Raw genomic sequence first — 144,179 nt, forward strand, 5'->3', positions numbered from 1 at the left:
TTTTGTTTTTGATTAACATTTTATTTAAAAAATATATGATTTTAGTAAACAAAGAAAAAGGCACGCAACAACAGGACAAACTTAGGTACATGGTAAGAGTTTAAGAATTTACATTTTTGAAGTATCGACTGCATAGTGAGTCAAAGGTACATGTATTTCAAATAGTCTGCGCTCAACTCTATGGAGGCCACCCATGAAGACACGATATTATTGGAATGGGTGGGTTTGTTTTGTTTAGGCTTGGATGTATCTGGAAATGAAACTACGGCTCCATTAAATTCCTAGCCCTGAGTATCAGCTTTATAGCTACGTTGACAATTAAAGGCCATGTTCCCGCGGTCGCGGAGACAACATGCACGGTAAACACGGACCTCCTGCGATACAGAATGAATCCACTCCCTAGTCATGGGTCCTACGTGAACTCGTGCAAATAGGAAGATGGATGAGGTCATATGACGTCAAGGTACACCCTGCAACGCCGTCATCGGATGACAAAATAAATAGCACTATATCTGATCATGCCTGTGGTCTTAAATTATTCACATATATTCACTGCTGCGCACCAACGTGCAGATACATCTTTCTAGAAATTGCGCTATGATTTGGACGATACTTTTGCTTGTCCAGGGCATGCTTCTCTTATTCGTACTTGTTTCGAAACGCTCCAGGTGAGTACCCTTTTCTAAAATGAATGTTCTATTAGGCTAATGTCTATGGTTGCACTGCATACATTGAATAGGTTTCTTCCTAGGTTCTGGCCTTTCTAGGGAGTTTTTCCTAGCCACCGTGCTTCTACACCTGCATTGCTTGCTGTTTGGGGGTTTTAGGTTGGGTTTCTGTACAGCACTTTGAGATATCAGCTGATGTACGAAGAGCTATATAAATACATTTGATTTGATTTGATGCGTTCTGTATTATATTGTGGGCATTTCGAACTCGTTTTCACCTGTGCACATATTTGTTTAGCCCACTACTATTTATCTAATAGGTGTATTGCCTACCTAGCATAAACTAACCCAGCATAAAGTTGTATTTACCATAAACCTAAAGTCGTCCAGATACATCTTAATAATATCACAGTTGTATTGAGCAGTAGATGAGTTACATGAGTTGTTGCCTGTCAATCCTTTTTGAGAGGGAAAATTGAAATAATCCCGAGATTAACCAAAATTCAAGTGCTATTAAGGACTATTTTCACTGGCCAGTCTTAAATGTCAACTTTTGTGTCTCAAAGATCATAAAGTCACATCTGTTTTCATCCTTGCTTATTGCTATATCACTGGATAAATTGATGGGCTCATTCTACTATAAATGTTATTGGGAGAGTTCTGGCTTTATAATTTATTGGCTAAACTGTATCTACTTTACTCACAGCTGTGTCACACAATGTACTGATAAGAGCCAGGCATGTGAATATTGAATAGTTAATTGATTTCGACTACAGTTGCTATATCAACAGACAACGTCTGTGTAATCAGTAACTTTGGTATGAACAAATATATATGTTTGAATATTAGCTGTTCAAAATGACATGGGTTTTCTTTCTATACAGGTCAGAGAAAGAGCCACCTTTAGACAAAGGAGTTATTCCATGGTTAGGCCACGCCCTTGAGTTTGGAAGAGATGCTGCCAAGTTTCTAAACCGTATGAAGGTGAAGCATGGCGATATCTTCACGGTAAGAGTGGTGATATGAAACACTTTCCTCAACATCATCAACCTAATATCTATACCTGAACCTGATCATCTGTTCTTGCCTAAATCCCTGAATACATATATAGTAGATGTAAATTCCTCACCATTCATGATGCGTGTGTTGGTGTGTTCCACTTTTTGATTTTGTGTGTGTGTGTGTAGGTGCGTGTGGCTGGGCGCTATGTGACAGTGCTACTGGACCCCAGCTCTTATGATGCTGTGATAGAGGACTCTGTGTCCCTAGACTTCACACGCTACGCACAGGTTCTCATGGACAGAATATTCAGCCTGCAGCTCCCCCATCACAACCCTGCTGTAGAGAAGGCTCTAACAAAACAGTACGTCCCTATCCTTATCACACACTCCTTTCTGTGTGGTCAGCCCAAAAACAGCTGTACATGCCCATTGATACAGTCAGAGAATAAGAAATTAAAGTTTTGACATATAAACGATTAAGGACAGCATTGTCCAGCCAATAACTGGATCCTTACACAGGTATAATATGCTACTGTGGGATGTTGCTTCCTGGCTCCACCATAGTCTAACTCAAACGTTTCACTCCCTGAGACAGAGAGGTGCCTGGGATCAGGGATTACCACATCAACCATCACAGATATCACTACCATCACCATGGCCTGATTAGCCTCATGTTATGGTTTATAAATGCATACTGTGTCCGAGTGCGGAGCAAATGCACTCACCTCCCACCATTCTGTTGATTGGCACTGTTGTGGAACTATCTCAGTCTCTCACAGTCATATTGTCTTGCAGAATATCTAGGCCGTTGTGTAGGTTACAGTGCTATAGTCCTTTTCTTCTGGCTTTATAGAGCATAGATGTCAAGCTCTCTGTAATGGATGTTGAATCTACAGAGCAGCATTTTGTACCCTGCCACATGGGTGTACTGCACAGACATATCCTCCAGCCCAAAGTTTATAGTTCAGACTGATCAGTTACAGTATTTCCACAGGCAACACCTATGTTTTTTGGTGTTATTCCATAGAGGCGTGATACTACACCTGTCTTCACAGTGCCATTACTTAAGTAAATAAGCATTGTCCGAGCCAAAGCAACCCATAGTAAACCCCGGAACAGAATGCTAGTCTTTTACACAATTAGGTAAAAGTGAATTACAGGTTTGGCCTTGGTGACATCATATATGACAAACATTCCTTTCTCTTGACCTTAAACCTTTGTACCCTCAGGCACTTTGAGGGTGGGAGCCTATCCTGCCTGAGCAGCACCATGCACTGCCACCTTCAGTCCCTGCTGCTGCAAGCCCAGAGGCCCTGTCACAACCAGACCGACTGGAACACGGACGGGCTCTTCAGCTTCTGTTACAGTCTTCTCTTCAGGTATGAACGGAAGAGTTCCTATACCTCCTTCCCTTCTTCACTCACTCATTCACCCACGCGTCCCCAAGGGCCTACGTCAAATGCCTGGGATAAACAGTTTACTTACCAGCCCGTTCCACAAGCCACTTGTTTGTAAATTCACCAGTAAGAATGTTTAGTGACACATAAGAGGCATCTAATGAAAAGAAAGAGCAGTGCTCTCATGAAATTCCTCTTTCAGGCTGCCCTTCCTGTAGAACTCCCCCGGCTACACACTTTAAAAGGGTTTTTATTTATAGTGTTGCCAGAGATGTTTGAGATGGTCACTTAAACATTCAGCATCCTAATGGGGACCAGAGGACTTAGTCATTACTTCTGTTAACATTAGGCAACATCATTACTTAATAGGTCAGACACCGTGAAGCAGGGGTTCTCAAAGTGGGGTCTGCGGCCGTACTGCATGGGGTCCACAGGCAGATCTCAAAATATAACATGAATTAAGTTGTATTTTTTATTAATATTACTAACAACAACAGATGAATATATCCCTTGGCCAAAATAATTGTAATCTACAAGTTATACATTTTTCAACTGGATACTTCTTTTATTTCCCCAAAATGTTTTTTTTTAACATAAATGCACTGTAATGTAAGCTTTAAAAAAAATGGCATTATGGGTATAATTGCAGAATATTACCTTGAAAACGGCTTCATTTTCTCTCCAATGCCAAGAGGCGTGCCTTTATAATGTTCCTTCCCAGGGACTGAGACTTGGTAGAAGTCCTTGTATGCTATTATTATGTCACTCGAGCTGTGTTCTAATTATGTCTGGTCCCTGATGAATTTACTATCACAAAGGGGTCCCTGGCCCCAAAACATTTGAAAAACCCTGCTGTGAAGTAATCTAGGATGAGGAAGATTTATACTAAATAAGACGTTTATACTAGTAATACCCCACACTGTGAACAGTTTAGGTGGGTGGGCAGTGGCAGGTGTGACACAGGAAGTGTTCCTGTTGACCTTCAGTGGGAGGACGCCACTGTGGGCAAGGTATTCCTCCATCGATCGGAAACGGTTCCTAACAATCACTTAAAACTGAAATGCTTAATGGTGAAACTGCCATTAAATACAAGGAACAAAGAAGTTAGTGCAAACAACAAAAACAGTTTTTCCCCTCGGACATAATTGCATGGGAGATAGAAGAGCACACTATTATGTACTGCAATTATTTCTACCATGCTACACGACATCTCCTCAGCTGGGCAACAGAAACAATAACAACGGTGGTGGCAGAGCCATGGTGCTGTTTCCGCCTACTGCGGATTCCATCTTTAAGGCAACATCTTCAATATATTTAATGATCACTCAATGACATGTTTTCCTAAGCTTAACCGCTACTAGCAACCAAATGTTTTTTTCAACATGCCACTCTACAACCACACTCACCAGCCCACTCTCTCTTTCAGGGCAGGGTACCTCACACTTTTTGGAGGGGAGCAGAACAACAACAGAACAGACCCCACTGACGTCTATGAGGAGTACCGGAAGTTTGACAACCTCCTGACCAAAATGGCCAGGACCACACTGAAACCAGGTGACTACATGAAACATGGTCTCTGAAAGAAACATTGTGAGCCACAAGGTTTTACATTTGTGGAAAGGTACAGTGGCAGCTTCGTGTGGGAGTTGATCAAAAGAAGTGGTGTGTCCGATCTTAGGGCTTAATTCAGTTTGGATGTGGTATTATAGTTTGATTGTTTTACCCTTATGTAAACTCAGCAAAAAAAGAAACGCCCCTTTTTCAGGGCCGTCTTTCAAAGATATTTCGTAAAAATCCAAATAACTTCACAGATCTTCACTGTAAAGGGTTTAAACACTGTTTCCCATGCTTGTTCAATGAACCATAAACAATGAATGAACATGCACCTGTGGAAAGGTCGTTAAGACACTAACAGCTTACAGACGGTAGGCAATTAAGGTCACGGTTATGAAAACTTAGGACACTAAAGAGGCCTTTCTACTGACTCTGAAAAACACCAAAAGAAAGATGCCCGGGGTCCCTGCTCATCTGTGTGAACGTGCCTTAGTCATGCTGCAAGGAGGCATGAGGACTGCAGATGTGGCCAGGGAAATAAATGTGGCCAGCGCTACAGGGAGACCGGATGGGCAGCTGATCATCCTCACAGTGGCAGACCACGTGTAACAACACCTGCACAGGATTGGTACATCCGAACATCACACCTGCGGGACAGGTACAGGATGGCAACAACAACAACTGTTACACCAGGAACGCACAATCCCTCCATTAGTGCTCAGACTGTCCGCAATAGGCTGAGAGAGGCTGGACTAAGGGCTTGTTGGCCTGTCGTAAGGGAGATCCTCACCAGACATCACCGGCAACAACGTCGCCTATGAGCACTAACCCACCGTCGCTGGACCAGATAGGACTGGCAAAAAGTGCTCTTCACTGACGAGTCACGGTTTCGTCTCACCAGGTGATGGTCGGATTTGCGTTTATTGTCAAAGGAATGAGCGTTACACCGAGGCCTGTACTCTGGAGCGGGATCGATTTTGGAGGTGGAGGGTCACAGTATCATCGGATTGAGCTTGTTGTCATTGTAGACAATCTCAACACTGTGTGTTACAGGGAAGACATCCTCCTCCCTCATGTGGTACCCTTCCTGCAGGCTCATCCTGACATGACCCTCCAGAATGACAATGCCACCAGCCCTACTGCTCGTTCTGTGCGTGATTTTCTGCAAGACAGGAATGTCAGTGTTCTGCCATGGCCAGCGAAGAGCCCGGATCTCAATCCCATTGAGCACGTCTGGGACCTGTTGGATTGGAGGGTGAGAGCTAAGGCCATTCCCCCCAGAAATATCCGGGAACTTGCAGGTGCCTTGGTGGAAGAGTGGGGTAACATCTCACAGCAATAACTGGCAAATCTGGTGCAGTCCATGAGGAGGAGATGCACTGCAGTACATAATGCAGCTGGTGGCCACACCAGATACTGACTGTTACTTTTGATTTTGACCCCCCCTTTGTTCAGGGACACATTTGTACCTTTCTGTTAGTCACATGTCAGTGGAACTTGTTCAGTTTATGTCTCAGTTGTTGAATCTTGTTATGTTCATACAAAGATTTACACATGTTAAGTTTTCTGAAAATAAACGCAGTTGACAGTGAGAGGACGTTTCGTTTTTTGCTGAGTTTATTATAAAGACTGAATAGAGGAATAATTCAATCTGTATTATCCCTGATCACTTTATGACTCCGATTTTTATATATATCATTGATTCGGCTGTGATTTGTCATATTTGTCATTGTATGGACTCACTGTGGGGTGGCAGGGTAGCCTAGTGGTTAGAGTGTTGGACTAGTAACCGGAAGGTTGCAAGGTCAAACCCCTGAGCTGACAAGGTACAGATCTGTCTTTCTGTCCCTGAACAGGCAGTTAACCCACTGTTCCTAGGCTGTCATTGAAAATAAGAATTTGTTCTTAACTGACTTGCCTAGTTAAATATAGGTAAAATAAAAAATAGTTTGTAAATAAGTAGTATGTTTCTTGCTTGCCATAGTGCGGTCACTGCAGTGAATGACTTTATCTAAGCGGGTCATATGTTTGAATCTAATTTCCGACTCCAATTGTCTTAATTACTCATGGTCCCTATGTCATTTCTTCTCAGTCATACACCTGCTTCATCTACAGGCTCTATCTGATGTCACCTGACACACCTGTCTGTCCTCTCACTATCACCTGTCCTTTTCACCTCCTTATATCTGATCTTACTGTTCTCTAACTATACATATTATATTTGTTTGTTCCTCCCAGCTTACTCCCACATATCTCCTGTTTCTGTCCCACCCGTGTCACTGATGTCACCTCTTTCTATTCAAATGGCATATTTGTTCATCTGTCTTATCTTGCATGTCACACCTATTACTCACTCTTCATGTTTCCCATGTTCATGTTACACACCTCTCCCACCCGTCTCTGTTTTCAGGATTATGTCACCTGTATCTCTCTATCGACACTTGACTCACTAATCAAATTATCTCAGTCTGATCTCATCTGTTTTACCCATGTGTGTCTGTGTTTACTCTTGACTCACCTGCCTGTGTGTTCCTGTCTGTGTGTGTGTGTCAGAGGAGAAGCGGACCGCCCAGAGTGTGAGGGGGCGTCTGTGGGAGTTGTTGGCCCCGGCGGGGCTAGGAGAGGGCTCCGGGTCCAGCCCCTGGCTGAGAGACTACAGGCACCTTCTGCAGGAAGAGGGAGCTGACGAGGAAACTCAGAGGAGAGCCCTGCTGCTGCAGCTTTGGGCCACACAGGTGAGTCATAGGCACTCCCCCATCTCACCTCACCTCCCTAAGAGGAGTAGTGGCCTGTCATTGTCACAAAGCAAGGGCTGCCCAGCTATTTAAAGCTGTTCTGAATAGGTCTTGTGAACGATTGGTGAAAACGATCCCTGTTGTTCCATTGCACCCATAGAAAAATTCCTTTCTATTCAATAGCTTTTTGGAGGTGGGCCAACAATGATACCTGGTAATACAGCAGCATGCCCTCCTGGCTAGCAGCCATCTTAAACATGAACATTTTCCAATACAAAGACACTCGCATGCCAATGTCAGATGCTAGACTCGACTGGTTAAAGATGTTACCCTTTGTGAAATTCAGCTACCCACATGGTGTGCCTCTCAAATTCTGTTTATACTGTACCTGTTTGTCAACCACACCTTACGCTTTGTCCAACCACTGTAGAATACTTTTGTGGTTAGTGATTATTTTTGAAAGACTATAAATAAATACTAGCACATTCAGTTCTTTAAGATGAATACTAATGCTGTATTCTCAACCACTGGAGTGTATGGAAAAACCCTAGAACTGTTAGACCTTATTTTAGTGTTATCTTGGAGGGGACAGACATCCTGTCCCTATGTTAGACTACTGCAAGTCCCAGTGGGCTCCAACTAAACATGGCCTCAGTGGGATGTTCTCAAGCTCTCTTTGCTGCTAGAATGGTTGTTACAGAGCTACTGTTGTCTGCTCCTCCTGCTCAAACAAGGACTTCCCTAATAAAAGATGGTAATGTAATACGCATCTTTACCACAAGAGTGCACTAGTAGCCTGTTTATGTCCTTTAGATAAAAGGGTCTGACTCCAGCTAAACAGATACTTTTTGGAGGAATCCCAAGATGGCAAAAGTACACACTATGATACCAAGAACATTCTGAGTACACTCTGAGTACTCAGCTCCTGCTTAGCATGGTTGGGGTTAATTCCATTTAAATTCCAGTCAGTTCAAAAGGTACACTGTAATTCCAATTGTCTTCAATGCTTTTCAATGAAGAACATTCTGAATTGGAATTTGGTTTACTTTCTGAATTTACTGGAATTCAAATGGAATTACCCCAACCCTGCTGCTTAGACGTATTACGTCACTCATTGAGCACTGATAACCGCATCTACAATGTCACACAGCCACATGATCTACCATCATCATGCCACTCTTGATTGTAATTTTTCAGTTCCCCTAAGATTGTAGTGAAGAACATAAGGTGTTACCACAACAAATAATCTGTGTATTATATTGTATGTAATTCCTGGATAGTGTATAGTGCAGCATATTACATGGCTAGTGCTGAGAGATTAACCAAAATGTATTTTTCTAAATATTTATTTGACAACTAATTGACCGACGTCTGTTCAATTATTTGAATTCCATCTCCTTCATTTTTTTCTGTGAGCTCGATGTACAGTTTCTGTAGGGATAAATCAGATCAAGCTTGGACTGTGCGATGGAGTTGTAGTGGTAAAAAACTACAATGACCATAATCCATTACGCACCTGCTTAAACTTGTCCGGTCTGTGCAGAGCAAGACACAGAGACTGAGAACGTACTATCTAGAGGGATAGAAAGCGGAGTGCTAAGTGATTGATTGTTGGCATTCAGCAGTCCTAAAAGTATATCTTATTTCCTTTTGAAGAATTACTAAAATAGTGATTTTGTCAGACCGCGTTGGCAGCCGCTCTCTATGAGAGGATGACATGGAATCAAATAATCAAATAAAACAAATATTTTGTTAAAGTAATGTGAATAAATTATAGTTAATTAGTGATAAGCAATAATGTGCAGTCACCACCACCATGGGACTTTTATTCATTATTTAATTCTGTGTTACAGCTTTCAACCCACATAATGCATAGTGCATGTAATGTCCCAAAAAAATATATTTTTTAAAACTTTTTTTTTTTTTTTTCACGATCGAACCAAAACCGACCCGACCTCAAAAAGCACTAATCGCTCAGCACTATACATGGCAAACATTGTTTAGTCTGGAGTCGATGTAAATTCAGTGGTCTTTCCACTCATGTACAAACACAGACAGATGGCCAGGACAGCCCAGTGTGCCCGAACACTCCATATTGAGTCTCTTTGATGTCTAATGGCTTGTCTTTTATAGTAACCATTACAGCACCTACTCTCTGACAGTAGCCATAACACGGTGCTCTATCATAGACACAGGAAAGGAACCAGTCAAATTCATTAGGCCTTGTGATTTAACTATATGAACAAGTGATGCTTTCCCCTATGAGAGAAAATAGTAAGAGCTGGCATGTGGTGTGTAATGTTCTCTTCTCCGGTTACATAATTGCTACCTGCACAGTCTCACTGTGAGAACCATCTGAAAGGGAACTCGCTGTGTCATTGCCTTCATGTCAACCTTCATTTGTTGCCAGGGTAACGTTGGACCTGCTGCATTCTGGCTGTTAGGTTTCCTGTTGACAAACCCTGAGGCCATGAGGGCGGTGAGAAGAGAGTTCAGCAGCATCTCCGAGCAGGACTCTGCAAAGTGTCCCCTACTGGACAGGCTGCAGCACACACCTGTGTTTGGTGAGGGTTTTTTGTTTACTGGGTATATGCACAAAGACTAGCAGCTTCATCCCTATGGGCAAATGTACCTTAATGAACAGAGTAGAGAGAAAAGAGGGGGGGGGCAGTTGAAGACACACACATATATACACACACACTGTTCCCAGGTGAGTGGCCACACATACAGTAGTCTTTGCCTGAGACCCTAATGAGCTCAATGACTAAAGGACCAGGGCAGATCCACCTGCTCAGGCCCTGAAAGTTGCTCTCAATGATCTAATGGCTCCCATGTCACCATCAACAAGTGCTCTAACCTCTGGTGTAAACAATGAGCACATAGGGAAAGTGCCACCTACCTGAAGATAGAAACCTGCTTTTAGCCCTAAACATGTATTGAGCCTTTATTTAACTAGGCAAGTCTATTCATAACTATTCTTAAGGGACTCCTCAGATGAGAATGACCTTAGCGAATCTATTACGAGGACATAACATCTGTATGCTTAATGAGTCTGTGTATATTAGTGTTCATCGTCTTCTTTTCTTTGTCTACTCTATCCCAGACAGTGCCTTAGAGGAGACTCTGAGGCTCAGTGCTGCCCCGTTCATCACCAGAGAGGTAGTGCAGGAAAAGACCCTGCAAATGGCCAATGGGCAGGAGTACCAGCTCAGGAGGGGGGACAGAGTGTGTCTGTTCCCCTTCATTAGCCCTCAGATGGATCCTGAGATCCACCAGGAACCACAGGTATGGATGTTAGTTGCCTCTCACACATGAACAAATAATAGCTCCCTAATAATGGACAATAAAGTTTAGTTTCAAATCCATCTGCGCATGTTCTGTCTATCCAACAACCCTAGTTGTATTAATTGTGTAACACAGGTTAAAGATAAGGTACAGTAATAAGTATTGACGTTTGTTTACGTCAGGAGGAAGCACACCTACACAGTTTCTAAAGTGCCCCTGGATTACCCAAGATACAGAGAGAGGGGTTAAACCTAGGACATTGTAAGGCACTTGAACACAAATAGAAATAGGAGTGGGAAGGGAGTTAGCTTGTTACACAGCTGAATCATTGCTTTGTCCTTCACCCTACAGTACCAGCCAGTTAGTGGAATACACATGGAAATTGAAGTAAATGATTGGGTAGTAACAGGCTATTATTGCCATCTGATATGATATGGTTGTGTGCAGCAGGAAGCGTGGGGGAACAGTCATGTGTGATCATCATTTGTCAGTATGACCTGGGTTCACTGCTTTACCTCTCTGCGTTTCCTGTCATAGAGGTTCAAGTATGAGCGCTTCCTCAACAAGGACGGATCTGTGAAGAAGGACTTCTTTAAAGGAGGGAGACGGCTCAAGTACTACACCATGCCATGGGGCGCAGGCACCAATGGCTGTGTGGGCAAACGCTTTGCCATCAACTCCATCAGACAGTGAGTATCTCTGAGTGTTCCTTATGGGTCTTAGGGGGAGGGCAGAGGAGGTCAGAGGGAGTCAGAGGTCCCCACTTCACCAGAATCAAGGACAGACTTAATTCTGGGATTGATTAGCTCACCTCACAGCAAATGCCATTATAGGAAGAGGGAAGGCTTAGCAGCTGACTTTTACTGCACAGGCTTCTTCAGGTGTCTATGCAAGATTCGGTTACAGTGACATGAATTTCACTGCTATGCAAATAGAACATGCCAAAATAAAATACAAATGGATTCTACAAAAACTAGTGTGTGCAATGGTCAATGTTACAGTTTAGGCACATTTATAATGTATTAAAGCCAACAACTCACCTGTTGTGTCTTTATCTGTGTGTTCAGGTTTGTGTATCTGGTCCTGTCTCATCTGGAACTGGAGCGGTGTGACTCAGAGGCTCAGATGCCAGAGGTGAACTCCAGTCGCTATGGGTTTGGAATGTTGCAGCCTGAAGGAGACCTGGCCATCAGATATAAACCTAGACATTCACATTGAAGACATACGACGTTGAGATCTCTCAAACCAGACGTGAAGTCTGGTTTGTGAAGTTTAGGCTCATTTTTAAAAATGTATGACAATATGTCCATATAATGTATTGTATCTATTTTTGTATCAGCACAAATGTACAGTGTAATGTGTTATTTATCTTTAATTATAATGTATATATTTCACTTTAAAATTGTCACTTCATAACAATAAAATAGTTTTTTGTTCTAGACTATTTTGTTTGTAAAATAAGTTGTATCAATGATTAGCCTGGCTCCATAAAACCAGCTTCAAGTGTTTAAAGTGCATTATGTATAAACTATTGCACCACCTTAATTAGAAATATTTGTAAAAACATTTTCACAACAAAACACCAACTTGGAGCTTATCCCAGTGATGAAAGTGTCCTAAATCCCCTCCAGTCCCATGATGGTTTCCATTGCATCAGGGGAACTAACTCACTGTTCCCCGGGCACCGAAGATGTGGATGTCGATTAAGGCAGCCCCTGCACCTCTCTGATTCAGATGCAGAAGACACATTTCAGTTCAAGGCATTCAGTTGTACAACTGACTACGTAGCCCCCTTTCTCTTTATGTATTTGGTGGAGTAATTGGGCAGCTGGCGCACTTTAAACAGATCAAACCACACATTTGTCACACTAACCATGTTTCCATAGGCAGAGAGTAAAATCATACATATTAAAACCATTCTAATAATCGGTAAAACATTTGAAAATGCAGACGGATAATTTGTTCGTTCGACATGGTGGGATCTTTTTGTGTCAATGCGATAAATGACAGTGGTAACGCCTTTATGCTTCAAATATTGATAGAACTATCATATCGAAGTACATTTGGAGTCGCAAGATGATAGGGTGTGTCGTCCTCCCACTACGACTCGGGAAACCATACAGTGTATTAGGCTACGGATTGAATAACTTGAACTTCACAGGGTGATGGTAGTGCATGGTGATATTGATGCTCCTTTTCAATACATATCTAGGGTTTTATTCTAGTGACATGATAATAGATGCTTGACTGCCATTTGACAAATACAAATATTCTTGCTCTTAGACTATCCATAATCATCTCATGTAGACTAGCCTACCTGCACTGTATCTGCAAACTGTTGGCTAGAGCGCACGTGCCAAGACCATATTAGGCACACATTTACTATTTAGCAACAGTTTTTGTGACCGAACGATCCGTAAAGGTGAAATTGCGATGGAAACGCATTTAACTTTAGGTTTTTATTCGGTACATGAAAACTTAAGTGAATAAGTACATTTTGTGTGCTCTACATCACCACGCAGGGATTTTTATCCACAAGTCCATTTGGTGGAGATACAACACTGGAAGGGGAAATGTGCATAACACAGTTTTTTTAATATTCCCATGAAAAAAAATTATAACCTCGCTCTTTTGTTCATTAGGGAGTGAACGTTATTTATAATAAGGGTTACATGGAGAAAATCAGACCTCTGAAATGAAAATGGCTGGTCACCCCTTCAGCATAATACACAGTGTTCAAACATTAAGAACACCTCCTACTGTAATATTGAGTTGCAACGAAACTGTCCGTGTTTGCAAATAATTTCATCTAAGATGTCATTGGGAATCTAAGCATGGTACTTTCAAAAGCAAGGCCTACCTTTCCACCCCAGGCAGAGTAGGCCTACCGACGCAGAATGTAAGCTTTAATTAACTTGTTATGGCTGGGGGCAGTATTGAGTAGCTTGGATGAATAAGGTGCCCAGAGTAAACTGTCTGCTACTCAGGCCCAGCTGCTAATATATGCATATTATTAGTAGATTTCGATAGAAAACACTCTGAAGTTTCTAAAACGGTTTGAATGATGTCTGTGAGTATAACAGGGCAGGAAAAAACCTGAGAAAAAATCTAACCAGGAAGTGGGAAATCTGAGGTTTGTTGTTTTTCAACTCTATCCCTATCGAATGCACAGTGTCTATGGGGTCAAATTGCACTTCCTAAGGCTTCCACTAGATGTCAATAGAATTTAGAACCTTGTTTGATGCTTCAGCTGTGAAGTGGGGGCGAATGAGAGGGGAATAAGTCAGAGGTCTGCCAGAGAGCCACACACGTTCACGTGATAGTTAGCTTGAGTTCCATTGCATTTCTGAAGACAAAGGAATTCTCAGGTTGGAACCGTATTGAAGATTTATGTTAAAAACATCCTAAAGATTGATTCTATACTTCGTCTGACATGTTTCTACGGACTGTAACAGAACTTTTTGACTTTTCGTCTGCTCCTAGTGATCGCGTGTCATGAATTTGGATTACTGGGCTAAACGTGCGAACAAAAAGGAAGTATTTGAGAATAAATGACGGACATTATCGAACAAAACAAACATTTATTGTGGAACTGGGATTCCTGGGAGTGCAAACTGATGAAGATCATCAAAGGTAAGTGAATATTTATAATGCTATTTCTGACTTCTGTTGACTACACAACATGGCGGATATCTGTTTGGGTTGTTTTGGTCTCTGAGCGCCGTACTCAGATTATTGCATGGTGTGCTTTTTCGGTAAAGCTTTTTTTAAATTTGACACAGCGGTTGCATTAAGGAGAAGTGTATCTATAATTCCATGCATAATAGTTGTCTTTTATCAATGTTTATTATGAGTATTTCTGTAAATTAATGTTGCTCTCTGCAAAATCACCGGATGTTTTGGAACTACTGAACGTAATGCGCCAATGTATACTGAGATTTCTTTATATAAATATGAACTTTATCGAACAAAACATACATGTATTGTGTAACATGAAGTCCTATGAGTGTCATCTGATGAAGATCATCAAAGGTTAGTGATTCATTTATCTCTATTTCTGCTTTTTGTGACTCCTCTCTTTGGCTGGAAAAATGGCTGTGTTTTTCTGTGACTTGGCTCTGACCTAACATAATCGTTTGTGGTGCTTTCGTCATAAAGCCTTTTTGAAATCGGACACTGTGGTGCAATTCACAAGAAGTGGATCTTTAAAATGGTGTGAAATACTTGTATGTTTGAGGAATTTTAATTATGAGATTTCTGTTGTTTCGAATTTGGCGCCCTGCACTTTCACTGGCTGTTGTCATATCGATCCCGTTAGCGGGATCTCAGCCCAAAGAGGTTTTAACTGCTGGTTACATGGCTTAACCAAACGAGAGGTCACACGTGTTTCCCTAAAACCTGTCTGGGTTTAACGTCTTCTATTGTACAGAAAGTGAATATCTTAATTAATAGATAGTGACAGAGTTAGATTACTTCCCAAGCAAAGTCCATTTTTTGTCTAGCCTCTGATATCCCCATATCGGAGTCACGTCTTTCCCGGGTATTTTACAGTTTGTTTCTAGCATAAAGCATCTCGGACCAAAGCGCTTTATGTAATTGCATCCGTTTTATCTTATTCAAAATCATAAACTAACAAGCCTGTGCTTTTTGCCATTTTCTTTAATTATAGGTAGGCCTACAGCGTACCCTCTCATACCCCCTCAATTCGAGTCTTGGTTTTAACTTAAAAGCCCTTCACTAACACGGAGGTAGGTGTCAGGTGGGTTAGTTTTGTATTTATTTAGAAAAATCTATGGATAGAGCAGCCTCTAATTTTGTTTTTCAATAATTTGCCTGTTATTTATTAAATAGGAAGAAAGGTTCTCAATCAGAGGCCCTCTGTCATTAGTAAAGTCTAATTAAAATGAAGACGATTAAATGAATTATGCGCACTCGAATTTTCCTACTTTCAGCACCATGAGCTGTCCATTCCTGGTTCATTGTGCCGCAACTGCTGCTTCAAGTTTCAGCACCACAATATACATTACTCGAATCTGGCTTATTGTGAAGTCAATAACTCTGATAAATACATAATGGCCAAGAAACATTGTTTATAATCAAATAAATTATAGTCGTAGGAAGCTATCAAAGTTGACCTCTGGTCTTCCTCATCTCCACACTCTCCTTCTAAAACTGAACATAACATAGGCTATAGGCTGGTCTGTGCGCAAGTTAGCACATTTTTAGGACTAAGCCTAATAAACAAAACATTTTCTGAAAAAGCCTTTGACTCTCCTGAACTGCCACCGTAGCCCTACACAGCACAGCCATTGGTTAGGCAGGACACACTTTTATTTTTTTACCATCAGCAAGAGCAGAGCTGGTCGGGTCACAGGGTTGGAATATCCATTGCTGTGTGTAATGTAGCCTGGTTATATGTACACTATCCCAGTAGTTATCTTAGAAATACAACTTGCTCTGTACTATAGGCTATGGATCATTTGATTGAGACCACACTAAATGAAGAGACTTGCTTGGGCCAAGATGAAGAGACTTGCTTGGGCCAAGAAACAAAAGCAATGGACATTAGACCAGTTGAAATCTGTCCTTTGGTCTGATGAGTCCAAATGTGAGATTTTTGGTTCCAACCGCCGTGTCTTTGTGAGACGCAGAGTAGGTGAACGGATGATCTCTGCATGTGTGGTTCCCACCGTGAAGCATGGAGGAAGAGGTGTGATGGTGTCGGCATGCTTTGCTGGTGATTTATTTTGAATTTAAGGCACACTTAACCAGCATGGCTACCACAGCATTCTGCAGCAATACGCCATCCCATCTGATTTGCGCTTAGAGGGACTTTCATTTGTTTTTCAACAGGACAATGACCCAAAACACACCTCAGGCTGTGTAAGGGCTATTTGACCAAGAAGGAGAGTGATGGAATGCTGCATCAGATGACTTGGCCTCCACAATCACTCGACATCAACCCAATCAGTTTGCAAACAATGTAAAAAAAATAATACATTGTTGAGTTAATAAAGCTGCATAGAAACATGGTCTCTTTTTTGCTTTCTTGAGTAAGGAAGCTCCAAAATGCAGGTGTTTGAACCTAGCTCAGTGTTTTCTGTGGTAGTGGGGAAGCAAGCGGAATATATGGAGTGTAGGGGTTGGTAATGTTCTCTAGTTGTGCTGTGATTGGCTCAGTGTTCTGTCACTCTTGGGGACACAACGCCACCGCAAAATCTACAGGGAGAGCTCGGAAATTCAAGCCCCTTGGGTGCTGCCATAGAGCTACATTAGAAGTGCCCATCCCGGCCTCCCGAGTGGCGCATCGGTCTAAGGCACTGCATCACAGTGCTTGAGGCGTCACTACAGACCCAGGTCCCATCCCAAGCTGTGTCACAATTGGCCAGAGGTCCCATAGGTTGGCACATAATTGGCCCAGCATCATCTGGGTTAGGGGAGGGTTTGGTCAGGGGGTCTTTACTTGGCTTATTGCACTCTAGCGACTCCTTGTGGTGGGCCAGGCGCCTGCAGGCTGACCTCGGTCGTCAGTTGAACGGTGTTTCCTCTGATACATTGGTGCAGCTGGCTTCCAGGTTAAGCGGGCGGGTGTTAAGAAGCGCAGTTTGGCGGGTCATGTTTTGGAGGACGCATGACTCGACCTTTGCCTCTCCCGAGCCCGTTGTGGAGTTGCAGCGATGAAACAAGATCGAGATTGGGGAGAAAAATAAAGATGTGCCCATCCAAGAAGGCTCAAGGTCATTGGCCACACATAAAATGATCAAATCACGTTATATCTACCGTAGCTTTGATTGGACTAATCATGTCAACATCATACTTTCAAAATCTTAGCTAGCAAGCCAGCAGTCATCATCATGAATCAAGTCGACAATCTACTGGTAAATCCTTTTCGATCCTTGTCATATGAAGATAAATGATAGATTAAACATATTGGTGATGATTGGCCATTGGACATAAACATTACACAACAAGTCGGAATTTGCAAATTCCAAAATGAGTGGCTTGGAAGGAATCAGTGGCTAACTGCAAGCATTGCAAGGCAATGCAAACCAATGCTATTCAGTGGAGTGGGTGTGTGGTCCAAGTCTGGTTTTAAGGGTCTTTTTTCCAAGCTTAATACCCTCTTGAAGCTAGGGGGCACTATTTTTATTTTTGGAAAAATAACGTTCCCAAAGTAAACGACCTATTTCTCAGGACCAGATGCTAGAACATGCATATAATTGACAGCTTAGGATAGAAAACACTCTAAAGTTTCCAAAACTGTAAAAATATTGTCTGGGAGTATAACAGAACTGATATTGCAGGCGAAAGCCTAGGAAAATTCAATCAGGAATTGACTCATATTTTGAAACCGTTGTGTTCCTATGCATTCCTATTGGCCATTGAAAGGGATATCAACCCTACAGATTGGATTTCAACCCTAAAGATTCCTTTTTCTACATATTTCCTAACGTGTCTACAGCCTTTAGATGTAGTTTCACGCCTTTATGTTGAAGAATGAGTGTAAAGGACCACATTGCGTAAGTGGCCAGCTGAGGGCTCTCAGAGTGATTCTTGCGTAAAAGACAGAGATAGCCATTTTTCCTCTCGGTCCTACTGAAAAGCCAATTGTCCCGGTTGATATATTATCGAATAGATATTTGAAAAACACCTTGAGGATTGATTATAGAAAACGTTTGCCATGTTTCTGTCGATATTATGGATATAATTTGGATTTTTTTTGGCGTTGTCGTGACCGCTATTTCCGGTGGATTTCTCAACATAACGTGACAAACAAACGGAGGTCCAAAAGGAACATTTGCTGTCTAACTGGGAGTCTCGTCAGTGAAAACATCCAAAGATCATCAAAGGTAAACGATTAATTTGATTGCTTTTCTGATTTTCATGACCAAGCTTCCTGCTGCTAGCTGGACATAATGCTATGCTAGACTATTGATAAACTTACACTGTCTGTGATTTACCAAATTGAGTCGGACCGCAGAGTGAAGGTAAAGCAGCCTACAAGTACTCAGAATATGTGGGAACTCCTTCAAGACTGTTGGAAAAGCATTCCTGATGAAGCTGGTTGAGAGATTGCCAAGCAAAGCTGTCATCAAGGCAAAGGGTGGCTATTTGAAAAATCTCACTTTTTTAAAAGGATAAATATTCAACATTGGCCATGCTGTCAATCCAGCATGACTTCTGCCACGTTCAAAACAACTGGAAACTCAGAGCTGGGAAATCTCAGACTGAAGTGAGTTCCAACTGGGAAAATAAGTTTTGAACGGTCATCCAACTCAAAATACCAAGTTGGGAACTCAGGCCGCTTTCTAGAGCTCCGACCTGAAGATTACTGATGTCATGATTCAACCTTGTTTTTTTCCAGAGTTCCCAGTTGTCTTGAAAGCACCATAAATCCAGAGAATGCCAGACTTTGGTGACAAAATGTGCCCACCACATCACATCAAGGTGAGTCCAAAAATGTATTGTATGCTGCTGCATAAATTATGTAATATGCCAGGGAGATATGTGTACTGTAGCTAAGAAAGTAATACTATGTGTATGTTGTGTAGTAAGTTGTTAGTAGCCCATGCGCCTCACCCTCATAATTTAGCCTGCCGTTCTGACTTAGTGGTGCACATGTAGCCTATAGCCCTGTTTTAGAGAAATGTCTTCATCAAATATTGAGCTTTCATCATCTGCTTATATGCCCCCTTTATTTATCATATGGTTCTGTTTTGGTGTACAGGGAGAATACTGTAAGAAGTGCCCATGTTCTGAATTCTATCCTGTACATTTCAAAAGTGCTAAACAAAATAGTTATATTGACTAGTCTCTCCTAGCTCGCTCATTAATTTCTTAATCAAAATTAAGGATTGCCTCTTATTCACTTGTCTTCCCCTTATGCCATAGTTTGTACATCTCAATTGTCAGTTGAAACCACATTTGTTTAAGCAAGTCAGCCATATCAGCTGTTTTTTTAAAGGCAGTAAATGAGGCTGAACTAACTGTTTCACTGCCAGACAAAGCTCTGCTGATAGCTAGGTCTAGCAGTGGTAAGGTGTTGCGACAGCTTTATGTAAGCTCTAACAGTTTGTGTGCCACCTTAATAGTGAAATTAATGTTGTGTTGTGTAGTGTCTTTGCTGGCATGCAACTAAAACAAATGTTTTATGTTTGCCCCACCAATATTCACATGCTAAAATCGCCACTGATATAGCCTAATTAAACAACTAATTCTAAAACATTAAGAAATATTGAAATTTCACCAATTACAAATTATATGACCCTCCCCTGGACTATATTTTAAAAATACTAAACCCTCCCCTTGACTGAAATTGAAAAAGCATGACCCTCCCCCATTTTCTTCCATGTGACCGTTCTGTAAATTTCGATCCGTCTCGAATAATCTCATCATGTAGGTTATATCCGCAATGTATCTGCAAGCTGTGGGCTAGAGCACACTTGCCAATACCAGAGTGGGCACATAAATGCAACCTTTTTTTGTGGCAAAACCATCTGTAGAGTTGAAAATACGATCGAAACCGATTTAACTTGTATTTTTTATTCGGTACATGGGAATGTAACCACAAAAAAAGCCTTTTATCCGGAACAAGTCAATTTGAAGGAAACACACCTATGGTGAAAAAATGCGTATATTGTTTTTATGCGCATTTTAGAATATTAGCATGAAAATCGTTTGCCAATTGGATGGAAACTTACAAACACCTGTCCTCTATTGCGCACAATAGTGCTGAACCCAATGATTGCTGCTTGATTTGTAGTTTTTATGGTTTTGTGTCATTGTGTATATGTTGGCCATTGATCATGCCCACTGCAGGGGAGACCAAAACAACTGTGCCCTGCCAAGACTGTAAATATCGTTTAAAAAAAATATATACTCCAATGCACACTGTTGTTCCATGTCGCAAAGAGTGGGGCACAAAGAGAGAGCAACTGCGTAATTTCTCATCACCCTATAGCCCTAGCTGCGCTTTACAATAAATCATTGCAGCTGAAGCCTGAAGGTTACCTATTTATGTAGTAAATCTATTACCTCATGATTGTTTTGTGTTTACTGGCTTTTGGAAGACTCTGGGTTGTAGAGGATGTGCAAGCGCAGCCCCTTTGATACCGAATGGGTTTAAGCAGCATCCCCCCGGCAGTGCAGCTTCTGGTTGGAGGAGCGCAGCCTCGGCAAAATCAGCCCCTGCAGAACCCCGCTGGAGCGTAGCCCGTCGCGCACGGTACAGGCACACAACTCAGCAACCAGGTAGAGAGGAATCGGTGCATTCACATCGTCACATCGTACTTGTTGATCCGTTCCGTAAGGGGATGGCAGGACACTGGTTCGACCTGAGATTTTACAGCACGTGTAACCCCATTTTAACCATGTCTGTTGCGGAGGTGATGTCTCTAAAAACAGCCTCCAATAGGCAGGCGGTGAGCGGAGCAACAATTCAGCACAATGTTTTTTTAAGATGTTGAAATGTTTCTTCTTACACTCTCAGGCTAAAAGTAACATATGTAAGTATCATGACTATTTTCGTCTTAATCTGTTGCACTTTGACTACCATAATGTTGTAGCTATCCATCTATTATCGATTGGAGGAATTCAAAATGTGATTGGAAATTGTGAAATTTCTTTCGCTTTTGTGAAACATTTTACTTTTTAGAATTACATGCACTTTTAGGAACACTATTTGACTGATCCAAATGTTTTAGCCAAAGCCTAACGAGCAATGCTTAGAATTATCTTCATTAAAACTCACAAACCACTGGTTAATTATCACACTAATGTCGAGTTTTCCCTAAATTATTGTAGGTTAAGTAAGCCACATGGAAGTTGCTTGTTGCGCTAAATACATTTCAAAACTTTGGTGTGATTTAAATGGTGTGAAATTTACAAAATATACATCATGTCAAATTTGTTTATGATAACCTTCGTTATTTGCTCAAAGTAAATAGAAAACTTGGTCAAGATAATAATTTGTATTGTTTGCAGAGTAGGCCTAATTTAGTTTTCGCTGAGTCTGAACTCCCCTGCTTATCTGTGTTAGTAGGGCTAATACTGTATCTCTTTAGTGAGATGAGTTCAAGAACACCTTCAAATGTAAGGTCGCAGCTTCCTCGCTCTCGTGAAACCCCGCTCTTTTAAGTGGTGCTGAAGTTAAATGATTTCAGCGCCGAAGTTTGTGGACAGCGCACAGCGGGGAAATTTGATGGTTTTCTGTATTAACAGTTTTAGGTGTTTTCAGCACTAGACAGCGCTCGCGAGTGGAGCAGATTTAACCATTGGCTTCCCTCACTCTGCTCACTCATCAGCGAGGAAAGCGGCTGTGCATCTTAAAGCTGATTAAATAGTCTGTTTGGTTCTCTAATGAATGGATAAACCACCTGACATTGTGTGAGAAACGTTCTCTATCAGGTCTGTAGGTTATCATATTCGATGGTCATTTGATATAGCACTGATGTTCCTATTTTCCTCTTTTCGCAGCCACAGTAATGGGGGAGAACATACCCTAATGTAGGATCGTGTCTTCTGGACCTGTCTGACCCTATAGTTTTGGACATTATTAAATTTCAAGTGGCCGAACGTCTTGAATGAGAATGAATAAAGGGGGCCCTCGGTCGACCACATCGCTTCCACCGGAGCCGGTGGAAATCATCCGTAGCAAGTCGCACTCCCGTCGGGTGACACTCAATGTTGGTGGTCTTCTCCACGAAGTTCTGTGGAGAACGCTGGACAGGTTGCCCCGAACAAGGCTGGGCAAGCTACGAGACTGTAACACCCACGAGTCTCTCATGGAGATATGCGATGACTACAGTTTGGATGATAATGAGTATTTTTTCGACAGACACCCTGGGGCTTTCACGTCCATTCTGAATTTCTCCCGCACGGGAAAGTTGCACATGATGGAGGAGATGTGTGCTCTGTCGTTCAGTCAGGAGCTGGACTACTGGGGTATAGATGAGATCTACCTGGAGTCCTGCTGTCAGGCCAGGTACCACCAGAAGAAGGAACAGATGAACGAGGAGCTCAAACGAGAGGCTGAGTCGATGAAGACCAGGGAAGGCGAGGATTTTGATACTACATGTTGTTTTGAGAAACAAAATAAACTTTGGGATCTCCTGGAGAAGCCTAGTTCATCGTTAGCTGCTAAGGTAAGCACTAAGACAGGTAGGCTATCGCTTCAAGTTTATCTGAACGTTTTCCTGCATGGGCTTATAGCCCTGCCATGCATTGCGTGTCATCTCACTTTAAGTGGATCAGCAATGAATAAGCAAATGTAACCTAGGTCCTCCTAGGTAACATTATTGGTGGCGTACTGCCAGTCTACACAATTCAATTTAGTCATTTGTATTACATTCAACAAATAATAAAAAGGTGCCACATTTTGTTGACAAATTATTTACTTATTACATTGTTAATGTTTCAACAATGACACGGCCTGTCCTTGAGGGTGAGAGTTGTTCTGAAGAGGAAAGTCATAACTAACAAATATTGACTTTTATTTATTTATTTATTTAATCAACATAAGCCTTCAAGCAATACGAACAGTGTTGCATTGAATACTTTAAGTTTCTAGACTTGTAAGTGCTACAGTAGGACTCATACTATGAGTGTGTTTGTGAGGTAGCAGGTCATTGCAGGTTGACTTCATGAGGTTGACATAAAGCCTTTTGTGGCCTCTGATGCATGGGTGGCTCCCATCACCTCGGAGCCACCTCTCAATACCAATTGAACAGAGCATTAGGTCCATCATGACAGACTGATCTGATGTTATGCATATAGCTGATGTTGCCCTCATATTTAAAACTTAGAATACTGATTTTTGTCTGGAGACAAGTGGGCAGTAGCCAACTGGGAAGTGGGAAGCACAGGTACAAGGAACAATTGGTGATTAGTGTGTGATTGAATGCATTTAGTTCTAATGATCTTTTCTAATGATCTGAAACTCTTGTCAGTTTCAGACTCCAATGGTCTCTTTGATTTCAAACCCAGTGTGATTCTTATAAAGGTCTCTTGAACTGAAGAGGCAAGCTGTTTCAGAATGTTAGTTCATATTTTTATTGGCAAATTGAAAGAGGAAGGAGAGAGAAATATTTCTTACTAGAGATATGCATCTCAGGGGACAGGAAAAAAATCGATGCATGATTCAAAACCAATACATAAATGTAACTCTTCAACTGATTATCGTCAGTTTAATCGAGTATACAAACTTATTCTTGTTTTTGGATGTCATAATGAATGTAATGTATGTAGTTGGGAAATTATTCCTGGTGAAATGATCCATAATGACATTTATCGGCTCATAGCTCATGCTGCAGCCGTAAAGCAAAGCAACACATTCACTGGGCTGGACCAATGGACAGAGTCGTGTTATGATAACTACTGTTTTATTATATCAATATTCAGTTTACATTAATAATAATAATACAATAACATGTTCTGAACACAACAACTGTAAATAGATTGAGTAATAATTTGGAAAGTGGGAATCAATATTGTACAGGTATCATTATATAGCTGGCGTGGCAAATGTGAGTGTTGCTTTGTTTTTCTATACCTTTTTCCACTTACTTGTAACCAATGCAGCATTAACTTTTTATGAAGACGTTGTAGAGTTTATGGATCATTCCCTTCCTGAGTTGTACTGGCAATGAACTTCACCTGCTCTGCCTACTGTGTATTAGATGTTATTTTAGTTTCTGAGAAGACCCTCCCAAGGGACTTATACACACATACAATGGGGCTGAAAAAAGAAGCTAAGGGCCATGTCCTCTGTCAGGTATTTGCCCAACCTGGTCTCATAGACTAGACATAACATGGTAAATGTACATCTGGAAAGTAGGGTGGTTGGTGGGGTTGATGGGTAAGCGTATAACGCAAATGTCCAGCAACCCAAAGGTTGTGTGTTTGAATCTCATCACAGACAACTTCAGCATTTTAGCTTCTCAGCAACTTTGTAACTACTTACTACTGTTTATCTACTTTGCAACTACTTAGCATGTTTCCCTAACCTCAACACTTTAATCTTACTCTTAACCCTAACCTTAACTAACACCTAGCCTAGCTAATGTTAGCCACCTAGCTAACATTAGCCACAGCAAATTGGAATTCGTAACGTATCAGTCGTTTTGCATATTGTACCAATTGCAATTTGTAACATACACTACATGACAGACCATTATTACTCCACCACCAAACTTTACAGTTGGCACTATGCATTGGGGCAGGTAGCATTCTCCTGGCATCCGCCAAATCCAGATTTGTCTGTCGGACTGCCAGATGGTGAAGCGTGATTCATCACTCCAGAGTCCAATGGTGGCGAGCTTTACACCACTCCAGTCGATGCTTGGCATTGCGCATGGTGATCTTAGGCTTGTGTGCGACTGCTCGGCCATGGAAACCCATTTCATGAAGCTCCCGATGAACAGTTCTTGTGCTGACGTTACTTCCAGAGCCAGTTTGGACCCCTGCCCTAGCAGATCTATTCAACTTGTCTTTACCGACTTGTGAAATACTTTTTGTTTGTAAATGTGCCTGAGTGAACCCTCTTCATAAAACTGAAAACTCCTTAGACTCAAATAACTATAGTCCTATATCAGTAATATGTTGAATTGCAATAATCTTTGAGAAATTCATTAATTCCCAAATGTGTCAGCACCTAGATAGATTTAATTTAATTTCACCCTTTCAATCTGGATTTAGACCCAAACATTATACCACTACAGCATTAGTGAAACTTACTAATGATATACATTCTTCATCTGACCAAGGCAAACTAACTGGTACCATCTTTATTGATTTATCAAAAGGATCATTCTATCTTACTAGCAAAACTTCAAAACATTGGTTTCACTAACATATCACTAAACTGGTTCCATGCATATCTTAGCAATAGAAAACAATGTTTCCATAGAAGGACACAAATCACATCTTCTTGGACTCAGTAAAGAAGTACCTCAAGGTTCAGTATTGGCCCCCCTTCTTTTCTCTATAATCAGAAATCAATTGCCTCTAATTTGTCAGAATACACCTAATGCCTTATATGCTGATGATAGTGCTCTATATATCAAGTTCAAATATTTGTAGATACAAGCAACTCTCCATGGTGATTGTAACACTTTGCAAAAATGGTTTCTAGCAAATCATTTTGTTTTAAAATCAAACAAAGTCCTATATCATGCAGTAGCGATGCATGGGTAAAATCACTGGGGAAGCCAAGCCAGCGGGAAAAAAGCCATATGACAACTAATGTGTTGTGATAATTGTGTTGTTTGCTCTATAACCTCTTAGTTCACATGCCTTAACACAGTGATACATAGGCCTAAGGCCGAGACAATAAGAAGACACAGTGGCAGAATACCACACCTTTGTTTCATCACAAAACCGTAGAGCAACATATGTCTGGTGTCAGAGTCCACAAAGCATATTGCATGTAAAAAACATTTACCTTACTTACACCAGGGTCAATCAAATTAATATTACCGACATTTTCGGACTACTAAGCAACTATTGATTTAGAACACCGGAGAGTTATCGCAAGTCACAAAGAAAACAGGAGCTGTCTCCACTATTCCAGCACCATTTCAACATCAACATTTCAACATCATCTAATCACCTATGCAACGTCTAATACAGTAACAACTAAAAGATACCAAAAGCAATTTAGTCCAATCAAAGTAAGCTAAATATAAATTTGAATCAAATTTGATTTGTCACGTGCCGAATACAACCGTGAAATGCTTACTTATGAGCCCTTAACCAACAATGCAGAGCTTTAAAAAAGTAAGTTTTAAAAAAGTACTAAATAAACTAAAGGAAAAATAGCAACACAATAACATAACAGTAACAAGGATATATACAAGGGGTACTGGTACTGAGTCAATGTGCAGGGGTAGGGGTTAGTAGTCAGAGTGTAATTTTGTCTTTAAAATTTAACCCCTTTATTATGGCAAGCCTAAATACATTCAGGAGCAAAAATGTGCTTAACAAGTCACATAACAAGTTGCATGGACTCAGTCTGTGTGCAGTACTAGTGTTTAACCATTTTTGAATGATTTCTGAATGACTACCTCATCTCTGTACCCCACAAATACAATTATATGTAAAGTGCCACAATTGAGCAGTGAATTTCAAACACAGATTCAACCACAAAGACCAGGGAGGTTTTCCAATAACTCACAAAGAATGTCACCTATTGGTAGTTTTTGCCCAGCCAGTACTGACTCTGTAGGACTAATTACATAACAGCCTCCTCTCCCTTCAGTTGCAGACAGCCTGCCTCACGTCACATTCATTTAGCAGATGCTCATATCCAGAGTGTCTAGGGTTAAGGGCCTTGCTCAAGGGCACAACAACACGTTTTTCACCTGGTCGGTTCATGGATTTGAACCAGCAACATTTTGGTTACTGGCCCAAAGCTCTTAACCACTAGGTTGCCTGCTGCCCACAGGAAGACCTTGCTGGTGCTGCACTAAAGCATGTCTCAGCATGTTTCTGCCTTATAGACCGCAGTTCACGCTCTAGTGCATAAGAACCGTGGCTATGCAATAAGACAGGCTTACGGTGTATCAGATGGTTGTAGCCTGTACATCTTACCTTACATTAGAACCCCTGACCTGCTCACATCTGATCATAAACCTCACTTTGAGACAATATTGCTTCATGGTGAGCAGCCAACTAGTGAGTGAGGAGTTAACTGAGCATCCGTCTGGGCTGAGGTTGACAGCTCTATGTGCCCTGTCAGGGTGAAGCCATCAACAGTGTTCTACAGCTCCCGCCAGGTCCCATATATTTTCATCCAGTATGGGCTGACAAACTAATTGTTTTAAGCCGAAGAAGGAAATCAATGACAATTGCATTAAGATAAAAGGTAAGTCGGGTTGGGTGAGGACAGTACACACCCTGGACAGACAGGGAGGGGAGAGAGAGGCTGAGAGGCAGAGTAGCGTGTGTGGACCACTGGACCGCTGGCCGAGGAGATTTCTTTCTCCGCAGGAGGGAGTGTGGCTTCACATGCTAACTTCCAGGCCAACCTGTCTCTCTCTCACACTGAGCCCAGCATGACTTGAGGATGGATGGTCACACTAGAAGAGCAGTACAGTAGCATGGTGGGGTTTATGTTATTTAAGTGATTGTCGCAGTAGCTTTATGACTACTAGGACCTAAGTTTAGACTAGGGATGGATGGTTTTGAATGTGTGTGTGTGTTTGCTGTGTGCTGAGAGGATGTGTGAGAGACTGTCCTATGAAGTGTGTTGAAGGGGATGTTTTTGAGAGGTCGATGGTGTCTGGTAATCTTGCTGTGCTTTCTGAATGCCTATAAATCCATGGCACACAACCTTTCTGTTGCCTGGCTGATTCAATCACCATATATCTCTTACCAGCCTGACGCAGGGGGGCGCTTGGCACACTGACAGACAGACAGAGATCACTGAGGGCCATGCTATATTCCCCAAGCTCTCTCTATCTCACCTCGTCTCTCCATCTCACCCCTTTCTCCTCTTCACTCTCCATCACTCGTTTCTTTCTTCTCTCTTAAACGCTTACTATTGTCTCTCTTGCCGTCCCTGTTTCTCATTCTCTCTTCATTGCTCTGGTTATTCAGATCAGAATAAGTTCATCAACATTTCAGCATTCTTTAGCAGAGATAACGATATAACATATCAACTATCAACTAACAGAGATGAAAGGATACAATAAATATAATACAGTAATTAATACAAACCCTTACACAGATATGAGGTAAACATACAAACATGCCTAATCATGTAAAATCACCATAACACTGGATCTATTAAGAGAGTCTTCTTCATCAGTCGGTTTGTTTCGCTCCGATGTCGATGTCTTGTTTAATTATTCATGTAATTTCTTATGTCATGTCTCAGACCTCATCTATGAAGCATACCCAGGTGCAGGAGGCTTGGCTTTAAGTGTGGGGAATGGTGCTGCATCAGAAGGTGAATTATAAATATGTACCCCCATTCTGTTCAGGGAGAGCACTGAAAGTGAGACCCACCATAGCATTTGAGCTTTATTTGTGATGGTTGCCCCTGAGATCATTCCCTTGCAATGTACATGTAAGAACAAGTGTGCATTGATTATTGATGCAGCCTAACCTCGCAAATGTTTTCTCCAGGTAGCAAAGATGGTGTTGGAAGAATTTGAATGAATCTCTTTTCTGACGGCTGAAAGCCAAAGCAAATCAATTTACATATTTTGTCTGCTATTAGAACTGTCCCATATTCCTAGAGGAATGTGCAGCCTTGGTGGAAATGCTTTTTGGTTCTCGTAGGTTACTCACATTGTGTCAATTAACCCCTGTGCCCCTAAAGCATAGCTTAATCTTTGAGATTCTTAACCTTTCGATTCTGCCTGTTACTGACATATCTTTAACCTGTGTCTTTTTATTGTTTACATTTTAAATCCATGACCACAAGGGCACAGCCTTCAGAGATGCTCCTCTTCACCACGACTTGTATACAAACTAACATTACATTCTAGATTTTTGACATGTCTTTGATAGCATTTGATCAATGCATAGCAGCACATGGATGGAGGAGATAGGCCCAAGAAACTAAAAAGCCCTAGCAAAGGAGCCTCTACTTGATGGGGAAAATCTCTCCCATCAGTAAGCTGCTGAGAAGGGGATTAAATTGTTTGTGTTGTTGCCAATGTCTGTTCCGTACACCATTTTCAAATCAATTCAAATGTTATTGGTCACACACACATATTTAGCAGATGTTATTGTGGGTGTAGCGGAATGCTTGTGTCCCTAGCTCCAACAGTGCAGTAATATCTTACAATTCACAACAATACACACAAATCTAAAAGTAAAATAATGAGATTTATAAATATTAACATTTAACAAGACACACCTGTTAATTTAAATGCTTTCCAGGACTACCTCATGAAGCTGGTTGAGAGAATGCCAAGAGTGTGCAAAGCTGTCATCAAGGCAAAGGGTGGCTACTTAAAAATATTTGTTGGTCTGCACTTGATGAATTTATGAAATTGCTTCTTCCAATTATTGATAAACAAGCACCTGTTAAAAACTTCTTATGGCTGCAATCCCGCGATATGACAACAGCCAGTCAAAGTGTAGGGCGCCAATTTCAAAACATAAAAAATCTCACAATTAAAATTCCTCAAACATACATGTATCTCATACGATTTTAAAGCTATTCTCGTTGTTAATCCCACCACAGTGTCCGATTTCAAATAAGATTTACGGGAAAGCACCACAAACGATTATGTTAGGTCACCAACAACTCACAGAAATACACAGCCAATTTTTCCAGCCAAAGACAATTTTTCCAGCAAAAAGCACAAATAGAGATAAAATTAATCACTAACCGTTGATAATATTCATCAGATGACACTCATAGGACTTCATGTTACACAATACATGTATGTTTTGTTTGATAAAGTTCCTATTTATATCAAAAAATCTGAGTTTACCTTGGCGTGTTACATTCACTAGTTCCAAAAACATCCAGTGATTTTGCATAGCCACATCGATTCAACAGATTTACTCATCATAAATGTAGATGATAATACAAGTTATACACATGCAATTATAGATATACCTCTCCTTAATGCAACCGCTGTGTCAGATTTCAAAAAAACTTTATGGAAAAAGAAAACCATGCAATAATCTGAGACGGCGCTCAGAAAATAGTTGCATAGCCGCCATGTTGGAGTCAGCTATAGCCATAAATTACATGCTAAATATTCCCTTACCTTTGATGATCTTCATCAGAAAGTCTGACAGGAATCCCAGGTCCTCAATAAATGCTTGATTTGTTCGATAATGTCCATTATTTATGTCCAATTAGCTACTTTTGTTAGCGCGTTTGGTACACATATCCAAACGCTGGAGCTGGATGACAGTTTCTTCGGACAAAAAATTCAAAAAGTTATATGACAGGTCGAAGAAACATTTCAAACTAACTACAGAATCAATCATTAGGATGTTTTTAACATATAGCTTCAATAAAGTTCCAACCGGAGAATTCCTTTGTGTCTAGAGGAGGAACAGAACGCAGGAAGATATCATGTGCTTTGCGCATGACCTGGAACTGGCTCTCTGCCAGTAGTCTGATGCATTCTGTTCTTATTCAGCCCCACATCACAGCAGAAGCCTCATTCAAATTTCTATAGACGGTTGACATCTAGTGGAAGCCCTAGGAAGTGAATCTTCATTCATATCTAACAGGGATTTCAAAAGGGAATGGTTTGAAAATATACCAGCCTCAGATTTCTCACTTCCTGTTTGGATTCCTTCTCAGGTTTTTGCCTGCCATATGAGTTCTGTTATACTTACAGACATCATTCAAACAGTTTCAGAAACTTCGGAGTGTTTTCTATCCAATACTAATAATACGATGCATATATTAGCAAATGAGACTGAGGAGCAGGCCGTTTACTCTGGGCACCTTTCATCCAAGATACTCAATAGTGCCCCTGCAGCCATAAGAAGTTAAGAAACTGACTGTTAGAACTGTTAAGGCTCCATGGATTGATGAGGAATTGAAAAACTGTATGGTTGAAAGAGATGGGGCAAAGGGAGTGGCTAATAAGTATGGCTGCACATATGACTGTCTTACTTACTGCAAGTTGAGAAATTTCAACAAAAAGAATAATAAACTTTATTATGAAGCAAAGATCAATGATATAAAGAATGATGGAAAAAAATATTAAAATATGAATATTAAATTATGGGCAGAAAGACAAATTCAACTCCATCATCGAATCAGATGGCTTATTCATCACAAAACCATTTGATGTTGCCAAATATTTTAAGGATTATTTCATTGGCAAAGTGGACAGATTTAGGCAGGAAATGCCAACAACGAACAGTGAGCAGTTGTATTCATGCATTAAAAAAAACAAAGAATGAAAGAAAAGCATTGCAAGTTTGAATTTTGTAGTTAGTGTGGGAGAGGTGTAAAAAATTATTGGTATCGATCAATAATGACAAACCTCCTGGCATTGACAACTTAGATGGAAAGCTACTGAGGATGGTAGCTGACTCTATAGCCACTCCTATCTGTCATATCTTTAATCTGAGTCTAGAGGAAAGTCTTTGTCCTCAGGCCTGGAGGGAAGCCAAAGTAATTCCGCTACACAAGAGTGGTAAAGCGGCCTTTACTGGTTCTAACAGCATACCTATAAGCTTTCTGCCAGCTCTTAGCAAACTGTTGGAAAAAATGATGTTTGACCAAATACAATGCTATTTCCCTGTAAACAAATTAACAACAGACTTTCAGCATGCTTATAGAGAAGGGCACTCAACATGTACTGCACTGACACAAATGACAGATGATTGGTTGAAATAAATCGATAACAAGAAGATTTTGGGAGGTGTACTGTTAGATTTCAGTTGAACCTTTGATATTATTAACCATAACCTGTTGTTGAAAAAACGTATGTGCCATGGCTTTTCAACCACTGCCATAATGTGGATTCAGAGCCATCTATCTAATAAAACTCAAAGGGTTTTCTTTAATGGAATCTTCTCTAATGTCAAACATGTAAAGTGTGGTGTACCTCAGGGCAGCTCTCTAGTCCCTCTAGTCTTTTCTATTTTTACCAATGACCTGCCACTGGTATTAAACAAAGCATGTGTGTCTATGTATGCTGATGATTCAACCATATACACATCAGCAACCAGAGCTAATGAAGTAACTGAAACCCTTAACCTTTCTGGCGCAGGCGTTCCGCTAGCGACCCACCTCCACAACATCTGGTGTAATTGCAGAGCGTGAAATTCAAATGACAGAAATAGAAATATTTAACATTCATGAAAATACAAGTGTCATACATCAACATAAAGCTTAACCTCTCTAGGGTATGTGGGACACTATAGCGTCCCACCTGGCGAACATCCAGTGAGATTGCAGCGTGCCAAATTCAAATACAGAAATACTCATTATAAACATTCAGAAAACAAAACGTATTTTACATAGGTTTAAAGATTAACTTCTTGTGAATACAACCACGGTGTCAGATTTTTAAAATGCTTTACGGCGAAAGCATACCTTACGATTATTTGAGAACATAGCCCAACAGACAAATCGTTACAAACAGTAACCAGCCAAGTAGTCAGAAATAGAGATAAAAATAATCCCTTACCGTTGATGATCTTCATATGGTTGCACTCAGAAGACATTCATTTACTCAATAAATGTTCCTTTTGTTCGAAGTCTCTTTATATCCAAAAACCTCTTTTGTTCACACGTTTTCTTCAGTAATCCACAGGCTCAAACGCAGTCAAAACAGGCAGGGAAAAAAATCTCAATTGTATCCGTAAAGTTCATAGAAACATGTCAAACGATAATATTTCAACCGGACAATAACGTTGTCAATATCAAAGATAAACAAGAAAGGCACTCTCTCGGTCACGTGCATGAAAAATCTCTGTGACATCGCAGGGTCCACTCATTCAGACTGCTCTTACTCCCTCATTTTTCAGAATACAAGCCTGAAACAATTTCTAAAGACTGTTGACATCTAGTGGAAGGCATAGGAACTGCAATTTGAGTCCTAAGTCAATGGATACTGTAATGGCATTGAATAGAAAACTACAAAACCACAAAAAACGACTTCCTGAATGGATTTTTCTCAGGTTTTCACCTGCCAAATCAGTTCTGTTATTCTCATAGACACTATTTTAACAGGTTTGGAAACTTTAGAGTGTTTTCTATCCAAATCTACCAGTTATATGCATATCATATATTCTGAGCCAAAGAAGCAGGCAGTTTAATTTGGGCATGCTTTTCATCCAAAATTCCGAATGCTGCCCACTACCCCAGAGAAGTTAACTTTTTGTTAATCCAGCCGATGTGTCAGATTTCAAAAAGGCTTTACAGCAAAAGCACACCATGCGATTATTTGAGGACAGCGCCCCGCATACAAAAGCATGAAAAACATTTTTCAAGCAGGCAGGTGTGCCACAGAAGTCAGAAATAGTGATATAATAAAAGCCTTACCTTAGAGGATCTTCTGTTGGCACTCCAAAATGTCCCAGCTACATCACAAATGGTCCTTTTGTTTGATAAAGTCCTTCTTTATAACCCCAAAAACTCAGTTTAGCTGGTGCGCTTCATTCAATAATCCCCCGGCTTCCCTCCTTCAAAATGCATACAAAATTAATCCCAAACGTTACCAATAAACTTCTCCAAACAAGTCAAACAACATTTATAATCAAACCTCAGCTACCCTAATACGTAAATAAACTATAAAACTTAAGACGGAGAATCGTTATTGTCTTTACCGGAGATAAGCAACAAAGGTCATGCTCTCATCCACGCACAGTAAAACACTACAGCCAAAATGGGAGCCACTTAGAAAAACTACAAATTCTAGCTCATTTTTCCAAAAACAATCCTGAAACTCTTTCTAAAGATGGATGACATCTAGTGGAAGCCCTAGGAACTGCAATCTGGGAGGATTTTGCCTCATAATAAACATGACAGCCATTGGAAACAGTGGTAGGCTGAACATTTTCTTTTTTTGGATGGTTTGTCCTCTGGGTTTCGCCTGCCATATCAGTTATGTTATACTCACAGACATAATTTTAACAGTTTTAGAAACTTTAGAGTGTTTTCTATCCAAATCTTCCGGGCCTGAGTAACAGGCAGTTTACATTGGGCACGCTTTTCATCCGGACGTCAAAATACTGCCCCCTAGCCCAAAGAGGTTATTCACAAAGAGTTGCAGTCAGTTTTGGAATGGGTGGCCAGTAATAAACTGGTCCTGAACATCTCTAAAACTAAGAGCATTGTATTTGGTACAAATCATACCTTAAGTGCTAGACCTCAGCTGAATCTGGTAATGAATGGTGTGGCTGTTGAACAAGTTGAGGAGACTAAATTACTTGGCGTTACCTTAGATTGTAAACTGTCATTGGCTGCTGCTTTTGCAACAGCTAATGGGGATCCTAATAAAATACCAATACCCAATACCAAACTTTGGAGAATCTCAAATATAAAATATATTTTGATTTGTTTAAAACCTTTTTGGTTACTCCATGATTTCATATGTGTTATTTCATAATTTTGATGTCTTCACTATTATTCTACAATGTAGAAAATAGTAAAAATAAAGAAAAACCCTTGAATGAGTATGTGTGTCCAAGCTTTTGACTAATACTGTAGCTGGTAAATTCGCTTTGTCTATCTACTCCGATTTCAGACCACTCTCGTCTGAATTTGCCTGAGTACAGAATAACTGCCAAAACGCTCAACACCCGTTGAATATGGCCGGTGTTGGTAAATGGATTTGCAGAGAAGAATGGCAGAAACTACAGGTGTGCCAAGCTTGTTAGACTCGAGGCTATAATCGCTGCCAAAGGCGCTTCAACAGAGTACATAGTAAAGGGTCTGAATACTTATGTAAATGTTATATTTCAGTTTTGTATTTTTTATAAATTAGCAAACATTTCTAAAAACCTGTTTTCTTTGTCATTATGGGGTAGTGTGTGTAGATTGAGACATTTAAAAAAATATTTAATACATTTTAGAATAAGGCTACAACAATTTTGGGGGGGAAAACTCAAGGGGTCTGAATACTTTCCAAATGCACTGTATATTGTTTTGCAAAACATCTCAAATCTATTAATAAAAAATCTGAGAACAGTAATAGTTTTACACACATGAAGGTAACCACAGAAATCATTTCTGATTAAAAAATACAAAATGTGAAAAAATTGTGGATGTAGCATTTTGGAAAAAAATGTCATATTCTGCTGTACATATGTCAAGCAGACATTCAGATGCATACAATATGAGATATTCCCTTATTTTAAAAAAACGTGTGTGGCTATTTGGCAGAGTGGGGTCCTGGAGAAATGTGTTGTTAATGTATTGAAATTGAGGTCATACCTTTGAGCTACGGTTTCCTCTCCATGGAGATTATGAGTGGTGAAGAAAGCAGTTCCCTGGGACACGACTCATTGTCTGTAATCTATTAATTACTTCCTCTATTGATGGAGGTGCTCTATTACCAGAATGGACAGCAGCTACTGCATGGCTCACTGTGATCCTTAGGGCAGGCTTTGTGTTTAGATGAGCGTATGACTAACCACACAAAGATGTTTTATCTGTTTGTCCACCCTTTTGTGATGTATTGATTGGCTGTTGATTGATGTTATTTGAGATGGGGGGGTTTTATCTCACAGACACTGTTGCCTGAGGACAATGTGGTTCTTGGTGGAAACAGACAAACATTTATATAGAGAACCATACAAACAACACACAGAGGAAAGAGATAACATGTATCTTATCACTATGGAAATGGGAACATAACTGCTCACTAGTATAGTTTATTATTATTTAATTAGGTATAGTTTATTTCTGTCCTAAATGCACTTTCTGATAATGACCCAAAAGTTTTTCCTGATGTGGACTGAGATCAGAAGAGGAAAGGACTAATTGACAGTTAGGCTAGAATGTACCTTGTATCTGCAGGATATAGGATAGACACAGGCTGATGTTCTGATGGTAATACCTTTTGAATGGGAAGGCTTTCCTTACAAATGGGGAGGTCCAACTTCTAATTAGGACATCAGGATTGGCCTTCAACAGCTGACTGACTGTAGATACCTGCCATCACAGCTGGATTTAGTAGGATAATCTTTGAGTTTAAACTGGGTTACTGTACTGTATGATATGGAATTGCACACATCGTACAAACCATGATAAAGCAGAAGAGAAGGTGTGATTCTGGTGCAGCACATGCGGCCTACAAAATTACAAGTTATAGGCTAGCGAATTTGATTTTAATTTTGAAATATAATATAGCCTATTTATATAATTAGTAGGCTGACGCATATATACCTTTCATAATATTTCCCCTAATGTAATAATGGCCGACTTCCTATTTCTCTCTATTGTTGCTTCATTCCTTCCTCGCTTTCAACAGTTAAGGACAATGAAACGTATTTAATTTATCTTCCTCATTCTGATGACATCCTTGAATAATATGCTCTCTCCTTCACTGCAGCCGAGGTGAGTAAGACATTTAAACGTGTTAACCCTCGCAAGGCTGCAGGCCCAGACGGCATCCCCAGCCGCGCCCTCAGAGCATGCGCAGACCAGCTGGCCGGTGTGTTTACGGACATATTCAATCAATCCCTATACCAGTCTGCTGTTCCCACATGCTTCAAGAGGGCCACCATTGTTCCTGTTCCCAAGAAAGCTAAGGTAACTGAGCTAAACGACTACCGCCCCGTAGCACTCACATCCGTCATCATGAAGTGCTTTGAGAGACTAGTCAAGGACCATATCACCTCCACCCTACCTGACACCCTAGACCCACTCCAATTTGCTTACCGCCCAAATAGGTCCACAGACGATGCAATCTCAACCACACTGCACACTGCCCAAACCCATCTGGACAAGAGGAATACCTATGTGAGAATGCTGTTCATCGACTACAGCTCGGCATTCAACACCATAGTACCCTCCAAGCTCGTCATCAAGCTCGAGACCCTGGGTCTCGACCCCGCCCTGTGCAACTGGGTACTGGACTTCCTGACGGGCCGCCCCCAGGTGGTGAGGGTAGGCAACAACATCTCCTCCCTGCTGATCCTCAACAATGGGGCCCCACAAGGGTGCGTTCTGAGCCCTCTCCTGTACTCCCTGTTCACCCACGACTGCGTGGCCACGCACGCCTTCAACTCAATCATCAAGTTTGCGGACGACACAACAGTGGTAGGCTTGATTACCAACAACGACGAGACGGCCTACAGGGAGGAGGTGAGGGCCCTCGGAGTGTGGTGTCAGGAAAATAACCTCACACTCAACGTCAACAAAACTAAGGAGATGATTGTGGACTTCAGGAAACAGCAGAGGGAACACCCCCCTATCCACATCGATGGAACAGTAGTGGAGAGGGTAGCAAGTTTTAAGTTCCTCGGCATACACATCACAGACAAACTGAATTGGTCCACTCACACAGACAGCATCATGAAGAAGGCGCAGCAGCGCCTCTTCAACCTCAGGAGGCTGAAGAAATTCGGCTTGTCACCAAAAGCACTCACAAACTTCTACAGATGCACAATCGAGAGCATCCTGGCGGGCTGTATCACCGCCTGGTACGGCAACTGCTCCGCCCTCAACCGTAAGGCTCTCCAGAGGGTAGTGAGGTCTGCACAACGCATCACCGGGGGCAAACTACCTGCCCTCCAGGACACCTACACCACCCGATGTTACAGGAAGGCCATAAAGATCATCAAGGACATCAACCACCCGAGCCACTGCCTGTTCACCCCGCTATCATCCAGAAGGCGAGGTCAGTACAGGTGCATCAAAGCTGGGACCGAGAGACTGAAAAACAGCTTCTATCTCAAGGCCATCAGACTGTTAAACAGCCACCACTAACATTGAGTGGCTGCTGCCAACACACTGACACTGACACTGACTCAACTCCAGCCACTTTAATAATGGGAATTGATGGGAAATTATGTAAATATATCACTAGCCACTTTAAACAATGCTACCTTATATAATGTTTACATACCCTACATTATTCATCTCATATGCATACGTATATACTGTACTCTATATCATCGACTGCATCCTTATGTAATACATGTATCACTAGCCACTTTAACTATGCCACTTTGTTTACATACTCATCTCATATGTATATACTGTACTCGATATCAGCTACTGTATCTTGCCTATGCTGCTCTGTACCATCACGCATTCATATATCCTTACGTACATATTCTTTATCCCCTTACACTGTGTATAAGACAGTAGTTTTGGAATTGTTAGTTAGATTACTTGTTGGTTATTACTGCATTGTCGGAACTAGAAGCACAAGCATTTCGCTACACTCGCATTAACATCTGCTAACCATGTGTATGTGACAAATAAAATTTGATTTGATTTGATTTAGGACTAGAATTAGATGCAGAAGGCCATCACTTCTCTTCATGAAGATTGAAGGGTTATGGGGCTGAGTTTATAACTGCTATACCCTACCACCATCACGCATTTGCTCTTCTTTCAAACTACCCATTCCATTGATTGTTGTATTTAACATTCAGCAAAAAAGAGCTTGCGTCCCTCTTCGAATAGTCTATTGATATAAAGAAATATGTCCAGCAAGCTATTCTAGTCTAGTTTTTCCTGCATGGGACTCCAAAAGCTAAGGAGGGTTTTCTAAGGAAAGGCCAGCGGTGCACAGGTGCATGCGTTTTGCGCAAAAGACAGAGGCTATAAGTTAGAAGCTTATTAGGCATAACCCATCATTAATTAGCTTAATATATAAGGCTAATACTGTAATTATTTGATTACCTGTCGCTACTGGGTAATATACCTGGCCTTGTCCTGGGTCTGGCTGAAATGATCCTTCTGCTGGGGTGTAGTTGGAAAATGAGCTGCCAGGCTGAAATGACCCTTCTGCTGGGGTGTTTTAAAATGAACAAGTCTTTCAAATCAAAGTTGATTTGTCACACACACAACAGGTGTATACCTTACAGTGAAATGCTTACTGACAGGACCTAACCAACAGTGCAATTTAAGTTAAAAAATAGGTATTAGGTGAACAATAGATAAGTAAAGAAATGAAAAACAATTGTAAAAAGGCAGTGAAAAATAACAGTAGGGAGGTTATATACAGTAAGTCGGGCTAATTGCGGTAGTATGTACATGTAGGTATGGTTAAAGTGACTACACATATATGATAAACTGAGTAGCAGTAGAGTAAAAGAGGGGTTGGCGGGTGGTGGGTGGTGGGACACAATGCAGATAGTCCGGGTAGCCAATGTGCGGGGGCACCGGTTAGTCGGGCTAATTGATAGTATGGTAGTATGTAATTGGTAGTATATACATGAATGTACATGAATGTATAGTTAAAGTGACTACGCATATATGATAAACAGAGAGTAGCTTTGGTGTGGTAGCAAATCAAATCAAATCAAATGTATTTATATAGCCCTGCTTACATGAGCTGATATCTCAAAGTGCTGAACAGAAACCCAGCCTAAAACCCCAAACAGCAAGCAATGCAGGTGTAGAAGCACGGTGGCTAGGAAAAACTCCCTAGAGAGGCCAAAACCTAGGAAGAAATCTAGAAAGGAACCAGGCTCTGAGGGATGGCCAGTCCTCTTCTGGCTGTGCCGGGTGGAGATTATAACAGAACATGGCCAAGATGTTCAAATGTTCATAAATGACCAGCTTGGTCAAATAATAATCATCACAGTAGTTGTCGAGGGTGCAGCAAGTCAGCATCTCAGGAGTAAATGTCAGTTGGCTTTTCATAGCCGATCATCATCATTAACAGCAGGTCTGGGACAGGTAGCACGTCCGGTGAACAGGTCAGGGTTCCATAGCCGCAGGCAGAACAGTTGAAACTGGAGCAGCAGCACGGTCAGGTGGACTGGGGACAGCAAGGAGTCATCATGCCAGGTAGTCCTGAGGCATGGTCCTAGGGCTCAGGTCCTCCGAGAGAAAGAAAGAAAGAAAGAAAGAAAGAAAGAAAGAAAGAAAGAAAGAAAGAAAAAGAAAGAAAGAAAGAAAGAAAGAAAGAATTAGAGAGAGCATACTTCAATTCACACAGGACACCGGATAAGACAGGAGAAGTACTCCAGATATAACAAACTGGTGGATAGAGAGCTGTTTATTATGTTCAACATAGGAGGGCCAAGCACAGGAAACAGCTCTTTCAGTAGTTTAGTTGGAATAGGGTCCAGTATGCAGCTTGAAGGTTTAGAGGCTATGATTATTTTCATCATTGTGTCAAGAGATATAGTACTAAAACACTTGAGTGTCTCTCTTGATCCTAGGTCCTGGCAGTTGTGCAGACTCAGGATAACTGAGCTTTGAAGGAATACGCAGATTTAAAGAGGAGTCCGTAATTTGCTTTATAATAATCAAGTACTTTTCCTCAAAGAAGTTCATGAATTTATTACTGCTGAAGTGAAAGCCATCCTCACTTGGGGAATGCTGCTTTTAGGTTAGCTTTGCGACAGTATCAAAAATACCTTTTGGATTGTTCTTATTTTCCTCAATTAAGTTGAAAAAGTAGGATGATCGAACAGCAGTAAGGGCTCTTTGATACTGCACAGTACTGTCTTTCCAAGCTAGTCGGAAGACTTCCAGTTTGGTGTGGCGCCATGTCCGTTCCAATTTTCTGGAAGCTTGCTTCAGAGCTCGGGTATTTTCTGTATACCAGGGAGCTAGTTTCTTATGAGAAATGTTTTTAGTTTTTAGAGGTGAAACTGCATCTAGGGTATTGCGCAAGGTTACATTGAGTTCCTCAGTTAGGTGGTTAACTTATTTTTGTCCTTTGACGTCCTTGGGTAGGAAGAGGGAGTCTGGAAGGGCATCAAGGAATCTTTGTGTTGTCTGTGAATTTATAGCACGACGTTTGATGCTCCTTGGTTAGGGTCTGAGCAGATTATTTGTTTCAATTGCAAACGTAATAAAATGGTGGTCCGATAGTCCAGGATTATGAGGAAAAACATTAAGATCCACAACATTTATTCCATGGGACAAAACTAGGTCCAGAGTATGACTGTGACAGTGAGTAGGTTCAGAGACATGTTGGACAAAACCCAGTCGATGATGGCTCCGAAAGCCTTATGGAGTGGGTCTGTGGATTTTTCCATGTGAATATTAAAGTCACCAAAAATGAGAATATTATCTGCTATGACTACAAGTTCGGATAGGAATTCAGGGAACTCAATGAGGAACGCTGTATATGGCCCAGGATGCCTGTAAACAGAAGCTATAAAAAGTGATTGAGTAGGCTGCATAGATTTCATGACTAGAAGCTCAAAAGACGAAAACATCATTCTTTTTTCTGTACATTTAAATTTGCTATCGTAAATGTTAGCAACACCTCCGCCTTTGCGGGATGCACGGGGGATATGGTCACTAGTGTAGCCAGGAGGCCTCATTTAACACAGTAAATTCATCAGGCTTAAGCCATGTTTCAGTCAGGCCAATCACATCAAGATTATGATCAGTGATTAGTTCATTGATTGTAATTGCCTTTGAAGTGAGGGATCTAACATTAAGTAGCCCTATTTTGAGATGTGAGGTATCACAATCTCTTTCAATAATGACAGGAATGGAGGAGGTCTTTATCCTAGTGAGATTGCTAAGGCGAACACCGCCATGTTTAGTTTTGCCCAGGTCGAGGCACAGACACGGTCTGAATGGGGATAGCTGAGCTGACTACACTTACTGTGCTAGTGGCAGACTCCACTAAGCTGGCAGGCTGGCTAACAGACTGCTGCCTGGCCTGCACCCTATTTCATTGTGGAGCTAGAGGAGTTAGAGCCCTGTCTATGTTGGTAGATAAGATGAGAGCACCCCTCCAGCTAGGATGGAGTCCGTCACTCCTCAGCAGGCCAGGCTTGGTCCTGTTTGTGGGTGTCCCAGAAAGAGGGCCAATTATCTACAATTCTATCTTTTGGGAGGGGCAGAAAACAGTTTTCAACCAGCGATTGAGTTGTGAGACTCTGCTGTAGAGCTCATCACTCCCCCTAACTGGGAGGGGGCCAGAGACAATTACTCGATGCCGACACATCTTTCTAGCTGATTTACACGCTGAAGCTATGTTGCACTTGGTGACCTCTGACTGTTTCATCCTAACATCGTTGGTGCCAACGTGGATAACAATATCTCTATACTCTCTACACTCGCCAGTTTTAGCTTTAGCCAGCACCATCTTCAGATTAGCCTTAACATCAGTAGCCCTGCCCCCTGGTAAACAGTGTATGATCGCTAGATGATTCTTTTTAAGTCTAATACTGCGGGTAATGGAGTCGCTAATGACTAGGGTTTTCAATTTGTCAGAGCTAATGGTGGGAAGCTTCGGCATCTCAGACCCCATAACGGGAGGAGTAGAGACAAGAGAAGGCTCCGCCTCAGACTCCGACTCGCTGCTTAATGGGGGAAACCAGTTGAAAGTTTCTGTCGGCTGAATGAGCGACACTGGTTGAGCATTCCTACAGCATTTCCCTCCAGAAACCATGAGAAAGTTGTCCGGCTGCGGGGACCGTGCGAGGGAATTTATACTAACGTTACTATCTGTACTTACTGGTGGCACAGACGCTGTTTCATCCTTTCCTACACTGAAATTACCCTTGCCTAACGATTGCGTCTGAAACTGGGCTTGCAGCACAGCTATCTTCGCCGTAAAGCGATCGTTCTCCTGTATATTATGAATACAGCGACTGCAATTAGAAGGCATCATGTTAATGTTACTACTTAGCTTCGACTGTTGGAGGTCCTGACGAACCACGTTCAGATAAAGCGTCCGGAGTGAAAAAGTTGAATGAAAAAAAGTTGAGTGAGGGAAAAAAATCTAAAATATAAACGGTAATTAAAAAATAAAAACCGTAAAGTTGTCAGGTAGCAAATTAAGGTTGGCAACAAAACGCGTAAACGCACAGCAACACGTACACAAGTCTGCAAGTTGTGACCGGAAATGGCATCGATGTCCACACCTGGAACTCACAACCTCGTGGTTCACAACATTCCAATACACTCCACAGAGCTGGGCTTTACAGAAGAGTGGCCAGAAAAAAGCCATTGCTTAAAGAAAAAAATAAGCAAACATGTTTGGTATTCACCAAAAGGCATGTGGGAGACTCGCCAAACATATGGAAGAAGGTACTCTGGTCAGATGAAACTAAACTTGAGCTTTTTGGCCATCAAGGAAAACGCTATGTGTGGCGCAAACCCAACACCTCTCATCACCCTGAGAACACCATCCCCACAGTGAAGCATGGTGGTGGCAGCATCATGCTTTGGGATGTTTTTCATTGGCAGGTACTGGAAAACTGGTCAGAATTGAAGGAATGATGGATGACGCTAAATACAGGGAAATTCTTGAGGGAAACCTGTTTCAGTCTTCCAGAGATTTGAGACTGGGACAGAGGTTCACCTTCCAGCAGGACAATGACCCTAAGCATACTGCTAAAGCAGTGGTTCTTAACCTTGTTGGAGGTACTGAACCCCACCAGTTTCATATGCTCATTCACCGAACCCTTCTTAATTGAAAAAAAAAATCTAATTCAAAACATAGGTATATATTAGACTGGTGCACAAAATGAACCGTGCATCAACATCACTGTGTTCAAAGAACAAAATCATCAAAACATTTTCACACAGATGATCATTTTCACACAAAAACAAAAACATAATAATGAATATTTACTGCAAATCAGTGTGACTTCTGCTGTTGCCTTTCAGAGACCAGTTCAGAAATGCGCGGCTTCACCTTGGCAAGTGCCACTCTCATGTCATTTTCGCAACAAAGTCTGTTCCTTTTCTTCGTTTTTATGTCCAGCAGCCTCGAAAAGGATTGCTCGCAAAGATATGTTGTAACAAACGGTATGAAAATCTCCAGAGCTTTCTTAGCAATAACAGGGTACGTTACCATTTGTTGACACCAAAACGTTGAAAGCGTTGTTGTTCTGAAGAGTTGCTGTTGAACCTGGCTCTGCTGAATTTCAATGATTTCATCGAGGTATTCATCATTGACATCTGTTGTCTCAACACTAAACGTGAACGGCTGTCTCACCCATGCTGGATATGACTCTCTTGTAGGGAAGTATCCGTCGAGAGACTTTGCAAGCTCATCTAAGTGCGTGGCAATTGCTTGCTTCAGTTCAGCGGGTACAGAAATGTCTCCGATTCCAGATACATCTTCGATCTTACTTACACAGTCGTCCAGCAGGGAAAGTTTGCGAAGTTATTGTTCTCTGTTCGTCGTTTCCATAACGGTAGCTTTTTTTGAAAAGCCTTCAGGTTTTCCTCCGCTTCGATGATGTTGACTCCACTGCCCTGCATCTTTTGATTGAGATGATTGAGAGCTGCGAAGATATCGGCCATGTACGCTAAAATGAGAATGAACTCAGAATTTTTGAAGCAATCTGCATGACAATGTTGGTGCTCTCGCAAAAACAGGGCTAATTCCACACGCACGGCAAAAACACGATTCAGCACCTGTCCCCGGGATAACCACCTAACGTTAGAATGGTACAGAAGTACCTCGAATTCAGAGCCCATTTCTTTACACAGCTCACTGAAGATGCGATGCCGCAGAGCACTAGTTCGCACATAGTTCACGCATTCCACTACAATTTTTAATACTTCTGCCAGTTTTGGAGGCAAGGTTTTTGTTGCCAACGCATGCCTGTGCAGAATACAATGCTTAACAATGATGTGTGGTGCATCGGCTTTCACTAGCGCACCAAAACCAGACTTTCTTCCCAGCATGACTGGAGCTCCGTCCGAACAAACTGCAGAAACCATATCCCACGAAAGATTGTTGTCTTTGAAGAAGTCATCCACAAGTTTCTTCACATCGGCTGCCTTAGTTGTTGTTGTAAGAGGCTTACAAAAGAAAAATTCTTCCTTTATCACGTTGTCTTTCACATAGCGCACGAATACAGCAAGCTGGCTTAGATTGGAAACGTCTGTGGTCTCGTCGAGTTGAAGGCTGAATTTTGCCGGGCTTGAAATCAGATCTGCAACTACTTGAGCCAAGATGTCTTTGCTCATGTCCTCTATTCTGTCGCTGATGGTGTCATTTGAAAGAGGAATTTGGGATAACTTAACTTCGGCCTCTTTTCCCAGCATGATATTCGCCATCTTCAACACAGCTGGTTTTATGAGTGTTTCACCAATGGTGTGTGGTTTGCCCTGCTTTGCAATCAGGTGAGCAACTTCGTACGATGCTGTGAGGATCGGTTTGTTGATGAGTACAAAGCCGAGAACAGGCAGAGTAGCCTTTTCATCGAATCTGGCTCTCTTCACCTTGAATTCAGCGAGCGTTGTGTTCTTGTATTTTCCATCTCCATGCAGCTTTAGGAAGTGTTCTCTTAGTTTTGCCGGTGCTAGACTAGAATTGCTCAACTTGGCATTGCAAATCATGCAGTTAGGACACTGACTCCCATCACGTTCCGTTATACATGTAAATCCATATTGTACATATTCGTCCGACCACTTTCTTTTTTTTCTCGACATAGTAAGTATGAAGGGATTAAAATATTAAGAAAGAAATCACAAGACGTACCATCACGACAGTCACAAGTCGACTACTGAGCGCACCAAATTCCCTGCAGCACAGATAGGCCAAGCGATGTAGCGTGATCACCTGCAGCCAATGATGGCCAAGCGGAGCGTATCATCACGAATCATATGAATCGGATGTGTGTCTTGACCTCCACCGAACCCCTGAGACTGACTCACCGAACCCCTGGGGTTCGATCGAACCCAGGTTAAGAACCACTGTGCTAAAGCATCATGCGGAACATGCGGAACCCATCCAACTTGAAGGAGCTGAAGCAGTTTTGCATTGAAGAATGGGCAAAATTCCCAGTAACTAGATATGCCAAGCTTATAGCGACATACCCCAAGAGACTTGCAACTGTAATTGCTGCAAAAGTTGGCTCTACAAAGTATTAACTTTGGGGGGGTTAAAATTATGCACACTCAAGTTTTCCATTTTTTTTGTCTTATTTCTTGTTGTTCACAATAAAAAATATTTTGCATCTTTAAAGTGGTAGGCATGTTGTGTAAATCAAATGATACACCCCCCCAAAAATGTTTTTTAATTCCAGGTTGTAAAGCAACAAAATAGGAAAAATGCAAAGGGGGGTGAATACTATATCGGGCTATATATCAATCTAGAACAGGATTATCTATTTTGGATGCAATTTGAAGGGAGTTGATGGAGAGAGAGAAAGACTGCGAGAGAGTGGTCACGCGTGCACTGATTTAAAGTAACGATATTCGAGTGATAGGCTGTTGAAAAAATCTGCAGCTGCAATAAAAGTAAAACATCTGTACAATTAAAAAACAAGGTGACCTGCGAAAGCCAGATGGACATGTATACATTACTGTAACATAGGCTATTCTGCATCAAATGTAGGCATACCTGTCACAATAAAAACAGTTACCATGATGAGATGAAAGGTCTACATGCATTGTGAAGTGTGCTCCATACTGAGATGGGCTGTCTGTCCACACCCTGAGAGTTGATTCATCATGCAGAGGCCGTAGAGAAGCCAGATTTAGACTTCAAATATAATTGAACAGTTCCATTTCGCTCCATGCTGTTCATATAATGTATTATAATTTGAGTGGTTTTGTGCGGTAAATCCCAGAAACTGGGTTCTCGCCATTCAGCCCTAATACACACACACACACACTGACCAACCCCCTTATAATACAGAGAGTGTATTCTAAGACTGCCTAAATACCTTACTGTGGGTAGAAGCATTATGTACTGCAGGTAAGTTCCAATGGTGACATAAGAAGGTGAGAGGTAAAACATGAGAAGATGTGAACATGGCTGCTGTATTGCATGCTGCTGCAGCCCCTCGTTCATTATTTGCAGAGGTCCAGTCAACCTGGCAGTAATGTAGGCCTAATCATCACTCAACCAAAGACAGACACGGAGGTTGAGTAAAACAGAAGAATAGGAGAAAAATAGGAGATGGAACCTGAAGCAGGTGACTGTAACGAACACAGAGGGTGACTGTAACTAGCACAAAGGTAGACTGTAACTAGCACAGAGGGTGACTGTAACTAGCACAGAGGGTGACTGTAACTAGCACAGAGGGTGACTGTAACTAGCACAAAGGGTGACTGAAACTAGCACAGAGGGTGACTGTAACTAGCACAGAGGGTGACTGTAACTAGCACAAAGGTAGACTGTAACTAACACAGAGGGTGACTGTAACTAGCACAGAGGGTGACTGTAACTAGCACAAAGGTAGACTGTAACTAACACAGAGGGTGACTGTAACTAGCACAAAGGGTGACTGTAACTAGCACAGAGGGTGACTGTAACTAGCACAAAGGGTGACTGAAACTAGCACAGAGGGTGACTGTAACTAGCACAGAGGGTGACTGTAACTAGCACAGAGGGTGACTGTAACTAGCACAAAGGTAGACTGTAACTAACACAGAGGGTGACTGTAACTAGCACAGAGGGTGACTGTAACTAGCACAGAGGGTGACTGTAACCAGCACAAAGGGTGACTGTAACTAGCACAATCCCAATTAGGAGTATAGCCAGGCGCTTACTGTGACAGCCAAGGGTCAGGGTTCCTCAGGATGCTCAAGAGGCCTCACGGTATGAGGTGATGTGGAAAGTCCCACAGAAATATACTGTGGTAGTAAATCCATACATTAGCATTTAGTTATGAAATAGTGTGAACTAAATGGCTTTTTAACTATACTGGTGCATTTAAAACACGATCAAGCACCACTCTACAGGAATCTGAATCACAGCTGTAAATAGCATGCACTCTGATTACATTGTTGTCTGACGGCTGATTTTTCCTATCTACAGTAAGCCAAAGAGCAACATGTAATTTAACCTACTTGTCATCAGCCTGTGATAGTGTAATGAAGAGTATTTTGAATTTGCTCACAACAACTACACACCACACAACACCCCCATTCAGGTTGACATGCTTTGTCAAGCACCAGCTCTAGTGTGACATTGGAGCTACACCTCCACTAGATCAGTCTAGAAGAGTTTCCTTTGTACAGCTCCAGAAGTAGGGTGTCATCACACACTGTCTGCTTCACATCTGAATCCATGACATGCTGTGGTTGGTGTGGTGTGGTTGTGTGGTGTGGCTGAGAGAAAGGTCAAAGTAAAAAGGTCAAAACCTTCAGAGTGTAGAGAGGTATCTGGGACAGGATATGAAAGAAGAGCAGTTTGACATAAAGGTATTCCGGTCATTGTGAAGATCATGTCTAAGACTGTGCTGTTCTCTTAGAGGAAAAGGCAGATACAGTTGAAGTCGGAAGTTTACATACACATTAGCCAAATACATTTAAACTCAGTTTTTCACAATTCCAGATATTTAATCCTAGTAAAAATTAGGATTAAATTAATTAAATTAATTAGGATCACAACATTGTTTGAATAATGTGAAATGTCAGAATAATAGTAGAGAGAATGATTCATTTCAGCTTTTATTTCTTTCATCACATTCCCAGTGGGTCAGAAGTTTACATACACTCAATTAGTATTTGGTAGCATTGCCTTTAAATTGTTTAACTTGGGTCAAACATTTTGGGTAGCCTTCCACAAGCTTCCCACAATAAGTTGGGTGAATTTTGGCCCATTCCTCCTGACAGAGCTGGTGTAACTGAGTCAGGTTTGTAGACCTCCTTGCTCACACACGCTTTTCAGTTCTGCCCACAAATTTTCTATAGGATTGAGGTCAGGGTTTTGTGATGGCCACTCCAATACCTTGAATTTGTTGTCCTTAAGCCATTTTGCCACAACTTTGGAAGTATGCTTGGGGTCATTGTCCATTTGGAAGACCCATTTGCGGCCAAGCTTTAACTTGATGTCTTGAGATGTTGCTTCAATATACCCACATCATTTTCCTCCTCATGATGCCATCTATTTTGTGAAGTGCACCAGTCCCTCCTGCAGCAAAGCACCCCCACAACATGATGCTGCCAACCCCGTGATTCTCGGTTGGGATGGTGTTCTTCGGCTTGCAAGCCTCCCCCTTTTTTCTCCAAACATAACAATGGTTGTTATGGACAAAAAGTACGATCTTTGTCCCCATATGCAGTTCAAACCGTTTTAGGAATTTTATGGCAGTTTTGGAGCAGTGGCTTCTTCCTTGCTGAGTGGCCTTTCAGGTTATGTCGATATAGGACTCGTTTTACTGTGGATATAGATACTTTTGTACCTGTTTCCTCCAGCATCTTCACAAGGTCCTTTGCTGTTTTTCTGGGACTGATTTGCACTTTTCGCACCAAAGTACGTTCATCTCTAGGAGAACGCGTCTCCTTCCTGAGTGGTATGACGGCTGCGTGGTCCCATGGTGTTTATACTTGCGTACTATTGTTTGTACAGATGAACGTGGTACCTTCAGGCATTTGGAAAATTGCTCCCAAGGATGAACCAGACTTGTGGGGGTCTACAATTATTTGGTCTTGGCTGGTTTCTTTTGATTTTTCCCATGATGTCAAGCAAAGAGGAACTGAGTTTGAAGGTAGGCCTTGAAATACATCCCCAGGTACTCAAATGATGTCAATTAGCCTATTAGAAGATTCTAAAGCCATGACATAATTTTCTTGAATTTTCCAAGCTGTTTAAAGGCACAGTCAACTTTGTGTATGTAAACTTCTGACCCACTGGAATTGTGATTCAGTGAATTATAAGTGAAATAATCTGTCCGTAAACAATTTTTGGAAAAATTACTTGTGTCATGCACAAAGTAGATATCCTAACCGACTTGCCAAAACTATAGTTGGTTAACAAGAAATTTGTAACTGTAATTACCTGAAACTGACACACAACCCAACGCTGTTAAACTCCATGGAGGAACAATCAACAACATGGTTTAATTAACACAACATCACCTGTAGACTTACAGTAAAGCTGTAAGGAATCATGTTTCTGGTGCAGAGAATTTAGATTAAATTAAGCTTTATTTTGGACTTGCCTGACATAGCAGGCGTAAAATAAACGCCTGAGCTGCGTTTCTTTCTTTCTGGTCCTGATAAGGAAAAAAAATGTTGGGGGAGGTTCTTTTCTGCAGTGTTCATCCAATCCAGTAAATGTGGAGGAGGAGTTCAGATGCAGTGTTAACGTTCAAAAGCGGAAGTCGCATCACAGGCTCTTTCCATTTTGCTGAGGGTGATGGTGGACTGATCTTATCATCATCCATTGTGTTGTTTAGTTATTGGGGATATATAACAACTGAAATGTATGTTCAATCATTTCTCATACTCTCCTGTCATCCCTATGTATAAATGTTCAAGAGAATTCTCCAGATTTTAGTTACATTCAGTCAAACTCAGTTGGCAGCAATATACAGTAGGATTTTTTTGTTGCTTTTCCCCTTTTACTAAGCAATGTTCCTAAAGTGCAAATGGAAAGCCAATCAGAGTTAGTTAGAGCATAAAAATATTTCCAGCCACACCTGACTGGAAAATAGCAGAGTGGGTGAGAGAGCAGAGCAGAGCAGGCGTAAAGACAGATGGGTGAGAGAGACACCTGCTCCTATCCGAATGGGGCTATCTCTATGGCCTCTGCTCTTAGACAAACACACGCATACAGAAGACAGAGTAGACAGCAAACACACAAGCCCTGTCAACATCATCAAGCACAACTCATAAGCCAAAACACAGCCCAGCCCACACAGTCAAATTTTACAGAATTAATGTAGATTTGGAGGGAAATCTGCACACTGATTCCAACGATACATTTCAATGCATTTCATTGTACTTGGACATACAAAATATTCCTCTATGAAAAGTGAAAATGGTTAGTGACAACATCAATGGAGCTGTTTATTGTTTGTTGCTAAGCAAGACTCCAGAAGGGTTTAGTGGGGTAATGGTGGTCTTTATGTTGGTTGTGTGTGAAGGGGAGTGGGGTCAGGGGACCTCACAGTGAGTCCCAGAACTATAGATCAGCTCTGATCCAGATTTAGGCCAGTATGGGCGATAATGCGGTCCAGGGGTGCCTGTGTATGCCTTCATTGATCTACTGACTTTCCATTCACCTACACGGACTCAGGAAGAATATCGGTTGCTATAGAGACTGGCCTATGTTTCGAAGGTGATGCTCGGGCCTGCTGGTGAAAGGGAAACAGTCAGAGGGAGTTCAACTGGATTTCTCAATCAATACCTCCTCCTCCTCATCCCCTCTTAACCTTTTACTGCAGTGGGCTAAATCAGGGTCACACAGAATGTTTCTTGTTAGTCTTAAAAACAAATCTCAATCAATGCCTCATCCTCCTCCAATCGCTCTTAACCTAGTTAGATAGAGAGTTGAAATGTATTCAACTTTGAGCTTGCATCCCAATATTACATTTTATCACAGAAGACTGAAATATAAGAAAACTGTTTGACATAGAAACACCGGATTTTTGTCTGTTTAAAAAATATATATATCTTTATTAATGATGAAATTATGAAAAATAGTAATAACATTCCACCCATGAGGCCAAAGAAGGCGCTTTTGGTCATTGACTGCAGGAAAGAGCTACACTCTTCAGGGGAATTGCCCATTTAAACAAAGTAATACAATAATGATGGATAGAAAACAGGGTGAAGTCAGTAAGAGAGAGGGAAACAGGAACAATCTGTCTGTGTTTGAATGTCTGATGACTTCTGTATTGACAGATCACACTCCAGATAGGGCACTCACAAAACTCTGACCTGGTGGACATGGGAAGTATCTGTGTGATGAATCTAGTTCCTATTCCCTGGTTCAGTAAATTATTAATGTGATGTGTGTTCAAGGAGATTCAGAAGAACCATGTAGGAGAGGAGAGCACTCGTAGAGGTGACTCAAGGAACCCAGGAGATCCCCAAGGAACTATTGCAACAGTGGGTTCATATTTGGACCTTTGACGAGTTCTTGGCGGAATCTTTAATGTTTCAATGTAGCCTAGAGGAACCCTAAACTGGAGGTGTGGCTTAGTAAGGGTGTGGCTTTCAGATATATCTTTTTAGGCCACCATTTGGAGTAAAAGTAATTCCTTTTCATCTGTTCTGTTGTATTGCCATCCCATGTTAAGGTTGAACACTGATGTGTTGTAGCTTCAATGAGGCTTACAGAGGTATATGAATTCCTCAAGAGCAGTGGTTCTTAACCTGGGTTCGATCGAACCCCAGGGGTTCGGTGAGTCAGTCTCAGGGGTTCGGTGGAGGTCAAGACACACATCCGATTCATATGATTCGTGATGATACGCTCCGCTTGGCCATCATTGGCTGCAGGTGATCACGCTACATCGCTTGGCCTATCTGTGCTGCAGGGAATTTGGTGCGCTCAGTAGTCGACTTGTGACTGTCGTGATGGTACGTCTTGTGATTTCTTTCTTCATATTTTAATCCCTTCATACTTACTATGTCTAGCAAAAAAAGAAAGTGGTCGGACGAATATGTACAATATGGATTCACATGTATAACGGAACGTGATGGGAGTCAGCGTCCTAACTGCATGATTTGCAATGCCAAGTTGAGCAATTCTAGTCTAGCACCGGCAAAACTAAGAGAACACTTCCTAAAGCTGCATGGAGATGGAAAATACAAGAACACAACGCTCGCTGAATTCAAGGTGAAGAGAGCCAGATTCGATGAAAAGGCTACTCTGCCTGTTCTCGGCTTTGTACTCATCAACAAACCGATCCTCACAGCATCGTACGAAGTTGCTCACCTGATTGCAAAGCAGGGCAAACCACACACCATTGGTGAAACACTCATAAAACCAGCTGTGTTGAAGATGGCAAATATCATGCTGGGAAAAGAGGCCGAAGTTAAGTTATCCCAAATTCCTCTTTCAAATGACACCATCAGCGACAGAATAGAGGACATGAGCAAAGACATCTTGGCTCAAGTAGTTGCAGATCTGATTTCAAGCCCGGCAAAATTCAGCCTTCAACTCGACGAGACCACAGACGTTTCCAATCTAAGCCAGCTTGCTGTATTCGTGCGCTATGTGAAAGACGACGTGATAAAGGAAGAATTTTTCTTTTGTAAGCCTCTTACAACAACAACTAAGGCAGCCGATGTGAAGAAACTGTGGATGACTTCTTCAAAGACAACAATCTTTCGTGGGATATGGTTTCTGCAGTTTGTTCGGACGGAGATCCAGTCATGCTGGGAAGAAAGTCTGGTTTTGGTGCGCTAGTGAAAGCCGATGCACCACACATCATTGTTACGCATTGTATTCTGCACAGGCATGCGTTGGCAACAAAAACCTTGCCTCCAAAACTGGCAGAAGTATTAAAAATTGTAGTGGAATGCGTGAACTATGTGCGAACTAGTGCTCTGCGGCATCCATTCTTCAGTGAGCTGTGTAAAGAAATGGGCTCTGAATTCGAGGTACTTCTGTACCATTCTAACGTTCGGTGGTTATCCCGGGGACAGGTGCTGAATCGTGTTTTTGCCGTGCGTGTGGAATTAGCCCTGTTTTTGCGAGAGCACCAACATTGTCATGCAGATTGCTTCAAAAATTCTGAGTTCATTCTCATTTTAGCGTACATGGCCGATATCTTCGCAGCTCTCAATCATCTCAATCAAAAGATGCAGGGCAGTGGAGTCAACATCATCGAAGCGGAGGAAAACCTGAAGGCTTTTCAAAAAAAGCTACCGTTATGGAAACGACGAACAGAGAACAATAACTTCGCAAACTTTCCCCTGCTGGACGACTGTGTAAGTAAGATCGAAGATGTATCTGGAATCGGAGACATTTCTGTACCCGCTGAACTGAAGCAAGCAATTGCCACGCACTTAGATGAGCTTGCAAAGTCTCTCGACGGATACTTCCCTACAAGAGAGTCATATCCAGCATGGGTGAGACAGCCGTTCACGTTTAGTGTTGAGACAACAGATGTCAATGATGAATACCTCGATGAAATCATTGAAATTCAGCAGAGCCAGGTTCAACAGCAACTCTTCAGAACAACAACGCTTTCAACGTTTTGGTGTCAACAAATGGTAACGTACCCTGTTATTGCTAAGAAAGCTCTGGAGATTTTCATACTGTTTGTTACAACATATCTTTGCGAGCAATCCTGGGCTGCTGGATATAAAAACGAAGAAAAGGAACAGACTTTGTTGCGAAAATGACATGAGAGTGGCACTTGCCAAGGTGAAGCCGTGCATTTCTGAACTGGTCTCTGAAAGGCAACAGCAGAAGTCACACTGATTTGCAGTAAATATTCATTATTATGTTTTTGTTTTTGTGTGAAAATGTTTTGATGATTTTGTTCTTTGAACACAGTGATGTTGATGCACGGTTCATTTTGTGCACCAGTCTAATATATACCTATGTTTTGAATTTGATTTTTTTTTTCAATTAAGAAGGGTTCGGTGAATGAGCATATGAAACTGGTGGGGTTCAGTACCTCCAACAAGGTTAAGAACCACTGCTCAAGAGCCTATGCAAATCCCAATGTTGGAATAGTTACCACCTTATTTCTATATGTAATCAGCTATTTTAAAATTATGAATATTATATTAGAATATGCAATGTGCATAAATATTAAAGAATATTAAAGAAACATATTAAAGAGCCACACCTCCAATAAGCCACGCCTTCAATCTTCTGATAGGCTGCCACCTCTACAATATATTATTAAAAAGGTTAAAAATGTAACCCCTGCCATCACAAAAAGGTTCCGGTTTAAACCTTTGGACAGGGGTTCCTAAAATACCCTTTTCAGAGGGGTTCCACGAGGAACCTTTTTGAACTGGAAAGGATCCCCCTGTGTGGCAATTTTTAGAACCCCAAGAGTGCACTGTAAATATTCTACTGCTGTAGACTGCAGCCTCCCTGGTGTGACAGCTCTACACAGCAACAAGCCTCTACCTGGGAGAGGCTTCTGTGTGTGTGTGTGTGTGTGTGTGTGTGTGTGTGTGTGTGTGTGTGTGTGTGTGTGTGTGTGTGTGTGTGTGTGTGTGTGTGTGTGTGTGTGTGTGTGTGTGTGTGTGTGTGTGTGTGTGTAAGTAACACACTCTCCCACGGGGCTTCTATAAATACATAGTCGTAGACAGGCACACACACATGTGGAGATCTAGCTAATATATTCCCCTCCATTTCGTACACACACGTATACAGATTCAGGTAAGCACACACACATAAATAGACACATCCAGGTTATGACTTAACTAATTCATTGTGACAGGGATGGAAGCATTTGATTACGCTGCAATCATCTGATTTCCCAAAGGTAGCACATCATGTTCAACTAAATACCGTAAAAAGCCTGCTGAATTGGTCCCGAAGATGGGACAGCGTCTGTTTTAACATGACACCTGAATGAGCTCATTGGCAGAGAGATAGAGAGAGAGGCAGTCTAGTCAAACTGGATAGACAGACTGTACGTAGGTGTTAATGGCTGAGACAGACTGGTGTCCATGGTGACAGAAGAGAGGCTCTGGCATTTAATAATGTCCTCTGACTCCACAATAATGTCCATTGGTACTTAGGCTTTAGTCTAGACATGACAGACGATAACAGAATCCGAAATCTACCGTCAAAATAGGGCCCTGTGTTTTGCCTAACGACATGACTTGATCAGGAACTCTTACGAGGTAATTGAGGTAGCGATGTACTCCTGGTCTCAGAGCATTCCGTATTATTATGTACGTAAAGCCAAGACACTCCATTCAGTATTATATGTTACGTTTCGTATGGTATGTGTTAATTGTGGATGTCCATCTCTCATTCCGTATGATATGTTACAAATTACATTTTGTATTCTATGTTATGAATTTCACAAAATATACCATATTTTACGAATTTGCAAAATGTATGATATGTTACGAATTCTAGCTATGTGGCTAACGTTAGCTAGGCTAGGGGTTAGGGGTTAGGGTTAAGGTTAGGGTTAAGTTTTGGAGCTAGGTTAAAGGGTTAAGGTTAGGGGAAGGGTTAGCTAAAAGGGTTAGGGTTTGGTGAAGGGTTAGTTAAAAGGGTTAGGGTTTGGTGAAGGGTTAGTTAAAAGGGTTAGGGTTAGGTGAAGGGTTAGTTAAAAGGGTTAGGGTTAGGTGAAGGGTTAGTTAAAAGGGTTAGGGTTTGGTGAAGGGTTAGTTAAAAGGGTTAGGGTTAGGTGAAGGGTTAGTTAAAAGGGTTAGGGTTTGGTGAAGAGTTAGTTAAAAGGGTTAGGGTTAGGGAAGGGTTAGTTAAAAGGGTTAGGGTTAGGTGAAGGGTTAGTTAAAAGGGTTAGGGTTTGGTGAAGAGTTAGTTAAAAGGGTTAGGGTTAGGTGAAGGGTTAGTTAAAAGGGTTAGGGTTTGGTGAAGAGTTAGTTAAAAGGGTTAGGGTTTGGTGAAGAGTTAGTTAAAAGGGTTAGGGTTAGGTGAAGGGTTAGTTAAAAGGGTTAGGGTTTGGTGAAGAGTTAGTTAAAAGGGTTAGGGTTAGGTGAAGGGTTAGTTAAAAGGGTTAGGGTTTGGCGAAGAGTTAGTTAAAAGGGTTAGGGTTTGGTGAAGAGTTAGTTAAAAGGGTTAGGGTTTGGTGAAGAGTTAGTTAAAAGGGTTATAGGGTTAGGTGAAGGGTTAGTTAAAAGGGTTAGGGTTAGGTGAAGGGTTAGCTAACATGCTAAGTACAGTGGCAAGAAAAAGTATGTGAATTATCTGGATTTCTGCATAAATTGGCAATAAAATAAGATCTGATCTTCATGTAAGTCACAACAACAAGCAAACAGTCTGCTTAAAATAATAACACACATTGCCTCAAACAAAAGAGATCTCAGAAGACCCAAGATTAAGAATTGTTGACTTGCATAAAGCTGGAAAGGGTTACAAAAGTATCTCTAAAAGCCTTGATGTTCATCAGTCCACGGTAAGACAAGTTGTCTGTAAATGAAGAAAGTTCAGCACTGTTGCTAGTCTCCCTAGGAGTGGCTGTCCTGCAAAAATGACTGCAGGAGCACAGCGCAGAATGCTCACTGAGGTTAAGAAGAATCTTAGAGTGTCAGCTAAAGACTTAAAGAAATCTCGGGAACATTCTAACATCTCTCTTGACGAGTCTACAATACGTAAAACACTAAACAAGAATGGTGTTCATGGGTGGACACCAAGGAAGAAGCCTCTGCTGTCCAAAAAAAACATTGCTGCACGTCTGAAGTTCGCAAATGAGCATCTGGATGTTCCACAGCGCTACTGGCAAAATATTCTGTTTACAGCTGTAACTAAAGTTGAGTTGTTTGGAAGGAACAGACAACACTAAGTGTGGAGAAAAAAAGGCTCAGCACACCAACATCAAAACCTCATCCCAACTGTAAAGTATGGTGAAGGGAGCATCATGGTTTGGAGCTGCTTTGCTGCCTCAGGGCCTGGACAGCTTGCTATCATCAATGGAAAAATGAATTCCCAAGTTTATCAAGACATTTTGCAGGAGAATGTAAGGCTATCTGTCTGCCAATTGAAGCTCAACAAAAGTTTGGTGACGCAACAGGACAACGACCCAAAACACAAAAGTAAGTCTACGACAGAATGGCTTCAACAAAATAAAATACGCCTTCTGGAGTGGCCTAGTAAGAGTCCTGACCTCAACCCGATTGAGATGCTGTGGCAGGACCTCAAGAGAGCGGTTCACACAAGACATCCCAAGAATATTGCTGAACTGAAACAGTTTTGTAAAGAGGAATGGTCCAAAATTCATCCTGACTGTTGTGCAGGTCTGATCCGCAACTAAAGAAAAGGTTTGGTTGAGGGTATTGCTGCCAAAGTAGGGTCAACCAGTTATTAAAACCAAGGGTTCACATACTTTTTACACCCTGCACTGTGCATGTTTACACGGTGTGTTCAATAAAGACATGCAAACATATCATTGTTTGTGTGTTATTAGTTTAAGCAGACTGTGTTCGTCTATTGTTGATGAAGATCAGATCAAATTTTATGACCAATTTAGAAGTCCAGGTAATACCAAAGGGTTCACATACTTTTCTTGCCACTGTAGTTGCAAAGTAGCTCAAAAGTAGTAAGTAGCTCAAAAGTTGCTAATTAGGTAAAATGTTAAAGTTGTCTTTGATGAGATTCGAACTTGCAACAGTCATGTTGTGTATGCCTACCCATCCACCCGTTAAATACATGCAGTTATATATGCCTACCCATCCACCCCGACCAACCACTTTCCTTTCATTTTTGCCTTAAGTAACCATCTGTCTTATGTCCCATACCAAACGTAACATATCATACTAAATGGAGTATCTGGGACTTAAGTAAAGAATAATACGAAATTCTCTGAGACCAGGTTGATGTACTCTACATATAGGTAGGGGAAAGTGTCTAGACAACAAGATAGGTAATAGACAACTAGCTAGCTACTGGGTACCTTTAGCCCAGCCTGGGGCCATTAAGCAAGGAGAAACAGACAGGCAGCAGAGACTGTCTGGAAACAGAGCTCAGCTCACACTGCAGGGGCTGGTACACTGGCCAAAATTCAACACTGGGCTCACAATTAAGGGAAAAACTTCACAGCCTGACAATGCATGGATCATAAGATGAAGAATGGTGTGTGTGTGTCTATGTGTGTGTGCCTATGTGTGAGAGAGACGGGGTGAGAGAATGAGAGAGACTTTTCTAGGTCAGCACAGGGAAGCGTTGTATCTGGTTCCGTTTCTATTTAAAGATATAATATCCAGAAACCCTTTCCTGGTTGCTACAATTCTAATAGTTTGCCTAATTTCAGTTTATGTGACATAACTAGTGTGGAGAAACATCGTATCATCATCTAAACTGCCTTAAAATATAGTTTCACTATCCAAAAATATAGTATTTTCAGCTGTTTGAAGTTGTTGTACAAAACATAAAGTAAAAGATACAAAAACAAAACTTAAGAACAGGAAGCATAGAAATAGTGTACATAGAACAGATCCACTGTCCCACCTAAGACATTCTTTAAAAAATAATATTCGGTCATAACAGACTTTATATGGGCAAATAAAATTCATAGAATAAAAAGGAACGTTTTTAATCTTCCGAAGCCTGAGGGTGATTTTAACCTGTGCATGCTCATCTCCAGAATATTTTTAAGTGTCTATTTTCAAAGAAAAAAGCTAAGAACATTAACAACTTCGCAGTTAAGAACACTATAATGACATGGAAGAAAATGTCACTTATTTTACAAGAACCTAGAAATACAACCTCATGGAACAATCGTTGGATAGCTTTTCAGAATGCATCGATAAAATAGCCCACATGGAAAACTAAAGGCATAAATAACCATAAATAACTAGGTAATGGGAAATACATTTATTTCCATGACAGCTTTAAAAAGCGATTATGGGTTGACCAGTGTAGATATAGTTTTATATCACAACATTTTGATTATAAATCTTTTGGACATCAGAGCAGTTCTTGAGGGAGTCAAAAAATATAAATCATTGGAACCAAGATTTAAAAATAACTGATATTGGCACAAGATGGAGGAAATGTCAGAACATAACTAACGAGATTACAGTTAACAAAAATCTACGCTTAATCCAATATAAATTAATGTATAGAATTTATTAACAAGTGTCAAAATTCACAAATTCTACAGCTCATTGGCGGTCATGTCTGAAGTGTAAAACTACTAATGACTCAATAATTCATGACTTCTGGGAATGTTACAAAATTCAAAAGTTATGGGTAGAGTTGGAAAGATGGATGTCTGAGGTAATGCAATGTAAATGAACTTTTAATACATCTGTCTGTATATTTCAAGACATTACATATGAGGGTGCAGTGAGATACCCAATTGTTTCAGTATGATATGTTGGATAAAGGAATAAAGACAGACACCAATGTCAGGTTCAATAGCCTTGTTTGTGCATTGTACAAATCCCTACACATGGAGTCCGGGGAACAGTCCGGCTAGTCGATTACCTATCAACTAGATTCCGTAACACCAATGGGCTGGACAATACTCTTCTCATCAATCATCTTTAAAAAAACGTATACTCAACCTTGAAATCAGCCAAACCTCTGCCGTTCACGCAATGGGAAGGTCAAATGCTTTATTATTACAAAATTGAAAGATTGTGGGCGACGGAGAGAAACAAAATGATGCAGTTTGTGTGGCAGAAAGGGATGTGGGCACAGGAGATAGAGGTGGGGGCTAGTGGGTCTGGACAGGTGTGATGTGATGTTCGTATGATGTTGTTGTTTGTGTGTATGTTTTGTATTGTTTATAAAAAATATATATATAAACAGATCTACAGCTTCTTAGACTTACTTTCAATTAGAATTACATACAGTGCATTCGGAAAGTATTCAGACCCCTTGACTTTTTCCTAATTTTGTTACGTTACAGTCTTATACAAAAATTGATTTAAAAAAAATGTCCTAATCAATCTACACACAAAACTCCATAATGACAAAGCAAAAACAGTTTAGAAAGGTTTGCAAATGTATTAAATATATATGTATACAGTGCCTTGCGAAAGTATTCGGCCCCCTTGAACTTTGCGACCTTTTGCCACATTTCAGGCTTCAAACATAAAGATATAAAACTGTTTTTTTGTGAAGAATCAACAACAAGTGGGACACAATCATGAAGTGGAACGACATTTATTGGATATTTCAAACTTTTTTAACAAATCAAAAACTGAAAAATTGGGCGTGCAAAATTATTCAGCCCCTTTACTTTCAGTGCAGCAAACTCTCTCCAGAAGTTCAGTGAGGATCTCTGAATGATCCAATGTTGACCTAAATGACTAATGATGATAAATACAATCCACCTGTGTGTAATCAAGTCTCCGTATAAATGCACCTGCACTGTGATAGTCTCAGAGGTCCGTTAAAAGCGCAGAGAGCATCATGAAGAACAAGGAACACACCAGGCAGGTCCGAGATACTGTTGTGAAGAAGTTTAAAGCCGGATTTGGATACAAAAAGATTTCCCAAGCTTTATACATCCCAAGGAGCACTGTGCAAGCGATAATATTGAAATGGAAGGAGTACCAGACCACTGCAAATCTACCAAGACCTGGCCATCCCTCTAAACTTTCAGCTCATACAAGGAGAAGACTGATCAGAGATGCAGCCAAGAGGCCCATGATCACTCTGGATGAACTGCAGAGATCTACAGCTGAGGTGGGAGACTCTGTCCATAGGACAACAATCAGTCGTATATTGCACAAATCTGGCCTTTATGGAAGAGTGGCAAGAAGAAAGCCATTTCTTAAAGATATCCATAAAAAGTGTCATTTAAAGTTTGCCACAAGCCACCTGGGAGACACACCAAACATGTGGAAGAAGGTGCTCTGGTCAGATGAAACCAAAATTGAACTTTTTGGCAACAATGCAAAATGTTATGTTTGGCGTAAAAGCAACACAGCTCATCACCCTAAACACACCATCCCCACTGTCAAACATGGTGGTGGCAGCATCATGGTTTGGGCCTGCTTTTCTTCAACAGGGACAGGGAAGATGGTTAAAATTGATGGGAAGATGGATGGAGCCAAATACAGGACCATTCTGGAAGAAAACCTGATGGAGTCTGCAAAAGACCTGAGACTGGGACGGAGATTTGTCTTCCAACAAGACAATGATCCAAAACATAAAGCAAAATTTACAATGGAATGGTTCAAAAATAAACATATCCAGGTGTTAGAATGGCCAAGTCAAAGTCCAGACCTGAATCCAATCGAGAATCTGTGGAAAGAACTGAAAACTGCTGTTCACAAATGCTCTCCATCCAACCTCACTGAGCTCGAGCTGTTTTGCAAGGAGGAATGGGAAAATATATAAGTCTCTCGATGTGCAAAACTGATAGAGACATACCCCAAGCGACTTACAGCTGTAATCGCAGCAAAAGGTGGCGCTACAAAGCATTAACTTAAGGGGGCTGAATAATTTTGCACGCCCAATTTTTCAGTTTTTGGTTTGTTAAAAAGTTTGAAATATCCAATAAATGTCGTTCCACTTCATGATTGTGTCCCACTTGTGGTTGATTCTTCACAAAAAAATACAGTTTTATATCTTTATGTTTGAAGCCTGAAATGTGGCAAAAGGTCGCAAAGTTCAAGGGGGCCGAATACTTTCGCAAGGCACTGTATATATCTTATTCAGGTATATATATTCAGACCCTTTGCTATGAGACTTGAAATTGAGCTCCTTGCGATGTTTCTACAACTTGATTGGAGTCCATCTGTGGTAAATTCAATTGATTGGACATGATTTGGAAAGTCACACACCTGTCTATATAAAGTCCCACAGTTGACAGTGCATGTCAGAGCAAAAACCAAGCCATGAGGTCGAAAGAATTGTCCGTAGAGCTCCGATACAGGATTGTGTCACAGCACAGATCTGGGGAAGGGGACCAAAACATTTCTGCAGCATTGAAGGTCCCCAAGAATACAGTGACCTCCATCATTCTTAAAAAGAAGATGTTTGGAACCACCAAGACTCTTCCTATAGCTGGCCTCCTGGCCAAACTGAGCAATCAGGGGAGAAGGCACTTGGTCAGGGATCTGACCAAGAACCCGATGGTCACTCTGACAAAGCTTCAGAGTTCCTCTGTGGATATGGGAGAACCTTCCAGAAGGACAGCCATCTCTGCAGCACCCCACCAATCATGCATTTATGGTAGAGTGGCCAGACGGAAGCCACTCCTCAGTAAAAGGCACATGACAGCCCGCTTGCAGTTTGCCAAAAAGGCACCTAAAGGACTCAGACCATGAGAAACAGGATTCTGTGGTCTGATGAAACCAAGATTGAACTCTTTGGCCTGAGTGCCAAGCGTCACGTCTGGAGGAAATCTGGCACCATCCCTACGGTGAAGCATGGTGGTGGCAGCATTATGCTTTGGGGATGTTTAAAAAAAAAAAACTAGTCAGGATCGAGGGAAAGATGAACGGAGCCAAGTACAGAGAGATCCTTGACCTGCTCCAGAGCACTCAGCACCTCAGACTGGGGTTAAGGTTCACCTTCCAACAGGACAATGACCCTAAGCACACAGCCAAGACAATGCAGGAGTGGCTTCGGGACAAGTCTCTGAATGTCCTTGAGTGGCCCAGCTAGATCCCGGACTTGAACCCGATTGTACATCTCTGGAGAGACCTGAAAATAGCTGTGCAGTGACGCTCCCCATCCAACCTGACAGAGCTTGAGAGGATCTGCAGAGAAGAATGGGAGAAACTCCCCAAAAACACGTGTTCCAAGCTTGTAGCGTCATACCCAAGAAGACTCGAGGCTGTAATCACTGCCAAAGGTGTTTCAACAAAGTACTGAGTAAAGGGTCTGAATAGTTATGTAAATGTAATATTTCTGTTTTTAATTTTTAATACATTTGCACACAAAAAATAATAATAACGTTTTTGCTTTGTCATTATGGGGTATTGTGTGTGGATTAATGAGGGGAAAAAAGTATTTCATCCATTTTAGAATAAGGCTGTAATGTAACAAAATGTGGAAATGTCAAGGGGTCTGAATACTTTTCGAATGCACCGTATCTATAACTCACATTTCTATGTGAATTGGGTTGCCCAAAAAGTTACACATTGCAGCTTTAAACCTGAGCATATAAGGACACAAATTTCCTTTGTTTTAAATTGGTTCTGTGGCAGGATGAATTTGTAATACAAAAGTCTTTACATTGTCTGACACTGGTTGTAATTCAGCCAAAAGCAAGCTGATGTTCATTTGACATTTATACAGTTAACTGCCAAAATAAAGAAAACACTTGAGTTAATGAGGGATACAAAGTATATTGAAAGCAGGTGCAGTTAATTAAGCAATAACATGCCATCATACTTAGGGTGTAAACATGCCCAGTTCCTCGTTCTTTTGGCTACCATAGATCTCAGTGACTGAAAGAGGGGTCGCAAAGAAGCATAGGGTGTTTAAATGGTGTGTGTGTGTGTGTGTGTGTGTGTGGTCTCAGTCACCTAATTGAATGCTAATGGGAGATTCTGGAGCTGTGCCTGAGACAGTGTTTTCCACCAACATCAACAAAACAACAAATTATGGAATTTATTGTGGAACAATTGTGTCACATCCCTCTAATAGTGTTCCAGACACTTGTAGAATCCATGCCAAGGCACATGGAATCTGTGCTGGCAACTCGTGGTGGCCCAACACCCTATTAAGACACTTTATGTTGATGTTTCCTTTATTTTGGCAGTTATCTGTAGTATGTATGTTAAAGAGAGGTGTGTGTGGTATATCAGTCGTCGTCACTGCTGTGATAGACCTGCTTTGGAGCAGATAGAGAAATACCTGAAACACTGTCATTTCACTGGTGGGTGGCCTGTGTGAGGCTCATCTATCCCAACGCAATTAAAGATGATTAAGTCTACTTTATTCCTTTCTAATGACTTTACTAAGGCAATCTCCAGGGAGGAGTATCCTGTAGTTACAGTAAAGTAGACTACTACCCACCTGGAACCCTAAGGCAATCTCCAGGGAGGAGTATCCTGTAGTTACAGTAAAGTAGACTACTACCCACCTGGAACCCTAAGGCAATCTCCAGGGAGGAGTATCCTGTAGTTACAGTAAAGTAGACTACTACCCATCTGGAACCCTAAGGCAATCTCCAGGGAGGAGTATCCTGTAGTTACAGTAAAGTAGACTACTGGAGCCCACCTGGGAGCCCAGTAAAGCTACTACCCACCTGGAAACCCTCCAGGGAGGAGTATCCTGTAGTTACAGTAAAGTAGGCTACTACCCACCTGGAAACCTGGCAAAGGGAGGAGTATCCTGTAGTTACAGTAAAGTAGACTACTACCCATCTGGAACCCTAAGGCAATCTCCAGGGAGGAGTATCCTGTAGTTACAGTAAAGTAGACTACTACCCACCTGGAAACCCTAAGGCAATCTCCAGGGAGGAGTATCCTGTATTTACAGTAAAGTAGACTACTACCCACCTGGAGCCCTATGGCAACTCTGCACAGGGAATGATTGACATCAGAAGGCGTTACTCATTCTATTATATGCTCTCAGAGGTCGAACTCAATTATCTTTCTGATTGAATAGTGCTCTTAAAGCCAAGCAAAGTGACTGCCCATTAGAAACAGTGGGAAAGGTGTTGTTACTATAGTGTACTCTATGTGAGAGTCAGTGTAGTGTGTCTGTATGACTCTATGACAGTGTAGTGTGGGTGGACTGACTGTGTGAGACTCAATCACAATCCCATTACTCTGAAGGCAGGCAGGAGTCCCAGTGGTCCCCTTCCTTCCCTCCCCAGGCAGACAGCTAAAGCCTCCATCCCACTCAGGCTTTGCTCTACCCCCCATCTCCAGCCCCCGCCAACCCCTCTCCCCTAGTCACCATGGAACAGCCAGGACACAGGGATATTTCTGACTGTTTCTTTGAGCATGTCTAGAGCTAAGTGGGCCATGCCATGCCAGCTCCTGTCACTGTGCTATGTACTGCTGGGCCTGTAGCCAGTGGAAGATCAGGGGCTGGCCGGAGATAGGATGCTTCTCTAGAGAAAGAAAGGAAAGAGAGACAGTGAAGGTGGAGGGAAGGGGAAATGGGGAAGGACAGTGAAAAAATGGAAGTAGGATAAAGGGAAGGAGAGGGAAGTGTAGGAGGTGAATGAATAAAGGTGGAAAGAAAAAGTAAAATGTGATGAATGATTAGGAAGAGAGAGGGAGGCAAGGTGGTGGAGGCTGGGGATGAGGGAAGGAGAGTGGGTGTAGAGAGAGAGTGAAACAGAGAGAAACAGAGGAGAGAGACAGAGAGAGAGAGAGAGAGACAGAAACAGAGATAGAGGAGAGAAACAAACAAACAGAGAGAGAGAAACAGGAGAGAAACAGAGAGAGAGAGACAGAAACAGAGACAGAGAGTGAGACAAACAGAGAGACAGAGAGAAAGAGAGAGAGAGACAGAAACAGAGAGAGAAAGGAAAGCAGAAGAAAAGGGGAATTGCAACGCCGCGGGCAGAGGCACTTGCCCAATGAGTGACCCTGAACTGTGGGCACGTTCCTCACTCTGTCTTTCTGTCCTCCTTCACCCCTTTATTTTCTCCATATATTTCTCCCTTTTCTCCCCTCTCTTCTCTTCTGTACATTCCTCAATCTCTTTGTTCTTCCAACAATCTCCCTGTCTTTATTGAATGTCTTATACCTCTTTTTTATGTCATTTTTCCTTCTCATCCCTGCATCACTCCCTCCCCTTCCACTCTCTACCCCCAGCCTCCCTTATGCCTTTTTACATATCTTTCCTATGATTTTCCTTCCCAGCCTATCCTCCACCACGACAGTTGTGTAGTGAAGATTACACAGCCACATTGCTGACTCAAAACATGCATTGAATATCGCTGCTCTGCAAATCTCTTATATGGCATGTGTTTACAGATATTGATTTGGTGTTCTTATTATTTGTCCTCGTAAATGACCAGAAGTCATTGTCTGGCAGTCTATCTTGGTTTCCCAGGCTATCAGTAGCTGTGTATTGTAGCCCAGGAGAATGAGACCTCTGAGTGGATGGGCCTTAGGTAAACTGAGCAGTGTGATTTCAATAGAAAGGGTTAGAGATCTGTGGGAAACTCGACTCCCTTACCAACCATTACATTAGCACACGAGTGGTTCCTGAGGTAGCCCAAAGAGCAAACAATCTAGCCCAATGGAGAGCTGAGGGACTGCTCAACTGGGACATAACTGACCAATTAGATTTTTCAGTATTTGTTGATTTATCTGATGATTAGAATGTGTGTGAATAAACAGTCACATACAATACATGCGTAAGCCAGGGATCAATCTCTCTCATTTTGTCTGACTAACAGCCTACCATTTCTATAAAGATCCCAGAGCCATCACAATAATTACATTGGTGAATGTCTGCTCCTAGTTTGCTGCTACAAAATGTCTCTGCATATTAGCCTATCAATCAAATGTATTTATAAAGCTTTTTACATCAGCCGATCCAACCCTGTTCCTGGAGACTCACCCTCCTGTAGGCTTTTTTTTCCAACCCCAGTTGTAACTAACCTGATTCATCTTGTCAACCAGCTAATTATTAAAATCAGACGCGCTAGATTAGGGTTGGAATGGAAACCTACAGGATTGTAGCTCTCCAGGAACAGGGTTGGAGAACCCTGTCCTATACTATCTATAGCTTTATCAGGACACCACAGAGTTGTATAGACTGAGCCCATAGTAACCAAATGGAGCCTAGAGACTGGTGAGCTACCTCTTAATCAAAGCCATGATTGTGAGAGGACACTCCACTGTCATCTAGTCACCCACGAGAGGACAAAAAGACCTGCATCAAACATTCACGTCAATCTCCCTCTTCGTATCTATTTTACTCATCCTCAATGCTGAATAGCCACCTCAAAGGGAATATTTACTTGAGACTGAAAGGTCAACTTTAACTGAAGACTTTGCATAATAATGCTATTATGTAATGCTGTGTACTGTAGTCTTTGCCCACTGGTGCAGTTTCCAATAGGACAGGACGTGGGTCTGAGGAAATGAGAGGATAAGGCTGGTGATTAGATAGTGTTCATCACCCATTAGCCCAGATCACACTCAGTATTTACAGGGAAGTCCTCCGGGTCTATTCCATGAAAACTTTGGGTGCGTGGATTATGTCTGCCACAGTGTTACAAAATATCCAAGGATTTGCACTCTAATCTTAGTCTGATCTCGTATTCTCTGAGTCTAATGCCAAAAAGTGATTAGAGAAATGCCGGCAATGGCTCATGTTTTGGCATAATATCTTACTTGGAAAGAAATGTAATGACAGCTTTGAATAAAAGCCGACACGATATGTAGTTGTTACTAATGAGAGCTAGAAAGCAATAGGCAGGAAATTAAGATCACAGAGTGAATAAATAGCATGTTGATTGAGTAAGTAGAGAGAAGCCACATAGACGGACTGTGAGGAGAAACAGATGTAGCTAGAGGATCAGAGATTACAGTAACAGTATCAACAGCTTCTCAACAGCTTCTCAGCATCTCACACTGAGAGGACAGGTCAATGTCAATGGTCTCTAGTCAGGAAGTCAAGGACAAGAAAGAGAGCTTAGAGGAGTGGCTTGATTTCAGTACAGGACAGGGTTCTTGAGCATGACCAATGTAGGGTTCTAGCGTGAGGGAAGGAAGGAATCATTCTGAGGAGCGAACATCACAATTTTGACAAGGCAAGTCACTTCAAGTCAGGTAGTTGGACTTTTCTGTCAAAACATTCTCTGCAAGTAAGACAAATGTCCAATAATGCAGTGAGTTGATGGGTTCATGTAGTGAGAACACTGCTGTGTGCAGTAAGTCAAGGAAAGTTCAGAGCTAGAGGTGTCAAGATACCAGTCATAGTTGCAGAATGACAAATTCTATCTGATAGATACAGAAACAGACAAACAGGTAGACCAACTGACAGACAGACCCAAATACCAAACAGACACAGTAACATACATATTATCAGACAGACTTTCAGACTTACAGACAAGCAGGCAGGCTGGCAGGCAGGCAGTGGTCTGTGCCACAGCAGCACAGCAGGGAGAAGGCAGATGAGTAGGAGTTTGTGGGGATAGAGTGGGAGAGGAGGATGACAGCCGCAAATTAAAAGTCTCTGTGCGGCGGGGAGAGGGGGGGGCTATTGAGGGAGTGTTACAGCCCGGCCTTGTCGGGGTCTCCATCCATGGCATGGGCTGTCTGGGCCAGCATGCCGGAGTGACAAGCTGTTTACTCGCTGCTGGATGGATGTGACCAGTGTGCTGTGTGTCACCCTCAGTCTAACGTCTGTTTAACCTTCCCTCTGACGGAGTGTGGCGACCCCACTTAGCGAACTATGTCTGGGAGACTGGAGAGCTACAGTTAGGGCTAGAGAACAGGGCTCTCTGACTGGCTTTCCTCACTCTCCTTGCCTTTCTATCCCCCTCTGTCTTGTATCCCTTTTTTAGGGACGCGTATCTCTCTCTCTCTCTTAAACAGATACGTTCTCCCTCTCCCTTTTCTACTCCATCCCATCCATCCTCTGTCTCAGCAGCTCCAGGATCCTTGCGATGACAACTGCATTGCACACAACTGCATTGCACACATTTAGTGTTCCGTTCCGTTTGCAAATCACCCTGCCTGTTTCTCACTCTTTATACAAGCGGGATGCGCTGGCCGTTCAGACTGGAGACGGGATGCCTGCCATGGTCTACCCTGGCCCCTTGCCAGTCTGGGGGCCACTACGACCACTTCTCACTCTCACAACCATATGACACAGCCAGATTTAGATTGGCAACGGAGAGTAGAAAACTTTAACCTCTAAAAGTCTAAACCATTGGTGGAGGGTGTATGTTACTTAGATTGACTCACAGGTGCGTCAATAGACTCTTAAGGATTAAATGACTCCGTTTATACCTCCATTTGTGTTTGTGTGTGCCGTCACATTCTCAACGAGGCAACAGAAGCTTTAGGTTTAATCATTCAATCGAGGGCACTAATTGAGTGGCGGAATCAAAACCCTCCCTCTTTTTCTTTATCTTGGATTGAGATTGAGGTTTGGGAGAGATGATCAGAAAGTCACTCTGACACACAGTCTCTGCAGGGTGTTCTGGTCCACTTAGGTACTACTGATCTTACTTACCAGCTCCCATTCATCAGAGCGCTCTACTAGCTCCCCGGAGCCAGAGTTATCACAGTAATCTCTCCTCCACTAAAAATAAGGAGTTTCTTTCCACTCCTTTTAGCCTTCGTTTGTTTTTCTGTAGAGATTGAGAGGTGTTCTCCTGCTGCTATATCCCACCACCCTCTCTCAATTTCAATTCAATACCATTCAATTTTAAGGGCTTTATTGGCATGGGAAACATATGTTAATTAACATTGCCAAAGCAAGTGAAGTAGATAATAAACAAAAGTGAAATAAACAATAAAACTTAACAGTAAACATTACACTCACAGAAGATCCAAAAGAATAAAGACATTTCAAATTATGTCTATATACAGTGTTGTAATGATGTGCAAATAGTTCAAGTACAAAAGGGGAAATAAATAAAGATAAATATGGGTTGTATTTACAATGGTGTTTGTTCTTCACTGGTTGCCCTTTTCTTGTGGCAGCAGGTCACAAATCTTGCTTCTGTGATGGCACACTGTGGTATTTCACCCAGTAGATATGGGAGTTTATCAAAATTGGCTTTGTTTTCAAATTCTTTGTGGAATTCTCTCTCTCTCGTTCTTCCTCGCGCTTCTCTCTCTCTTTCTCACGCTCTCTCTCTCTCTCCCTCTCTTTCCTTATCCCACTCTCTCTCTGTCCCACAGCCAAGTTTTGATGTCATCCCTCTAGGCCAGGGATGGGCAACTTTGATGGGGGCCACAAAAAAAGAACATTAGGTTGGGGGCCACAAAAAAGACATGAGGAGCCGCAGTGGTTTGTGTCTCTGCGTACCCACATCCATTACAACCCCCCCTTTCAAGTAAAACATTTTAGCACCGCCCTTGTGACAGCGAAGAGAAAAATATTCACATTTTAAAGTTAATTCCCTGCAATTCTACATATTTTGCCATGGGACAGAGAGAAGATTTTGCAATGTTATAACTAATTTCCTGCACTTCTACACATTTTGCAATGGGGCGGAATGAAAGATTAGCCGTTTTACATTGAATATCCTGCAATTCTACACATTTTGCCATAGGTTGTAGGCAAATGTTTGCCGTTTTTAATGTGTTAACTGATTATCAATGGGCCCCACCCTGGTTGGTAATTCGACCATGATTTACTACAGGTTTAGATAGCTGACCGCTAGACTAACTTACCCATCTAAAAAAAAATCCTGACATGGACTAATTAAGTGATTGCTGATGCACAACCAAATGTTGAAAATGCAACTCATGTATTCTATTATTCTAACTCTCAACAGTAAGTTGAGAACCCGACTGAGTTCCCCCCCCCAGTTGCCCATCCCTGCTCGTCCTCTTCCTCTTCCTCTTCCCTCTGTGTTGTGTTTTGTTCTGTCCTGTTTTTGTGAATGCCTTTCCTATGCACACAAAAAAGCCTCACATCACCATGGCAACTATTACTTCAATTATAGCCAAGATACTGCAGTCTCGCTGAAGGCCTTGCTCCAAATTGTAGCACATGGTGTGTGCATGTGGTTGTTTTGTTTTCCCCACTCTAAACAATAGCCACCCAAAAAGCCTCTTTATTCCATTGTAATTCATTAGATTAGACCCTACCCTTTTATTCAGTAGGGCAAACACAGCTTAATTTCACAGTAAAAGACAACAGACCCACCCCATGCCCATCACATGCTCATCCCATCGAGTGGCTCGGCATTGCTTAAGAGATGAAATAAAGACTGTGACAGCTAGCTGGCCACACTCCGCAGTCCTATTACAGCGCTGTCCAGGCTGATCACAGTATGACCAAGGCTCAATGGACTGGCTGTCTGTCCTGATCTGCTACAACTGGAGAGTTCCCCTCCACAGACAGACAGACAGACAGACAGACAGACAGACAGACAGACAGACAGACAGACAGACAGACAGACAGACAGACAGACAGACAGACAGACAGACAGACAGACAGACAGACAGACAGACAGACAGACAGACAGACAGACAGACAGACAGACAGAGACAGACAGACAGAGACAGACAGACAGACAGACAGACAGACAGACAGACAGACAGACAGACAGACACAGACAGACAGACAGACAGAGACAGACAGACAGACAGACAGACAGACAGACAGACAGACAGACAGACAGACAGACAGACAGACAGACAGACAGACAGACAGACAGACAGACAGACAGCTCAGCCTCTACATTTCAAGACATTTGGACTTGGGGTCAAGTTCAAAGGTCAGGGGAAGTTATGGGCAGCAGGTGTACTGATAGCGGTATCTGTATAAGGGTGTGGTGGTTACTCTCAGACGTGCTTGACACTAAAAAGCACAGTATACCCCAGATTTACTCCTGGTAATATTATGCAACGCTGTAATGACAGACAGTCTTATCTCAAGTAGGGACTCTAGAAGACGTGATGTACTGCAGAGATTGGACCCAGTCTATTTACCTGGACACAGGCCATATTAGCTGTGTTCCTCCCAGCAGCATCTGGCCCAGTGTCTGTTAACACACCTCCAGCTGCTCATTCAGCCTGTAATGGGTCTGGGTGTAGCTGGTGCAGAGGAGTCAGGCGCAGGACAACAGAGATGAGTAATACACGTAAATTTACTCAAGACTTTCAAATACAAGTCGATAATACGGAGCCCACAATACAGACCGTAAATACAACAAACAAACACACACAAAAACCATGGGGAAAACAGAGGGTTAAATAATGAACATGTAATTGGGGAATTGAAACCAGGTGTGTAAAACAAAGTCAAAACAAATGGAAAATGAAAAGTGGATTGGCGATGGCTAGAAGGCCAGTGGCGTCGACCGCCGAACGCCGCCCGAACAAGGAGAGGGATCGACTTCGGCGGAAGTCGTGACAGTACCCCCCCGATGCACGGCTCCAGTAGCGAGTCGACACCGATCTCGGAAATGACACGGAGGACAAGGCGCAGGATGGAGACGGTGGAAATGCCGCAGCAACAAAGGGTCCAAAACGTCCTCCACAGGTACCCAGCATCTCTCCTCTGGACCATACCCCTCCCACTCCACGAGATTCTGAAGGCCCCTCGCCCGACGCCTCAAGTCCAGTATGGTTCGAACAGCATATGCCCGGGCCCCCTCGATGTCCAGAGGGGGCGGAGGAACCTCCCGCACCTCAGACTCCTGGAGTGGACTAGCCCCCACCGACCTGAGGAGAGACACATGGAATGAGGGGTTAACCTGTAGCAAACCTCGTTCAGTCTCCTCAGGACTTTGAATGGCCCCACAAACCACAGACCCAGCTTCCGGCAGGGCAGGTGGAGGGGCAGGTGGAGGGTCGAGAGCCAGACCCGGTCCCCTGGTGTGAACACTGGGGGACACACATATATATATACATATATACACATACATACATACATACATACATACATGCATACATACATACATACATACATACATACATACATACATACATACATACATACATACATACATACATACATACATACATACATACATACATACATACATACAAGTCAATAGTTTGTAAACACCTACTCATACTCAAGGGGTTTTCTTTCTATTTTTTACATTGTAGAAAAGTAGTGAATCATGTAGTAACCCAAAAAGTGTTAAGCAAATCAAAATATATTTTATATTTGAAATTCTTCAAAGTAGCCACCCTTTTCCTTGATGACAGCTTTGCACAGTCTTGGCATTCTCTCAACCAGCTTTATGAGGTAGTCATCTGGAATGCATTTCAATTAACAGGTGTGCCTTGAATAATATCAAGATGTGAATAATATCAATGTGTGAATAATATCAATGTGTGAATAATATCAGATGTGAATAATATCAGATGTGAATAATATCAATGTGTGAATAATATCAGATGTGAATAATATCAGATGTGAATAATATAAGATGTGAATAATATCCAGATGTGAATAATAACAAGGTGTAAATAATATCAACGTGTGAATAATATCAGATGTGAATAATATCAAGATGTGAATAATAACAAGATGTGAATAATAACAAGATGTGAATAATATCGAGATGTGAATAATATCAATGTGTGAATAATATCAGATGTGAATAATATCAAGATGTGAATAATAACAAGATGTGAATAATATCGAGATGTGAATAATATCAATGTGTGAATAATAACAAGATGTGAATAATATCCAGATGTGAATAATAACAAGATGTGAATAATATCAAGATGTGAATAATAACAAGATGTGAATAATAACAAGGTGTAAATAATATCAATGTGTGAATAATAACAAGATGTGAATACTAACAAGATGTGAATAGTAACACGATGTGAATAATATCAAGATGTGAATAGTAACAAGATGTGAATAATATAAATGTGTGAATAATAGGGATAGAGTAATGTAAGAGTGAGACTTGCTAAGAGACAAATGGAACAAGTGATCTGCATGTAACAGGAGATCGCACGGTAAAATGTGTCTTTAGTTCAGAGGTATTATAATACCAACGGAGAAGGTATTAAGTGCTCTTACATGTCAGAACCAGACTGAAGGTTATTTGTATGTCTGGTCATGTTTACTTCCCATTACAGATGTTATAAAGGGCTGACAAACGGACACTTAGAGTAAAGTGCCATCATGGCTTCAATACCAACCATTACAGACAATGGCTTTGAAAAGGAAAATGTATCTGAGACAGAATGGATACACTGGAAAAGATGGTCATCAGGATAGGAAAGCAATAAAAGTGGTGAGATAAAGATAGAAAGACCAGAGTGATGTTGTCAGACTAGTAACGGACCAGTAACTCCACCTGGTGAGCCATGAGTAGGTTGTCATGATTACAATGAGAGACCGGCCCGATGCGGCACCGAGAACAGTTTGATCATTTTCTGCTGATGTGCCCATAGTTACAGACCACTGTGGGAGCTCTACACCAGTGTTACTGAAAGAGTGGGTCTCATTTGGATCCTAAGGCTGCTATAGAGACACTGCCTTTAGTGAATTGGAGGATCTGAAATAAACTCTATAAGGCTTTAAGTGGGTAAATTGACACGGTCCTGAATGGGCCCCCCACAGGCTACAGCTCACTGGACAGGAGAACACTTCACCTCTCATCAGGGACGTTGATTGTCAGAGGTCTAGAGGAAAATATCATGCACCTGCCGAACGTAGTGTCCAACCATGACCCTCCCCTGTCTCACATACTGTATAGATAGTCACTCTGGGGCACAAAGCTCTCTCCATTTTCAGGAAAAACTCTGTGGGTCCATCCATCCTACGTTTTGCTGTAACAACCTGCTGTGGCATCGAGTGACAAGTCCCTTTATGAAAAACATCAAACAGGACAGAACAGGTTGCTAGGGTCACCGGAGAGGAACATATTGGTGACTGTTAATTAGCTGTCAACGGGCACATGATCAGCGGAGGCATCTTATCACTTGACGTTGTTTCCAGCTTGGCACAGTGGCTGATATCGAGCTTCAGGATGAAGATGCTGCCAAGCGATAGCCTGCAGGCTGTGATCGGTAATCAAACAACAGGATTTAGTCACAGGAACTCTAAGATTTACATTTCATACAGAACGGTAAGAATCTAGTGGTCACCAAGTGTCTGTGTTGTATCTCAAGTGATGTTGGCCCAATGTTTCCGGCCCATCTAAGTCTGAACCTTCAGCACTAACATCCACGTCATTCCAAGAAATGTGCCTTATCTTAAGCGATTGCAAAACAAATTCGACCATGGGTCATGACCCTTTCCCTTAGCCCTGTGTAGTTTAATCTCTAACTTGTACGTGCCTTCTGATTCTAATCAATGTTTGCATTGAACCTTATTGTGGCCATACAATGGCTCAAATGGCTGCCCACTGGGCACATACTGGTTGAATCAACGTTGTTTCCACGTCATTTCTATTGAATTATGTTAAACCAACTTGGAATAGACGTTGAATTGACATCTGTGCCCAGTGGGTGTTTGATAGCCCTTCTGTCACTCCAGATATTTCCACATGCCTTAGTCACTCTAATCATGATCAAATCCTTACATTGTCAGTCATCTAATCCCCATGTTATACACGGCCTCCAAGATCTGATGGCCCACACTCAAATCTCATAGTCCCACTTAGTTCACTACTTCTGGCTAGAGAAACACTGGCAATAAACACTACTACCAGCCCTGGTGTACCATACGTGTGTCAAAACCATAACAAGACAGCTGCACTTCCTGCATGAAATTAGAAAAAAGAACAGTCTGAGCACAGTCTCAGTGGTGTGAGATATCTTTTTCAACAGGAAGAGTGTGAGTGCTGTCAGCCTCCTGGTGTTGTTTGTTCCTGGCCTACTCAGACGCACGCCCATCACACGTAGATCAGGATCACAGCCACATTACTTCTTCCATTAAAGGGAGACTGGGCCTCACAATCTGTCGGTTTTTCCACCGCCCTGAGGAAAGCCTCACTCACAGTCTACTGAGGGTTCCCACTGCAAAGGCAGCCAAACAGGCACTTCCTCCATACCACATACAGCACAAAGAGATGGGGGGGGGGGGTCATAAATCCTTTAATAGTCATACAGCTGATCTAGTGCAGGCCAGTGACATGCAGTGAGGCCTTGCCCCTACTGTACAAACCACCCACAGTGGTGCATGCTCATTAATTCACAAACACATACTTTCTCTCTCTTACCTGCCTACACCCGCTAATGAGCTTTAGCAGAGCTGAGAGGCAGAGGCATGCACTCAGAGTTACACCCACCCACCCACCCACCCAACCTACACACACAAATACATACACCTTTTTCCCAGCAACTGCACCACCATGTCACAGCGTCAGTGGACAATGCCTGGGAGCCCAACCATCCATCTCTCTGTCTCCCCCTCTGTATGGGGCTGCTCAGCTGCAACCCATTGGTCAGGACAGAAGTGGGAAGGGAAGGTTGGGGTGGTTCATACGTGCTCGGTGGGGGTCACATCTGTGCATGAGGTCTGGGTTCTTGTTGATTTAGGCGATGTTCGTTGTCATTGCCCAGTGATTTGCATAATCACAGTCAGCCCTTCAATGTGACAAGGGAGGCGATGAGGGAGTAAGAGAGAAAGAGGGGAGAATAGTTTGGGGGAGTTTGAGGGTAGATTTGCAAACACCTGGGTCACTCCCAATATGGAACTTTCCTAACAGACTGTGTCCCCCATGGGTGTAAATGTTTTTGTCTACACTGTACTCTAACCCATGGTATTCTCACATCAGCCATAGAAAAATTCTGTGTTTACTGGCAGTAGCTGGGTAATTCCATCCTTTCCATTATGTTGTCATTCATTTTTTTTAAATCTAAAAACCTATGTGCACCCATTCTGCCAGACTAAATTGCGTGAGATGATGTGAGTGTGTGTGAGAGTGATGGGGAACACGCACCCCTGAGGGGCCCCTGTGTTGAGGATCAGCGTGGCAGATGTGTTGTTACATACCCTCACCACCTGGGGGCGGCCCGTCAGGAAGTCCAGGATCCAGTTGCAGACGGAGGTGTTTAGTCCAAGGGTCCTTGGCTTATTGATGAGCTTTGAGGCCACTATGGTGTTGAACGCTGAGCTGTAGTCAATGAATAGCATTCTCACATAGGTGTTCCTTTTGTCCAGGTGGGAAAGGGCAGTGTGGAGTGCAATAGAGATTGCATCATCTGTGGATCTGTTGGGGCGGTGTGCAAATTGGAGTGGGTCTATGGTTTCTGGGATAATGGTGTTGATGTGAGCCATGACCAGCCTTTCAAAGCACTTCATGGCTACAGACGTGAGTGCTACGGGTCGGTAGTCATTTAGGCAGGATACCTTAGTGTTCTTTGGCACAGGCACTATGGTGATCTGCTTAAAACATGTTGGTATTACAGACTCGGACAGGGAGAGGTTGAAAATGTCAGTGAAGACACTTGCCAGTTGGTCAGTGCGTGCTCTCAGTACCCATCCTAGAAATCCGTCTGGCCCTGCGGCCTTGTGAATGTTGACCTGTTTAAAGGTCTTACACACATCGGCTGCAGAGAGCGGGATCACACAGTCTTCCGGAACAATTGGTGCTCTCATGCATATTTCAGTGCCATTTGCCTCGAAGCAACCATTGAAGTAGTTGAGCTCGTCTGGTAGGCTTGTGTAACTGGGCAGCTCTTGGCTGTGCTTCTCTTTGTAGTCCGTGATGATTTGCAAGCCTTGCCACATCCGATGAGCATCAGAGCTGGTGTAGCACAATTTGATCTTAGTCCTGTATTGATGCTTTGCCTGTTTGATGGTTCGTCGGAGGGCATAGCGGAATTTCTTAGAAGTTGCAGGGTTAGAGTCCCACTCCTTGAAAGCAGCAGCTCTAGCCATTAGCTCAGTGAGGATGTTGCCTGTAATCCATGGCTTCTGGTTGGGGTATGTACGTACGGTCACTGTGGGGACTACATCATCGATGCACTTATTGATGAAGCAAATGACTGATGTTGTGTACTCCTTAATGCTATGGGAGGAATCCCGAAACATATTCCAGTCTGTGCTAGCAAACCAGTCCTGTAGTTTAGCATCTGCTTCATCTGACCACTTTTTTATTGATCTAGTCATTGGGGCTTCTTGCTTTAATTTTCGCTTGTAAGCAGGAATCAGGAGGATAGAATATTGGTCATATTTGCCAAATAGAGGCAGAGCTTTGTATGCGTCTCTGTGTGTGGAGTAAATGTGGTCCAGAGTTTTTCCCCCCTCTGGTTGCACATTTACATGCTGATAGAAATTTGTTAAAACCGATTTAAATTTAAGTCCCCGGCTACTAGGAGCGCCACCTTTGGGTGAGCGTTTTCTTGTTTGCCTATGGAGGAATACAGCTCATTCAATGCTATCATAGTGCCAGCCTCTGACTGTGGTGGTATGTAAACAGCTACAAAAAATACAGATGAAAACTCTCTAGGTAGATAGTGTGGTCTACAGCTTATCATGAGATACTCTACCTCAGGCGTGCAATTGTTTGAGACTTCCATCGATATCGTGCACCAGCTGTTATTTACAAAAATGCATAGCCCGCTGCCCCTTGTCTTACCAGACGTTGCTGTTCTATCCTGCCAGTACAGCGTATAACCAGCCATCTGTATGTTGATAGTGTCATCGTTCAGACATGACTCCCGGAAGCATAAGATATTACAGTTTTGAATGTCCCGTTGGTAGTTGCGCGTAGGTCATCTATTTTATTCTCCAAAGATTGCACATTTGCAAGCAGAATGGAAGGAAGTGTATTCGATCGCCTACGAATTCTCAGATGTCAGCCCGCCCTTTTTTTCTTCACGCAACTCCCGGGGATCTGGGCTTGTTCCCGAGAAAGCAGTATATCGTTCGCGTCTGGCTCGTCGGACTCGTTAAAGGAAAAAAAGGATTCTGCCAGTCAGTGGTGAGTAATCACAGTCCTGATGTCCAGAAATTATTTACGGTCATAAGAGACGGTAGCGGCAACATTATGTACAAAATAAGTTACAAAACAAGTTACAAAAATGCAAATAAACAGAGAAAAAAAAACACAATCGGTTGGGGACACGTAAAACGTCTGCCTTCTTCTCCGGTGCCATTTTGAGGGAATCTGGGATATCAGAAATTTCCATATCCTTCTCCTGATCCTCAGACCCCTGACTCGCCTCTGTAACATCCCTCTCAACACTCCCCACTTTGCACCCCATCACTCGTACCGGGCATCTCCTCCACTGCCTGGGTGACTAGCTCCACCTGAACCCGCTCCTGTACCCCATTACTCATAATGGACATCTCTTCAACTACCTGTGAGACTAGCTCCACCTGAACCCCCTCCTGTACCCCATTACTCATACAGGGCCTCACCTGTATCACCATCTCCTCACCAGTCTGGGGAAACAGCTCCCCAGATCCGTCCTTACCTCCTACAACAATATTTTTCTGCTGCACATCAGACGCTATGTTCCCCTCGGGTACAAGCTGTAACTCAGTACCATCAACACAAACAACTTGTTCCTCAGCAACAGGTGCTTGTGGCTGCTCTGCCGCTGTCGGCCCACCTCTCCCTACATTAGTGGGCCCAGGCGTTACGAAGACCATCTGTGTCCCTCCCTCCGCCTTCTCCCTTTTCGGGCAAGCATGTCACTTATGGCCAACATCCCCACACTCAAAACACTGTTGACTACCCGTTCTAGCGTAAGCCATTTGCAGTCTGTTGTCATACTTGACTTTAAACGATCAAAGTCTGCTCCAGTGAGTCCAAAAACACAAACACCTGTCGCCTAAACGACATAACCTGTTTCAGAGCCGGGTGTTTGCAACCCAACTAATTAAACTTGCAAACTTCCCAAACCACAATAATTCACGCTCTAATAGCTCATTGGGAATAAACAGCCGTACATTCGAAATCGTTACCCTTGTTGACGGAGAAAAAAGCATCTTTACTCGAATAAACATACCTTTAAGAAGTATGCCATGCTCAACCATCTGATCGATAAGACGCTCTACTTTAAGAAAAAACACCACTGCTTTATTCATCCACTACACATAAGCAACATTTTCATAGCCTACCTTCTCTCCTACGGCGACCAGAATCTCCTCCACAGTGACAGTAGCTTCAGTAACACACCTGAAGCCATACCAAAGTGACAGGGATGGCGTCCCCATGTGGGTCACCATCCCCACCAAAACCAGGACAATTCCAACAAGAAATACAATATACCTAAATCTACCAACAAATAAAAAATAAATAACTTAATCATGCATAGAAAGGAAAACCACCAAGAAAAGGAAACAAAGAAGAAAACACAGGTGATCTAACTCTACTCACACTCCCTCATACAATTCCCAGCATGCACCAAACACTCCCAGCATGCAGAGACAGAGAGAGAGAGAGAGAGTTCCCTCTACAGACAAGATCAGGTGGTGAAATGAGCGAGCGGAGCCATGATAAAGCGCAGTGCAACTGAATTCTTACTCTCTGTGGCCCAGGAGACAGGCCCATAAAAAAGAGAAATAGAAAACATCCCATCCTATAGCAGGCTTTATAGAGCAATACAATCCTATTATATTTATTATCCCCTCCAGTACCTATAACCTGCCCTGGTGGGGAATGGAGGGTAGCTGTCCTCACTGAGTTCCTCGCTTACTGTTTTTCCTCTTTTCATGCCTCCTTTCTCTATGAAGCAGGGCTAAGTTTGATGAAGCAGAGTGTGAACTGGGCTAACTAGCTGGGCTGCCCTGCTGTCCTTTATAGGATCGACTTTCTATTCCGCAACAAAGTCTCCTTCACTCACACCGCCAAACTTACCCTAGTAAAACTGACTATCCACCGATCCTCGACTTCGGCGATGTCATCTACAAAATAGCTTCCAACACTCTACTCAGCAAACTGGATGCAGTTTATCACAGTGCCATCCGTTTTGTTACTTAAGCACCTTATACCACCCACCACTGCGAACTGTATGCTCTAGTCGGCTGGCCCTCGCTACATATTCGTCGCCAGACCCACTGGCTCCAGGTCATCTACAAGTCCATACTAGGTAAAGCTCCGCCTTATCTCAGTTCACTGGTCACGATGGCAACACCCACCCGGAGCACGCGCTCCAGCAGGTGTATCTCACTGATCATCCCTAAAGCCAACACCTCATTTGGCCGCCTTTCGGTCCAGTTCTCTGCTGCCTGTGACTGGAACGAATTGCAAAAATCGCTGAAGTTGGAGACTTTTATCTCCCTCACCAACTTCAAACATCTGCTATCTGAGCAGCTAACCGATCGCTGCAGCTGTACATAGTCTATCGGTAAATAGCCCATCCAATTTTACCTACCTCATCCCCATACTGTTTATATTTATTTACTTTTCTGCTCTTTTGCACACCAATATCTCTACATGTACATGACCATCTGATCATTTATCACTCCAGTGTTATTAATCTGCAAAATTGTAATTATTCGCCTACCTCTTCATGCCTTTTGCACACAATGTATATAGACTCTCTTTTTTTCTACTTTGTTATTGACTTGTTAATTGTTTACTCCATGTGTAACTCTGTGTTGTCTGTTCACACTGCTATGCTTTATCTTGGCCAGGTCGCAGTTGCAAATGAGAACTTGTTCTCAACTAGCCTACCTGGTTAAATAAAGGTGACATAAAAAAAATAAAAAATGCCCCACTAAGAACCCACTGACATACACCTTGTGTAGGACAGGAGGATGGTTCTGCTCACACTTCAGGGCATTAAATATTCACTCTGCCTCCAAGGAGACGGGGAAGGGGCCGCTGGCGTTTTAGTCTCATAAAGTGGTGAGGAGGAGGAGTCTACCGTGTCCGGAAGCGACTCCACCATTCATTTTCTGGATTCATTTTACACTCAAACGTCATTTTAAACTATGTTTTACTATTGACAGTCACAGCTGATATCTGGGTTTGTATATCTATTCGCTTACCTTAGATATTTGTCATTTGATGTATTCGTTTCAGTCTCTGAATTTTTTTAACAAACTTTTTATAGCCAGCTCCTAATATCAGGACATAAAAACTTATATCATTCTCCTGATTTACCCTAGTGTGCATGTGCACTCAGTTATATCCTGTCCTGAGCTCTATTTCCCTGGTTTTCCCTGGCTAAACCAGAATCTGTCCACGTGAAGAAGATCATAAATTATTAAGCAAGTGAAGAGTTTTTTATGGGGGCAATGCGAGAGTGTCAAATTTATTCAAGGTAACAATTTTGTAGAAGTTTCGTAATGCTTAGGTTGTTACGGGTGTACTGATGTAAGTGTGATGCAACTTTGAGAGAAAAAAACAATATCAGAGTTGTCGCTGTTGAAATTTGAGACGGCTATGCATATTCATGAGGCTAGCATAGCATCTCACTCTCCATTGAATACAGGCTGTTGACGTTTCCCATTGTTAGGGTGGAGACAAGAAACTCGTCATTGTATCCAGTATCTCTGGCTAAACTAGTTGGCTAGCTGAACTATGCTAGTTGTCGTCCTCATTGCCAAACTTCATAAATACTGCACCTTCAACATCAAAACTCCTTTCATAGTTATACAATCATGTAACTAAGAAATTCAATGGAAAGAAACTTGACAATTATTAATTGTCTGTCATAAGACAACGGTGGTGAAGGTTATCATTGCTACTTAGTGCGGATCCAAGTTAAGTATTGAGATAGACCGGCGTCAACGGCTTAGGGTTAGCTGGACATTTCTAACTGGTCTTGGAACTGTGACAACAGGCAGCCTCTACCCGCTTTGCTCAATGGGATATACAGTGCATTTGTAAAGTATTCAGACCCCTTCCCCTTTTCCCACATTTTGTTATGTTACATCCTTATTCCAAAATGGATTAAATGAATACAAATCCTCATCAATCTACACACAATACCATAATGACAAAGCAAAAACAGGTTTTTAGAAATGTTTGCAAATGTATTAAAAGTAAAAAAACAAATAACTTATAAGTATTCAGACCCTTTACTATGAGACTCAAAATTGAGCTCAGGTGCATCCTGTTTCCATTGATCATCTTTGACATGTTTCTACAACTTGATTGGAGTCCACCTGTGGTAAATTCAATTGATTAGACATGATTTGGAAAGGTACATTACTGTCTATATAAGGTCCCACAGTTGACAGTGCATGTCAGAGCACAGATATGGGGAAAGGGACCAAAAATGTCTGCAGCATTGAAGGTCCCCAAGAACACAGTGGCCTCCATCATTCTTAAATGGAAAAAGTTTGTAACCATCAATACTCTTCCTAGAGCTGTTCACCTGGCCAAACTGAACAATCGGTGAAGAAAGGCCTTGGTCGGGGACGTGACCAAGAATTACACATTTTGTTACGTTACAGCCTGATTCTAAAATGTATTAAATGGTTGTTTTCCCCTCATCAATCTACACACAATACCCAGGAGAACATTCCAGAGTGACAACCATCTCCGCAGCACTCCACCAATCAGGCCTTTATGGTAGAGTGGCCAGACAGAAGCCACTCCTCAGTAAAATGCACATGACAGCCTGCTTGGAGTTTACCGAAAGGCACCCTAAGACTCTTAGACCATGAGAAACAAGATTCTCTGGTCTAATGAAACCAAGATTGAACCCTTTGGCCTGAATGCCAAGTGTCAAGTCTGGAAGAAACCTGGCACCATCCCTACGGTGAAGCATGGTGGTGGAAGCCTCGTGCTATGGCAATGTTTTTTGGTGACAGGGGCTGGGCAGACAAGTCAGGACCAAGGGAAAAATTAATGGAGCAAAGTACAGAAAGATCCTTGATGAAAACCTGCTCCAGAGCGCTCAGGACCTCAGACTGGGGAGAAGGTTTACCTTCCAACAGGACAACATCTCTAAGCACACAGCCAAGACAATGCAGGAGTGGTTTTGGGACAAGTCTTTGAATGTCCTTGAGTGGCCCAGCCAGAGCCTGGACTTGAACCCGATCAAACATCTCTGGAGAGACCTGAAAATAGCTGTGCAGCGAGTCTCCCCATCCAACCTGACAGAGCTTGAGAGGATCTGCAGAGAAGAATGGGAGAAACTCCCCAAATACAGGTGTGCCAAGCTTGTAGCGGCATACCCAATAAGACTTGAATCTGTAATCGCTGCCAAAGTTGATTAAACAAAATACTGAGTAAAGGGTCTGAAAACGTATGTAAATGTGATGATTCAAGTTTTATTTTAAATGCATTTGCAAAACAAAAATCCAAAAACCTGTTTTGCTTTGTCATTATGGGTATTGTGAGTAGATTGATGAGGGGAAAATAACTATTTTATCAATTTTAGGATAAGGCTGTAACATAGCAAAATGTGTAAAAAGTCAAAGGGTCTGAATACTTTCCGAATGCACTGACGGGCCGAACGAGGCATAGGATGAGGACGAGCCGGCCGAGACGTGGAAGCCAGACGAGCCGGCTGAGGCGTGGGAACCCAACGAGCCAGCTGAGGCGTGGGAGCCCAACGAGCCGGCTGAGGCATGATGTGGAATGGGAGCCTGCCAAGCCAACCGATGAAAGAAAACCTCTAGCCAGTTAAAGCATGGAAGCCTGACGAGCAAGCAAAGGCATCCCCAGTTCCAACCAAAACAAAAAACTCCCTGATGCTTCCAATATTAGTGTCAGCATTCTGTGAGGACAGATGCTGGGAGACGGGAAGCAAGTACAGGGAGTGAATATTTAATAAATAACAGACATGAAACAAGACACGGCAGCTTCTGGACAAGGGAAACATAACAACATTAATGCTGACACATAGATCAAACTGAGGAATAGACAGATAAAGAGGAGGCAATCAATAAAGTGATGGAGTCCAGGTGAGTCCAATGAAGCACTGATGTGCATAACAATAGTGAAAGGTGTGCGTAATGATGGGCAGCTTGGCACCATCAAGCGCCAGAGAGGGGGAGCGGGAGCAGGCGTGACAATTTGGGCTGAAAAATTATATTTAAGGGAATTTTATAAGGGGAAAGATTTGCTTTTGTAATTTTCTAAATATTTTCTATATTATTAATTTCCATGTTGGCTCTATGCCCGGGAAATGCCCTTGTATGGAGCTAAGGATCGCATTTTCAAACCCTCCAAAACAAAAAAAAATAAAAAATAAAGTCTTTAAAAATTTGACAAATTGCAATTATGAATATTAACTGAAAAATGATCTTGTGTAGTTTCTTGAAATAGCCCTTTCTGACTTCAAATAATATTTATCTCCAAACTGTGATTCCCAAAAAGATTATGTCCAGAGATTTTGTGAACTCCATCAGATTTGTCTAAAATCCTAAATGAATCAAGAGTGAGTAGGGACTGCTACACCTTAAGCACCCTTATTTCATGTAGTCATAACATGTAGTGCAACAAGACCACTCATGGTCTGTAAAGTTCTCTACTTTTGATAGAATAAAAATATATATATTGAAATCCCCATTGTCACAACAACTCCATCTCCCTGATTGGATATACATTTTGTATTTTAGAGTCATGAAGCAACTACGGAAAAAGAAATGTATATTTTTTTATACCACTTGAATGAAGAAGAAAAATGCAATTTATGTCAACACTGTAAAACATCAACTCAAATCAAATTTTATTCATCACATACTTCGTAACTAACAGTGAAGTGCTTTTTTATTTCACCTTTATTTAACCAGGTAGGCTAGTTGAGAACAAGTTCTCATTTGCAACTGCGACCTGGCCAAGATAAAGCATAGCAGTGTGAACAGACAACACAGAGTTACACATGGAGTAAACAATTAACAAGTCAATAACACAGTAGAAAAAAGAGAGTCTATATACATTGTGTGCAAAAGGCATGAAGAGGTAGGCGAATAATTACAATTTTGCAGATTAACACTGGAGTGATACATGATCAGATGGTCATGTACAGGTAGAGATATTGGTGTGCAAAAGAGCAAGTAAATAAATAAAAACAGTATGGGGATGAGGTAGGTGAAAATGGGTGGGCTATTTACCAATAGACTATGTACAGCTGCAGCGATCGGTTAGCTGCTCAGATAGCTGATGTTTGAAGTTGGTGAGGGAGATAAAAGTCTCCAACTTCAGCGATTTTTGCAATTCGTTCCAGTCACAGGCAGCAGAGTACTGGAACGAAAGGCGGCCAAATGAGGTGTTGGCTTTAGGGATGATCAGTGAGATAGTGAACTGAGATAAGGCGGAGCTTTACCTAGCATGGACTTGGGTCTGGCGACGAATATGTAACGAGGGCCTCCCGACTAGAGCATACAAGTCGCAGTGGTGGGTGGTATAAGGTGCTTTAGTGACAAAACGGATGGCACTGTGATAGACTGCATCCAGTTTGCTGAGTAGAGTGTTGGAAGCCATTTTGTAGATGACATCGCCGAAGTCGAGGATCGGTAGGATAGTCAGTTTTACTAGGGTAAGCTTGGCGGTGTGAGTGAAGGAGGCTTTGTTGCAGAATAGAAAGCCGACTCTTGATTTGATTTTCGATTGGAGATGTTTGATATGAGTCTGGAAGGAGAGTTTGCAGTCTAGCCAGACACCTAGGTACTTATAGATGTCCACATATTCAAGGTCGGAACCATCCAGGGTGGTGATGCTAGTCGGGCATGCGGGTGCAGGCAGCGATCGGTTGAAAAGCATGCATTTGGTTTTACTAGCGTTTAAGAGCAGTTGGAGGCCACGGAAGGAGTGTTGTATGGCATTGAAGCTTGTTTGGAGGTTAGATAGCACAGTGTCCAATGACGGGCCGAAAGTATATAGAATGGTGTCGTCTGCGTAGAGGTGGATCAGGGAATCGCCCGCAGCAAGAGCAACATCATTGATATATACAGAGAAAAGAGTTGGCCCGAGAATTGAACCCTGTGGCACCCCCATAGAGACTGCCAGAGGACCGGACAGCATGCCCTCCGATTTGACACACTGAACTCTGTCTGCAAAGTAATTGGTGAACCAGGCAAGGCAGTCATCTGAAAAACCGAGGCTACTGAGTCTGCCGATGAGAATATGGTGATTGACAGAGTCGAAAGCCTTGGCAAGGTCAATGAAGACGGCTGCACAGTACTGTCTTTTATCGATGGCGGTTATGATATCGTTTAGTACCTTGAGTGTGGCTGAGGTGCACCCGTGACCGGCTCGGAAACCAGATTGCACAGCGGAGAAGGTACGGTGGGATTCGAGATGGTCAGTGACCTGTTTGTTGACTTGGCTTTCGAAGACCTTAGATAGGCAGGGCAGGATGGATATAGGTCTGTAACAGTTTGGGTCCAGGGTGTCTCCCCCTTTGAAGAGGGGGATGACTGCGGCAGCTTTCAATCCTTGGGGATCTCAGACGATATGAAAGAGAGGTTGAACAGGCTGGTAATAGGGGTTGCGACAATGGCGGCGGATAGTTTCAGAAATAGGGGGTCCAGATTGTCAGGCCCAGCTGATTTGTACGGGTCCAGGTTTTGCAGCTCTTTCAGAACATCTGCTATCTGGATTTGGGTAAAGGAGAACCTGGAGAGGCTTGGGCGAGGAGCTGCCGGGGGCGGAGCTGTTGGCCGAGGTTGGAGTAGCCAGGCAGGAGGCATGGCCAGCCGTTGAGAAATGCTTATTGAAGTTTTTGATAATCATGGATTTATCAGTGGTGACCGTGTTACCTAGCCTCAGTGCAGTGGGCAGCTGGGAGGAGGTGCTCTTGTTCTCCATGGACTTCACAGTGTCCCAGAACTTTTTGGAGTTGGAGCTACAGGATGCAAACTTCTGCCTGAAAAAGCTGGCCTTAGCTTTGACTGTGTGTATTGGTTCCGGACTTCCCTGAACAGTTGCATATCACGGGGACTATTCATGCTATTGCAGTCCGCCACAGGATGTTTTTGTGCTGGTCGAGGGCAGTCAGGTCTGGGGTGAACCAAGGACTGTATCTGTTCTTAGTTCTGCATTTTTTGAACGGAGCATGCTTATCTAAAATGGTGAGGAAGTTACTTTTAAAGAATGACCAGGCATCCTCAACTGACGGGATGAGGTCAATGTCCTTCCAGGATACCCGGGCCAGGTCGATTAGAAAGGCCTGCTCACAGAAGTGTTTTAGGGAGCGTTTGACAGTGATGAGGGGTGGTCGTTTGACTGCGGCTCCGTAGCGGATACAGGCAATGAGGCAGTGATCGCTGAGATCCTGGTTGAAGACAGCGGAGGTGTATTTGGAGGGCCAGTTGGTCAGGATGACGTCTATGAGGGTGCCCTTGTTTACAGAGTTAGGGTTGTACCTGGTGGGTTCCTTGATGATTTGTGTGAGATTGAGGGCATCTAGCTTAGATTGTAGGACTGGCGGGGTGTTAAGCATATCCCAGTTTAGGTCACCTAAGCTTGTCAACTCTGTCAGAGTGCTGAAAAATCTAACAGAATGGTTTTGTTTATATTGGGGATTTTCAAACTAATAATTGTCTATATTTTACAAATGTTTGTAATGATCTTTTATTTTCAAAGGCAAAAATGTCTGTTTTGAGTATTTTGTTGTCAACTCCATCACTGATGGCTAACCCCGTTAAAACTCCTTAAGATATATTTTTCAATATTCAGAGATTTTTTTTAAACATGCTTAAACTATTGACGTATTTGCTGTGCTAGATCTAAGGGATAATGTTTGCTTTATAAATGTTTTATTTCTAAATCTAGAAAATAAATGTCAAAATGCTAACGAAATTAGCCCTGGAGCATTATATAGTGCTATAAAATAAAACAAGAAGTTTGGAGATTTGTATTACATATTTTAATAATATTAGAATCAAACAATCAAGGTCTTTAACACTTTTGGACAATACATGTAAAAATGAAATGTATTTTATGGTGTCTGACAGAGTTGACATAAATCCACTTAGTTGCATATTATGAAAAAATGTAAGAATTAAAGGGTTGTTCCAATACGTGGTGTAATAGCTGATACTTTGGTCGATCATATATTTCAAATGTTATTAATATTAAGAAAAGGTAGAGATTGTCCCATCTTTCAAGAATCACTGATTTGTTGATTATATTAGACTTTATTAATATAATGAATAATCCAGGAATGTCACAAGTTAATGGACATGAGAAAATAGCAACTCGACAGAGCGCCAAGGACTACAGTGAACGGCTAAATTACTTCTGGACATGGAGGGTCTGCGGAGCTCCTCCTTACCACTCTATTATTGAAAACAGGAGTATGTGTAGTCAAAGTGGGGGAGATTGCATGTGTGTATGTATTGTACTGAATTTATAGACATGTACTGTGTGTGGTATGCACACAAGTGTACAGGAATGAATGTGTCTATACCTCACTTGAATGAATGTTTGTTGTTTATTGAGTGCGAATATAGACCAGATGTGTTAGCGCAGTGGTTCCCAAACTTTTTATAGTCCCGTACCCCTTCAAACATTCAACCTCCAGCTGTACCCCCTCTAGCACCAGGGTCAGCACACTCTACAATGTTGTTTTTTGCCATCATTGTGAGCCTGCCACACACACACTATACAATACATTTATTAAACATAAGTATGAGTTTTTGTCACAACCCGGCTCTTTATTTAGCCATCTTACATACAGTATAAAACCTTATTTGTTCAGTCTTAAATAAATGTTCAGTCTCAGTCTTAAATCATTTTCCACACACAATCTGTGCCTGTATTTAGTGATCATGCTAGTGAGGGCCAAAAATCCACTCTCTGTACATGGTTGCAAAGGGCATCAGTGTCTTGTTTGCCAAGGCAGGATACGCTGAGCTCAGCCCTATCCAGAAATCTGGCAGTGGCTTCTGATTAAATTCAATTTTCACAGAACCGTTTGTTGCATTTGTGCCATCAGTTCAGATACCAACACATCTTGACCACCAAAGTCCATTTGATGTCATAAAGCTGTCCAGTGCTTAAAAAATATCCTCTCCTGTTGTCCTGGTTTCCAGTGGTTTGCAGAAGAGGATGTCTTCCTTAATTGACCCCCCATAAACGTAACGGACATATACCAGGAGCTGTGCCAGGCCCGCCATGTCTGGTGACTTTTCCAGCTGTAACACATATAATTCATTGGCTTGTATGCGAAGCAATAATTGTTTCAAAACACCTCCAGCCATGTCACTGATGCGTCGTGAAACAGTGTAGATGTAGTACTGCTGGCAGTAGCAGTACTACCAGTACAGCTGGTATGTGTCTCTATGGACACAGGCCTTACTTTTCAATTTTCGAGCAAACGGAATGAGTAGCAGCTTCGTTTGGCTACATACGAACCGTTTGTGGAATTTCCGCGAGAGAGTAACAGTTAATGTTAATGTGATTGGATGTTAATTATTTGACTAGGCTACCTGTATTTTACATTGTGTTGTTATATCGCTGAACACTAGATGGTTTAATTCGATTTTTGGCAGTGAAACGAGGCTACTCAGGTGAGAAAAAAACATCCCGCAAATGTATAGCCCAGTTGGAAAATCTAAATGGTCTGTTTGAAAATGTGAATCACATTTTATTTGAGGTACCCCCAACGGTATTGCGCGTACCTTAGTTTGGGAATAGTTGTATTATTGGATGGCAGTGGATCAGCAGGCTCTGTTACCTCATCATTCACTCCTAATGACTGAAAGTGAGGACATGGAGACCTCCCGTCTCATTTCCTGTTTACGTAAGACTCAGACAACCCTGCGGTTCTTTCACCACTGCCCCGCATGTCCACCTTACAAACACACACACAAACATACCATTATTCAGTCCCCACGGGAATACCTCCCACTACTCAACCCTACTCCTCTCTCACATCACTGCTCTGGCAACCAGACCCATAAGAGTCACCATCCTCTGGGACCCTGCTGAAATCTCCACACACTTCCTCCTCCAGGAAACTCACACGTTTCTGCCTCACTGCCTGCTTCCCTGCCTCAATCAGTCACTTTAAACCCTCTACCCCTGTAGTGTGGAGTTGTCTTTGCTGTAAGTGCCTTGGGTAGACTTCTCTCTGCTGTGAGTCCATGTCCCCGTAATCTCCTCTTTGCCTAGCTGGCTGGCTGAGGCTGGCAGTGCACCGAGACTGGAGTGGGAAGATGTATTATGGGAGAGAGATTAGAGGGGCAGAACAGTCATACTTCAGCTGCTCTTCTATAGTTAGCACACACACACCTGGGGTCAGTTTCAATGCTGTTGTTCCTATTTAGCACACTTCATTAGGCATGCTGCTACAGCCCTGTCTGCTCATCAGGCTACATTAGCCAGAATCTGATGAGCGTGAGTTCCCCTCAAAGGCAGTAGGGGCTGTAAGACGGACACTAGAGCATATGGACGTCACCCTCCCTGGAGTGGATGTTGATTGGGATGTGGAAGTAAAACAAGCCATATGGCATAGTGACCTGGATGTCTTGTGGAGAGCATCCAGCATCCAGCTCAGAGTAGTGTTACATCCAGCATCCAGCTCAGAGTAGTGTTATATACAGCATCCAGCTCAGAGTTATATCTAACATCCAGCTCAGAGTTACATCTAACATCCAGCTCAGAGTAGTGTTACATCTAGCATCCAGCTCAGAGTAGTGCTACATCCAGCATCAAGCTCAGAGTTACATCTAGCATCCATCTCAGAGTAGTGTTATACATCCAGCATCCAGCTCAGAGTTACATCTAGCATCCTGCTCAGAGTAGTGCTACATCCAGCATCCAGCTCAGAGTAGTGTTACATCTAGCATCCAGCTCAGAGTAGTGCTACATCCAGCATCCATCTCAGAGTAGTGTTATACATCCAGCATCCAGCTCAGAATTACATCTGGCCTCCAGCTCAGAGTAGTGTTATATCCAGCATCCAGCTCAGAGTTATATAAAGCATCCATCTCAGAGTTACACTGTGGCGTGTATTCATGGCTGCCAAGGGAAGCCAGGCTTCCCCAAAAATTGACGAAGACATTTTTTTTAAACAAAGTAATTTTTCCTTTGTCTCTCTGTATTTCATAATTTTCCTTCAATTCGAAAAAGGCTAAATGTATCTCACCAGAGAAAGCATGCGAGATAAACGCTCCCCTGTCTCTGTATGTGTAGCCCATCTATCTGATGCTGTCTGGTCAAAAAGAGTATGATATTGATGTGAATCGTAGCATTGAATGTAAGGGAAGCCAGTGAGCATTTGGCCTCCCTTGATAAAAAATATGCAACAATAGCCAATCAGCATTGAGCTAAAAAAAAGTGTCAAGTGATGTGATTTGGCTTCACACCAATCGCATCCCATCAAAGCTAAACGTCATTGACAAACAAAATGGAATCGTTGCATCTCGTTGTGTTGTTGTCCACCGGTGGCTAGCTAGCTAAAATTGGTCCTTTCCTAAATTACCCATGGATGGAGATAGGGTTATGAACTTGTGGTTTTACTTAATTCTCCATACTGGCCAATGATTATAACAATGATTCTCATCAAACCATAAATTCATACATTGTGCCCCTGGCCTGAGAGGATGGAAGTTCAATATGTAGCTAGCTGTAGTTGGCTAATGTTAACTAGCTGGCTCATCGGTGCAGATGAAAAGGAAGTTAGGTTAGCGAGCAAGCATTTTAGTCAGGTAACGTAGGACAACAAAAACGAAAAGCGTGTACTGCATGGAAGAGTCATACACTGAGTATACCAAACATTAGGAACACCTTCCTAATATTGAGTTGCACCCCCCTACAAGGTGTCGAAAGTTCCACACGGATGCTGGCCCATGTTGACTCCAATGTTTCCCACAGTTTTATCAAGTTGGCTGGATGTCGTTTGGGTGGTGGACCATTCTTGATACACACAGGAAACTGTTGAGCATACCCCGTTCAAAGGCACTTAAATCTTTTGTCTTGCCCATTTACCCTCTGAACACTTCTGCGAGCAGGCCTTTCTAATCGACCTGGCCGGGGTATCCTGGAAGGATATTGATCTCATCCCGTCAGTAGAGGATGCCTGGATATTTTTTTAAAATGCCTTCCTAACCATCTTAAATAAACATGTCCCATTCAAGAAATTTAGAACAAGGAAAAGATATAGCCCTTGGTTCTCCCCAGACCTGACTGCCCTTAACCAACACAAAAACATCCTATGGCGTTCTGCATTAGCATCGAACAGCCCCCGTGATATGCAGCTGTTCAGGGAAGCTAGAAACCATTATACACAGGCAGTTAGAAAAGCCAAGGCTAGCTTTTTCAAGCAGAAATTTGCTTCCTGCAACACTAACTCAAAAAGTTCTGGGACACTGTAAAGTCCATGGAGAATAAGAACACCTCCTCCCAGCTGCCCACTGCACTGAAGATAGGAAACACTGTCACCACTGATAAATCCACTATAATTGAGAATTTCAATAAGCATTTTTCTACGGCTGGCCATGCTTTCCACCTGGCTACTCCTACCCCGGTCAACAGCACTGCACCCCCAACAGCAACTCGCCCAAGCCTTCCCCATTTCTCCTTCTCCCAAATCCATTCAGCTGATGTTCTGAAAGAGCTGCAAAATCTGGACCCCTACAAATCAGCCGGGCTAGACAATCTGGATCCTTTCTTTCTAAAATTATCTGCCGAAATTGTTGCCACCCCTATTACTAGCCTGTTCAACCTCTCTTTCGTGTGGTCTGAGATTCCCAAAGATTGGAAAGCAGCTGCGGTCATCCCCCTCTTCAAAGGGGGGGACACTCTTGACCCAAACTGCTACAGACCTATATCTATCCTACCGTGCCTTTCTAAGGTCTTCGAAAGCCAAGTCAACAAACAGATTACCGACCATTTCGAATCTCACCATACCTTCTCTGCTATGCAATCTGGTTTCAGAGCTGGTCATGGGTGCACCTCAGCCACGCTCAAGGTCCTAAACGATATCTTAACCGCCATCGATAAGAAACATTACTGTGCAGCCGTATTCATTGATCTGGCCAAGGCTTTCGACTCTGTCAATCACCACATCCTCATCGGCAGACTCGACAGCCTTGGTTTCTCAAATGATTGCCTCGCCTGGTTCACCAACTACTTCTCTGATAGAGTTCAGTGTGTCAAATCGGAGGGTCTGCTGTCCGGACCTCTGGCAGTCTCTATGGGGGTGCCACAGGGTTCAATTCTTGGACCGACTCTCTTCTCTATATACATCAATGAGGTTGCTCTTGCTGCTGGCGAGTCTCTGATCCACCTCTACGCAGACGACACCATTCTGTATACTTCCGGCCCTTCTTTGGACACTGTGTTAACAACCCTCCAGGCAAGCTTCAATGCCATACAACTCTCCATCCGTGGCCTCCAATTGCTCTTAAATACAAGTAAAACTAAATGCATGCTCTTCAACCGATCACTACCTGCACCTACCCGCCTGTCCAACATCACTACTCTGGACGGCTCTGACTTAGAATACGTGGACAACTACACATACCTAGGTGTCTGGTTAGACTGTAAACTCTCCTTCCAGACCCATATCAAACATCTCCAATCCAAAGTTAAATCTAGAATTGGCTTCCTATTTTGCAACAAAGCATCCTTCACTCATGCTGCCAAACATACCCTTGTAAAACTGACCGTCCTACCAATCCTCAACTTTGGCGATGTCATTTACAAAATAGCCTCCAATACCCTACTCAACAAATTGGATGCAGTCTATCACAGTGCAATCCGTTTTGTCACCAAAGCCCCATATACTACCCACCATTGCGACCTGTACGCTCTCGTTGGCTGGCCCTCGCTTCATACTCGTCGCCAAACCCACTGGCTCCATGTCATCTACAAGACCCTGCTAGGTAAAGTCCCCCCTTATCTCAGCTCGCTGGTCACCATAGCATCTCCCACCCGTAGCACACGCTCCAGCAGGTATATCTCTCTAGTCACCCCCAAAACCAATTCTTTCTTTGGCAGCCTCTCCTTCCAGTTCTCTGCTGCCAATGACTGGAACGAACTACAAAAATCTCTGAAACTGGAAACACTTATCTCCCTCACTAGCTTTAAGCACCAACTGTCAGAGCAGCTCACAGATTACTGCACCTGTACATAGCCCACCTATAATTTAGCCCAAACAACTACCTCTTTCCCAACTGTATTTAATTTTTATTTATTTATTTATTTTGCTCCTTTGCACCCCATTATTTTTATTTCTACCTTGCACATTCTTCCATTGCAAAACTACCATTCCAGTGTTTTACTTGCTATATTGTATTTACTTTGCCACCATGGCCTTTTTTTGCCTTTACCTCCCTTCTCACCTCATTTGCTCACATTGTATATAGACTTGTTTATACTGTATTATTGACTGTATGTTTGTTTAACTCCATGTGTAACTCTGTGTCGTTGTATCTGTCGAACTGCTTTGCTTTATCTTGGCCAGGTCGCAATTGTAAATGAGAACTTGTTCTCAACTTGCCTACCTGGTTAAATAAAGGTAAAATAAATAAATAAATAAAATAGCACACATACACAATCATGTCTCAAGGCTTCATTCTTTAACCTGTCTCCTCCCCTTCATCTACACTGATTGAAGTGTATTTAACAAGTGACATCAATAAGGAATCATAGCTTTCACCTGGATTCACCTGGTCAGTCTATGTCATGGAAAGAGTAGGTGTTCATAATGTTTTGTATACTCAGTGTAGCCTGTTTCAGCATAATGAAAGAGAGAGAGGAGAAGAGAAGAGGATGGCATTGGCATTTCTCTACAAGTAGGGTGAGTCAACATGTTTTCTACTTATGCACGCAAACACACACACACACACACACACACACACACAAATCAGTGCCATGGATAGCCACATGATATTTAGTTTACGTTGATTGGACTAAATCATTTACAAATATTGTTTTTGGAATATTTTAGTTGTCACTGAATTAAACTAAGCATAAGTGATTTGATTAATTATTTATGAATCATATGAATTGAAATAATAAAACATGTATTAAAAAAAATGTTGAAATGTTAAAGTTGAAATGGTGCTGGAATAGTGGAGGTAGGTCCTGTTTTCTTTGCAACTTGCAGTAACTCTCCTGTGTTCTAGATCAATAGTTGTTTAGTAGTCTGAAAATGTCTGAAATAGTAACTTGATTGACCATGCTGTAAATCAGGGCTCTCCAACCCTGTTCCTGGAGAGTAGGTTTTCATTCTAATCCTAATCTATCATACTTGATTCTAATAATTAGCTGGTTGATTGCCTGAACCAGGTTAGTTACAACTGGGGATGGAGCGAAAACCTACAGGCGGGTAGCTCTCAAGGAACAGGGTTGGCTCTGAGATTTAACGATGCTCCTACGAAGGTTTTAATGATGAATTTAACGAGAATAAGACAAAGCCTTTCAGATGCTTTTGGGTAACAGGGCCCTGTTGTCTTTGGTACTTGTAGTGTCAATGGATGCATTTTAATAATTGTTGCACTACTACTCTTAGATTTTTTAAAAATCTTTCATTTAAAATCTGTAGAAACTATGAGACTAGAAAGGTTCAGAACAGAATCATCACAGCACAGTTGAAAAATATATGGCAAATAGCATTCAGAGATAGATGGGAGTGGTTGAGTAGAGCTAAAGAGTGGGACTAAAAATAACAAGATAGCTAATGTAAAAAATACTGTGTCCGTAAAATGTATATAGGTTCAGAACTTTTGTGAAACAGCACAGTTGGAAAATATATGGCAAATAGAAATGAAAACAGGATGGTGTTCAGAGGTAGATGGGAGGGGTTGAGGGCAGCTGAACGATGGGACTAAAAACAAACAAAAGATAACTATTGTAAAATATACCGTGTCTGTAAAATGTATGTAGTACAGTGGGGCAAAAAGGTTTTTAGTCAGACACCAATTGTGCAAGATCTCCCACTTAAAAAGATGAGAGAGGCCTGTAATTTTCATCATAGGTACACTTCAACTATGGCAGACAAAATGAAAAAAAGAAAATCCAGAAAATCACATTGTAGGATTTTTAATGAATTTATTTGCAAATTATGGTGGAAAATAAGTATTTGGAACCTACAAACAAGCAAGATTTCTGTCTCTCACAGACCTGTAACTTCTTCTTTAAGAGGCTCCTCTGTCCTCCACTCGTTACCTGTATTAATGGCACCTGTTTAAACTTGTTATCAGTATAAAAGACACCTGTCCACAACCTCAAACAGTCACACTCCAAACTCCACTATGGCCAAGACCAAAGAGCTGTCAAAGGACACCAGAAACAAAATTGTAGACCTGCACCAGGCTGGGAAGACTGAATCTGCAATAGGTAAGCAGCTTGGTTTGAAGAAATCAACTGTGGGACCAATTATTAGGAAATGGAAGACATACCACTGATAATCTCCCTCGATCTGGGGCTCCACGCAAGATCTCATCCCGTGGGGTCAAAATGATCACAAGAACGGTGAGCAAAAATCCCAGAACTACACAGGGGGACCTAGTGAATGACCTGCAGAGAGCTGGGACCAAAGTAACAAAGCCTACCATCAGTAACACACTACGCCGCCAGGGACTCAAATCCTGCAGTGCCAGGCGTGTCCCCCTGCTTAAGCCAGTACATGTCCAGGCCCGTCTGAAGTTTGCTAGAGAGCATTTGGATGATCCAGAAGAAGATTGGGAGAATGTCATATGGTCAGATGAAACCCAAATATAACTTTTTGGTAAAAACTCAACTCGTCGTGTTTGGAGGACAAAGAATGCTGAGTTACATCCAAAGAACACCATACCTACTGTGAAGCATGGGGGTGGAAACATTATGCTTTGGGGCTGTTTTTCTGCAAAGGGACCAGGACGACTGATCCGTGTAAAGGACAGAATGAATGGGGCCGTGTATCGTGAGATTTTGAGTGAAAACTTCCTTCCATCAGCAAGGGCATTGAAGATGAAACGTGGCTGGGTCTTTCAGCATGACAATGATCCCAAACACACCGCCCGGGCAACGAAGGAGTGGCTTCGTAAGAAGCATTTCAAGGTCCTGGAGTGGCCTAGCCAGTCTCCAGATCTCAACCCCATAGAAAATCTTTGGAGGGAGTTGAAAGTCCGTGTTGCCCAGCAACAGCCCCGAAACATCACTGCTCTAGAGGAGATCTGCATGGAGGAATGGGCCAAAATACCAGCAACAGTGTGTGAAAACCTTGTGAAGACTTACAGAAAACGTTTGACCTCTGTCATTGCCAACAAAGGGTATATATCAAAGTATTGAGAAACTTTTGTTATTGACCAAATACTTATTTTCCACCATAATTTGCAAATAAATTCATTACAAATCCTACAATGTGATTTTCTGGATTTTTTTTCTCATTTTGGTCTGTCATAGTTGAAGTGTACCTATGATTTCAGGCCTCTCTCATCTTTTTAAGTGGGAGAACTTGCACAATTGGTGTCTGACTAAATACTTTTTTGCCCCAAGCTGGAAGTAGAAGCCTAAGTGTTGTTGTCCATTATTTTTCTCCAATAGGGGAGGGGTGGTAGGGTTAGGGGAAAGTAATAAAATATATACATGTTTTTTACACTTGTTGTGCATTGCCTTTGTTATGTTAACTAGTCCTGCTATTTGTTAGCTTATATTGTTTGTTTGCTTGCCATGATGTGCTATGAAGCCATTGATAAATAAAATATCTGGCTTCTGCTTACCATGCCACATGCTACTGCACACGCCTTCTGGCCGTTCATTGTTAACTGCTGCTATATTTATGCATAGCTTTACCCATGTTATATGCTTATTACATTGCTATAGTGTAATTTATTATTGCCATTAACAGCCAATTAATGATGTATGTTCATTGATGTTATTGTCCTTTATTATTTGCACCTTTCTGTGTCTCTTTTTAGGTAAACCATACTCCATACAAAGCCAATCAAGTCTCCATTCAAGACGAATCACATGTCAACAACTGTCAATCATTCCCTGCCATGTATTATCTCCATTACCTGAATCTATAAGACTCTTAAACTGAAAAGCATCTCTGCCTGCTCTTTAACTGAAATCCCACAGTAGATGGTTATCACCATAACCTTCCCCTAATCCTCAATCAGTTACTGTCTTGTAACTGAAGAATATTGTGTGACAAGCTAGGAAGCAAAGTTTTGGTCAGTGTTTCCCTGTGCACCCTTATTAGAGGAGGACATGCAGGAAATGTATAAAAGCACCCATTGTACATGTTCAGGTGAGAGCTTTGTACTGGGAAGATCCTTTGTGTGTACAGGCTGCATGGGGTTGTTGCTGTTGGTTTATTTCTGTGAGCCATTTTGTGGCCATGCTGTCTTGAATAAATATTTTGGGTGTGGTTGATGTTCATTATGTTAAGCCACTGCTATAATGTACTTTTGTTTTCAGTGGGTTTGTTAGGAGAGACTTTGCTGGTTTGAGGTCCAGGCAGTTTATGGTAGCGCCCTCCAATAAGATGACTGTCTTTAAGTAAAGTCAGTTGTATTTCAAAAAGGTGGATTGTTTATGTAAATGCAGTGGTTAACTGTTTATTTTGTATATTCAGAAGTGCAGTGTTATTTGTCACTGTTTTTGGACATCTTATGAACTTGGTCAGCTGAATCTCTGTGAAACCCTGTATTTCAAAAAGCTATCTAGTGGAAGTAATATCTAAGAAGTGATTATGGTCTACTCTTGTTAATGTGTGTTATTTATCTATCTGTGTCAAACAAGCATACCTGATCCTCTAAGATTTAATAAACGTTGCTTGTTCTTTCTCTGCCTCTGTACTGTTTCCCTGTAATGGGCCTAGAACCTCTAATGTTTAGATGTTGCAATTGTAATACACATTTTATACTTTTGCTAAGGTGTTTTATGGTCCGTTGCATTGCTCAGAACTGTTGACCGAACTCAATAGGTGGCCTGTTACTAACCGGTGTCTTATGTTCTGGTTGAGGTGTTCACCTCATTAAACAGTAACTGCCATAGTCTGGTAGTTGTGCCATTTTAGCTAACCTTAGTAGACAGGTGTTACTACAGACACAGCAAACCTTCTTGCCACAGCTCGCATTGATGTGCCATCCTGGGTGAGCTGCACTACCTGAGCCACTTGTGTGGGCTCTAGACTCCGTCTACCACTAGAGTGAAAGCACCGCCAGCATTCAAAAGTGACCAAAACATCAGCCAGGAAGCATAGGAACTGAGAAGTGGTCTGTGGTCACCACCTGCACAACCACTCCTTTATTGCCTATAATTTCCACCTGTTGTCTATTCCATTTGCACAACAGCATGTGACATTTATTGTCAATCAGTGTTGCTTCCTAAGTGGACAGTTTGATTTAACAGAAGTGTGATTGACTTGGAGTTACATTATGTTGTTTAAGTGTTCCCTTTATTTTTTGAGCAGTGTATAATATACTACCATCATGTCTGCAAAAACACTACTGTGAATACTGAAGTGTACTACAGTCATGTCTGCAAAAAACTATAGTGAATACTACAGTAAAGTCGGCAAAAACACTACAGTAAATACTATAGTAGACTATGGTCATGTCTGCTAAAACAGTACAGTCGGCAAAAACAGTATAGTATACTACAGCCATGTCCGCAAAAACACTACAGTAAATATTACAGTATACTACAGTCATGTCCGCAAATAAACTACAGTAATTTTAACTTACTGTATTGGTCATGTAATTAAATGAAGTTCATGATGATCAGCTCAGATACCATACTGTGCCCTTCTCCTTTCATCTCTTCCATTATTAGGTAGAGGGAAGGACCAGCTATAGGTCAGGAGCCTGCTGGTTTTCTGTTCTACCTGATAACCACCTGGTGTCACAGGTCTAAATCAGTCCCTGATTAGAGGGAAACAATGTAAAAAAGCAGTGGAACTGGCTTCGAGGTCCAGAGTTGTGTTTGAGAGCGCTATAGCTACCGACACCATATAGAACAAGGATGGACAACTCCAGTCCTTGGGGGCCTGATTAGTGACACACCCGACTCCAATAATCAACTAATCATGGTTTTCTGTTTATGGATGCAATTAGTTTAATCAGGCGTGTTAGCTATTTGGCTGGGGGAAAAGTATGACACCAATCAGGCCCCCAAGGAATGGAGTTGCCCCTCGCTGATGTAGACAATTGCTGATAATTACTTCATATACTCACCTGATGGCAGAGAGAGGGTGAAGGTCAAAACTTGGTATGTCAAGCCGTGTTAGCTGGGTCTGGCTAGTTTTGATCGATTCTTGGACAGTGTGTACACACACACAGACAGAAACACGCATGCGTGCACGTGTACACACATCTTTGATATGATAGCTAGCTAGCTGTAGCCTTAAGCTCGATACTTGGTGACTTCTAATATAAGCTCCCTGTCTTGTCTGTCAGTAAGCCACCAAAGCATTGAAGGAAGGCAGCTAGCTAGTTAGCTTGACTTGTTGGTGGCCCTTATTACTAACCTGTCGAAAGCTAGCTAGCTGGAGCGATGGTCAGGTAACGTTAGTTAGAGTCTCACAGCTTTTACGTTGACAACTTCTAGCACATGTATTCTGTTGCAGATCCTCATATCCATGCCCACACTGTCTTTGTTCATTACAATAATATCTATCTGCGGCCTACGTTAACTACCCACCGCGCCTACTACAGGCCGCGCCAACTGCCATTGAGGGTACTTGTAACAGTATGATGTCCATTAGCATTACGTCACAACACGCCGTGCCCATTAGCATTACGTCACTACAAGCATTACGTCACTATAAGCATTACGTCACAACACACTAGCTAGCTAGCTACTACACACTAGCTAGCTAGTATTGTTCTAGCTAGCACTCACTGGATGTAACTCTGAGCTGGATACTGGATGTAACTCTGAGCTGGATTCTGAATGCAACTCTGAGCTGGATGCTATCAGGTAGCCTAGCGGTTAAGAGTGTTGGAATCCCCAAGCCAGTAAGGTGGAAAAATCTAACATGGACGTTGATTAAGGCAGCCCCCCGCACCTCTCTGATTGAGAGTGGTTGGTTTAAATGTGGAAGATAGATTTCGGTTGAATGCATTCAGTTGTGCAACTGACTATGTATCCCCTTTCCCTGGATGCAACTCTGAGCTGGATGCTGGATGCAACTCTGAGCTGGATGGTGGATGAAACTCTGAGCTCGATGATGGATGCAACTCTGAGCTGGATGATGGATGCAACTCTGAGCTGGATGATGGATGTAACTCAACTGGTTGCTGAGCTGGATGATGGATGTAACTCTGAGATTGATGCTCTCCCCAAGGCGTCCAGGTTGCACTGACGTCTTTCCGGCTAGTTTTACATCCGCATCTAGTTCAACATCCAGTCACGAACTCCCGTCCAGGTGAGACTCCACTATCCGTGCACATATTCCTGAGTGTCTGAGAGAGAGAGAGATGACATTTTGTAGATGTCATCGGCGATGTCATCTACAAAATAGCTTCCAATACTCTACTCAGCAAACTGGATGCAGTTTATCACAGTGCCATCCGTTTTGTTACTAAAGCACCTTATACCACCCACCACTGCGACCTGTATGCTCTAGTCGGCTGGCCCTCACTACATATTTGTCGCCAGACCCACTGGCTCCAGGTCATCTACAAGTCCATGCTAGGTAAAGCTCCGCCTTCAGCAACAATCGCTGAATTTGGAGACTTTTATCTCTCTCACCAACTTTAAACATCTGCTATCTGAGCAGCTAACCGATCGCTGCAGCTGTACATAGTCCATCGGTAAATAGCCCACCCAATTTACCTACCTCATCCCCATACTGTTTTTATTTATTTACTTTTCTGCTCTTTTACACACTTGTATCTCTACCTGGACATGACCATCTGATCATGTATCACTCCAGTGTTAATCTGCAAAATTGTAATTATTTGCCTACCTCCTCATGCCTTTTGCACACAATGTATATAGACTCTTTTTTTCTTTTTTTCTACTGTGTTATTGACTTGTTTATTGTTTACTCCATGTGTAACTCTGTGTTGTTGTCTTTTCACACTGCTATGCTTTATCTTGACCAGGTCGCAGTTGTAAATGAGAACTTGTTCTCAACTAGCCTACCTGGTTAAATAAAGGTGAAATAAAAATAAAATAAAATAAACAGCTGCCTCTCCTCAAAGGCCCATTTTGGAGCCAGGGCTCGGGAGCCCAGAGCTCTGTGATCCCTAGTACTCTACTCTAATCACACACACTAGCCAGAGAGAAGAGCATGTGAGTGCATGCAGTTCCCATTCACATCACACTGTGCTGCTCGGATTGTAGTTGATATAATTTATCTGGATTCTCAGTGTGTGGGGAGCAGTGCTGGAGCTGGCTCTGTGCCATTACATGTGTAACAGTTTAACTTCAGTCCTTCCCTCGACCCTACCCGGGCTCTAAACGCTATTAGCGCGCACCACCGCTAACTAGCTAGCATTTCACATCGGTTACACATGGTCCATGGTCTGTTTTAACCAATCGTGAGCTCTCTCCATCCCTGCTTTGTAACCCAACACTGAGTATGTTTGTGTGAGAGATAAACATCTAGACTAGACACAGCGAGCAGGTTAGATGAATCTTTCAGTAGGACAAGCAGATATCCCTGTTTTATTTCATGGTAGTATAACACCTTTAAACGTGTTACCGTTCACGTGATATAGTGTGTAATGTGTGAAATTGTGTGGAAAGTTTTAGAAAGTCATTATGAAAAGTCGTTTATGTTTGTCCCACTGGCAGAGTTACAGTATTTCATGTCTTGATGTCAGGCGTAATGTGCACTTAGTCATGTATGAGGTATAGTATGCCTAACAACCAATGTGTGTAGGTTTTTGGTGTGTCAGTTCAATAAACTAGAACCACAAACACTACACAGTATCCTTCTAAACACAATGGAAATATAAGGATACGGTGACATACTGCATATTCAAAAGTTATTTGTCCTTGCAAATATGTAATGTGCAGTTTACACTTGAAACTTGAGTCATTAATGGTGATTGGTTGAGTGAATCTTTCATGGGAGCAAATCCACTTTGGATCTAATGTGTTTGTAGATTTTCATCCATCACTCTGGTCCCTCAGGATCCTGACTAGACGAAGGACATGTTAGGGGTGGCCCTGATTGAGTTTAAACTCGTGTTTGGCCTTTAATTCACTCTCTTTTAACTTGGGCATCAAAATTATGCTGAAACGCTTTAGTCCAGTTTTTCTCTACCTCTCTTTGTCTTTCTTTGTCTCTTTGTCTCCCATAGTCTCTCTTTGTCTCTCTCTCACTCTCTCTCTCAGACTCTCCCTATCTCTCTCTCTCTCTCTCTCTCTCTCTCTCTCTCTCTCTCTCTCTCTCAGCCTCTCCCTAAAGGCCAGGGTGGGTTTGCAGGCACCTCACCTGCCAGGATTAATTAAAGTTAATGAGTGCTGAGCACTGCCAGGGAGTAATCCTGCACTGCACTGACCTGGGACATGGATAGGGACACAGCCTCCACTGTGACCTTGTGTTGGATTGACACACACTGGCTGGTAGAGGAATAATAGGTGTGCCACAAGCAGGGTACACACAGCCCTGAATGCACTCTGTTAATCCACAATACCTTATCCAGATCCTGATGTACTCAGCATGTAGTACTCATCATCCTGTTCCCTGTGACCTTCTTACAGGTCCAAATGCTCTCATCATGCAGTGGAGTCGCAGACTGTGCTGTGAATCCATGTCTCTAGTAGTCTGCTAGTAGTACACTAACTTTGCAAGGTGCTTTGTAGAAGAACGACGACAATAAGTCTGAGGGAGTCAGTCTGAAGGAGAGAGGCAGATGAGGAGGGACTGTAAGGAGGCATAAAGCAGGATAGGAACAAGGGCATACATTTGGCAGGGATATAACACACCACAACTCATAGCTGAAGAGATTGCAGCTGACAGCCAGCTGACAGCCATCACACCCTCCTACTGTGATAGGGAACGCTGGTAATACACACACACTATCTGAGGATCAATGTGCACCCTCATCTCATGGTGTGTGTTCTGTCAATCACAATCCACAGAAAATACAACATTTGGTGGCAAAGAAAGTGGGTTACCAGGGAAACTAGTATTTTGGTTCACGTTTTTAAAAGGAATGGCACTGACATTCTAAACATTATTTTGGTCAGACTTGAATGACCAGGCCATCTAGATTATATTTATCTTTGACATTTTTTTCTCTTTAAAAACCCGCTAGTCCTGATAGGACCGTAGCCTTTTCATTATGTTCAGGAGAAATTAGTCAGAGAGCTAAGTGGGTCATGAATTAATCATATTTTTCAGGCGTCAGCTTTACATAATGACTGTTATTATTTGCTGCAGCCGTACTTAGGATATTTAGAGCATCTTTGAAAGTTGTTTAATCGCATAGTTGGATCCAGACTAAAAGGCCTTGAAATGCTCTGGCATTAATGTTCAACATGTCACTGCACTGAAGTTTGACTGAAACGTGTTGTCTTGGTTGTGTTTCAACAGGTCCTGGCCATCATCTCCATCCTCTTTATCGTGCTGTCAACTATTGCCTTGTCTCTGAACACCCTCCCGGAGCTGCAGGACATAGACGAGTTTGGCCAGGTGACAGATAACCCTCAGCTGGCTCACGTGGAGGCGGTGTGCATCGCCTGGTTCACAATGGAGTATTTGCTCCGCTTCATCTCCTCGCCAAGCAAGTGGAAGTTCTTCAAGGGTCCGCTGAACATCATTGACCTGCTGGCCATCCTGCCCTACTACGTCACCATCTTCCTGACTGAGTCCAATAAGAGTGTTCTACAGTTCCAGAACGTCCGGAGGGTGGTGCAGATCTTCCGAATAATGCGTATTCTGCGTATTCTGAAGCTAGCCAGGCATTCCACAGGGCTCCAGTCTCTGGGCTTCACCCTGAGGAGGAGTTACAACGAGCTGGGCCTGCTCATCCTCTTCTTGGCCATGGGCATCATGATCTTCTCCAGTCTCGTCTTCTTCGCTGAGAAGGACGAAGAGGACACTAAGTTTAAAAGCATCCCGGCCTCCTTCTGGTGGGCCACCATTACTATGACTACGGTGGGGTATGGCGACATATACCCAAAGACTTTATTGGGCAAGATTATTGGGGGTCTGTGCTGCATAGCTGGAGTGTTGGTGATAGCCTTGCCCATCCCCATCATCGTCAACAACTTCTCAGAGTTCTACAAGGAGCAGAAGAGGCAAGAAAAGGCCATCAAGAGGCGGGAGGCCCTGGAGAAAGCCAAGAGAAACGGCAGCATCGTCTCCATGAACATGAAGGAGGCGTTCGCACGTAGTGTCGAGCTCATGGACGTAGTGGTAGAAAATAATGGAGAGAACATGGGGAAGTTGCAGGGCAACCACCTGTCTCCCAGCTACAGGAAAGGGACTCCCAAGCAGACTACCTCAGAGACGGTTTCCGCCAAGTCCCTGGAGCCCAGCTCACCAGACAAAGCCCGTCCTGTAAGCCCTCAGCACCTCAACGCTCAGAAACTGGAGGAGATGTACAACAAGATGGCCAAGACCCAATCTCAACCTAACCTTAACAACAAGGACAAGAGACCTTTATCTAAAGCAGCCAAGAAGAGAGATGAGATAGAGATGGGAAGCATCCCCACGGAGCCTGCCCCAACCACAGATATGAGGAGCATGTCCAGTATTGACAGCTTCATGAGCTGCGCTGCCGACTTCACCGAAAGCGCCCGCTTCTCCCACAGCCCCAGCACCAGTGTACCAGGGAGGGTTAGCGCCAACCCCATGCTTGAGATCACCCTGGAGGATGAGGCCATGGACGGCCCTCACACTGCTACCAAGCTCCCTGGAGGACGAGGCTCTAAGTGCGGCCTCCCTGACAGCCCCCGTGGAATGCGCTTCAGTAACCCTCTCAAGAACCGCTCACTCAAGGTCAACTTCAAAGGTGGAGGCGCGGACCCCTCCTCCTCCTTCTCAGCACAGGGTCCAGGGGGTGGGGCCCTCTCAGATAGCTCCGCCCTCTCTGACCACTCCTTCATGAGTCCTGAGGTGTCTGTCTACACCACTGCCAGCAGCAGGACCCCACCCCATGAGACCCTGATCCCCACAATCTTCACATTCCACGACGCTTCCATTAGTAAGTTCATCGACGCTGACACAGACGAGGAGGAGCACATCCATGATGGCTCAGGCACCAACCCCTCCCAGAGGCTCCTGGGAAAAGCCAGCCCCAAGCTCAGCTCCCATAGCAGCCACCACATTGCAGCCAACCACCTGGAGGGCTCCCAGAGGATGCTGGCTAATAGTGTGTTCCCCTTGGAGGACAGGCCAGGGGGGGGACAGGAGAACCATGTGCTCTCCCGGGTAGAGAGGAGTTGTTCAAACACCAATAATGAGAGCAAGTGAGGCAGGAGGAGGGAAAAGGTAGTATAGAGAGCACCCAAACAGGAGGACATGGTGCAAATACTACAGAGAAATAAAAGAAAACATGAACTCTAACCCATACCAGGAGCTGCACCTCTACTCACTTGAGTAAAAGGCACTGAAAACACATTTGGCGTTTTGTTTTGGTTTGTAACAAATGCCCGATAAGTAGAACTTTTGGGACACAGGAAGGAGCTCACTCTTCCTTCCTTTTCCTGCTACTTGAGTGCATAGACTGTCAGGATGGCAGCAAAATTACTGAAGGCATTGGGAGATGCTACTGTGGGACTGAGAAAGAGAGGGTGCATTGCTGTGTCCAAAGGGGATACACATAACTCTGCAGAATCAGGTCATGCACTGTAGATTTAGCCATTACTGAATCAACATTGTGTTAAGAGAAATTTAGTTTGTTTTCTTCCTCAAAACTGGCCTTAGTTACAGTATATGCGACTGTGTGTATGCATAACATGTGTGCGTGTGCTTGTATGTCTGTGAGTGTATGTTTATGCATGATGATAGGCAGATAAACATACACATACACACACAGGCATACATCATTTTATGTATATTATTTTTCCGTTCTTTTCTAAAAAAAAAAGTAAATAGCATAATTTCTTTGGTCTGTTATTTTGTGATGCTGTCTAAGAGGTGAACTTTCATCCCTGTTGTAATGGTCAGCCATTACAGAGGACACAGCCACTGTCATATCCTGTCTGTTTCCCCATTCCCATCATGCCCTATTCCTGGCATGAGATAGTGAAAAATGTGATGAGTGATAAATATTTTAAATTCTGTACAGTGTATTCGTTGTTGTTTTGTTTGTTTACTGATGTGTTTGTTTTTGATTTTTTGGTGGGGTTTTATGCAGACAGGTGATATTTACACACAGAAAACAGGATAAGCCGGGTTCCTTTATGTTTTAATACTCTCTCAGATGTGTGGTTGTGGTTGGTTGTCATGAATCATATCCAATCACAGTTGCTACTGGGGAGGGGATAAACAGCATCAGCCCATTATTAGCCTGAAAACGTCATCCTAGCACATTTTTGCAAAAAGGTCAAATGTACCTGATGTTTTTCTCAATACATTGCAGTCAATGGGAAAAGATGAGTGTCACAGGGTTGTTGTCTTTCTCAATACATTGCAGTCAATGGGAAATGATGAATGTCACAGGGTTGTTGTCTTTCTCAATACATTGCAGTCAATGGGAAATGATGAATGTCACAGGGTTGTTGTCTTTCTCAATACATTGCAGTCAATGGGAAATGATGAATGTCACAGGGTTGTTGTCTTTCTAAATACATTGCAGTCAATGGGAAATGATGAATGTCACAGGGTTGTCGTCTTTCTCAATACATTGCAGTCAATGGGAAAAGATGAGTGTCACAGTGTTGACATTTATCTCAATACATTTCAGTCAATGGGAAAAAGTTTGTGTCACATGGTTGACGTTTAATTTAATATTGCAGTCAATGGGAAAAAGTTTGTGTCACAGGGTTGACGTTTAATTTAATATTGCAGTCAATGGGAAAAAGTTTGTGTCACAGGGTTGACGTTTAATTTAATATTGCAGTCAATGGGAAAAAGTTTGTGTTACAGGGTTGATGTTTTTCTCAATACATTGCCGTCAATGGGAAAAGATAAGTGTCACAGGGTTGACGTTTTTCTCAATACATTGAGTCAATGGGAAAAGATGAGTGTCACAGGGTTAACTTTTATCTCAATACATTGCAATCAATGGGAAAAGATGACTGTCACTCCAAGTGGCACAGTGGTCTAAAGCACTGCATCTCAGTGCTAGAGGTGTCACTACAGACCCTGGTTCGATTCCAGGCTGTATCACAGCTGGCCGTGATTGGGAGTCCCATAGGGTGGTGCACATTTTGTCCAGTGCCGTCATTAGGTAGGCTGTCATTGTAAATAAGAATTTGTTCTTATCTGACTTGCCTAGGTCAATAAATAAACAGTGTTGAAGTTTATGTAAATGCATTATTGTCAATTGGAAAAGATGAGTGTCACAGGGTTGATACCTAAGTGGATACATTGCATTCAATGGGCAAAGATAAGCATCACAATATGAACGCATAGAGAAAGGCTTCACAGACATGACAATCTCCTCTCTCTTCTATCTATTTTTCCCTCATCTCTCTTTATCTCAGACAGAAAGACATCTCCACTCACATGCAGAAAGAGAGGCAGGCAGGCAGGAAAGCAGACAGATATATAAAATCACAGACAGCCAGGCAGGCAAACTCTAAACAAAACCCTAACCCTAGCTTCATACCCAGATCCCAGCTCAACCCTAACCCTAACTCTAGCTTCCTGTCCACATCCCACCTCAACCCTAAACAACCCTTAACCCTAACCCTAGGTTCATGTCCACTTGCAGCTCAACCCTAACCCTAACCCTTGCTTCATCTCTACATCTTGGCTCAACCCTATCCCTAACCCTTGCTTCATCTCTACATCTTGGCTCAACTCTAACCCTAACCCTTGCTTTGTCTCTACATCTTGGCTCAACCCTATCCCTAACCCTTGCTTCATCTCTACATCTTGGCTCAACTCTAACCCTAACCCTTGCTTCATTTCTACATCTTGGCTCAACCCTATTCCTAACCCTTGCTTCATTTCTACATCTTGGCTCAACCCTATCCCTAACCTTGCTTCATCTCTACATCTTGGCTCAACCCTATCCCTAACCCTTGCTTCATCTCTACATCTTGGCTCAACCCAATCCCTAACCCTTGCTTCATCTCTACATCTTGGCTCAACCCTATCCCTAACCGTTGCTTCATCTCTACATCTTGGCTCAACCCTATCCCTAACCCTTGCTTCATCTCTACATCTTGGCTCAACCCTATCCCTAACCCTTGCTTCATCTCTACATCTTGGCTCAAACCTATCCCTAACCCTTGCTTCATCTCTACATCTTGGCTCAACCCTATCCCTAACCCTTGCTTCATCTCTACATCTTGGCTCAACCCTACCCCTAACCCTTGCTTCATCTCTACACCTTGGCTCAACCCTATCCCTAACCCTTGCTTCATCTCTACATCTTGGCTAAAACCTATCCCTAACCCTTGCTTCATCTCTACATCTTGGCTCAACCCTATCACTAACCCTTGCTTCATCTCTACACCTTGGCTCAACCCTATCCCTAACCCTTGCTTCATCTCTACACCTTGGCTCAACCCTATCCCTAACCCTTGCTTCATCTCTACATCTTGGCTCAACCCTATCCCTAACCCTTGCTTCATCTCTACACCTTGGCTCAACCCTATCCCTAACCCTTGCTTCATCTCTACATCTTGGCTCAACCCTATCCCTAACCCTTGCTTCATCTCTACACCTTGGCTCAACCCTATCCCTAGCCATAACCCTAACACTAACTTCTTGTCCACATGTCCGCTCAACCCTAACTCCAAGAGCTGAAGCTAGAATGTGGAGGGATAGAGTTATGGCTAGGGTTAGGGCTGAGCTGCAAGTGGACATGAACCTAGGGCCTTAATCCAAGACATAACCTTAACCATAATCCAATTTACAATTGAATGAATGAATCAATGCAATGAATGACATTTTATTTTCGTGTCAAATCATCAATTGGCAACCCATCCCTTATGGGATTAATTGACAGATGAACAAACATTACAATGATTCACTTTGGTAATTAAATGATAATTATGCTTCCGGTGTTCTCTGCATTGCATAAATAGTAAAAAATACATTAAAAATGATACAAAAAAAATTATTAAAATACAAAATAAAGTAAAAATCAATACATAACAGTAAATTACATCCCTAGAGAGGTAAAATAATATACATATACATATAGTTCAAATCGGAAGTTTACATACACCTTAGCCAAATACATTTAAACTCAGTTTAATCACAATTCCTGACATGTAATCCACGTAAAATTCCCTGTTTTAAGTCAGTTAGGATAACCACTTAACTTTTATTTCTTTCATCATATTCCCAGTGGGTCAGAAGTTTACATACACTCAATTAGTATTTGGTTAGCATTGCCTTTAAATTGTTTAACTTGGGTCAACGTTTCAGGTAGCCTTCCACAAGCTTCTCACATTAAATTGGGTGAATTTTGGCCCATTATTCCTGACAGAGCTGATGTAACTGAGTCAGGTTTGTAGGCATCCTTGCTCACACATGTTTTTTCACGTCTGCCCACAAATTTTGTATGGGATTGAGGTCAGGGCTTTGTGATGGCCTCTCCAATACCTTGAATTTGTTGTCCTTAAGCCATTTTGCCAAAATTTTGGAAATATGTTTGGGGTCATTGTCCATTTGGAAGACCCATTTGCGACCAAGCTTTAACTTCCTGACTGATGTCTTGAGATGTTGCTTCAATATATCCACCTGATTTTCTTTCCTCATGATGCCATCTATTTTGTGAAGTGCACCAGGCCCTCCTGCAGCAAAACACTCCCACAACATGATGCTGCCACCCCCGTGCTTCAGGGTTGGGATGGTGTTCATCGGCTTGCAAGCCTCTGCCTTTTTTACCTCCAAACATAACGATGGTCATTACAGCCAAACAGTTCCATTTTTGTTTCATCAGACCAGAGGACGTTTCTCCAAAAACTACGATCTTGTCCCCATGTGCAATTCAAACGATAGTCTGGCTTTTTTATGGCGGTTTTGGAGCAGTGGCTTCTTCCTTGCAGAGCGCCCTTTCAGGTTATGTCGATATAGGACTTGTTTTAGTGTGGATACAGATACTTTTCTACCTGTTTCCTCCAGCATCTTCACAAGGTCCTTTGCTTTTGTTATGGGGTTGATTTGCACTTTTCGCACCAAAATACATTCATCTCTAGGAGACATAACGCGTCTCCTTCCTGAGTGGTATGACGGCTGCGTGGTCCCATGGTGTTTATACTTGCTTACTGTTGTTCGTACAGACGAACGTGGTCCCATCAGACGTTTGGAAATTGCTCCCAAGGATGAACCAGACTTGTGAAGGTCTACAATTTTTTTTTGGAGGTCTTTGCGGAATTTTCCCAACAAGCAAAGAAGCACTGAGTTTGAAAGGTAGGCCTTGAAATACATCCACAGGTACACTTCCAATTGACTCAAATTATGTCAATTAGCCTATCAGAAGCTTCTAAAGTCATGACATCATTTTCGGGAATTGTCCAAGCTGTTTAAAGTCACAGTCAACTTAGTGTATGTAAACTTCTGACCCACTGGAATTGTAATACAGTGAATTATAAGTGAAATAATCTGTAAACAATTGTTGTAAACTATTGTTGGAAAAATAACTTGTGTCATGCACAAAGTAGATGTCCTAACTGACTTGCCAAAACTATAGTTTGTGGAGAGTTTTAATGACTCCAACCTAAGTGTAGGTAAACTTCTGACTTCAACTGTACATACATACATAACATATAAATAAATACAGAAAACAAGAAACAGAAGTCACTTGAACCCAGTGTGGCACAAAGAGAAGATTCATATGGGAGATAAGCCTACACACAATCTATATACACACACATTAACCACATAGAAGATAAATATATATTTTTTTACAATTCATTTAATTTTATTCCAGGCTTTATTTAAATATTCTTCAAATGGAAATACACAATGTACAAAAAAACATTAAAATTTTTCCTCATCACAGCCACATGTTTTCTGGAATAAGAGCAAGCGTATATCGTGGTAGAAAGGTCAGTAGAGGATAAAATGAGTTTCATTCTCTATTTCTTCACGGTCACAATATTTACATTGTCTTTCCTTTTCCATTTCACCACAATACCGAACTGTTTCAATACACAGAGGCAATATCCCTGATCTTACCTGTTTCAATACGCAGAGGCAATATCCCTGATCTTACCTGTGCACATAGCGATCTCTTGCTTTTAGGTAGGTTATACATAATATATCTCTCACACACAAATGTTACCCTTAATCAAACAAAAGGTTCTCAATTTGGGTTTATAATTCATCTCCTCCACCCATTTTTTACATTTTATATATTACGTCAACAGTTGTTTTTTAATCATATCTATGTTTCCCTTCATTTTGTTTTCGTACAGATGTTCACAGTCAAACTCTTGAAAAATGTCAGACATTTCAGTTGCCCAGGCAAATCATATAGGACATTAATTAATTTAGGGGATTTTAAAACCTCATTAGGCAGTTCATCGATGTCAAACGCTTTCCCATTTTTGCAGCGTCAATCACCTTCTTAACTTCTGCCACAGACAGCTCCTCATTTAAAAACGAGGGTTCTAACATTGTATTTTCCATTTTAGTTTTCAGGGAACATATGTCTTTATAAAATTCTTCCTCAAAATATGCCACATTTTCTTTACCTGAGAACAAGGCAGCAAACCCCTTCTCCCACTCCTTAGGTACCTGTGTAATATCAGAGTTCCGCCCATCCTGCTCTTCCCTGACTTCCATTGGAATTTTCTTATATCGTTTTGGTCCTAACTTGTTAATTTGGCTCCAAAACTGTTGAGGATTTCTTGTCTGTATCTCCTCAAGGTGTAATAACGGCCCTCTCTGATATCGTTGTTTAATTAAATAGGCGCAGTCTTTAATGGGGCGGCAGGGTAGCCTAGTGGTTAGAGCGTTGGACTAGTAACCGAAAGGTAACCGAAAGGTAACCGAAAGGTAACCGAAAGATAACCGAAAGGTAACCGAAAGGTAACCGAAAGATAACCGAAAGGTAACCGAAAGGTAACCGAAAGGTATAACCGAAGAAAGGTAACCGAAAGGTAACCGAAAGGTAACCGAAAGGTAACCGAAAGGTAACCGAAAGGTATAACCGAAAAAGGTAACCGAAAGAAATAACCGAAAGGTATAACCGAAAGGTAACCGAAAGGTAACCGAAAGGTAACCGAAAGGTAACCGAAAGGTAACCGAAAGGTAACCGAAAGATAACCGAAAGGTAACCGAAAGGTAACCGAAAGATAACCGAAAGGTAACCGAAAGGTAACCGAAAGGAAAGGTTGCAAGTTCGAATCCCCGAGCCGACAAGGTACAAATCTGTCGTTCTGCCCCTGAACAGGCAGTTAACTCACTGTTCCTAGGCCGTCATTGAAAATAAGAATTTGTTCTTAACTGACTTGCATAGTAAATAAAAGGTAATCTTCAATTCCTTCCTACACTGTTCTCTTGTATTCCTATCTTGTCACTGTAAAAATAAGTACTCGGCCTTGCGTATTACTGACCATAGATCCCTTAACTCATCATTCCAGTAAGGCTGCTCGGTTGCAGTAGGTAACAGTAGGTACACCTTCCTGGACTTGGGGGTGAATTCTATATTTGCATAATTCTTTCCTCATTTCAGAATATATAATATCACAACATTTTTCATACCACACATCTAAATCAAATGTTGTTTCTTTGGATCTTAGCAGAGTTTTGATGATTTCCACCAGAGCTCTACATACCATTTCAGAACATAGAAAGTCATTTGGCACATTTCTTTTCTTACATTTAGGCCTATTCGGGGTATATATATTTTGTCCCAAGTGATGCACATTTGTGGCCAACAGAAAATATCATAAATAAAAGAGAATGATCAGGAGGTCTACTTTTTTTCGTCCAATTAAGTCAGAACATCTGCATTCTGCAACCATCTGTCTAGGAGATAACACCTTCAATTCCAAACAAGTTTCTAGACAGTCGTGGAGGGTAACTATAAAGTCCACCACAGCTTTTCCTTTGCCAGATATGGATGTAAAGTTCTCGCTTAAGGGGCATATCCTTCCATTAATGATACACATTGTAGAGTGCCAAAGGAATTCTAATAGGGTTTCCCCATGATGACTAACAAAGCCATCCAAAGCAACACGTGACGGAATATCAATAATATCATTTATATAGTCATCTAACCTCCCAATTCCACTGTTAAGATCCCCACATATGTAAATAGCATCTGCTTCTGTATTTCGGTATACTTGACTTATCATATGACAATAGAAGGAGCATGCATCTCTACCCCATGTGGACTACTTAGGTGGCAAATAGCATGAAAACACAACAAAACAATCATCTGACTCCCTATGTTCAAAGCGCAAACCAATAATTCCTTCTATGGCTTTATCGATCATTTCAATTTTATATGCTTTCATCAGATCAGACTTTACACATATTCCCACTTCCCCAGAGCCCCTGGGGGTTTTCACATTAGTTTTTCTGTTGTGTCCATACCATACATACCCTTCAATATCAATCATTTCTTGTCGATGCAAATGCGTTTCATTTATTGAGAGAACGTCTGCGTTTAAGGATTTTAGTATTGTTATTCGTAATTTATTGTTCAATGTAGTCCATCTGTTAACATTCCAATGCGCTATTTCAATTGAATCTTGTAGGGGATGGAAAGCCCCTCAGTATGTTGTAGGTCTGTCCACCCCATGTCCTTGTCCGCGTTGTCCTTCTGGTTGATCTCGTTTCATGACCTGTGGGCTTCCCGTGACGAAATAGTCCTTTCCTGCTGGTATTTGCCTCAGCAGCGTCTTGAAGCTCAGTTCTATAAGATGATCGGTGTGGGACTTGGCTGATCGAAGGAAGACTTTGTTATAATCAGGAAGGCCTCGCAGCTTTTGTTTTTCCCATAACAGAGCCACTTTCTCCTCCACAGACCGACACTCCACCTTCACAACCCCAGGACCTTTACCTTTCTCCCTCATCCTCTCAACTGCAATCACCTCTGTTTCGCAGCCTAGACCTACCGATATCAACTGGTTCACTTTGGAGATTAGGTTGATACATTTCCCCTCCCCCAACTACATGGCAGAAAGGTAGGCCTCACTTGAAGCCTGACCTAGAGTTAATGTGTTTTGAGTGACATTGGCAGAAGGGTTGAGCCAAGATGTAGAGATGAAGTGAGGATTAAGGTTAGGGTCAGGGTCAGGGTTAGAGTTAGCTCTGCACTGTAGCTGCACTGTTGGTAAATTTCCTCAACAAATGATTGGGTCTATATTATTATCAAACATACATTAGTAGTGGAAAGGAAACACAGACTCGTTGTTTAAGTATTAAAATACTCCTTTTAGTAATACAACTGTAGGCAGAAGTTGGTACAGAGTACAGTTTAACAGCATATGATAGTTCACCCCAAGTTCTGCAAAATGTCTAAGACATCCTGTAACTTATATAGCCTCCCCAATCCCCCTCACATAACTTTCCCTGGCAACAACATTTTAATAAATCTAACCTTCCCTTGACAGCAGGAACCATCTTATCAGCAAGTAAAAACTCAGTGAGTTTGACCGAAACTTAACCTTTCATCACAAGTATAGGGTCATAACAAGGTGAACAAGTGCAAGCCTCTTCTGACAGGGGGCTGGTTTCATCAGGTCTGTGGCAGCCTTGTGTTCTCAGAAAACCAGATAACCACGGTGGGATCCAGACAGGAAGAGTCTGAATGTAGACGCCTTCTGATAGTGTCTAAAGGTCACAACACTCAAAACAGGTTTTAACACACACACAGAGATCTCCTGAAGAGGAGAACTTACAGTTTGTTATAACATAATTTATTAACCCTTTAAAAGGTATAAGGCCTTGGTTTAACCTTCTTTAGCACAAAAACACTGTCTTCCGTCCTCTGTAGAACGGTCCACTGTAGAAACTCAGGGCATTGTACATTGAATTTCAGCTTCCTTAGATTACAAGAAGTGACTTAATTGGGGGTCATAGGGGAGATTTTAAAGTGTTGAAAAGGTTTAATCTTCCCAAATTTTACATATTTGTGAACGCGGGACCCGGCATATAACATTTGAAGTAAATCGACCCATAAGCAATTTTGACATCCATTGGACACAATGGCCTTACAGTTCTAGACGCTAAGAGCCTTGTTATGAATTCTTGAATGAATTCTGAAGAGGATATTGTTCCATTTTTTTCTATTGACTTGAAACTGTCTGTGTTTGTCTGTCTATCTGTCAACCAGCCAGCCTGCCTGCCTGCCCGTCCGTCCGTCTGTCTGTCTGCCGGCCTGTCTATGGGAGAGAGGAGGGAGAGAGTGGAAGAAGAGGGAGAGATGAGAGGATGGGGAGGCATGGAAGGAAGGGAGGGAGGGAAAGAAGGACTGAGAGAATGGAGGGGAAGGGAGAGAGGAGGAAGAAGGAGACATGAGAGGAGGGTGAGGGAGGGACCTGCCATCCAGGACCTCTATACCAGGCGGTGTCAGAGGAAGGCCCTAAAAATTGCCAAAGACCCCAGCCACCCTAGTCATAGACTGTTCTGTCTGCTACCATGCGACAAGCAGTACCGGAGCGCCAAGTCTAGATCCCCAAGCCATAAGACTCCTGAACAGCTAACCAAATGGCTGCACTGACTATTTGCATTGGTTTTCAATTCCTTGTCAAACCATGGAGCTGTCAGTTTCTTAACAGGTGCATGTTTATCAATGATTGGAAGAAGCAATTTCATAAATTCATCAAGTACAGTGTCTGGATGCCCCTTATTAATCACATCAGACCAATAAATATTTTGAACATCATCATCAAGGGTCACAGCTAAATCTGAGGGAGGGGGAGAGAGAGAGGGAGAAGGTGAAAGGGGAAGGGAGGAGGGAGAGGAGATGGGGAGAAAGAGAGGGGGAGAGAGAGTCAACAGACAGAGGTGGGAGAGAGAAGAGAGAGAGAATGGAGGGGGAGGAGGGAGGGGAGAGAGAGAGAAGGGGGGAGTGTGAGGGAAGGGGAGGGACAGAGAGGAGGGAGAGGGAGAGAGAAATGAGAGGAGGTGGAGGGAGGGAGGGAAAGAAGGCGGGAGAGAGAATAGAGGGGGAGGAGGGAGAGAGAGAGAAGTGGGAGAGTGAGGAAGAAAGTGGAGAGAGAGGGGAGAGGGTGGAGGGGGTGAAAGAAGGGGGAGGGAGAGAGAACAGAATGGGGGGATAAAGAGGAGGTAGAAAGTGAGAGAGAGACAGACATGAGATTAACAAGAAAAATGTTAGCCCTGTGACACTCATCTTTTTCCATTGACTGCAATGTGTTGTAAAAAACTTCAACCCTGTGACACTCATCTTATCCCATTGACTGCAATGTATTGACAAAAACGTCAACCCTGTACTCATTGACTACCATCTAGCTACTGTGACATTGTACCTTTTTGCAAAAAATGTGCCAGGATGACATTTTCCAGTGATATGCTGTTGGCAGCATCCATTTTGATTTTCCATTTTTAAGTTCCGCATTTTATATGATGGTGAATAATGAAAGAGCATATAATTCAAGTAGAATATTAAAAAATAATTGTTTTGTACAAAGTAAATTAAAATGGATATGTACATTTATATTTTTAAGATATTTTCTAAATAATGGAATATTAGAAAAATGAATTATGCTATTCTCATAGTTTTGCATTTCTATGCATAGTTTGATTTTAGAGGGGTTGTCTTTACCAGAGAATATTGCAAGATAACTCATTTGTGTTGTTGCTATTGTCTCCAAGTTGTGACAAATAGTTTTTCTTTCTGATGGCAGGAGAAAGACAAGGGAGACTGAGCTATAAACAGACCACTAATATGTAATGCTCTGTTAAAGCCAGGGCATCATTAATCATATAATGGACCTAGACAATGTTATGAATTCATTTACACAACAATGGTTTAAAAACAACAGAATGTCAGAGATTTTTCAGCCAGGACAAACTCCAACACAGCGGATATGAAGGGAGGAGTTGAATGCTGAAGGGTGAAAAACAGTGAGATAGCACACAAGAAGGAAGGACATGGAAGAGGGAAGTTTTATTTTACAGATGAATAATAATCTCAATGAATGAATCATGATCTCATTGGATGACTTCACAACAAGCATCATTTGGCTACATTTGTATTTATTTAACCCTTATTTTACCAGGTAAGTTGACTGAGAACACATTCTCATTTACAGCAACGACCTGGGGAATAGTTACAGGGAAAAGAAGATGAATGAGCCAATTGTAAACTGGGGATTATTAGGTGACCGTGATGATATGAGGGCCAGATTGAGAATTTAGCCAGGACACTGGGGTTAGCACCCCTATGGTAAGTGCCATGGGATCTTTATCTGACCACAGAGAGACAGGACACCCGTTTAACGTCCCATCTGAAAGACGGCACCCTACACAGGGCAATGTCCCCTGGGGCTTTGTGATATATATTTATTATTTTAGACAAGAGGAAAGGGATGCATCCTACTGGACCTCCAACACCACTTCCAGCAGCATCTGGTCTCCCATCCAGGGACCTACCAGGATCAACCCTGCTTAGCTTCAGAAGCAAGCCAGCAGTATATAGACGTGACAAACACTGAGCCACTCACATGCTCATACCCATGCAGTCCACACCACATACTAATAGGCACAGGTACCATGTGTTATGTGGGTTCAACCTAAACTTAATCTATCCCAGTACATCCCAGAGGTAGCATCTGATACAGACAGCATATCAAATAAAAATCAAATCAAACTTTATTTGCCACATGCGCCACATACAACAAGTGTAGACTTCACCGTGAAATGCTTACTTACAAGCCCTTAACCAACAGTGCAGTTCAAGAAGAATAAAATACCAAGTAGGCTAAAATAAAATTAATCATAAAAAGTAACACAATAAGAATCCAGCTTGCCATTCTACATGAAAAGATAGGCCTATGTATTTCTGTGCTTTAGCTGGTAGCTAAGAAACTTGTTTCCCTCCCCATATCCACTCGGGAATCCCTGTCACTGTAGCCTCCGTTTAATAGAGCTCACATGACAATTTAATAAAGTGGACAGCAAATAAACACATAGAACTGGGTCGCACACACACACACACACACATACGCACTCCAACTCACTGCAATCCACAACACAGTTTCCATGGTGATAAGCAGTCCAGTACAAAATGGCTTACACGGACATGGCAAACGGCCCTATATGAGGGGAGAGGAATTTTAAATACTAAAAGTGTAAAAACATGTAGGCCAACGAATCCCCAACAAACACTCAAAGCTAGTCAGGCTCAACTAAACACACACACAGCCGTAGTATGTTGACCCAGTAACTAAAATACAAACAAACACACTAGTGGCTCTTATTTGTTTTTGTTTCCAAGCTTATTTATTTCTTACAGTGCCTTCAGAAAGTATTCATACCCCTTGACTTTTTCCACATTTGGTTGTGTTACAGCCTGAATTTAAAATGGATTAAATGTAGATGTTTTTGTTACTGGCCTACACACAATACCCCATAATTTCAAAGTGGAATTATGTTTTTCAATTATCTTTTCAACAAATTAATAAAAAATTAAAAGTTGAAATGTCTTGAGTCAATAAGTATTCAACCCCTTTGCTATGGCAAGCCTAAATAAGTTCAGGAGTAAACATGTGCTTAACAAGTCACATAAGTTGCATGGACTCACTCAGTTTGCAATAATTAATGTTTAACATAATTTTTGAATGACTACCTCATCTCTGTAACCCACACATACAATTATCAGACATTTAATATCCCTTTGAGGATGGTGATGTTATTAATAACACTTTGGATGGTGTATCAATACACCCAGTCACTACAAAGATACCAGAGTCCTTCCTAACTCAGTTGCCAGAGAGTAAGGAAACCGCTCATGGATTTCACCATGAGGCCAATGGTAAATAAAACAGTTAGAGTTTAATGGCTGTGACAGGAGAAAACATTGTGGATGGATCAAAAACATTGTAGTTACCCTACAATACTAAACTAAATAACAGAGTGAAAAGAAGGAAACCTGTACATATGAAAAATGTTTAAAAAAAAACATGTATCCTGTTTGCAACAAGGCACTAAAGTAACACTGCAATTAACTTTTGGTCCTGAATACGAAGTGTTATGTTTGGGGAAAATCCAATACAAAACAATACTGAGTACCATTCATATTTTCAAGCGTAGTGGTGGCTGTATCATGTCATGGGCATGCTTGTAATTGTTAAGGACTGGGGAGTTTATAATGATAAAAAATCAACAGAATGGAGCTAAGCATAGAAAAAGTCCTAGAGGAAAACCTGGTTCAGTCTGCTTTTCACAAGACACTGGGAGATTAATTCATATTTCAGCAGGACAATAACCTAAAACACAAGGCCAAATCTACACTGGCGTTGCTTACCAAGAAGACAGTGAATGTTTTTGAGTTGCTGACGAGTTACACTTGTTTTCACTTAAATCTCCTTGAAAATCTATGGCACAACCTGGAAATTGTTGTCTAGCAATGATCAACAACCAATTTGACAGAGCTTGAAGAATTAAAAAAAAAGAATAATAGGCAAATGTTGCACAATCCAGGTGTGGAAAGCTCTTAGGGACTTACCCAGAAAGACTCACAGCTGTCATCAATTCCAAAGGTGGCTCTACAAAGTATTGACTCAGGGGTGTGCATACTTATGTGTATGAGATATTTCTGTATTTCATTTTCAATACATTTGCAAACATTTCTGAAAACATGTGTTAACTTTGTCGTTATGAGGTATTGTGTGTAGATGGAGGAAACAAATATTTTTCATCAATTTTGAATTCAGGCTGTAACACAACAAAAAGTAGAATAAGTCAAGGGGTATGAAAACTTTCTGAAGGCACTCTATAAATGCACTATATTGTACTATGAGACATATCTATTTGAAATTAGGCCTCTTCTACGAGGCCAAAGCAAAGCACACTGTCTCCAGACAGACTCTTGAATTACATTTTACTCAAGGTTGCAAATATGTAACAGCACAATTTAACATTCATCATGGTCTTTTATCATAAACTGCCATACAAACAGATGCAGCCAACTGCTAATGCTCCACAAGCTCAACAGAATTATTCCCCCTTTTCAGGGAATTCAGCCTCACCTCCGCTCTCTCACACAGCCCTCGATGCTGTCCTTCGTCTCTGGGGTTGTTTGTTTTGTAAAATGTCATACTTTGTTTGTACCAATAGACTTGCTCAGCTCTCCTCTCTGTGGTGTTCTGTTCATTGGTGCATCTAGCACTACCAAGCTGTGACACACAGAACCTGTATATTTCTTGTAAATAGCAAAAACAAAACTTTCTAAAGCAATGTTCTCCCTTTAGTGACCTGTCTTTGACATTGTGTTATTTGGCTGAACACTAGATGGTTTAATTTTATTTTTGGCAGTGAAATGAGGCTACTCGGGCAAGAAAAAAACATCACCCAAATGTATAGCCCTGCTGGTAAATCTAAATGACTGTTTGAAAATGTGAATCACATTTTTATTTGGCGTTCCTCAGTTTGGGAATAGCCGTATTAGTGGATCAGCAGGCTCAGTTACCTCATCATTCACTCCTAATGACTGACAGTGAGGACATGGAGATCTCCCATCTAATTTTCTGTTTACATAAGACAGACACCAGAGACGCATTCAACCCTGCGATTCTTTCACCACTGCCCTGCATGTCCACCTTACAAACACACACAGACATACAATGATTCAGTCCCCACGGGAATACCTCCCATATCACTGCTCTGGCATCTGCCTGGCTACCAGACCCACACGTGTCACCATTCTCTGGGAGCCTGCTGACATCACACACTTCCTCCTCCAGGAAACGCACATTTCTGCCGCACTGCCTGCCTCACTCAGTCAAAAGTTTTAGAACTACTCATTCAAGGGTTTTTCTTTATGTTTACTATTTTCTACATTGTAGAATAGTGAAGACATCAAATTAAGAAATAATGTAGTGACCCAAAAAATTGTGTTACACAAATCAAAACATATTTTATATTTGTGATTCTTCAAAGGAGCCACCCTTTGCCTTGATGACAGCTTTGCACTCTTGGCATTCTCTCAACCAGCTTCATGAGGTAGTCACCTGGAATGCATTTCAATTAACAGGTGTGCCTTGTTTAAAGTTAATTTGTGGAATTTCTTTCCTTAATGAGTTTGAGCCAATCAGTTGTGTTGTAATAAGGTAGGGGTGGTATGTAAAAGACCGTCCATATTATGGCAGGAACAGCTCAAATAAGCAAAGAGAAATGACAGTCCATCATTACTTCAAGACATGAAGTTCAGTCAATCAAAAAAATTAAGAACTTTGAACATTTCAAGTGCAGTTGCAAAAATCATCAAGCACTATGATGAAACTGGCTGTCATGAGGACCAGCACTGGAAAGGAAGACACAGTTACCTCTGCTGCAGAGGATAAGTTCATTAGTTACCAGCCTCAGAAAGTGTAGCCCCCAAAAAATGCTTCTCAGAGTTCAAGTAAGACATCTCAAAAGCAACTGTTCAGAGGAGACTGCGTGAATCAGGCCCTCGTGGTTGAATTGCTGCAAAGAAAACACTACTAAAGGACACCAAGAAGAAGAGACTTGCTTGGGCCAAGAAACATGAGCAACGGACATTAGACCAGTAGAAATCTGTCCTTTGTTCTGATGAGTCCAAATTGGTTCCAACCGCCATGTCTTTGTGAGACAGTAGGTGAACAGATGATCTCCGTATGTGTGGTTCCCACCATGAAGCATGGAGGTGGTGTTGGCATGGTGCTTTGCTGGTAATACTGTAAGTGACTTATTTAGAATTCAAAGCACACTGAACCAGCATGGTTACCACAGCATTCTGCTGCGATACACCATCCCATCTGATTTGTACTTATTGGGACTATTTGTTTTTCAACAGGACAATGACCCAAAACACCAGGCTGTGTAAGGGCTATTTGACCAAGGAGCATCAGATCACCCAACAACCCAATTGAGATGGTTTGGTCAACAGAGTGAAGTAAAGGCAGCTAAAAATTTCTTAGCATATGTGGGAATGTGGGGATTTTTGGAAAAGCACTCCAGGTGAAGCTGGTTTGAGTATACAAAGCTGTCAAGACAAATGCTGGCTACTTAAATAAATCAATATATTTTAGATTATTCTAACACCTTTTTGGTACAGGATTCCATGTGTAATTTCATAGTTTAGGTCTTCACTAATATTCTACAATGTAGAAAACTGCTAAAATAAATGAAAAATCCTTGCATGAGTAGGTGTCCAAACTTTTGACTGGTACTGTAATTCAATGTGTCAGGAGATGCTAGAGTGCGCATGAAGGACATCTGGGAGCTGAGAAACAGAAGGGCCAGAGAGTCCCTTCATTGGCCAAATATAAATTCTGACATTGAGCAAATGGTGAGAAATTGTGACACGTCTCAAATAATAGACAGTCCAAGGAGCCCATACCTATGAGTGGTACCCACCACAGCCTGGGAGAAGGTTGGAGTCAACTTGTTTCACTGCAAATGGTAAGGACTATTTGTTTACTTGACTTGTCAAATTACCCTGAAATTGCACTCTTGTCCAGCACTACAGCAACACCCATTTTGCATTCGATTTTTCCCCCGCTAGTTCCGACTTCTGGTCTGCTATATCCTAAAAGTAACAAAGGTTTAAAAAATGTGTGCAAATCGTTGAGACTTTAAAAAAAAAAGTAGCACATAGTGGGACTGATCCATACTTGGTTTTGTCGTACAGAGCAGCGCCCTTGGAATGTGGCCGGTCACCTGCAGAAATCCTAATGGGATGCAAGTTGCGCTCCAGGTTGCCTATTCTCTGCCTCAATGACTGGCCATTAGCTGTGCAGGATAGGGCCCTGCAACTGAAGGCAAGACAAAACTGCTAGTGTTGTCCCCATTGGCAAGTCAGGATGTGGTTTGAATTTGGGGTCCGGATTCATGGGATAGAAAGGTTACTGTATTGGTGGTTGCACCTCAGTCATATACAGTCAGGACAGAAGATGGGGCTGTGTATTGGTGCAATAGACAAAGCCTTTTGATGACACTCAGGACAGGCATACTGCTACTGGACAAAGGTAAAAAGGAGAACAAGTGGGGATGTTTCTGTGACACCAGGGACTGGGAGTGTGACAGTAGTGGGAATGTTCCTGTGACACCAGGGACTGAGAGTATGACAGATTGGGACAGTGCCTCAGAACCAGCGCAGGTCTAGTAGGTGAGCAGCCATTAGTAAAGATGACGTTAAGCATATTGCTTGCATAAATCATTTAACTGGTTCAACTGGGAATCATTCAGGCTTTTCAGCCATCCCTCTAAAGCAGACAGTTCATAATGCAGTTTGGACTTAGTCACATCGACAGGAGTTGTCACTGAAAGTGCTAAACAGCACCGGTTTTATACAAGTGCCTCTTTATTCACATCAAAAAGACAATGCTATGACTAGCTACATGCAGAAAAACATTAAAGGGATACCTCAGGATTTTGTAAATGAGGCCCTAGCTCTACTTCCCCAGAGTAAGTCGACGGGTATCTAAGGTTAGTTAGCATTGGTTCGCAAAACTACCTCGAAATTCCTTCATACCAACCAGACCTAAAAATGGTATCTACTAGTTCAATCGAACTCCGGGGAAATAGAGCAAATCATTGCCAAAATCTTTAAGTATCCCTTTAAGCATAATGTTTTGGGGCCAATACTTGTTCTAGAATACTGTCAATTCACAATGACCGGCCGTTGTTATAAATGACAAATCGACAAACAAGCAGAAACAGTCATATCAAAGCATTATGTTCACAAAGCTGAGTGTTGGTGACAACAGCCTTGCTCAACTTGCCAACCGCACAGCAAGCCAATTAGGGACTGAGCCCCACCCCCCCAAAAATACAAAATATATTCTGGTGCGCTCATTAAAGGTAACATATTAAATGTACTTTCTTTTAACACTTAAAACCATAAAAATCCCAATTCATAGATGAAAATGTTGACCCATTGTCCAAGTATCCACCATGAGTAAAGTCAGTCAGTCTTCTGTCCACTAAGTCCTGGCGAGTCTGTCCCAGTCCTGGTGTTGCCCATGGGCGACAGACAGTGCTCAGTCATTGTGCAGTGTCACGGTCTCCATTGCGCATCAGAGCGGAAGCCGTCGTGTCTTCACACCAGCTGCACAGATGCAGCCAGGAGATAACCCTGCAGGTACTGGAGGGCCTCAGCATTCAGGCTGGTGCTCAACATAGAGAGGACCTGCCATTGGGGAGAACAGGAGAGAGTCACTCATCTGTCAACTACTAAAATGTAAGCATCTATATACACTACACAAAATAAACAACTATTTGCAGTCTAAGCATGTACCGCTGCAAGCATGTCTTCGAATCCGACCCACTGCTCTTTCAGCACTCTCGCATCTACCATTCACCTTTAAACATACTAAATAGTTACAAAAATAAAATAGAACATTCAGTCATTGGCAATCTAGGAGCCAAAATGTTGTACACTAACTGCTTTCCCTGGGGCCGCACACAGTCTATGCTGCACTAGAGCACCTTAGGCGCTCTACGGAGTGGCTGGCTCAGTCGGCGGGGGCTTTACTTTTATAAGTAAGCATTGTCCAAGACATAAAGGACCATAGGACAGGAGCCCATCTCCTGTATCTATAGCGTGAGGCAGCCTGTTGTATAAGCACACACCTTTGACAGAACACTAATGTGTCGCAGGGCCTCATCCCCAAAACATATCCTTCATTTTTGTAGCATTTGATATGACTTGACTGGGTATCAAACCCCACACCTTCCAATCCCAGAGCAGACACTAACCACAGGTGGTTTAACTTCTACACCATTTTGTTTTGAACTCTGCTTAAAACTGAACGTGACTCATATGAAGCGAGTAGAAGATTGGAACGCAAGGTGGATGTGCCATCTCTTGTAGCCTTGCTGTATAGATGTTCCTGCTATAAGGAGTGATTTAGCCAAGAGCCCCAATGCCTCTAAACATAGCCCAGTATTCATGCATTTCAATATATAACCTTACCCGTCCAGGACAGGCAGTGGAGAGCTTGTGGAGGGACTGCGCTAACAGGATCTTGGGGTTGCTGACAGCGGCGCCGATGGGGTCGTGCTCCTTCTTCCCAGCAAAGGCCAGCTGGGAGAAAGCAGTCTGGTAACTGGCTGTGTCCTCAATGTCAATGAAGTGCTCGTCGTCAGGGATGCTGTCATCCTCTGGCAGCTCAAACAGACCAATCAGGGCCTGGAGCAGGGGGGTCCTAAAGAATAAACAATTTAGCAGACCATTAATTTACTAGAAACACTGAAAAGTGTGATAATACTTCAGGACCGTTTCTCACCAGAGTTTGGTGTACTCGGTATCCATCATTGCCGGGCACTCAGTGAGGATCTTGATGATGCCCACGGCACAGATCTTCTTCTCCACTGGGCCAGACACCTTCTGCACCTCTGGAATGACTATCTTCTCCAGCACCATGCCAAACATCCTACAAGAGAGAAGACCCAGTACTGAGAATACCTTTGCGCATGACTATGATTAAACTTCCAGGCTTATCCTTTCACATATGACATGGTTGGCCTTTAAAACCAAAAGGGAGAACTGACTGGTTTGTGTTCAGCGAGCAGATCTGCACACTTTGCTTTAAGGCTACACTAATGAACATATCAATGATGGAAAACACATCAGTCTCATTTCATCTGACAAGAGACTTACTTTGGCTGTATGCTGTCAAAGATCTCCTGCAGAGCAATGGCTCCATACTTGACACCATACAGATTGATAAAAACCATGAAACCTATGGAGAAGAGGACCTTTGAAAATGTGCAGCATTGAGGAGAGATCAGAGCCACACTATGTACGTTTTGAAACTAGGCTAATATAACCAGACACTGTTGTTATGCGAGCATGACAAAGACCAAGAGGATGTGTGTGCAGTTTCAATTGTACTTCAAAATAAACAATGTCAACATTAGTTTGAAGCTGTACTCACTCTTGATGAACTTGGTTGTTTTGGAGCTCTGCAGTCTCTGGAAGAGGAGAATGAAGATCTGTTTCCTGTACTGAACAATTGACTCCCTGAGAAAGAGAGAGCAAGACAACTCATGATACAGCCACCCTAAAAATTACATACAAAGTCCTTCATTTAGTTATCAGATAGACAGGTGGAGGTGGTCGACTCACGTGGGCATGTGCTCTATGATGCTGTTCATCAGGTAGAAACCTTGGTGGTCATTGGCCTTGGAGGCTATGAGCTTCTGGAAGACTCCTAGCAGACCAGGCTGTACAGGGAGAGCAGTTTAACGGCAGATTATCACAATTAACCAATTGCACACCTCAGTTCAACTAAGACTGGTACGTTACAGATTATTATGTACAGTAAGAGTCCTATTACCACCAACATGCCCCCAGATGTTACTCACTATTTTGTCAGCAGCAGAGCTGGCTATGGTGGCAGCCCCCTTCTCCAGGTAGGCCTGAAGCAGGCGCACCAGAGGGGGGATGTTGCCAGTGCGTTCCCAAAGCACGGGCTGCAGCAGGTGGGGGAACAGGGCCATGTAGGAGTTAGGGATGGAGCTGGTGTGGATCTCCAGAAGCAGAGACATCACCTGGAACACGTAGGGCACAAACTCTGCAACAGAAGGGGGGAAAGTTGATGTAAGAAGGTCAATGTGTAGTTTGTCAAGCTTGCATACATGCAGTTCAGAGGATGGCGCCACAAACCCTTCAGAAGGGGTGATGTCAATGCTCATTTTAACCTGGTAGCACCCCACTTCCTGTGGAACGAGGCTTGGTTTGTTGTTTTGGAAAGTCCATAGAAAAAGTTGTTACTAGCTAGCTACCTTTTTAGTTAGGATACCGAAATACAGTTGGCATCAGTAGCTGGGACCACTGTGTCCAGTGATACTACCTGATCCTGTAACGCTTAGAGAATATCTTATGTCAAGTGTTATTGCAGTGTTGTGGTTGCAGGTTCACCTGGCACATCTAAAGTATTTTCCTTTTGTGGTGTTACTGTAGGCCACCAAGTGAAATGCTTGATAGTGTATGTACCCATTTCCGGCGCAGACAGATGGCCACCTCGCTTCGCGTTCCTAGGAAACTATGCAGTATTTTGTTTTTTTACACGTTATTTATTACATTGGTACCCCAGGTAATCGTAGGTTTAATTACATACGGGAGGAACTATTGGATATAAGAGCAACGTCAACTCACCATCATTACGACCAGGAATAGGACTTTCCCAAAGCGGATCCTCAGTTTTGCCCACCACCCAGGACAATGGATCGGATCCCAACCGGCGAACAAATACAACGACGCCGTAAAAGGGGCAGACAAAGCGTTCTTCTGGTCAGACTCCGGAGACGGGTACATCGCACACCGCTCCCGAACATACTACTCGCCAATGTCCAGTCTCTTGACAACAAGGTTGATGAAATCCAAGCAAGGGTAGCATTCCAGAGACAGAGGCTAACGTTCGAGACACGTTATGAGAGTTGGTACAGCCAGCTGGTTTCTTCACGCATTGCGCCGACAGAAACAAACATCTTTCTGGTAAGAAGAGGGGTGGGGGTGTATGCCTTATGATTAACGAGACGTGGTGTGATCATCACAACATACAGGAACTCAAGTCCTTCTGTTCACCTGTCTTAGAATTCCTCACAATCATATGTCGACCGCATTATCTACCAAGAGAATTCTCTTTGATTATAATCACAGCCGCATATATTCCCCCAAGCAGACACAGACAGCCCTGAACGAACTTCATTTGACTCTGTAAACTGGAAACCACATATCCTGAGGCTGCATAAATTGTAGCTGGGGATTTTAACAAGGCTAATCTGAAAACAAGACTCCCTAAATTCTATCAGCATGTTGATTGTGCTACCAGGGCTTGTAAAACCCTGGATCCTTGTTATTCTAACTTCCGCGACGCATATAAGGCCCTCCCCCGCTCTCCTTTCGGAAAGGTTGACCACGACTCCATTTTGTTGCTCCCAGCCTAAAGACAGAAACTAAAATAGGAAGCTCCCGCGCTCAGGTCTGTTCAACGCTGGTTCGACCAATCTGATACCACGCTCCAAGATAGGGTCAATGACGTGGATTGGTATATGTTCCGCATTGCGTCAAACATTGACGAATACACCGATTCAGTGAGTGAGTTCATTGGCGATGACGTACCCACAGCAACTATTAATACATTCCCAAAACAGAAACCGTGGATTGATGGCAGCATTCGCGTGAAACTGAAAGCACGAACCACTGCTTTTAACCAGGGCAAGGTGACCGGAAACATGACCTAATACAAACAGTGTAGCTATTCCCTCCGCAAGGCAATCAAACAAGCTAAGCGTCAGTAGAGGTATGTGGCAGGGCCTACAGTCATTCATGGATTACAAAAAGAAAACCAGCCCCGTCACGGACCAGGATGTCTTGCTCCCAGAGACTAAACAACTGCTTTGCTCGCTTTGAGGATAGTACAGTGCCACGGCCCGCAACCAAAAACCTGTGGACTCTCCTACACTGCAGCCGACGGGAGTAAAACATTTAAACGTGTTAACCCTCGCCAGACGGCATCCCCAGCCGCGTCCTCAGAGCATGCGCAGAACAGCTGGCTGGTGTGTTTACTGACATATTCAATCAATCCTTATCCCAGTCTGCTGTTCCCACATGCTTCAAGAGGGCCACCATTGTTCCTGTTCCCAAGAAAGCTAAGGTAACAGAGCTAAATGACTACCGCCCCATAGCACTCACTTCTGTCATCATAAAGTGCTTTGAGAGACTGGTTAAGGACCATATCACCGCCACCCTACCTGACACCCTAGACCCACTCAAATTTGCTTACAGCCCCAATAGATCCACAGACGACGCAATCGCAACCACACTGCCCTACCCCATCTGGACAAGAGGAATACATGTGGGAATGCTGTTCATAGACTACAACTCAGCATTTAACACCATAGCACCCTCCAAACTCGTCATCAAGCTCGAGACCTTGGGTCTCGACCCCGCCCTGTGCAACTGGGTACTGGACTTCCTGACGGGCCGCCCCCAGGTGGTGAGGGTAGGTAACATCTCCACCCCTCAACACTGGTGCCCCACAAGGGTGCGTTCGGAGCCCTCTCCTGTACTCCCTGTTCACCCACGACTGCGTGACCATGCACACCTCCAACTCAATCATCAAGTATGCAGACGACACTAGTGGTAGGCTTGATTACCAACAACGACAAGACGGCCTATAGGGAGGAGGTGAGGGCCCTCAGAGTGTGGTGTCAGGAAAATACACTCAACGTCAACAAAACAAAGGAGATGAACGTGGACTTCAGAAACAGCAGAAGGAGCACCCCCCATCCACATCGACGGGACAGTAGTGGACATGGTAGTAAGTTAAGTTCCTCGGCGTACACATCACGGAAAAACTGAATTGGTCCACCCACACAGACAGCGTGGTGAAGGCAGCGCCTCTTCAACATCAGGAGGCTGAAGAAATTTGGCTTGTCACCAAAAGCACCTCACAAATTTAGATGCACAATCGAGAGCATCCTGTCGGGCTGTATCACCGCCTGGTACGGCAACTACTCCGCCCACAACCGTAAGGCTCTCCAGAGGGTAGAGGTCTGCACAACGCATCACCAGGGGCAACCTACCTGCCCTCCAGGACACCTACATCACCCGATGTCACAGGAAGGCTAAAAACATTGAGTGGCTGCTGCCATACATGTAAAAAAAATGTATCACTAGCCACTTTAAACAATGCCACTTAATAATGTTTACATACCCTACATTACTCATCTCATATGTATATACTGTACTCTATACCATCTACTGCATCTTGTCTATGCCGTTCTGTACCATCACTCATTCATATAACTATGTAGATATTCTTCATCCCTTTACACTTGTGTGTGTATAAGGTAGTAGGTGTGGAATTGTTAGGTTAGATTACTCGTTGGTTATTACTGCATTGTCAGAACTTTACATTAGTCATTGGGTACATCATACAAAAAACAGAAATCTTAAATAGGCACTTGATTCATGTTCAAATTCACAACATAACATACATAGGCATTTCATCATTCAGTCCTTTAGGAAATAATGTCTGGAGCGTGAAAATCCCAAAACATACCCTTCTACTCAGTATTATTGATATCACCTCCCCAGTCTGAAATCTTAACTTTCTATGCCACAAATCAAATTTTTTTAAATTAAAAAAAAAAAAAAAAATAGAAATATCATGCTTCAGGTCATTGAAATGTACTGCGACTGGATAATCCCTGTCGTTTCTCCTGATTGAACTTTTGTGTTCACTAATTCTCTGTTGAGAACGAGAGGTTTAACCGACATAGCAGAGCCCACATGGACATTTAATAATGTCATTTATTTGGAACCGTTTTCCTGTGTGTGGGTGGCAAAAATATTCACACTTTATCATATTGTTGCACTGTGCGCATCCTCTGCATTTATAGCTACCATTTGGTAGAGGGCGTAAAAGGGCTTGGCTGCTATTCTTTTGTGGCTGGCAGTTGGCATGAACCAATTTATCGCGTAAATTGCGATCTCTCCTATACACAATAAGTGGTGGATTTTTAAATTCAGCCGGCAAAGCTGTGTCCGATGATAAAATATGCCAGTGTTTGTTGACCACACCTCCCACTTTTATATGTAGTTGTGAACATTACGGAGTTTTCTTTAGCGGGTCTTTTTTGTAACAGTTCACCTCGTGTTTTTCCCAATGCCAAATCAAGAGCTTCATCCACACATTGTGGCGAATAGCCTCTTAGAAACCTAATCTCCGCTGCTTTTTCTAGATAATCCTCTGTGGAGTGGCATATACAGCGCAGTCTGAAAAATTGGCTTCTTGGAAGTCCCCTTTTTAATGGCTCAGGGTGGAAGCTGTCCCCCTGTAATAGAGTATTTCTGTCTGTTTCTTTTCTATACAGAGTTGTAAACAGGGTTACATTTGATTTCCCAATCCACATAGATGTAATGAACACGTTGAGTGTCACGTTCAATCGTGAATTTGAGATTAAGGTCAATGTCAAAATCTGACAGCTCTTTTTCAGTTCCTTCCCATATGCAAAAAATGTCATCAATATAGTGAAACCACTTCAGGACTTGATTAAAAAATGGATTTACATTGTTAAAACATTCTTCAAAAAGACCCACATAAAGGTTAGCATAACTCGGAGCGAATGTGGAGCCCACGATGTTACATTCGCTTGGAGGTAGTATTCAAACCTAAAATAGTTATACGTCGAAACATATTCAGCTCTAAAATGAAGTTTGTTGGTGGAAATTCATTAGTATCTCTGTCTCCCAAATAGTGTGCTAGTGCTGCCAGCCCCCCCACATGGTGAATGCTGGTATATAGACTCGACATCTAATGTGACCAGAATACAGTCTTCTTTTAAACCCGTTATTGGTGAGATCGTGTTTCTGAAGTCTATAGAGTCTTTTACATATGATGGCAGTGCTTGCACATGAGTTTTAATAAAAGAGTCTACAAAGTTCGACAATGGCTCTAGCATGGAGCCTATTCCTGCAACCACTTGTCTGCCTGGATAGTTGCCTTGTTGTGTTTTAAGTTTGTGTAATTTTGGCAAAATGTACAAGCATGGACGTATGGCACATTTGCAACAAAGATAGATTTTTTTTTCATATGATGTACCCATTGACTAATGTAAACTTGCTATGTCCTCATTGTGATTTTACAGACGCGTTTCATACGTCTTATTTATACACTTTCGGGAATATTTATGAAAAGCATATTGATATATTTGGGAGAACTCATGTTTTTCCCTTCGCCTTCAACCCCATTCAATGTGTAGAACGGATGTGGGAGGGGCTAGGTCTACATAAGGGTACAAATTTTAAGAAATCCACAGAAGCTCTGACGAAGTAAGCTTATTAAATATCAGTGATACTATCAAGAGCAGTGTGCAGTTTCCTTTTTCCTTCATCTTGTTCAATTGTTGCCATGCACCTGCAAATTAGATTGCTCAGATGTGCGAGTGCGTTTTGAAAGAGATGTGGCAAAAGTGGCTAATAATTCTGACTACACATCTGACTGCAAATTTTGAAATTATGTGACTAAAAGCAGCAAAAATAAACTGTATTATAGCCGAGATCAATGATATAAAGAATGATGGGGGGACTTTAAATTATGGGCAGAAAGACAAATTCAACTCCCATCTTTCATTGAATCAGATGGCTTATTCAACACAAAACCTTTTGATGTTGACAATGATTTTATTGGCAAAGTAGACAGTCTTAGGCAGGAAATGCCAACAATGGAACAATGAGCCATCATACGCATGCATTTTTATTTCTTCTAAGAAAAGCATTGTAAGTTCGAATTTTGTCAATGTAGTGTGGGAGAGGTGATACTGAGGATGGTACTCAGCCACTATGACAGCCACTCCTGTCATATTTTTAATCTGAGCCTAGAGGAAAGTGTTTGTCCTCAGGCCTGGAGGGAAGCCAAAATAATTTAGCTAACCAAGAGGGGCAAAGCGGCCTTACCTGGTTCTAAGAGCAGACCTGCCAGCTCTTAGCAAACTGTAGGGAAAAAAATCTAGTTTGACCAAATACAATGCTAATTCTCTGCAAACAAAATAACTGACTTTGAGCATGCTTATAGAGAAGGGCACTCAACATGTACTGCACTGACACAAATGACTGATGATTGGTTGAAAGAAATTGATAGTTATACAGTTACATTTCAATGCAGCCTTTGATATTATTGACCATAAAAGGTAGAGAAAAAGTATGCGTTATGGCTTTTCAACCACTGCTCTAAATCCACAATATGGCATTCTATCGAAAGAACTGAGGGTTTTATTTAAATGAAGCTTCTCTTATGTCCAACATGTAAAGTGTGGTGTACCGTAGGGCAGTTCTCTAGACCCTGTACTTTTTTCTATTTTTTTTAACCAATGACCTGCGGCTGGCATTAAATGAAGGCATGCGTGTCCATGTATTCTGATGAGTCACCCATAGCTAATGAAGTCACTGAAACCCTCAAAGAGTTGCAGTGTGTTTTCAAATGAGTGGCCAGTAATAAGCTGGTCCTGAACATCTAAAACTAAGAGCATTGTGTTTGGTACAAATCATTCCCTAAGTTCTAGACCTCAGCTGTATCTGGTAATGAATAATGTGGCTGTTGAACAAAATGTTAAGACAAAATGACTTGGTGTCACCTTAGATTGTAAACTGTCACGGTCAAAACATATATAGATTCAATGGTTGTAAAGTTGGGGAGAGGCCTGTCTGTAATAGAGACGCTCTGCTTTTTGACACCACACTCCACAAAGCAAGTCCTGCAGGCTCTAGTTTTATCTTATCTTGATTATTGTCCAGTCATAAGGTCAAGTGCTGCAAAGAAAGACTTAATTACCAAACCTGGATTGAAAAAAACAAATAAAGCAACACCTCAAGGCACAACGCCTCACCCAAATGTGACCTACTTGTGTGAATGTACTGAGATGTGTATGATCGATGCACACACACACGTTAATGTTTTTAAATGTACATTTTTAAAAGTATTTTTTGTTATGTGTCGAACCCCAATAAGACTAGCTATCGCCATCGTCAGCGGCTAATGGGAATCCCAATAAATACAAATAATTTACCTTCCACTCACTTTCCTAGGCCTTTCCTAAGATGAGCAATCTTATGCTTAACATGGACTGCTGTAACCTGCTTTCTAGGATAAAGCCACATACCCTGTACGTCATTCTGTAGGATCTCAGTGAAAACTGGGAAGAGGGCCTCCTCAAAGCTGCCCACAGTGGTAGGGTTGGCCTTGCAGGTGATCCGGATAGACAGGCACAGGGACTCAAACAGGTAGTGGTTAAAGTGAGGCTTGCTGGGGTTCTGAAAGAAACACATGATACCGGTATATACAGCTGCCACTTAGACACAATGCAAGTCAGCTCATGTGTATATGCATCTACCACACAGACAAGGGTGTGACCTACCTTGCTAACTAGGAGGAGCTTGTGAGTGAGCTGGCCAATCAGTGTGGGGATGTAAGGAACAATGGTCTCCTGCAGGAGGGAAAAGCTGCGCATGATGGCTGGAAGAGAATGAAGGAGATGTCAGGGTAGAAAACAAGGATCGCATACTCTAAAATAAAATATAAATAACTTTTTTTTTTTAAACCATTGCCCACAAAAGCTTAAGTAGTAATGAGGTTGTCCGCAACCTCATGTCACCACAAAAGGATAGTTATCCTAGGATAGATAATCATCCTAGACGCAAAAGGATAGTTAGACATATCATTAAAGCTATTTAAGTTAGTAGCAGAGCAGTTAACCCTCAAACTCCCGTACCTTTCATGATATATTCGTTCTCTGATGAGCCAGGCAGAGCCAGGGCTTTGAACAGGTTGTTGAGCAGCTGTTCCGTGAAGGGGGCCATCTCTGTAGGAGTGATACTGAAACACATTGTGTAGTGTTGGATAAGATTAAGATAATCAACTATAGACTTAACGTAGCTGGGTAACTACTCACAGTGTGGAGTTGTTGGGGCCCCTCATGGTAAAGAGTCTCTCCAGGGCGTGGGCAGCGTAGGTGTGCTCCACTGTGCTCTCCGCCTGTAGGTGGGCCACCAGCAGAGGGACAGCCTGCAGCAGCTGCTCTTTGGGCAACTGGAAGACAAGAGGGGACAAAGGAGGACTGGATATTCACATGCCCCTCAAAGTGTTGATTTCAACCTTTAAGTAGGCTGAACTCATGACAGTGAAATTTTCAGAGGAGAAAAAACAAAAACAAACCTGACTCCTGAAGATCATGACGTATTTGATGGCATCAGCCTTCAACACTGGAAACTCATTGACTAGAATAGAACAGAGTAAAAGCATGTTTGATAAAAGTGCAGATAAAGCAATCCACAGCTGTGACAATGAATTCATTTATCATTTGTTTATCCGTTCAACTTTATATGTACCGTTTTGGGAATTGAGGTCTGTGAGAATGTGGTTCACAAAGAATTCTGTGAGGTTCACCAACTCGTTAGCCTGGGTGATACCATGCTTAAAAAGATACACATTTTACATTACTCAATGTCTACTGCAATCATGTTTATAACCCAGCAATGTTACACAAACACACCAAAATACAAAAAAAATTATAACCATACCTTCGCTGTCTGGGCTTTAGAGGCCAGAGATGTGACCAGGTAGATGGCAGCGTCTTTGTGCTTCCAGTTCACCACTGGGTTCTTGGCATACTCCCCCAGCATGGAGTTCACATAGCCAGAGAAGATGGCTGTGACCGGGCCCTCAAAGAACTTACACAGGCCTCTCACTAAGTCACAGGCAGCCCTGCGCCGAGTGTCTATGTCTGTAGGGAGGAGACAGAACAGAGGGGTCAACAACCGTATGCTTAAACAATACTCCAGCTCATTTTTGGGTTATTACCTGATCCTTCAAGATCTCTTCGGATGTATTCTTCAGAGTTATCCTCAAAGGCCTCCTCATCAGCACCTGGAAACCAAAGAAATCTATGCATCAGTACCAGAGACCATTATGCAGATATCTGCCATTAAAGTACAATGGCATGTATTAAATACCCATTCATGCCCAAGACACTATTTCAGTCTCAACTCACTTCTGAACTCCATGTTGGGCACAATGACCTTCTCACAGATACTGGTGAGTGTGTTCTGGTCCTCAAACAGATGCTTGTAGTGGGGCCTTTCACACACAGATGCCAGGAACTGAATAGCATTGCTCACAAGCTATATCACAAAACAAAAAGGAGAAAATGTATTAGCAGGCGGTCCACATGATCTATTGATAAGGTACATGAATGTATCAGCAGCCTCACCAGGTCGTACTTGACCTCCTGGCCTGCGGAGACCAGCAGGTTCCAGATAGCAGTGACAAAGCGAGGCAGGTAAGGCTGGAACTCTTCATCGTACTTCTGGGCGTAAAGAGCAGCGTTGTCACAGATCTGAGATTTGAGCAGCTCCAGAAGACCTGCCTCCTCTTCATCCTGTTGGGTGAAAAAGACAAGGTCATCAAAGATTGAATCAACTGATGTAGTAACACTAACATTTTACAAGTGAAAGTTCACTCACATCTGTTTGTAGTAGCTTGTTATCCAAGGTCAACAAGTTATGGAAATTAGACATCCAGGTCTCCATGTTGTCCTCAAAAAACTCAGGAAGGTCCTGTGAAGGCAGTGAAAGTTGGAAGAATGAGATTACTTTTACTCCAGTGAAAAGAAGCACATGAAAATTCAGCAACATGCAGCATGTCCTTGTGGTCATAAAGCAGATAAGAGACACACCTGGAAGTTGAGACTGTAGAAGAGTTTTGAAATCAGAGTAAGGGACGAGAAGAGGATCTTCAAAGCGTTGATGTCCGTCGCATGGGTCTGACACAGCTCAATGGTGGCCTGAGAAACAATATACATGAATAACAGACAATGACTTCCCATGTCTGAATAATTTAGGTCCTACAAACTAAAAGCAAGCGATGGGCAGTACCAATTTCATGAATTGTTGTTTTTACTTGAAATATTGAAATTGTTAGGGTTGATTAACTCTGTAAACAACCTTGAAGAGTTCAGTCAGTGGACTCGCAAACGTGTCCAACACCAGTTTAATCTCCAGCCACAGCTCATTCGACTTAAACTCGTGACGATACCTGGAAAACAGAAGATCAGTGTAAACATCTTTAAAAACTAACCAAAGACATAATTCACTATTACGCCTATCATTAGAGGACCACGTGTCATGCCCATGGTGATTAACCTCTTGAAAAGTGAGTGTGCGGTCCGGAGCACTCCGTTAATGATGTGGAAGTCTCCGCTCTGGAAGCGGGTCACCATCTCTGTCAAGAGGTCCGGCCACTTCATAGGGAAGTCCTCTCTGCCGATGATGCTGATGGCATCACTCAACTGTAGAAGAACAGTAAACACTAGAGTAAAACTAATACATATGGAAATGACCCTTTTTATTACGTAAAAGGATTATCCTAAAGGATTGTGAACTCATGTAGATGGATTCTAAGAACCTCTGATTAAAGTAATTCAAACCAGCACCAGCTCACTGACTTTATGTACAATAGATTGACAGGTAACAGGTCTTGCCTCTTGTGCAGACATACCTGTTTCTGAATCTGTTCAGGGCTGCTCAACATCAAATGTACAATGTTGGCCTTGATAGTGGTTCGGTCAGGATCTGAGATTTTGTTTGGTTCATCTTCAATCTGAAAGCGATATTAGGATACAAAGTAAGACTTGTCATGCCAACGTTGGGCCAACAATACTTGCACAACTCATAACACTTCGATTTGTTCCAATATTCAGGCAACCACTAACTTACTATGCGCCAGTTTCTCTTGATGTAGTTTTTAAAGGTGACAGCTGCACACACCCGGATCACGTTGTCTTGAGATTTCTCCAATAATGTAAGCAGCAATATTGGGTAGTTCTGGTTCCCTTCAACTGACTCAAGAAACTTTTCAGCTGGAAGAAATGAGGGAAATAAGAACATTCCAGTCAAGCAATGGGAAATTGTACATAATGCCCAAAGTATGCATGTTCATACCATGACTGATCAGTGCATGGGTGTTTTAAATGAACATGCATTCTACTCTGAGCTCCCATACCTGGCCGTCTGACTGATTGATCCGGGTCCAGAGTTTTGCGCATAAATTCTGTGAGTGTCTGAAGGTTTCCATCATTCAGCTCCATGGTGCCCTGGAAAGACAGTCAGTCATTACATTAGACATAGTGATGGTCTCAACTAGATGACTATTAGCTGATAAGATACAACTTATTTAGTCACATTCACAGGGTCGCAGATTTAGTTGCAGTGTACAGGGAAATACTTAACTGCCGAGCTCCAACAGTGCAGGTGTGAATGATTGTATTAACTACAAGTTAGACAAACAAAACGATAGAGGTGCTTATTGTCATTCAGTGGCGTCTCCAGCTACCCACTTTCTAATCATGCGCAGTAACTTCACACCTACCCACTAATATCTCACCGCACGACGACGACACCTGAAGGTATAGATAGTTGTATTCAGCCAATCAAGCTAGCCTTGCATCATCTTTGTGCTCCAATGGAATTCGTTATTTTCCAGAGGTCAGAAACTTTATCCAATCACAGTAAATTTGGGGCGGGACTTGGAGGCTGCAGTTACTCACTAGCTAGCAATGTTAGCACTGTACTCTGGCATGGTGCTCATTCAACAATGCTTACGTTTCACTAGTTTAGAACTGTAGGATAAAAATATCCAACACTAGTTTCAAGAATATAAACGTAAGCTACCGAATGACTGAGCATGTTAGCTAAGTTACTTAGCTAACTAATAACAGGCTAAACTAGCCATGGCTGTCTGGTAGGCCAGCAGTACTAGCAAAAATAGCCTAAATGACAGCCATGCCATGGCTAACTTAGAACGTCTTCTTGCGCGCTAGTATCTGATGCGCGTGTTACATTTGAGCGAATTAGTTAACGTTAACTAGTTCTGAAATAATGTCCTGTAAAAAAAGTGCCTATTCTGTAGTGTCCTCGCAAAGCAGTGGCACTAACCCCTAATGCGTGGTATAGTACTATCTGTGAATGAATATTCTGCAAGTAACTAGCTAGTGCGCAGCTAGCCATTTACCTAGCGTGCTAATGCTAGTTACTTAACTTCTTACCAAGCTAAATTATCCACGATGGGAAATTAGAAATGGCTACGGCAGTTTTATATCTCTACAAACTAGCCAACAATGTACATGTGTAATTTGATAGAGCGATGAGATTACAAAGAGCTCTCATACCTTCTCTTGCTTTTGTTGTCTCAGCCGGCGTCTGTGCTGTTATTCGCTGCTGCCGGACGAAATGGCTTTCAAAAATCTCAAGCCACTGGGCGGTCTGTGCACTGGGCGTGCGCAAACAAGTTTGGAAAACCACGCTGGACAAGCCCCTGCGCACTTGAAAAGAAGGGATGGGCATGGGCGAGTGTTCGGACGAGATTGTATATACAATATGGACTAATGAATTGATCACAATTATTGATTGATCAAGTATGTTCACCTAGTCATTGAGATTGTTCATCGTGCCTACTGCCTGATCTACAAATCACCTTCCATCATAAATAACTAGCCTACTCATCATTTGTAGAGTAGTCAGTCAGTGACAATTTACCAAAGATACATTACGATTTTGATCCTCATAGTCAGGTCATGGAAGACTGCAAGGCTGCATTTAGACAGGCAGCTGAATTGGGATCTTCTCTCACTAATTGGTATTTTGGCCAGTCACATCAGATCTTTTCAGCATTGATCTGATTGATTCAAAGACCAATTAGAGAAAAAATATCAGAATTTGTTAAAACAGCCTAATAGAACAACTTAAAGAAAAAAAAATGTTGGTTCCCCTTCTCATTTCTTGTCTGGTGCAGTCACCAGACTCAGTGGATTCCCACTGCCCACTAGAATGTTCCATATTGCAGTACACAGACACTAAATTAGCAGTCCCTTCTCTGCATTTTTTTATGAAAACGTTTATCCATTACAGAAACATTAAATACAATAATGCACTTGTTAGAACAATTCAAATGCAAACACAAAACAGCTTGAACAGAGTAAGCAAGCTAATTTAACCATTCTATAAACGAATACCCACATTAACTTAACATAACAAAACAACATTTACAGATTTTCAAATGAGCCTAAACCCATTTGCTGTCTGACAGTGTAGGGAGCAGTGGCTCAGATATCCTACTGGTTGTTCGTCTGGCGGATGTTCAGTGTGTCACGCAGCATCAGGTCTTGCAGACGCCGCAGTGAGTCTGCCATTGTGGAATGGGCGCCCTTGCTCTTCAGCCAATGGGACGGCAGCCGGCTCTCCTGCTCCTTGGTCAGTCGCACATCTTTCTTTCGAGCTGCTGAAACATTCCCACATACACAACACATACATACACAAGGTTATTAGGAAATAGTACATTTATTTTTATTTAACTAGGCAAGTCAGTTAAGAACAAATACTTATTTACAATGATGGCCTACCAAAAGGCCTAAGGGGACAGGGGCCTGGGATTAATAAATACAATATAGGACAAAACACAAATCACAACAAGAGAGACAACACTACATAAAGAGAAACCTAAGACAACAACATAAGGCAGCATCACATGACAACACAGCATGGTAGAAACACAACATGGTAGCAGCACAACATGGTACAAATATTATTGGGCAAAGTCTACAGCACAAAGGTCAAGAAAGTAGAGACAACAATACATTATACAAAGCAGCCACAACTCAGTAAGTGTGTCCATGATTGAGTCTTTGAATGAAGAGATTGAGATAAAACTGTCCAGTTTGAGTGCTTGTTGCAGCTCGTTCCAGTCGCTAGCTGCAGCGAACTGAAAAGAGGAACGACCCAGGGATGTGTGTGCTTTGGGGACCTTTAACAGAATGTGACTGGCAGAATGGGTGTTGTATGTGGAGAATTAGGGCTGCAGTAGATATCTCAGAGAGGGGGGGGGGCCTAAGAGGGTTTTATAAATAAGCATCAACCAGTGGGCCTTGCGACGGGTATACAGAGATGACCAGTTTACAGAGGAGTATAGAGTGCAGTGATGTATCCTATAAGGAGCATTGGTGGCAAATCTGATGGCTGAATGGTAAAGAACATCTCGCCGCTCGAGAGCACCCTTACCTGCCGAGCTATAAATTACGTCTCCATAATCTAGCATGGTGGGGTGAAAGAGGAGCAATTACAATAGAGGAAACCAAGTCTATATTTAACTTTAGCCTGCAGTGTTGATATGTGCTGAGAGAAGGACAGTGCACCATCTAGCCATACTCCCAAGTACTTGTATGCGATAACTACCTCAAGCTCTAAACCCTCAGAGGTAGTAATAACACCTGTTGGAAGAGGAGCAGTCTTCTTACCAAACCATATGACCTTTGTTTTGGAGGTGTTCAGAACAAGGTCAAGGGTAGAGAAAGCACATACTGTACATTCATGATACACTATGCAGACGAGGACAAATTATACTACTGTCTGTATATGTTTTTTCTGTTGTTCAAGAAGGTAATTTACTGATACATCAATCACTGAAATATTGTAAAAGTGATTTGTAGATTTGTTGGGGTGTAAATCACTTTCTTTCAGTGATGAGTGTTCACCTGAGAGAGTTTGGTCCCACTTGCTGATGGTGGAGGACTCTGCATTAAGTCCCTCAATGTACTTCAGGTATGCCTCTGAGTGGAGCAGGCGCCTAGGCTTGGGTGAGGGTCTACAAATAAGGGTGTTGAGGGCTGCTGGAAGGCAGGCTGGCCCTGTCTTGGGTAGGGTGGTGGGGCCTGCTGTCGGGATCAATCATAAAAAGAAAACAGCGTCAAAGGCCTCTTTACTCATTCTCAAATACAGATGTGAGTAATAAAATAACAAGCATTTACAGTCTGTGCTTTTCTAATATACAATTGTATAGACGTGTAGATTACCTGGATTCCGTAGGCTCCAGGAGCACCCGTGTTGACACCGGCAGTGAAGGTATTAACATAAACAGTCAGAGTGCACCAAGACACAGCTGTCCAATAGGGTCTGGCTGCAACAGACACCTTAAGCCACAGACGCTGTGAGATATATGAGCTAAGACTGGATGTTGAATGGTGCCAGAGAGGATTGTGGGTAACTGCAACCAACAGCACAGGTGGTGAAAATACATTAAGAATTATAAAATAGATACTAGTTAGCTAATGTGTAATAGCTAGCTGCAAAAGCAAGTGTTAACATAAGACTGTGGACCAGAGCTAGTGCACCGAATGGTACACTACACGACCAAAAGTAATTGGACACCTCATTCCAAAATCATGGGCATTAATATAGAGTTGGTTTTCCCTTTGCTGCTATAACAGCCCCCACTCTTCTGGGAAGGCTATCCACTAAATGTTGGAACATTGCTGCGGGGACTTGCTTCCATTCAGCCACAAGAGCAATAGTGAGGTCGGGCACTGATGTTGGACGATTAGGTCTGGCTCGCAGTCGGCGTTCCAAGTCATCCCAAAGGTGTTGGATGGGGTTGAGGTCAGGAATCTGTGCAGGCCAGTCAAGTTCTGCCACACAGATCTCGACAAACCATTTCTGTATGGACCTCACTTTGTACACGTGGGCACGGCCATGCTGATACAGGAAAGAGCCTTCCCCAAACTGTTCCCATAAAGTTGGAAACACAGAATCGTCTAGTATGCTGTCGTGTTAATATTTCCCTTCACTGGAACTAAGGGGCCTAGCCAGAACCATG

At 42.3% G+C, this 144,179-nt stretch overlaps 3 protein-coding genes and 1 pseudogene across 3 annotated transcripts; 2 read left to right on the forward strand and 2 right to left on the reverse strand.

Annotated features, from left to right (window-relative positions):
• The first annotated feature begins 512 nt into the window (after positions 1-512).
• Positions 513-12,081, forward strand: LOC112254650 (prostacyclin synthase). The gene is made up of 10 exons (XM_024427379.2): positions 513-668; positions 1,553-1,676; positions 1,856-2,031; positions 2,899-3,048; positions 4,493-4,620; positions 7,174-7,355; positions 9,766-9,919; positions 10,459-10,640; positions 11,178-11,329; positions 11,708-12,081. The coding sequence occupies exons 1-10, from the start codon at positions 598-600 to the stop codon at positions 11,856-11,858; spliced, it is 1,470 nt and encodes a 489-aa protein (XP_024283147.1). The 5' UTR covers positions 513-597; the 3' UTR covers positions 11,859-12,081.
• An 8,547-nt stretch (positions 12,082-20,628) lies between these two features.
• Positions 20,629-108,393, forward strand: LOC112254651 (potassium voltage-gated channel subfamily B member 1-like). The gene is made up of 3 exons (XM_024427380.2): positions 20,629-21,145; positions 22,116-22,783; positions 105,331-108,393. Exons 2-3 carry the CDS (start codon positions 22,223-22,225, stop codon positions 107,212-107,214), a joined length of 2,445 nt encoding a protein of 814 aa, XP_024283148.1. The 5' UTR covers positions 20,629-21,145; positions 22,116-22,222; the 3' UTR covers positions 107,215-108,393.
• A 16,899-nt stretch (positions 108,394-125,292) lies between these two features.
• LOC112254652 (exportin-2) lies at positions 125,293-140,853 on the reverse strand. The gene is made up of 25 exons (XM_024427381.2): positions 140,704-140,853; positions 139,539-139,629; positions 139,253-139,395; positions 139,035-139,136; positions 138,680-138,825; positions 138,482-138,572; positions 138,214-138,321; positions 138,002-138,094; positions 137,749-137,916; positions 137,530-137,659; positions 137,340-137,405; positions 137,060-137,262; positions 136,868-136,952; positions 136,695-136,756; positions 136,432-136,568; positions 136,252-136,355; positions 135,898-135,995; positions 135,643-135,793; positions 128,341-128,549; positions 128,102-128,199; positions 127,911-127,996; positions 127,634-127,715; positions 127,260-127,406; positions 126,947-127,178; positions 125,293-126,160 (listed from the first exon to the last, which is right to left on the reverse strand). Exons 2-25 carry the CDS (start codon positions 139,621-139,623, stop codon positions 126,071-126,073), a joined length of 2,916 nt encoding a protein of 971 aa, XP_024283149.1. The 5' UTR covers positions 139,624-139,629; positions 140,704-140,853; the 3' UTR covers positions 125,293-126,070.
• A 562-nt stretch (positions 140,854-141,415) lies between these two features.
• Positions 141,416-144,179, reverse strand: part of LOC112255284 — a 19,844-nt pseudogene continuing 17,080 nt past the window's right edge.

Source organism: Oncorhynchus tshawytscha, linkage group LG07, assembly GCF_018296145.1.
Source record: "Oncorhynchus tshawytscha isolate Ot180627B linkage group LG07, Otsh_v2.0, whole genome shotgun sequence".
NCBI classification, from domain to species: domain Eukaryota; kingdom Metazoa; phylum Chordata; class Actinopteri; order Salmoniformes; family Salmonidae; genus Oncorhynchus; species Oncorhynchus tshawytscha.

What these genes read in the sequence shown, in the direction of transcription:
- LOC112254651 (XM_024427380.2), top strand. Translation starts at nt 22,223, where the DNA reads ATGAGAATGAATAAAGGGGGCCCTCGGTCGACCACATCGCTTCCACCG. An exon ending in GTTCATCGTTAGCTGCTAAG is followed by an intron (nt 22,784 to 105,330) that starts GTAAGCACTAAG and finishes GTGTTTCAACAG; the next exon opens with GTCCTGGCCATCATCTCCAT.
- LOC112254652 (XM_024427381.2), bottom strand. Translation starts at nt 139,623, where the DNA reads ATGGAGCTGAATGATGGAAACCTTCAGACACTCACAGAATTTATGCGC. An exon ending in AGACCTCAATTCCCAAAACG is followed by an intron (nt 136,757 to 136,867) that starts GTACATATAAAG and finishes GTTCTATTCTAG; the next exon opens with TCAATGAGTTTCCAGTGTTG. An exon ending in GAACGAATATATCATGAAAG is followed by an intron (nt 135,996 to 136,251) that starts GTACGGGAGTTT and finishes ATTCTCTTCCAG; the next exon opens with CCATCATGCGCAGCTTTTCC.
- LOC112254650 (XM_024427379.2), top strand. Translation starts at nt 598, where the DNA reads ATGATTTGGACGATACTTTTGCTTGTCCAGGGCATGCTTCTCTTATTC. An exon ending in GCAGCACACACCTGTGTTTG is followed by an intron (nt 9,920 to 10,458) that starts GTGAGGGTTTTT and finishes ACTCTATCCCAG; the next exon opens with ACAGTGCCTTAGAGGAGACT. An exon ending in GCCATCAACTCCATCAGACA is followed by an intron (nt 11,330 to 11,707) that starts GTGAGTATCTCT and finishes CTGTGTGTTCAG; the next exon opens with GTTTGTGTATCTGGTCCTGT.